We start from the raw sequence: 116,007 nt of genomic DNA on the forward strand, positions 1-116,007 counted from the left end.
GAAATAAAGGCCCACATGTACAGTACTGTTTGGAGATAAGAGTGTCTGCAGTTTAATCCTTGCTCTCTTCAGGATGTATTGCTTATTGAGTAAACTTATTTATACCTATTGTGTAAGCGTGCGTCTGTGTGTGTGTGTGTGTGTGTGTGCATGTTCCCCTGAATTGCAAATGGCATTAAGTTGTTGAGTGACCTTAAAATCTCCCCTTTCTCCACTGTAAGTCAGCTGTCAAGCCAAGTGTGTTTTTAAGAGAGAACCACCTGTACAGATGGATTTGCACTTGTATGCTAAAGCAGATATGAAGTGTTTGGGGAAAAGGGCAAACATGACTCTCTCTTGTTTTTTCGGCTTCTCACCAAGCTTTCTGTTTTTCCTTCTCTCTCCCTGTCCTCCAGAACTCCATTAGGCACAACCTGTCGCTGCATAGCCGCTTTATTCGCGTCCAGAATGAGGGGACTGGGAAGAGCTCCTGGTGGATGCTAAACCCAGAGGGCGGGAAGAGTGGCAAGTCCCCACGACGCAGGGCAGTCTCCATGGACAACAACAGCAAGTTCACCAAGAGCAGAGGAAGAGCAGCTAAGAAAAAGGTAAATAGATGAAGGCCTTTGTGCTCAGAGGTTGCTGATATTGACTTTTTGAACTATGCCAAGGTATTCTTTTATCTGGACTGTCTCTACAGTGTCTGTCTATTTTCCAAATAAGAAATTACAATTAATAAATACAATTATCTAGACTGTTTAGCCTAGAAGAGGTGAAGGAGATTAGCTAAGAATGATTCTATGTGTTTGGTTATCATAGCCACACTTATTGTTTCTCAAAGTCGTCATGTCTGTGAACATACTTTATTAGCTATTCTCAAGGTATTATTACACTGATATGATAGTTAGAAATAATACTTATTTTATTTATTTATTTTTAATATTATTTTAATTGTATTTGATTTTTTAAGTAACTTTGTTGTATTGCCAATGGTTTTCGCCCAAAACATATGTTACACTGCTTAAACTCTGGCATGTACAGTATGTCTATTGGTACACTGAGAGTCTCCTTGTCTCCTCACAGCTGTCCCTGCAGGGTGGCCCTGAGGGAGGCGCAGACAGTCCAGGATCACACTCCAAGTGGCCTGGCAGCCCCAACTCCCACAGCAACGACGACTTTGATGCGTGGAACAGCTTCAGGCCTCGGACCAGCTCCAATGCCAGCACTCTGAGTGGCCGCCTCTCACCCTTCATGCCCGAGGATGACCTCGGTGAGGCAGACGTGCATATGGGCTACCCAGGAGCCCCCGGGACCAAGATGACAGCCACGCTGCCCAGTCTCACAGAGATGACGGGCTCTCTGGGACACAGTTCTGAGAATGTCATGGAGAACCTTCTGGACAACCTGAACTTGCTCTCACCCAACAACTCTCAGGTTGGAGGAGGAGCCACGACCCCAGGCTCCTCCCAGTCCTCCCCCTCTCCTATGATGCAGCCAAGCCCTGGGTATCCTGCTTACAGCTCCCCTAGCATGGCCTCACAGTCCCAGCAGGAGTACCGCAAGTGTGTGTATGGCCAAGCAGGGATGAACACCCTGTCTCCCATGTCTCTGCAGACACTGCCAGAGAGTAAGCCAAGCTTTGGGCCCAGTATGGGCCAGTACAGCTGCCCTGCGGGGCTTTTGAAGGAGCTGCTGACATCAGATACAGACCAGCATGGAGAGCTCATGCCGTCAGTGGACACTGTGGTTTCTCAGTCTAGCGGAGGCTGCATGCTGCCGCCATACAGCAGCAGCCAGCATACAGCTAAACTCATGGGAGGAGGTAACGGTCACCCGCATAGTCTCTCTCACACTCACCCCCACAATGTGCACAGCCAAGCCCCGGCCCCGTCACCAGCTATGAATGGCCGCTTGCTCATGTCCCTGAGCCACACCGGGGGCACCACGCGTTTGCCTACAGCCAAAAGCCCTATGCAGATGCCTTATGGTTTCTCCAGCCACCTCAGCGGGGGAGGTATGCCTGGTGGCTTCTGCCCTCTCAACACCAACGGATATGGACGACCGGGCCTGCCACAGCCCTTGCACCCAGAGAAGCTGCCCAGTGACCTGGACGACATGTCCATCGAGAAGTTTGAGTTTGACATGGAGACAGTCCTCCACGAAACTCTGATGGACGGGGACTCGCTGGACTTCAACTTTGAGCCAATGGTGACCCAACAAGGTTTCTCCCATGGAGTGAAGACCACCACGCACAGCTGGGTGTCAGGGTAGAAACTGTAGAGTGGAAAAAGTTCTTGTTAACTGACTTCTTGTTGTTGTTGCTGTTTGGTAAAAGACATGATATGTATCTTAGGATGTCTTAGGATCACAAAATATGTATCTTAGGATGTAATTCTCATCCCAACTTCACCTGTAGTTTCTGTACACAATCTGCACACATCAACATTTCTATTTCAAAAATACTTTGCGGATCACTTCAGCAGACTGAGACTGATCGCAAGCTGGGCAAGCATCTCCATTAGAGTCCCTGAACTGGTGAAGATGTAATCAGAATTGTTTTTGAAATATCAAACATTCTGTACAAACTAAGTGCCAAACATTTTGCCTTAATGTACGAGCCAAACTGAAACACACCTCTATGGTTTACTCACCAAGGTTACAGATCCTATACAGTTTTTGTGTCTGCGATTTTTGCAAGTGACAATGCCAACATCTCATCAGCAGCAGCAGCAGCAGCACAATCTGTAGAAGTGCACAAACTCATACCATTCTTTTTACTGTGTTTCCACAATCAAACATTTTGTATTTACAGTGTAGTGATAATTGATTACCACTACACAAGAATGCGGAAAGGTAATCTGGCTCATGGGTTTGTGGACTGACATGATGTAAAGTGAGAGACATCTCAATGGATCCTTGGATTATGTTATATAATAATTTACTTTGTTATTGCCTGAATGTACATAATGTCATCATACAATTTGTAAAATCAGGTCTCGTAGTGTATTTTCTAAGGCTGTAAATAGTGTTTACAGAGCGGAAGCAAAAATCAAGGCAGCAGAAATGAGCTAACAGAGAAAACTGGATGAGATTCTTTTAAACAAACTTCGAGTAAACAGATCTGTGCTTGAGGATTCTTCTCAGACAGGCTGTAAGATGGTAATACACTTTCTGATTTCTTGTACATACATTCAGAATGTATATTAAAATGATAGAGTAGACGTTTCCTAGATTTAGAATATATTTGAGACTAAATTATTTGTGCTTGATATAGATTTATGCTGGTGCATAACCTGCACTCAGACATCAGAATTGTTCTGAGTCATTTGTCACTCTGAACCTTAATACCACAGGGGCCTATTTATTGTGCCTAACAAAGTAGTTTTTGACTGCAGGCTTGAAGGGTTTTATATTGTAAATGTCTACGGTCCAGAAGAAACTCAAATCCAGCAGTTTTGAAGAAAAATGCAGTGAATTCCTTATTTTTAGTTCCCTGAGTTCACTTTTCTTTAGAAGTCGAGAAAAAAAGAGTGACTGTAGATTGTTATTGGTAGGCTTTCCTGAATGCTTTGCAGCGCTGTGAATGTTAAGAGGTCAAGGCAGGTTGGTGGATAAAAGATATTCTCAGTGCTACTGTTGTTTTCACACCAAGGCTGAGTCCAAGACATGCCAGAGATTGTCATTAAAGACACTGTGAGTAATCAGCCTGTCCCCCTATTCAGCGTTGTCTCAAAAGGTTAGTGTGACAGATTTAAATTCCTTTTGTCCAAAAGAGCCATCCGATGTTGTCAATAGGATCAGCTTTTACTGCTTTTAATGAGACTCCACTTTCTCTCTGCCCCTCCTACCTCTACCTATCTCTGTCTTTATAAACATTTGATATAACGGTAACATGTGACTTGATAGCTCCAATAATCTTTTTAATAACAAGTCTATTTTATTTATTTTTTAAAGTTGCCCCTGAAAAGTGCCACTAAGTGTTAAGTATCTTATCTAGCTTGTATATTTGCATTTTCTGACTTGCTTTTCCTACTTATTGCTGTACTAACAATGAGCTTGTCAGCCTGTCAGTGACTTATTAAGCAGAGTCACAAATATTGTAAAAGATCGTGGCTACCTTTGTGAAGACGGTGTCTGTAAACACGACTGCTTCTCATGAAGTCGACTGGTTCGGTGACTGAAAGACCAAGTGGCTTAGAGATAACAAACTAAACTAAAAAACTGCCTATTTGACATTAAAGTTTATTTTATGGTTTATCAAGAAACCACATGTATCAGTGGGTATCTGATCATGTGTTGTCAAGGGTGCTGATTATGCAGGTTTTTATTTATGGAATACTAGTAATGAGTTCACCTCTAACCGGAGTGGGAAGATCTTTAATTAGTATTGGGGTTTGGTTGAAATGAAAACTTGCATACTCCAGGCCAGTAAAGGCACATGATCTGAGACCCCTGACATAGATTTTAAACAAGCCAGGGAGCAGGGCAAGTTTAAAAAAAATAAAATGAAATTTTTAACATTTCAAAAGGCCCTGCAGAGAAACCGCTAAAGAAGCTGCTGTTTGGCTTTGGTGCCAGGTGTTGCCTTTTATACCCAAACATGCCATAGTGTACTATAGCCACATTTGCCTTTGAAGTCAAAGTGATATATTTCGCATTTTTATTATGTGATATGTTCAGAATTATATATATTTGTGCCGGTCACTCAAATCAGGATGAACTGTAATGAATCCATGTAGTCAATGTCACAGGGTTCACTCTAAAAGTAAGAGAGTTGTACTAAGTAAATTATATCTCTACATTTTTAAATGATTGAATCTATGCATTGTATTCATTGATTTTATGTTGCTATAGTTATATTATCTTTTTCTTTGAACTTATGACAGAGATATTTTATTGTAACATAGCGCTGTGAGATATTATGGTGTTGTTGTTGTCAAAACTCTATGTTCCAGATAGTTATATGGGAAAAAAATGAAGTTTATTTAGTAAATAGATGATGCAGTGATTAATATGCTAAGCTTTTGTAAACTGACAATGTTGTATTTCTTGTTACAGTTACAGTTTTTAGAAAATAGCATCAAAAAGCAAATTACAGAAAAAATATATGTTGCATTTTTAAAATGAAAAACACAATATTATTTAGTGTGTCAGAGAAGTCCTGCTCAGAATGCAGATTCTGGACCAATTTTTATAATTTTATGAGTAGAAAGATATTGCACTTTTACTTACATTTTATAACTAAGTGCCCCTCGTAACAAGAGGAAGAGTTCCCATTACATATTTTAAGATAAAAATCTGTTACATTTAACTTATATACAGGAAGAAATTGGAATTGTGCTGTGTGATTTGCAATCAATTAGAATATGTAACTCGTTCAATATTAATGTATTAAGACCTGAATAAATGTACTTCTGTGTTAAAGATGTTTCAGATTTTCATTCAACAATGAGAAAGATGTTGCATGCCGAGTTAATATCACCCCCTTGTAATTTTGGTCTGGCGCAAACATGACTTAAGTGGATCGATTGAGCATTACATTATTTTGTTACATCAAAGTAATGGTTGTCTGAAACATCAGTTGGTGAGATCAAATAATGTTTTTCAGAATAGAATAAGCTAGGAGGGAATCTTGAATGGCAAAAACAACTGATTTAAATCTATGAATGCAAAAATAATCATAATGTTTTCCAATACATTTTTGCATAATCATGACAATAAAATCACTAGAGGTATAATTTGGCTAGATAATCAGATAAATCAACAAGTTATGGCTACTACTCATTTTTTAAACTCTAGCTACCAGCAAGAGCTCTGGGCTTCAAAATATTAGTTACTAATGATTACTGGCTCCAGAGTAGTCAGTCACTGATTTAGGTACACAAATTATTCTATACCTAAAATTCTAATCTGGTATTATATTTTTCTTCTTTAGCACTGAGTATTGTATCCTAATAAAGTTTAGGTATATTGGAATAGGAGGCATCAGTCTTTGCAAGAGATGATTGTCTGAGGTTGTCTGGCCTGAGGTCACATTTTCATCTCAGCTAATAAGCAAACTGACATTTCCAGGTCAAAGTGACTCATGAAGTGTTACAAGACCGACCATACTAGTCAAGTAAATCTAGTGACATCTAGTAGTTTGCAAGTTGCAGAGGGCTATAAGCAAAGTATAGCAGGAGTTGACATAATGTAGTATGTTTGTAATAAAAAATAATGCAGAATAAAATAAATATATCCCCCACTTTCGTCTTCTATTTAAATTCCACAAAAAACAAACTTGAGGAGAATAAAGGATCCCAGAACAGGGGATTTAAGCCATGTGCATGGGTTTGTTTCATAAAAGACTGAAAAATCTCTACTCTCTACGCTGCACTCCCAGTTCTGGCGTCTCATTTCTTCCCTATAATGATTCCTCCTGGCTTTTCCTTACAGCCACATTCCGCACCATGCACCCCCTACCACTGAACCCAGTCACCCCGGCACAGAGCATACGGCACAGCCTCTCTGGCCCCAGTGTCTTTGACTTTGAGTTGTGAGTAAAAGATAACCTTTAACTCGAAAAGCCACTGGGGACTAGTCTCATAAAAAGCACTGGCTAAGAAGTCTTCTTAAGAAGTTGCAGTCTAGACTCATGCCAGTGCTCAGATCTTTTCTCACTTTACCATAATTTCTTCTCCTGTTTGTTCTGACAGGACTGAATTTCACACTGTAGTAAAAATATCAGTATCTAGGTAATGTAGCTGAAATGAATCCCATCCCATGAAACTTGACAACCTACACAATACACATAGCTAGTAGCATGCTAAGGAGAAATTGGAAGGCTCAGCTTAGTTCAAAAAGTGGCACAATCTATGTCTCACCTCCCCCTGTATGAAGAAATAAAATTGTGTTTGTATTTCTTTACAGTACACAGTAATGTGGGCCAAGGTTGTAGTGTCAGAGCTAAGTGAGACGGAGGGTGAGAGGGGGCAGAGAAGACACTTGTGAGCACATAGCTGAGGAATGTGGGTGTGGACTCCTGCCAAAGGCATATGCGATCCTTATGTTCCCCTGGGTGCGAGAAGGCAAAATGCGGTTAAGCGGCTGGGGCCATGTCAGGACACAGATGCAGTGTTAGGACGTAGTAATATGTCCCACTCTTTGCTGCATTTGTGTTTTCACAATTTCTGCTCTGTTTCCAACTGGTATCTGCTTGCGCCCATAATTTGAATGGAAGACAATTCAAGAGCATTTTGATTTAAGTGAAACATTAAACTTCCTTAAAGAACTCTTTAAATGTGAATTCTTGTCATTACCTTTGCAGGATAGTTTAGTCAATATTTTATTAATAGCATGCCAACTAATGTGTTATATAGCAAAAAAATATTTAGTAAACCCAAATCAATTTCGCGAGAAAATGTATTTATATTTACTAAGTTTCCAGGCAAAAGTAATTTAGATTTACTAAATATTTGGTGGTAATTGATTTGAATTCACTAAATAAAATAAATCAGATCAACTCATATTTTAGCACATTGTAGCACAAATCTGTTCAATTATATTGAATGTCACTTTGTTGCCATAATTTTTCTATGTGTAATCTACTCAATATGACTTTCATTGCATTCTTGCTGCCACAGTTTACTCAACAGATCACCATGCATGAAAAGAACAGCAGTTAAATATTAATTTTTGCAACCTTTTCTAAACATTTATATCTGAAATGTTTCCATTTGTTCAGTGTTTATTTTACAAGTGCAAAATGCCAAAATAAAACTCTTTATGTTTACTTTGGTCACTTTTATGAAGAGTAAAGTAATCTCCAATTTCCAAATCAAAATACTGAAAACTGAACTCAGAAATTCAATGGGCCTCCTTTACAACAAGTTGCAGCTCCTCCACAGTGGGCGGGATTCCTGATAGAAGAACCAACACCTCAACTCGGTCATCAAATATTACTCAGAGAATGTCTCCTTCAGTAACAGTTTGTAGGTCCTTCACAGTGAGTGGGTCATCATGTGACAGTTTTGACAGTGACTTAATAGTTCCATTTCATTCTGTGAGGGTCCCATTTCTTAAGCTAGTACAGTAGCTTATTCTTGAGGCTGTTCACTCCTGGGGACAGTTTTAAATAATCCAGCTTGAGGAGGAGTTTCTGGAAAACTTCAAGCGTGTACCTGAGTTCCTTGGGATAGGCAAGATTAACTGCATATGCCAAGCCAACGACCATGGAGCAAGCCCAGAGCAGCCAGAACTTTCCCGCCCTCTACCATGATATCAGTGTCGTCAGGATCGTCTGATGTAGTAGTCTTGATGATTTTCATCCTTTGTAGAACAAGGTCCTGTGACACATTGTCTTCATCAGCATCCTGAAATAGCATGAACATTGTGTATTTAAGACTGTACAACCAAAGTAGAATGTCCTAACTGAACAACTCCCAAATTGCTTCTAACACTTTGGGAAAAGAAATGTGAGATAATGCACTTGCAGAAGTTTTTATGCCAGGTACAGGTAAAATGAATCATTCAGCTCACAAACAAACCATTGCTAATTTCTTCTCAGAACTTGTGAATTGGTGAATAGCTTTTTCTACAATCATTAACACAGGCTGGCACCTGTAAACCAATCTCTATGTCACTATAAGCTCATTCCTGAAGCTTGAAGTCATCCACAACATCAGCATCAACTCTGCTCCTTCACTTACTGTATTTTATAAGTTGCCTCATTCTCTTTGTAAAAGTGCCTCTCAGCACCTTTGTGAATAGCTCTAAGGAAGAAACTTTTGGTTGGTAATCTTAGGGGCCAAATTATAAATATATAAAATTATATAAATATAAAATAGAGCTATTAGTATTGCATTTCTTGGGAAGAAGGGAATACTTTGACTTTGATAATGGTTCCCATAGCCTAAAGGTAATGCCCTCAAATGTCAACTTTGTGCATTCCTTCTCCACAATACAAAGATATTCAGTTTACGTTCATAAAGGAGTAAAGAAACCAGAAAATATCTTGGTACAAGCGTTCTGCATGCTTATTGGCTCACTGACACCGATGAGGTTTACTCGTTAGATTACAAATTTGGCACTAAATGACTTTTCAATACTCGAAAGTATCTAAACAATTTGGTCAGTGCAATAAAAGTATCAAAGTTCAGTTTCCAGTTGATCAGGTTGTAGGATTCTTTGGAGCCTAAAATTACAGACAAACATAATTAAAGTTCATGGTGTAAAAATCATCCACTGTCCTAAAACGTGAATCCTTGATGTGCTGTCTCATGGACAACTGTAATGAAACACTTCCTGCCATTACCAGGAATGTGTTGGTCCCAGCTAAGAAATAGTGGATAGCACATACACCCCCATAAAATCACAACATTTTACACCCTGTCTTTTGTATGAATTAAACAAACAAGACATAACATGTTAATATGTGAGCTTTACATGTGCTGGAAGGCACATTTTGTGTTCCTTTGGACAGTGCCAGACAATCTTCTGAAAATGCAAATAAACGTAATACCCAAAATGTTGACCTATTCTTTTAAGCAGCAAGTACACAGAGCTGAGTTGCAGATTTGATTACAAAATAAGACATTAGAAAACATAATAGTCATTGAAGGGTACCTTGAGTAGGATAGCCTGCAGCCTCAACCCCATGGTTCTGCCCTCAGAGTGGAAGCGGTTCAGAAGCCTGGAAGTCTGGGAAAGACAAAAAATGAAACCGGCTCTAAAGCCTCAAATATCAAGTTTACATATTGTTCTTACAACACTTTTAAAATCCTTGTTTGAGTGTTGAATTCGAGTGAGTAATTAAATATTAGCATTATATTATATAAGGGTTTACTGTCATTGTGCTTTGTCATTATGTGTTAGCTCTAGGTGGGAAAAGCTTAGCTGCCAAGTAAACATCCGACTTCTTCGATAAAAAATGCTTCTTCAGTACAATTTACCTGACAAAACTAAATGCAGTAAATTTAATTTGTAATTAACGTTAACGTTACTCACCTCTGAAAGTAAGTTACTACATTTGTACATTAATGCAGTCTCTAAGGCTAGCTAGCTTGTTACGGTGGAGGAGGGGTGGAAGCTCGTGCCAAGGCCAGTAAAATGACGTTATTGGTAAAATTGGCAAAAGTAGATTAGCTGGCCATTATATATATATTATACATGAAATTCTAACATTGAAACGAACACAGGCTGACTTAGAATCACTAACGTATATTTTGACTTAACACAGACAGTAAAGTTGGAATGTTTAGTAACCTGCAGTAAAGCATGTTCAGCTGCAACCTGTTACAGCAGCTTGGTTATACAATTTTCATTAACTAGCAATAATTAAACCGAATGAAACACGTCTTACCTTTGAGAAGATGGTGGTCCCTGACAAATGTGGCAGATGACGATGTCCATGTGGTGCAAAGCAGCTTGGGCGGAAGTGTAAGATGCTTAAAACCAAAGACTAAAATTAATACATTTTCTGCATCTTTGACTTTCCTGATAAAATATAATTAAATTCTACTTAGTGATTCATAACCGATTTTATTCAAACTAAATTGAGTAAAGTGTAATAATAATAATTTTAATAATAATTAAATTTGTTTTAATTTAATTTAATTTTTTAAATTAATATAAAAAAAAAATTCTGCTCAACATGATTCCAAACTGAGCATAGTATTTTTTATTATGTATAGTTTACTAATATTTATTTACTAAATATTAATTAACCCTAGTCTCAGTTTTTACAGTGTACTTACCCATTAACAGTGTGCTTGTTCAGCTTCAATATGCTAATTATATTCCTGAAAATAAGAAAAGCATGAATAAGTGTGTTAAACTGATTGATATATAAGTGTTTGGGGGAAATGACAGAATTATATAAAAGTAATATATAGTATATATGAGGGAACTGAGGGAATGAGGGAAAACACACAGCTATTCTAGCGAGGGACTGGCTCACAGGCAGACAACAAGAGTATTTACCAATAACAACAACGGACATCTGTGAAGTGTTTTATGGTCTTGTAAATCTTTTAATCATTTAAAATAAAACATACTATGGGCTAACTACTGTAGAGTCGGTCAGTACGCTCCTGGCCTGTAAATAATAATAATAATTAGATTTGACCAAAAAGCTCATCCAAACAGAATAAACCACAGTCTGGATCAAACAATGTCCTAGTTCAATAACACTCCCAGATTAGTCTGTGATTTAAATGAAAGCCCTACATAGCTTTACTGTACAAAGAGAATTTCTTTTCTTAGAATTTTCAGTCTTGATACTATTGGCCTGTGTAATTGGGCTGAAAAATAACATTCTTAAGGATTTGATTGTATAATACTAACTAATAATAACAAAGCATATTTCAAAGGGACCAGTTGAAAATGTAAATAGAGAGACTTACTGTATCTACTGTACTTATCTTTTCCAGCCATCATGCAAGCCTGAACACGAATGTGTATGTGTGTGGGTGTTAGAGGTGTGTCTCCAGGGCTCTGTGGGTGACACAAATAAGTCTCAGAGAGATTTTGGACCCAAAAGACACCAAGCAATGGGGCCTGTAACTAGTGAAGTGCCGACGTGAATGAGAGAGCCCATGGGTGGTCATCAGCATCAGCAGAGCCTGCGTGCTGCACATTGGGAATTGACTGAGCATAATTTAACATATTATTTTTATTTGTTAATCAGTTAATCTGGCACATTTTTAAGTTGTTTAACTGCTTGTTATATCTGTATTTGTAGTCTTGTGAGATGACAAATTATTGAACAGAAAAGTCATGACTGCAACATACCATTACAAATCTAAGATAAATTAGTTTTTGGCAACTCAGTTATCAAGTTTTTTTTTTGGATCCAACACTTAATATCTATAACATCAGATGAAGTGATATGCATAGATCTTAGTGCCAAAGTGTCTTTTACAATAAATCATTAATAGGGATTTGTTTGTGGATAGTTCCATGCTTAATTTTTACCCAAAAGTCGTTGCCCAGGAGCCCGGAATGAGTATTCATTCAACCCAAATGCCCTGTGTTTACAAGCACATAACCCAAAATTGGCCAAAGTGCCCTTCTGGTTTACTCTAATGCCCTTCTAATCAGACGAAGTGTTTTTCCGGTTTGCCCGATTTCCCCTCTGGTAAGCCCAAGTAAATTGGTAGTTTCCCACATGCCCCTTTGCTTGGCCAAAGTACCCTCCAGCTCAAGTGCCATTTTGGTTGCTCCAGCTTCTCCATCGGAAAGCCCAAGTGCCTGGTTGGCACTTCAGGTTGACCGAAGTGTCCCTCTGGTTGAACAAAGTGCCCCTCTAGTAAGCCCACGTGTTTGTGGTTGACTCAAATGCTCATCTAATGTGCTGCTCCAGTGCACCATTGAGGTACCATTTTTTTCCTCCCTGCCCCATAGAAAGCCTGTGCATGCCACTGATCAGATGATCAATTGTGCTCCACTGTACTACATCACGTCATCCTATATCAAAGAAACTCTACTTATGTGCCAACAAACGTCACTACGAAATAACATCACTTTGGGAGTTGGAGGAGAGACAAAGAGAGAAAGACGTAGAGAGAGAGAGAGTTAAAGAGAAACAGATGTAGCTCAACTGTGTAAGTTGAGAGGAGACAGCAAAGCCTGGGAGCGTAATTTGTGTCCTGACTTGACCCATCCAGCAGCACTGATAAGACACCAAATAGGGACGTTACACACATACTGATGTGATTTTTTTTCTCTCTGTCACTCTCTGTTTTTATCTTTAGTGTTTCTTACTGTGCTGCTGACCATCACTGTTCCTCCCTTTGTAATTTATGCACCGCTGGAACCGATTAGTCCCATATGACTTTAGCCTCCAGGTTAGTTACATTCCACATCAGTCTTTGCTCCTTGCAGCCTTTGTACTGTCACACTTTCTTGCTCAAGGAGCCTGCATTAACTACCTCTGACATTATTTTAGTATGTAGCATCACACCACTACATACATTTCCCAGTGAGCTCCATTTATGTCATGTGATGTAAGCAATCTTGGGGAATGGAAGTAGACAGAGCAAGATTTTTTTTGCGTGTTTTGTTGAAGACCAAGGTGTGTCAGAGCTGCCGGTCACTGACATCTCAAGTAGGGTTCATTAAGGGAGTTTTCTGCCATACCTTGAGGAGAGGACTAAAGTGAAAATTCAGGGAATTTAAAGTATTCAAAATAAATTCAAAGGTTCACTTCTGAGGATTAATGAATTGAACTTGACAGCATGGTAATACCATAGCACTATCTCTGCAATGCACAAAAGCAATAAGAACCCTTTTCAGGGATACAACAGGCGATGGTTACTACAGTCTGCCTTTGTGTTGCTCAAAGCTGTTACTACACGCAATGGGAATCTATTTATGGCTGTTCACTCCGCCTGGCAATGGCTCACTCACAGCCATATTCCATGATTTATATGAAAAATGCCCCTCTCCACCCAGCTTGGGTTTGTGGTTTTCTGCAACTGGCACGCGACTCATGGTATTTCCTCTAGAATGATAGTAAGAGAGTCTCACACCAGCACTCTCAAGAATAAACAAGGTCTTCTTGAAAGGCACACAGGATGTAAACACTGAAGTTTCTATAGTAAAATTACAAGAGGACAAAGAGGAAAAGAAGGAGAGAAAAGAGGGAAAGAATTAAAAGACACAGTCAAAGTAAAACATTGCCAGGTAGAAAAAAATAAATAGTTGGGTGAGGTAAATTTATTTGTGCAGTATCTTTCAAACACAGAGGTAATCACTTTGCATAAAACATAAAATGTTCTAATATGTAAGAAAGTTAAAAAAGAAAATTCACAAAAGAAGAATCTCTGCAAGAAATAAAAGTTTAACAGTCAGAAATAAAAAAGTGAGACACTGAAAAGAACTTTAGGGAAAGATGAAGGCATTATTTTACACATTACAGTATTTGTTCAATCAATCTTAGATTAACTACAGTACTGTAAATAACTGGATATTTCCTGTTCAGGCAGGCGTCTCTAACCACAAAGGGAAATATCCCTGATCACCTGTTAAATTTGCTTTATTTTAAATTCACATTTTCTTTTCTCCAGAATTATGTGTGTGTATGTTCCATTTTTTATCATTCCAGCAATGAATTCATAATCTCTCTTAGCAGATTGCAGCTATACACTTCCACAGAGAATAAAATTTAAAAACAACAGGCTGCTGTGACTGTACTTTGCTGGACTGTGGCTCATGGTACAGCCGATTTTCTGGTTTTGGAACAATAGCGTTCATTTGCATGTTTAAGTCCCAACTTAATACCTGTAAGCCCACAAAGATTTTTGACTGTCTGTTGTGGATGGAGCTGCTCAGTTGCCCCAGGATGTTTTCATGACTGACAACTATGAATTGTGGCTCTCTGGTTTTCCATTGAGAGAGCTGTTCAGCCTAACAAATGTTGAATTGGCCACTTAAGCCATTTTTTGGTTTGTTGTTATCAAAATGGCCTTTTTATTTAGTTAAAGGACACATGTTAGTATTCATTGTTGGCTGGCTTTACCTTGCCATAAGTCATGAGTTTTAAAGTATTAATCACTCATCAACTCATCAATGGCAGGGAATAGGAAAAGATATCCCACTGCAGCAGTAGGTCATTCAACTGGTGATGAAATTATTCATAAGTGTATTAGATTCTGTGTCCCCTCTACTCTTGTGTGTCATAAGGTGTTTCATGCTTGTTTACGTTTTATCCAGGAACATATCGGTTACCTGAGACCCTGCCTAATAATCCGCATCCAGGATACGTGTAGGCGAGAACCAAGTATCAGCAGGACATTTGAAAACAACACCATCAACAACATTTAATGCGGCTGACAAACACTGATCGCTGATCCTAACAAAGCAGCATGTGTTTGAAAAAGTCTGGCACTGGCTTGCAGGTGGAGGCAGTCAGTCTGTGTTCCAACCACAGCATTTGTCCCATCTCTATTGCGGTCAAAGATTTGTCTTCTGATAACAGAGTCAACAACAACATCATTGTCTGGTTTTTAGTTTAAGGATTTCAGTTTGGTCTCTGGGCCGTCCCCCATCAAAGTACATTTACTCTACACTGTATTGAATTTACATATCTGCCGAAACTTCTACAGAAACTTCCTATGTCTGAAATCCTATCTTATCTCAGTATAGGATAACTTATAGAAATGTTTGTATAACAGAAATATTTTTTCTAACTGCATTTAGGACAAAATCCTTTCTTATCTTAGAATAGGAAGTTCAGTTAAGTCAGAAATTCTTAATTCAAAATAACTGCCAATAATGGCAGCACCACTGCTGTTAGGTTTGTATGGCAAATACAATGAATACAAGGAACAACATGAACACCATAACATTATGATTGAAAGGTTACTCAAACCTTGTGATGATGCTTTACATTTCCCAGGCCATGTTCTGTGTAATACATGTCAACACAATTCATTTTGAATTTGATCGATGTGCTACATCCATTCAAATCTTTATCCTGGGCTGATAATTTGGAACAAAACTTCCCATAACAACACTGACACAATTAAAGCCTCGAATTTATTGCTGAAACTGAAGCTAAAACTGAAGCCTGTCTTTTCTTGTCCATTAAAGCAAGCTAGCTAGCCAGTGACAAGTGACATGAAACATCCCTTGTCAAGGATACATGCGGCTTCCTGTACATTCTAAACACGCAAAATGTTTGCCCCCCCCCCCTTCTGACAGTGAGCATAATTACACAACACTGTGGACATGTGCTTATGACATATAAGCTCTGGCATTGGCGCAGAGTTGATGCTGCCCACTTCAACTCTGGGAAATCAGTTATTGCTGGTTGGCATTAAACACATCACTAGCACAAGAATGTTGCCACAGACACCAGATTTAGAGACTTTGGTATACTACAAAGAGATTTACCTGGTGGTGATAAGCTTAATCAGCATTGTGTGAACTCATTTGGCAAGAGCTTGAATGTAACGGACATACCAGGTCTGAATATAGAACACAGCCATGAGTTTAGGAATTGATTCTGCAATAGGAAGATAGGATTTTTCCTATCTATGACACTTAAGATAGGACAAGTAGTTACAAACATTTTCTGTAATGAGGCCCCAGGAATTTAGCTTATTGTTTTATCAATACATGCTTACAATGACAACATGCCTGTGTTTCAAATAGTCAACAGAAAGGGTCACAGATAGAGCATTCTGAGTGTCTGCTTTTTAATTAATTTCTTCATCTGAACAAAGCTGAGAAGCCGACATAATAGTGGTGACAAAGTCAACCAGTGGTACACGCAGTAGAGAACAAAGTAAAGGAAATGCCATAACCATAACCCTCTTTTTTTCAAATTTATAGCATAGGTTCTTTTTTCATCTTTTGAGCAACCAGCTTTGTTGTGGTAAACACTCTTGCATTTTATTTCAAGTTATCAATGATTGAAGCTTAAATGCTCAGTCTGTAACCTCCCCTTACTTCTTTTATCCTGAAATGTATTGTCTAAACTTTTATTTTTGAAGGTTTTATATGTATAAAGAGGCTATAAAATGTGTTTATGTTTTGTTACAGACATAAAAACTGAAACAAAATGTTCTCTGTTAGGTCAAAAATGTTCAAAGACAAAATGTTCCACTTACAACTCAGAATACACCCTTGACTTGATTTGATAATTTGTTAGCTATTTCTGATTCTATTATTATCCTAATTAGGACATTAGTAATAAAATTTCAATTTGTTGCGTAGTACACTTTAATGACATTTGTTATTGGTCATACTCTTTTGAATTATAATACAGGTATCGCCACCTACTCTGCACCGTTGCTATGGTAATTTCACATTGGTCTGTGCTTTTAAAGTAACTCTTTTGATTTGACCAAAAATAGCATCAACCTATGAATTAATCAAAATGACCAATTTCTATGTCTTGACTGATAAAGCTTCTAAAAGGAAATATTCACCACCATTTTATTATCTATGAGCAAACAATACACATTTCAGCGGCTGAGGGATAATAATACTTAATAACAGAGATTATAGCAGATGAAAAAAAAACTAAAAACCTCAAAATCTGGGAGAGGACAAGTCTTTGAAATGATTAACTGTGAGCAACACAATCAAATTTAGATTAAAAAGCCAAAGAGCCACATTGGAAATGGTCTAATCTCTTTTTGTTTTCAGTCTTGACTTGGTAGTGATCCAGAGACCCCTGCTCAAGAATCACACAGTGCAGCTCCTGGGGGATTAAATGATCAAGGAGTGGATAATGTCTTGATTCTTTCTCTGTCTAACGTATGGCTTGTGGTATCCAGTGGTAGTCTCCTTTAGATAAGGGACAAAAAATCCTGTTGATACTCTCCTAGTCCCTTTACTATTGCTCCTAATAATGTTACAGAGATAGCACTCTGTGGCTGGCCAAATGTGTGTGTTTGAGCTACTCAGTTATTGACTTAGAGTTCAGGGAGGAGCTCATGTCAATAAACTGGCCTGCCCCATGCTGGCTGCACCATATGGAGAGGTCTGGTTGTAATTCGTGGGACAGGCCAGGGCATAGTGCCAGGGAATTAGAGGCGGGCGGCAGGAGACATTTTAATTTGTGCTGCCATGTGCAAAGGCATGCACCTCCAGCCTGGGTCGGATCCTGTGATTAGGCCGACCAGCGTATTCTTAGAAGAGGGGAGGAGCAGGAAAACATGGAGAAATAAAACAAGACCGAGGAAATGCTATTGATTATCTAACAAGAACTCTCTTAATATGATGATGTGACGTGAGCAACATCTTGACTTCATCACAACAAAAATATCATCAGAAATACATTTCATCAGCAGTGTCAGATTCAGACAGCAGTTAAAAACCAGTTCATTGACAGCACGATAATCTAAACACAACAGACTAAGATTAGTGATACACCTGATTTAAAGTTCCACTAATCTACATCTTCATAATAACAATTGATCAAATTACTATGTGTAAGTCATAGTGACAACAAACCCAAAGAGAATATCCCCCTCAGCTCTGGAGAGCATTTTATGCCTCACGCACTGCATGCACTGCTCAACTCAACTTGTTTGGAAAGTTATTTTTTGGTTTTCCATAGGCAAAAGAAAAAAGTATAAAATACCAGGTATATAGTGTCTGGTACTTTTTCTGGGGCATTGCTACCATCAATTTTTTTAATTCACTCGAGACAGAAATGCCAGCCTGCCAAACTATGCCGTGGAAAGTTGACCAAGTGCTATGATAATCAGCTAAGATTCCCACCTACATTGAGGGAGTAGTATCTACAGTGGACAACAAAACGAGAGAAGTACCTGGTTATAAAAAAGCGAGTCGAGTTTGGACTGAGCTATACCATGCAGAGGAAATGAGTCTTTAGAGTCTTCAAATTTCACTCTCATCAAGCTTGTCTCTAGTAGCCACTGTTTTCAGCAAGAATACTACTACTGACAAACCAATCATTAGGCTAGCTGGTGAAGATTGTGGAACAGTAGCAGTTATGGACAACATTTGTCCTGGGAAAAAGTGCAGGATTTGTTAATTTAATCAGTTTACAGAGTAGGATGTAAGGTATGGCATGGCCCAGGGTAACATGATGGACAAGTCTGTTTTACTGTTTTTATTTCAGTTCAAAATATTTCAGTTTTTATTTTATTTCTGGTACAAAACATTTGACATGTAACAGTGTCACATCAAGCTCTATGTCTCTGATTATCTCATCATGAAGAGGCTACTGGTGTAATTCTGAGGATAGATTTGGTCCAGTGGGATGTGCTGCTGTCTCTCCTGGCTTTGGCAGAGAGGGAGCACCTTCATATCTCCACGGTGACAGATTCCCATGAAAGGAGCCGAGCAGCACACTCAACAGCCAGAGAGGATGAAGAGCTTTGCTCTAAAATTAGACATTCAGGGTTTTAAGGAGAAAGAAAAGCATTCTCTTTCTATTACAAATTTGATCAAATCTTGAAACTGTTCACTAATTTGCTTTCACACAAAAAATCCCTCTACAGACAGTATTCTAAAAAGCTTCAGATTGTAAATCTGCTCCCAAAATAGAGACATTTTGCCTCTAAAAACCTGTTTAAATAAAACATAAATTTATAGCTCTGAGCTGTGATTTCTATTCAGTAATCATGAGTGGCGACTGAGAATTGATTGAATTCACTGGGGGCTTTTCAGGTGTAAAGCTGTAAGCATTCCTATGTTTCCTAGACAATTGGATTATGGGATATAGACAGTGAGATATGTCCAAACCCAGGGTCGCCTTGGTATAGGCAATGACCTGGCTCTCATTAGTGAGCTGGGGAGAGGATGGCAATTACCACCCCGAGTCCCACAGGAAGACAGTGGCAACTCTGAAGGGACTTGTTAGGTGTGTGATATACTGTGAGTAAAGGTGTCACCTCTCCCTCATGTGTGAGACTTCTGAATGTACCATGTTCCTGGTAAAGAGCACTGCTAACTAAGATAACTCAGGAGAATTTAGCATCTTCCAGAACTTGGATTTCTCATAGTTTGAGTTCTGAGGTATAATTCACCAAGTCACATGAGGACTGACTAAACAGTTTGGGGATTAGAAGGAGAGACCGAAAATATATAGTGAATTTCTATCTTATCTATTAATTTGATTAAAATACTGGATACATTGGCCTAAAGCCAGGAAGAGGTTTGCATGTGTTGCATTTAATTCTAGGATTTCAACACTTCAAGACTTGAAGAGGCAAATGTCCTTGTCATGTGAAGCATACTTTTTAGGGGAACATATTACCATGCACACAGTAGTCTTTGTATACTGTTTCCACCCAAAGTGCATTTAGATTAAGTGGTATAGCATTTATTACTTGCCTGTGGCAAGCGATGCACACATTTTAACCCTTTGTGGGGACACAAACAGCCATAGTCTTGGCCATATTTCACATCAGTTATAACATTATTTTATTCACTGGGTTAATTACTTAAAGATGAAGTGACAGTTAACCAACAGTTTTACAACAGAGTGCATGAAAATCAAAGAGGTTTGAAACAAGTTCAGAATCCAACCATATTAACCAAAACACTCTTTGTAGGTAAAATTCAACAATTACAACATAAACCTTTAAGTTACATAGATACTACTGTCCTTGGTTAATGTTTGAATTTGATTTTGCAACTACTCTGTAGCTTTAATGTTGACCTACTGTACTTATCATAGCTGTGTGTGCATGATGTTTTACAATGCAATAGATGAAAATAAAATTTCACTTTTGGTTTCACTTTCAAACAAATGGCATAGATAACTGATTTAAAACAATGTGTGGTTGTCTGACCACTTCTGTAGCCCTGTTGCTCTTTGCATTAAAGCAGTATCAGCAATGTCACCAAAATGTGTAATTTTCTATTGTACATAATGGAGAGGGAAAACTCTTTAAAGATTGTTTATCTTGAGTGACATTCAAATCAGCAGTTTCTGTTAAATTTTAAAGCGGAAATCTCTGAATACAACCCCTTTTACAAGAAGCAACAGAAACATTTATTAATATGAGTGCCTTGCTCAAGTGCTTATCAGACATAGAAACATATAGGGGAAATATATGAACTGAAAAACTGCATCTTTAAAACATTATACATTATATTAGTCACTATGAGACTCACTCATACAGTAGTGTTAGTGTTACTCAGGATGAAAAATGTGTGCCTGTGTGTTTGAGTGTTGGGGGAGAGCTGATTCACTGTTGCTAATGACTGCCTTCCCATGAGCTTAATCAAAGATTTGTACATTTAATTGCTGTCAAGTCAGTGCTCACCACCTGCCACGTCTTGCCACACATGTGCTCACCCCCTCTCTGGGAGCATTTCCAGCTCCATCTATCATCCCTGGCTGAAGGCTGAGACAACACAGCCTGCTGGGCAACCTGCACTCAGCCGTCCAGCCGGACCCAGCCAGGCCTGCACAGCATGGACCCAGAAAGCCTGCTCAGCGTGTCGGGAAGTCTGTCAGCACCTGGGTCTTACAGTGCCAAACCATTCCTCACATTATTAAAAACAGACTAGCCTACATCTGACACTGAATAAAGCCAGTGAGATGTATGTTTTTGTTTTCTTCTCTCAGAGAGGCATTCACACGGCTGCGCACAACCTGGCCGTGACATGAGATACATATCAAAGCAGAGGAGTTCTTTGAAACACCGCCAACTGTGCACCTTTGTAGGCCTCACCCTTACTCCCACGCTAACCGCTATCACCGTGTGTGAGAATTGGTGGTCTGCTTTGTCCCTCGGCATAGCCCAGGCTGGAATGTGTGCCTGATCTGTTATCACTCTCTGCTTGTTTTCCCAGCTGATGCCCACAGGCCTGGTGTAACGCAGCCACACTCAAGCACGAGCTGTGTGAGGATCTGTCAGGACTGTTCGCTAATGCTTCTCACCTTTGGATTTGTGAGGCTAGTACAGTATGCATGACAGACAGACATTATTAGTCCCCAAAGGCCTGAGCCTCCCAGTGAGCCACAGTACAACACAGACATGCAGCATCAAGTGTATGATGGAATACAGGGAAAACTTAAACTGTGGGGTCTCTTTCATTGACTGTTAGTTATAAGTAGTGATTCCATGAGCACTTTGAAGATGGATTTGGTATTACACATCCCTTTATCCTATACCCACCAAACATTTTGGTGAGGTTTTCATGTTAATGACTTGACTTTATTAATGATCTATGACTTTATTAATGATATATATCCAAAATAAACCATTAAAAGGTATAACCTTTTGTAATGACAGAAACATTTGCAATGCCGGAAGTGAACATTGACATTACTTTCTTTGTCTTTTTAGCGCTTTAATTAATCAGCGAGACCTTCCACACTTCACTTATTCAACCATCAAGTTGCAGTTATAATATTACTAAGTCACTAACTGAAGGATATAGTTATCTGTAATTTTGTCTTGTTATGGATTACCTGCCAGAAACCTGGGTGTGATATTTGACAGAGACCTTTCATTTGAAAACAAATTACAAAATGTTCCAACATGATTTCATCAAAGGAGCAATCTCAAAGATCAGGTCTATGAAGTCTTTTCTGTTGACCGGATCTTGGGAAAGTCATTCATGCGTTTATTTCATTTTGGTTAGATTAATGTAACTAATTATATTCAGTTTTGAGCCACAAAACTAAACAAAAACTCCTGGCTCTCCTTTTGGAAATGTGAGATTTTCACCCCAAAACAAAAATATGTTTTAAACCACATGGAGGCAGTCTAAGCATTTTTCTTAATCAAAAATTTATTTTGGTTGATTTTCAAAGAACAAATTATCAAAACTGATATTAATCTCCACTTCCCATCTGTTTTACCCCCCTTTCCTTTTCCAGTAATGCAAATTGTTAAACATTCACAGAATTTGACAAGAATCTCAAAGGAAACTTAAAAGTGGTAGAATCTGGCTCTTGAAATAGATGTCAGACCTGTTTCACACATAACGAACCTTTCACACAAGATGACGTACAATTTGGCGGTGGCTCAGGTGTTACAGTTAATCCAATGTTATACTCATCCAAGTTTGCTAATTATCCCATACACAGCTCCAGGCTAGACAGAAGAAAACAGGCCTGACCTGTATGGTGCGAGTCAGTTTGACTGTAAGCTGGCAAGTCTGGACAAGGCCTTACTTAGGCTGGCATCTCCTGGGGCAGGAGCGCTGCATGCACGGTGTGATCCAGACCTGCTCCCCAGGGTGCCTGAGCCAGGGAGCAGGTGGAAGGCTACATCTCCCTGAGCTCATCAGTGGCCCAATCTTTTCACTGTCTGGAGGAAAGAGGAACGTTGTCTTGCCTCCATAGGCTTTCCAACAGGTTCTTACTTACTTCACATTCTTTAAACAAAGAGGGTGCTTTAATGGAAATTTGATGCTAAATAAAATGTCTTATGTGCCTGGAAATAATGGCCACCTAAATTAAATTCACTAAAGACTTTGAGGTCTTGAGGTTCACAATTTCAAATGTGAGCTTGGCAAAAAGAGCCATTCAATGTTTTGCTTTACCAAACCAGAGTCAACTATAACAGGAAGTCAAAAACAATCACCTAAATCAAAGTATTAATCAAATCCTCCATTGACTATACATGCACCTGTTAAATTGAGTAATTTTTGCTATTTCAGATGGTTTAACCAATACTCTGATTAGTGATTGCTGGTTTGATGTCTCTTTTCATCCAAATTTTCCCTTTTATTCAATAGCAGCTTTATGTGTTGCTGTTATTTTATCTTGTTTGTACTTGAAGTAATAGTTCAACATTTTAGGAAATATAGTTATTTACTGTCTTGTCGTTTGTTAGATGAGAAGATTTCCAGTCCTTATGCTAAGCTAAGCTAAACAATATTTACCAGATAGATATGACAACAATGTCATTTTTAAAAAAAATCTTACTCTCAGAGGAAAATGTATGTATTTCCACAATAATATTATTCTGGATGGTGGTTAAATAAAAGAATGCATGAAATATGCCAATGTTATTTTTAAAGAAAGTAGACACCGTTGGCTAATTTCAGCACAAACTCCTGTGTTGAAGGCAGCTTCATCGATACGGTATTAATTTTTTTTACTGTGTGAAACATGTCCTGTTGTTGAGTTGCACCCTGCTGTACTGAACCCAGTCTCACAGTCAAGAGAAAAATCTCCTCACATCCCCTCTGTTTACTCATCATGTCTGAAGTGGGTTTAACTGGTGAAATAAGAAGCCTTTACTGGGATCCACCTGCTCAACTTCTTCATAGAACAGATGAATTATTACCCTGATGTAACAAATGCAAACACTTTGCTGTGATATGTATGGCTCCAAGACATACAGTACCCATTGTTCATTCTTAATGCATAACACAGTATCGTCCTGCCATGATGCATGTGACTCAGTGTTTCTTCATCTTTGGGCTGTAATCTGGAGAAAACTGAACCAGACAACCGAGTTTGAGGATTGCGCCAGCAGAAAGGAGGCTTGACCATATGGCCGCTCTTCAGGGAATAAAAAATAGATAGAGTTCACAATTTCCCTCATATCGTGACAGCAGATGCAATCTGAGTGGTTTGTTTCGCTGACTCACATGTTTGGACCACCCACGTATGAGAGCGCCAAGCTAAAATCACACACTGTTTCCACGACAACCATAATTTATACATTCCAAATAACTTTTTCTTTCATCTTACACATAAAAATGTAATGAGAAACTTGCTTCTGGACTCACAATGTCATAAATACTGCATTTTTTGCAAAGTTTCAGCAAAAGAAGTATAAGAGAGCACATGCTCCTTTCTTGAGGAAAAACAGACTTTGCATAGCGGGTAAAGTAAACTCCAATGATAATAAGGGTTTTGAGACAAAACCTTTGATAACAGTTCTACTTGATAATTTGGCATGTTGCCTTTATTGATGTTGAACCCAGGCAAAGGCAGAAACAGCACAAATCCACATAAATCACACTGCAAGACAAGTGGAAGTGTTTTGTGAAAGCATGATCCTCCATTCTTGAATTTTATCTAACTTCCTACCGTGATTTCCTATGTCAGGTCAAACACAGCTTCCTACTTCTTGATCAATCTGTAGCATTTCATATGCCGGAGCCAAGATATCACTTAAGAGAAAGTCAGGACCTTTCGGTGTATGAATGGGAGGAAATGGCTGGAAAGTTTACCCGCCACGCCAGTCATTCGATACTAACACGCTTTCTTTGCTTTTGTGTTAAATACCAAAGCTTGTTTTCTCTGCATGGATTTGATTTGCTTCCATGATTTGAAACTGACCGTTTAAAACACATTCTGTGGAAAGTTTTCACATCTCTCCTCTCCCCCCCTCCTCAGTGAAAACAGGGCCTGATCTGGCCCCGGCCCCCGGCTTGTTGGGACAGCTGCTCAGATGATCTGGGCTCTCCGCAGGTTCCATGATTCATTTTCTGAGTCAACACCATAAACTTGAACAGTCGTGATTCACGGGCAGATTTGTAAATTTGAATGATTACTCAATTTGGTGAGTACAGCGTAAATACTTAGTGTGCATGTGTATTTCTCATAGAGGCTCTGTTCGAAACGATAATAAAATACAAACAAGACTGACAGTATGAAAGTGCTGTCACTTTTCCAAAACAAGAACACCGTACAAAAAACAAAAAAACGATCCTACAAGTTTCCTCCCTCTCTTCTCTATTTCCTACTGTCCCACATGACATATTTTGCTTCTTGTTTGTTGTCATGAGATTTGAGTTTGACAAATTATTTTGAGATAATAAGGAATTTTCTGCTGTGTTTGATAATTATTGGTTATTTTCTTGTGACGAGACAAGAACAGCTGAATCAGTTCTACAGCATGTGAGTGACAGTCATGCATGTGAGTTCTATTACCTAGAAACAGGTCATTTGTGAGGTCTGTTTTTTAGTTTTGTTTTTCACTACTGCTGACATAGTTGTTGCTTTTCGCATATCAGAGAGAAAATGTATCTTTTCCTTGGATTATTGTTGTGGATTTATATCATGGATTGTAATTTCTGTTGCTTGGTCACTATGTGTTTGGATGTTTCTCTAGCTTTTCTGTGTTAGGTTTCTGTTGTCTTTGGCTCACTTGTGTCTTGATTTTACTTTAAAAACGTACAACGTGTAAGATATTGTTAGTTTTTTTGTTTAAAACATTAAAAAATGAACTAACATTATCAACAGAATGTGAAAAAGTAAAAAGTTCTGATATCATGTCAAAGACAACTATGTATTGTGTTGCAGGGATACAACTACTACTGTAGTTAGCATGCTTACCAGCTGCGACCCATCCTGTGTTATAATACTACTTGTGCCTCAAGAGGTGATAGTCCAATAATATAGCTCAGAGTCAGAGTCCTGTTCGGTACTGTATTCCCCATCCTCAAACTGGCCTGCGTCGGTCTGGGGGGCTGTGTTCAGTCCCAGTTCGACTGTGTTCACTGGGAGGATGCTAAGTCCAATTCCGTTGCCCTCTCGTCCGGCTCTGGTTCTTGTGCCCATTTCAGCTAAAAGGACTGACTGCACGGCTAATAGTTAGCAGCAGTTATGACCTGATTTGTGATGGAGTATGAATTCGACAGGCGGAGAGTAGTTTCAATTCTTACACATCATACCTTTACGTGAAATGTAAATTAGGAGCAGAGGACTTCTTTATGAATACAGGATATCTCACTTCTACAGTTTCCTTTTTTTCCTCCATTTGTAAATAAACTGCACAGCAGTAAATAAATGGCAGCTCCTTCAACAGGTTGATAAACCACTAAAAGAATGTCAACACAAATGAAAAATATTTGAAAACGTTTCATATTTTGTTTGGTAGAATAATTCAAGGAACTTTCTTACTAGCTAGTTTGTGCTCATTGCTATTTAAAGAGGTTCAAAACTTCCATAATACTCACAATGTGATTATGCTCTGCTTATGCTTCAGTTCTCCAAACTCCAGGGAGTCCACTGCAGGGTTAGGGTTAGCTGGTGAAATCAAATGCATGTTTTAGAGATTTCAGCAGTCACATATTGAAGTTCCTTATCCAGGCTTCTCTTTTCCATCACAATGTTAAACAACATGAATAATTTATCAAATTTTTAAGACTCATGTGATACTTGATTAACAGTAATGGGCACTTTTGCAAAACTCGCAAGCCAAATTGCTTAAACTGAAATATACTTACACTGGAGCTGCATTCTTACATGTTTCTACTGTTTTTTTGACACACATTTTTTTTACTCATTACTCAGTTGATATCTCTGGAAGAATTCATTCTGTAGTGTGAGAACGCACACTCCTTTTTTTCTCTGAGACAGGGCATTACCAGAAAAGCTCCCAGTCACACCCATATGATGAGGGAAGGGGCGAAGGTTTCAGTGTGGCTGATCTGGATCGCTCTGGTTCTGCTCCTCACCCTGGACTGAATTAGCAGTCCGTCTTTCAGCCAGTACCTCCCTTACCAGTCTGGCATGGAGAGTGTGTGGGCTGGGATGGATTAATGATGTCAGGCCAGCAGTTTTGTCACAGCCACTCCCAGTCTGTGTATAAAGCCACTAATCACCAATCTACCTTCTGCAGACTGCTCCGAGTTCCCTACTCATGCTAAATATTATTGTTGTCAGTTGTAGGTCTAGTGACTCATACTTTCCATTGACATCTTACTCATTCAGCAGCTACAATAGGAAGGAGTGGCTTTCTGTTGGCACAGAGGTACACACATTCCCACACACTTCTTCAAACAGCCATATACAACTGTAGTTTATGGTGCACAAAGTTCAGATTTAGCCTTTAGCCTTTAAAGCAGACTTTTTGAAAACTCAAAACAGTGACTAATGAATTCTGCCTCTGTGGCTTACAGTGGCCTGTCAGTGAAACAAATAATTACGATACGTGTTCAAAATAATAATAGTATTATATAATATTAGAAAATCCATTAGAACGTGAAGAAGAAAAACAATATAAAGATGCAGTCTAATCCTGCTTTGTCAGGTTTGTCAGCATTCATAGTTATGATTTTTGTGATTTTATGGCAATTTTTCAGTTGAAAGTTGAAAGTGGGAGTAGCTGGAAATGGAAGGTTGAGCTATGTTTTTCAAAACTGAGAGTAAAGTAACCGACCTGAAAGTGCTAGCACTGAAAAGACTGGCGGATGCATCACCTCGTGCCTTCTGTTAAAAGTTGCACCTGAGCACACAGCAAACGCTACAGCCGACATGCATGTACGCTCTGTACCTGCCTGAGAGGATTTAACTAGTCAGTAGTCTGTGTGTATCCTCCAAAAACATTGCAGATAAATGAACAAAACAAACTAGCACACCACAGTGAATCGTATTAAACAGTCTCGTCATGTAGTCAGAATACAAATTGTGACTCCATCTGATAAAAAGATGCATCTGGCTCTGCAATGGCAGTGTTAGGCGATGGTTTTTCACTTGTGGAAAAAGTAAAGGTGAAGGGAGGCGTAATATGGAGAAACTTCTCTAAATGCTGACGCCAGCTTCAATTCAAAATGCTCAATCTGCCAAATGGACGCTGATGAGGACTGACTAAAGCCAAACACACTGATCACACAGCAAACACTAGTCTGCCACACATGGCCCAAAGCCGCCCAATGGTGTGTCAGGGCTCTAAAGCATGTGAAAATGAGTTTAAAAAACAAGAAATCTCAGAACAGTGAGGTGAGTCATAAGTACTAAACCAACAACCAAGTCAAATCTTAACAGACATAGTATACTCTGAGTCAGCTCATTTTGTTACAGGACAGTAAAAATCACACATATTCCACCTTTAAGCTGCTGCTATTTTGCATGTTCTGCTGTGAAGGGAAACTTGTACATAATACTTTTGTGTTTTCTGCAGAGATTCTCTATCACTAAGCTTTCTCGGTGTGTGTGTGTGTGTGTGTGTGTGTGTGTTTGAGTGCACACTATGGGGAGTCAGCATACAGGCCCACTTCACGTGGTTCGGAAGGTGAAGGGCTATTAGGGGAAAGGTGAGTATGGGACTGCTGCTCTGGGTTACTCAGTAACTGGGGCTCTCTCCTACCCCTCTCAGGCCTCTAGTGCTGTTCCTGCGCAACCACTCCCACCGTACATACAAACACACATTGCAGCTGTATAACTGTGTTCTTTCCTCTTTCCTTGTGTTCTTTCTCTGAAAGACGAAATAATGAAGCAATATTCTAGTTCTCATATTCATCAGAAAAACTTAGTTTGTGTCCAAAACATGAACTTATATACAAGAATAGTTGCAAAATGTACCCCAGTAATTTCACCCAGGCAGGCTCAGAATTACTAATTTCAGATTTACTCAGAAAATACCATCATTTGGTCTGTAATGCTACTTTTTCAATGGTGCGCTAGAAAACAAGGTATTGTGCAGCAATTTATCTTCAGAGGATTGAAGGGGCTGATGTGAGACTGATGTGCTAACACTGACTACAAACAAATCACTGATCTAACTTGTTTTCCATAAATATACAAAGGTAGTGTAGTTGATCTAAGGATCAGATATGGATGCTCAACTACTAAAACTGATGGAGCACAGAACCAGTGCTGGGTGTTGCCACCTTTGACTAGATCACAACCTCCTACCATTGCATCATGTTTCAGGCACTCTGTCACCAAAACACAGCCGCATGTAATGCAGCTATAGCCTGTGCTCACAGCCCGGTTTGTTTACTCTCCCTGAACATGGACACATGAAAGTGGGGTGACCGGGTCTGTGGCCGTGACCCCAGCGTCAAAGAACAACCCCTGTCCATATAATCACTGCCTTTCTTCCTCTCCTGCACACACACACAGCTCGGCCCTGTTCTTTCGCTTCAGGATGGGAGTCACAGGACTTTGCAGAAGCGCACAGCGCAGCCGCATTTGGACCGATGTGAGCCAAGACAGTCCTCTCTGTGTGACTAATGATTGACAGCATGTTGGATTACTCACAGAGGCATTAGTCATGGTGAATTTGTTACATGTTCTTGTTCTCTGTTAGTGTGAATAGGTCTGTCTGTCAGTTTTATAGATTTGGTCGTGTGCTGGTGGCAAACCTGGTGATCATTTGGCAAAAAGAGCGCCTGAAGGTATAAAAATTCATGAATTATTACAGTAACTACAAGTGAATTAAATACACATCTCGGACTACCACTGGGTTCCGATAAATCTTTATCAAACTCTAACATCTATTTTCTTTTACGATGCACGCAGGTATGACATTAGGTAACCTTTCCATAAAATACAAGCAATGTGGAGAAATAATTTTAAGTAGCATTGATAAAAAGCAGGAGATATCTGAGCTTCATAATAAGATGGATGCACGCAAAATATATCATGTATCATATATCAAAAAAACAGTAAGAGTCTTTTCATGGGTGACTAAAACACAACAACAACACGGGAAAAATCTAGTCATTAGTGAAACAATTCGGAAATCACTGAACGTGCTGGTGTTTGTTCCAGGACTCTGTACAAAGTGTTCATACCAGCAAAAGCAAACACGTTTCTGCTGGGAGGAAACGCTTACACAATGGAGTATCACAGCCACGCAATACTGTACAAGCATTCTGGGGCACCATCAGGGGGTCCAACCTTCTCCAACAGTGTGAGAGCAAGGCAGGTCCATCATTGGCTAATCTTTGGCTGGAGAGAGCCAGTAATCTCTGCGCTCTCCTCTCATCCCACAACTAACCACCACTGTGCTGTTAGTGTCTCAGATATGCTTTGTTTATCAGGCCACCTGGACACGCATCTGGTCAGCCAGGGAGTATTCCTGTCAATAGCAGTGCCAGATGGACGTGCATTAATAACTGTGTTTTATTTGTCAAAATCATGAGCTGCAAATGCTGACTTTTAACGCAGTTTTGAAGTTTCTGAAGGCCTTAGTTGTGTTGTGTGCACTGAATGAAATGCTGATTAGGGTGTTGGGAACAGCAGAGAATCAGGAAAAAAATGAATTACTGTGCACTTGTGTTTCAGTTCAGTAGTTCACAGTGTCCCCCTTCCTGCGCTAATAGAAAACTTACATAATAGCCTCCAAAGAGAGATGGAGAGAGAGGTTTGACATAAGGTAACCATATAACCAATAATTCTACTAGCAATTAAGTAGCATTACCAAAAGGCTGAAGATATTTGAGCTTCATAATAACATGCATGACCATGCCCTGTGCATTAAGCAGCTAGCACACAATACATGGAAAGGATATTACATGACTAATGTCTTTATTTCAATGGGCTTAATCAAGTATGTTAAGAGCGTAATAAGTATCCAACCAAGAATTTGGCTGAGGTGATGAAATCCAAATTTTAAATATTGACTAGAAAACATATTTTCTTGCAGAACGTATGCATTCAACGTTTAACAAGGTGGCAGAGCATGAAGCTGTCCATGGTAGTACATGAAGTACAGCACAGTTTGTGAAATGAAGAGCCTAAACAAAACAGATCAGATATACAATCAATAACATTGTACCCCTTACAATGTTGTTGTACTTGTGTGGCACATTCTCCACTATTTCGTCATTGATTTCTTACCGCCTTCCTATAGGACAGGATGTTATCTGTGAGGGATGATTAGAGCTGGAAAGTCGAAGAAAGCATTTTGACTGAACCATGTTGTCATAAAGAAACATACCAACAGTGACAAAAAAAATTCTAAGGCCATCATGTTCCAAATTACCCTCTTTATCATTTTAGTCCATCTAGGGTAACCAATTTGGACTATGTTCATATTGACCTATTTGCTTTATTTTCTCTTTTAATGAAATTGTAATTTCAAAAATTTCATTTTTAATATTCTGTCCTTGCTACTCCAATGGGTCAGGTTATGCTCGGTCAGAACCAGTTCATAAGGCCTGTTATCAGACCATACGGAGACGCAATACTGTTTACATGTCCCTCAATTTCCACACAATTGTTACAGCATTTACAATCTATAATTGAATTTGGATAATTATACAATTTAAAAACTGACATTAGTGCATTCCATTTGTCCTCAGAACAAATTTTTCCGCATTATTTTCTGAGTTTCCTAACCAAATGGAAGTGACAAATGGAATGGCCCCTGATGTCGGAGTTCCTTCTCGAAGAGCCTCGACTGTAGTAAAAGCTGTGGTATTAAAAGTTAGCACTTTTGTCGTATACACAATACTGTCTTACCGTTGCCTATAGCTATGTTGCTATGACCCTGCTATGCATGAAATACTATGCAATGTGTTTTAACTGGTGCTACTAAAATTGGCTTGGTCGATGTTGCCAACAACAAAAATGGCCGCTGCTGTTGCTACAACAACACTGGTCGATGTTGCCTTGACTTGTCGTGTTGTGTGGCAAATAAAACGCATTCAACTCAGGTTGTTGTTGTTTTTTTTTTAAAGGACATGACATTGATCCGAGTCCTGAGCTCAGTCTTCTGAGGTAAATGGAATGCAGCATTTGCTGTTGAGCTAGGTTGCTTGTATGAAGTTAACAAAATACAATTAAAAGTTTATAGAAAATAAAAAGTAGCATCTTGCTTATTTGTTTGACTACATTTCAAATATTTTAGATAGATATTTAAATACATTTAGACTTATTCTTAACGATTTACCATTTCTCATTGCAAATAATAAAGTGCAACTTCATGGACTCAAGTAGTTTCTAAAATGACTAGATAATATGATTTGTTGACACAATTAAGAATGAAAAAAAGATCTCAGCCTGTTCAACGTAGTTTTAATAAATTCATAATCACTCATCACACATAACTCACCTTGATGTTTTTCTGGCTCAGTTTTTCAGGGTGGAACTATGGGGAACTATATAATGTGTTTTTATGAACCCTCCTTTGGACAAACTGTTGTCTCTGTTCAGAGTGTCAACATGAGAAACCTCCTCCAGTAGTATAAAAATAACATTTTGTGAAAGTTCAGTGTATTTAATTGACAGAAAGAAATACTGACAGACATTAGAACAGCATCCCTATGTTGTGAGACAGTCTACTTTTTCAACTAGCTACCAAATCCTGCTTTGAAGAGCTGATGATTCATTTGCCGGTATTATCCTTTAACCCAGATTCCTGCTGGTCTCACGCTTCAGCAGGCAAAAGCTTGGTGACCGAAGTCATATGGAGAGGTTGATGGGATGAATGTTTGCCACCCTGCTCACCACTACCTGCCTCTAAGTGGTGACTCCATTGCCTCTCACATCTGCTAACTCATTAATACAGCCACTGGCAGGAAAAAGCTCTCGTGCTGAACTGTGTAGGCCCACATGTATTCACTCAGAACTGTTGTAAGGCTGAGCAAGTGAGGGCTTGCACTGTGTGTATTGTTACAGATGAATGTTGCTTCTCAAACATCATCCCTCTTTCTGCCAAAAGAGTGCTGAGTAAAAAAACACTCAAGAATCCAGCATGCATCCGACCGGAGCCAAGCAGAATTGGACGAGAGAGCTGGTCTATTTAAAGGACTTAAGAGTGCCGTCCAGATGCTGAACTTTGTGGTATTCCATTTATTCCCAGTACTCAATGTCCTGGCCAATGATATCTGAGTAACATCCGGTGAGCTGGGGAAATCCTGGGACTCTGTGCTGGTAGCGCTGCCAAGATCAGGCCTGCTGCCATGAACTTTGATGTCAGATAGCAGAAATGAAATGCTCAGGCCAAAGACTAAACCAGATCAATATTCGCTTATCTTTAGTCTTTCAGTGGTGCTTTACTGGGGATTACGTGGGCTGGGTGGTGTCAGATTTTCACTGTTATATTATATGCCATCATTTCACAACTGTCCAATAGTGTGAAGTTTACTTTAAACAAAATACCACACTATTGGGATCACCTGCACTGCACGTGAATTTAGAGATCTTAAATTCAGGCTACTTAAAGAAAATAGAGCAAATAAATCCTTTTGATAGCATCTTCTGAAGTTTCACTTCTAATGATTTTTGGATTATGAAGATCTTAATTTATTAAGACTATTCTTGTAAAACCAAAACCTCAAGTCTTTCATGTATACGTTTATTTTAAAGTTTGAAAGTAGCCAATGCTAAATCACTTTATCCCAGTCACCACTGTGTTAGCTAGAGAAAAGTTCTCTTATACTAAAACAACACTTTAAACATTAAAAAATAAAATAAAAGAAGGTGTATTGGGTTAAAAATACAGCACATGGTGAGAAAGCTAGTTCATAGGTCAATACATTAGAAGAAGACTATGAGACTTAATGTTGTGCTAATGGTAAATAAAAACATTTCTTTCTCCACCTGACATGCCACAATGTGGTTTAAAAGGCAAAGTAAATGACTAAATTCAGTATTATTATAACTGCGGAAAAGACTCTGGTGGGGTACTGGTTGACGAGCCGATTGATCACCGTGGCCCCAGCAGTCCACTATGCCACGCAGTCGGTCACTGGGAAAAGACTTTATCCACTTAAATCTTACCTGTTGTATGCAGAGATGAAATAAAGTATGTGGACTATTCAGTTAACTGTGATATAAACTGTTATGTGGTTGTGTTAATGTTAAGGAGATAGTTTATGTTGGGTTAGACCCCTCATTATCTGTTTGTTACACTGTGGTTATCTATGCTAATATCAGCGAGCGTGCTAGAAAGCCTTGTTAAGTTTGATAATTAAGATACGTGGAAATTGCTGGATAAGAGATTTATTCCATTTGTGTGAAATCTCACCCACTGGTAACTACTGAGAGTAAGTTGCTTATCCTTATCCTTCATATTTATATTCCTTTTCCATTTCACAGATGACATTAAAATAATCACAACGTTTGTGATGAAGCTTCTGAGGTTCCTCTGAACACTTTTACATATGGAATATAAGATAAGTCTCTTAAATTCACTGTTTTGTTTTATATAACGTTCAATATTTTCAATTAAAATACATTGTACAATTATGGAGTTCAAAAAGAGTACATGGTGTGAAAACAGAAAGAAAGAGACACGCCTTACAGAGAGAAAAAGGGCAGACTGCCTGCAGCAGTCAAAGTAAATGGATCACATATGCATGTTCTTTCCTCCTGGCATTCAGGAGTGTCTCTCAGTGACCCACATCCCACATTTCCCACAAAGAACCCCATCTTAACAACTACTTTTATATACATTTGTGTTATTATACTGCATAAATTACACAGCTCTTTAAATAACCTGCAGGCTGTCCTTCACTGGGGCTCACCCCTGTGTTTTTAAGATCAACCAGGTGGGATAAAAGTGTCTCTCAGGACAGCAAGGTCTGAACCTGTGTAGGTGATCTGGGTACCAGGTTCTCTGGGTCTTTGTAGCCGTTAGCTGGACTGGTCAGCGCTGTGTAAACCTCCACATAGGCTCTACACACCAGCTCTGACGACTGACGGAAAATCTGCTCCCTGCACAAACAGATAAAACTCTTTAGATTTGTATACTCAAAAAAATAACAGCAGTAAATGGGCCTTTTAAATTCCAACATTTCTAGCATAAATCAGACAAGCAGAGAGCCATGCTGTAATTGGTCACTGACAGAGCTGAATTAAGTCAGCCATGAGTAAGAATTTGTCCTGATTACTTTTTTGTTCAGTGACCACTGTGTGCCCCTGCTGTGTCAAAACAATGACTGATGTGGTGCACACTGCCATCTATGGATACATATTAAAGCATTAATGTGCAAGCATCAGGTGTCAGCCATCGCAACATGTACTGATGTAGCAAAGAAAATGCTATTTTGCAAACATCATGTTATTTGCAGTATTATTTTTCATGTTATGGACAGATGTTTGAAATCATATTCAGTTATGTCATACAGATATTTTTTTTTTGTGTGTGTATTTTTTGAGCTTTTAGAAAAATTAGGCAATCAAAGAAAATTATTCAGCAACAATTTTCTTAACTGATTCATCGTCTTAGTCATTTTTCCATGGTTCCATTTGTAAAAATGTGGCAATTTGCTACTTTGCTTATAACATAGTAAAATGAATATTTTGGGGTTTTGGACTGTTAGTTGGACAAAACTCCACATCTGAAGATGTCACTTGACATTAGACCATATTATATACACTCACCAGCCACTTTTTAAAGGTACACCTGTTCAATTGCTTGTTAACACAAATAGCTAATCAGCCAATCACATGGCAGCAACTTAATGCATTTAGGCATGTAGATGTGGTCAAGACAACATACTGAAGTTCAAACCGTGCATCAGAATGGGGAAGAAAGGGGATTTAAGTGACTTTGAACGTGGCATGGTTATTGGTGCCAGACTCGCTGGTCTGAGTATTTCCAAAACTCCTGACCTACTGGGATTGTCACACGCAACCACCTCTAGGGTTTACAGAAAATGGTTTGAAAAAGAGAAAATATCTAGTGAGCGGTAGTTGTGTGGACACAAATTCCTTACTGATCTAAGAGGTCAGAGGAGAATGGGCAGACTGGTTCGAGATGACAGAAAGGCAACAGTAACTCAAATGAACCGTTATAACCAAAGTATGCCAAATACCAAATCTGAATACAGAACACATCAAACCTTGAAGAAGATGGGCTACAGCAGCAGAAGACCACACCGGGTGTCACTCCAAGAACAGGAAACTGTGGCTACAATTCGCTCAGGCTCACCAAAATTGGACAAAAGAAGATTGGAAAAACGTCACCTGGTCTGATGAGTCTCTATATTCAGCTGCGATATTCTGATGGTAGGGTAAGAATTTGGTGTAAACAACATGGAAGCATGAATCCATCCTGCCTTGTATCAACGGTTCAGGCTGGTGGTGGTAGTGTAATGGCGTGGGGAATATTTTCTTGGCACACTTTGGGCCCCTTAGTACTGAATGAGCATCGTTTAAACGCGACAGTAGGACTTCCAGTAGGATAATGCACCATTTCACTAAGCTCAAATCTTCAAACTCAATCCAATCCAATAGAGCACCTTTGGGATGTGGTGGAATGGGAGATTCGCATCATGGATGTGCAGCCAACAAATCTGCATCATGTCAATATGGACCAAAGTATCTGAGGAATATTTCCAACACCTTGTTGAAAGTATGCCACAAAGAATTATGGCAAAGGGGGGTCCAACCTGGTACTAGCAAGGTGTACCTAATAAAGTGGCTGGTGAATGTATATCATACCATACACTATAGACCAAACTATTAGCGATTAAAACAAGAAAATAATCAGATTTTATTGTTTTTGCAGTGCTATTTTTTTGTTCTTTACTTTAAGTCAAGACCAATTTATAAGTCACTTAGAACATTAAAAAAATCTAATTAGAAACCACATCTTTTGTTCTGCTTCACTTAAAATATAACGTTAAGTGAAGGACATAAAGTGACTATTTCTTTCAGTGGAGTACAAAAGGAGGATGCAAGAGTGGGACTGAAGAGTCCAGTGAGAGGACTCAAGGACACAGTGGGAGTGCCTCTGTTATGTCCCACTCAGACTCTTGAGATCCATATGTTTAATTGGCCCACAGAGAACACAGAACCATAGTACTGTGTATAACACCCAACTCCACACCAAATGCAACACAAAATGTGAAACAAAGGGAGTCTAATAGTACATTCCCATTATTTGTGCACTATAGGAGTGTTTTCAGAGTTCTGGTGGGTGTTTTGGTGTATTTAGGTGAGCAAAGAAGCAGGCTTGAGAGATAGAGGGAGAGAGAGAAAGACAAAGAGGAGGAATGATTTCAGGGAACGAGTGAGAGTGAGAAATGGACCAGAAGCTAATTAATGGCGTCCCGCGCATCAGCCCTCCCATGTCCATTAATAGAGAACATTAACCTGAGGTACAGAGTGCTCCTCAAGCCTGCTGCACTTCCCAGTAAACGTGACTCATAGAAAGAGTGCTCCAATGTAGCAGCTGGATTGAGCTAAAAGCATGTGCATTTTCTGATCAGTAAGACAAATACAGGTAGTTCTGCAGACCGCTCTCTCAATGTGTTGGTGGCTTTAGCAATTTAGCATCCAAACTCGTCGTGCATTTAGTCGAGTGTTTTGTTTGGTATGCAGTAATGATCGTATTATATCTGGGAAACTAATGAATGTTGAACATTATTAGGTCAATGCTCCTTCTATTTTCATCGCACTGAATAAGCTCTTTACCCTGTTGAACACCATGCAATGTTGTAAACATTTAGCTTGAAGCCTGAATATTGCATGAAAGCCATTCTTTCCCTGGACAGAGAGAGTTACTTTCAACAATAGGGACAGTAACTCACTTGATGGCTGCACTGAGCAGGAAGTTTAGCTGTGGCATCAAGAGAGTGTCAGGGGACGACAAGTACCGATCAAACTGGACCTGTTGTTTGTGTGAGAGATTTAACAACAGGTGATGAGTCAAAGAATCATAATAATTAAGTGTGAATTTATAAATTCCTTCAGGAAAACCTGCTTCATTCATACACACAGTGTAACTCACCATTGCTGCTTTCACTGAAGAGCTGTCCATGCTGGGGAGGAGGGACAGAGGACCCTAAGGCAGAAAAGTGAACATCAGCTTAGAACCCAACTCAAGGTCACCGTGTTTGAACAGCAACAATGCTGAATCTGAGAATCGATCAAAAGGTCAATGGCTAAGGTCTTCATTCATTTAGGTCTGCAGACAGCTTTTAAAACGTTCCTTCCTTCGCCATTTGTCTACACTGCCTTCAGCAGCTGCTTAAAATGGGTGGAGGCAGGGACACAATGATAACTGAATGAATGATGTTACGTCCGGCCACCTAAGCGTATAATAAGGATAATTTCCTTTTATCTCAATAACTATAAATAGTGCTTGCACATCAGTACATAACACTTCCTTTACCGTGCTGGCTTATGTTTTAAATGGCTGATTGGTTGGTTAAACATCTGTTTGACTGTTTGATGTCAGTGGGTGTTGTAGTTCATCTCGGTTTAACCATATGGGATTCAGACTATTCATATATTAAAAACTCAGGGAAAAAAGACCATCATAATGTTGGCGATTTGATGATCATTCAGCTACAATTATATTTTGTTTATTAGAAAAAAAAGATACATTTTGGAATAAACTAAACTTGGATGTTTAAATCTTACTTTGTAAACAAGAGAAATTACCTCCATAAATCTCGATGTTAACATGACAAAAACTCTACAAGGTAAACACGTGACTGCCTTTGTGAACACAACAGCAGGTACCAGGCAATTAACTGACACAGATTATCCAGAATGGCAACATTAAGTCAAGCTTAAATGCCTAAATTGCCAAAATTAAAAGCAGCAAATAGAAGGCAGTGCAAGGGTCAAAGCTACAGTGCAGTACCTTCAGGGATTTTATAGAGATAGGGGCACATTAAACATTCTATGAGCAAACTCATCTGCTTGCTACTAGATAGTGCACAGTACGGTTTTAATCACTGTTTCCTTGTTTCTGACTTGTTCATCTGATGTATCAAACAAAAAGACCGGGATACAATATTAAACAGATATTGAAAGTAAACCTGAAAAGTCTAAAATAAACACGGGGATTCTTGTCAGTCGTTGACATCTGGGATGCCACTGCGTGTAGACAGCTAGACTTAATCTTTTCAAATGGAAGACTATTTAAAGAAAACCCAAGACAGGCCACCCGAGGAGAGAAGTAGTGTGCAGAAGAATGACAGTTCTTGATTAAGCTTTGCGTTGAGCTGCAGCAGCAGCAGCAGGGTGTGGTGTATCCTGACATGACCCGGAGTTTCAAGACTCGCATGCTAAACCACAACTATGGGTCAGCCCAGTGGTAAAGTGTGTTACAAAGAGGGAGGAAGGCACCAAGGCATCAGCTCCCTCATCTGCACAGGACATAAGCTAATATATTTTAATAGAACATAATATAATCTGCCTCCCTCTGCCCCTTTCTCATCTGAAAATCAGATGGAAATGCTATTATGTCCTAATAAAGACATCGGTCATGTGGTAACCATAGTGACCATTAGGGGGTCTAACAGGAGAGATGTGAGAAAAATGCAAAGTTCCAAAACTTCACGAGTGAGTGCATGTGAACGTGTAATTAAAGTTCTTCACCTGTTCAGCAATGTGCTGCTGGACACAGCTGTAGATATAACCTAGTCCAGCTCTGGTCAGCACGAACGATGCCTGCTCGTTGATCAGAGTGTCAAGGTGAGCCTCGATCTAGAAAATGGGGAAGAGAGCAGCTTAAAATCCAGTCCAACCCTGCATTGTTAACCAATGGTCCTTGTGGTTAATGGAGAACCACTGTGCTATAGATAATGAAACTTCCACAGGAGCTCTTGTGGTGCTCAATTACAAAAGGTGTGCTAAAAATAGAGGGATAGATGGCGCATTTGAGCATGAACAACAATACATGACGCACACCCTTCATTGAGAAAGTAAATTCAATCTTTTTTATAAAAGATTTGGACTCTGTGGGTTTTAATGAAAGAACAATAATTAACAATTTTTAATCAACAATAGTCCTAGACACAGACAATGTAATGACTGTAAGCTTAGAATTCATGTTGAATAAGTACTTATAAATAATTAGTGTTTCATGATTCAGGTGGTCTTGTCCTACTAAAGTGTGGTGTGTTATCATTAGATTCATATCCCTGACTAATTGTAATTAAATGTAAATTGAAAAAATTTATTCACAATTAATTTGTTGATGACAGTTTACAATTAGGGCAGACCTGGAACTCGAGCATCTCGAGCCTCTTATCAGTGAACTCAAAGAGAGCCAGCGTGGTCTTCATGACATACAGCGAGTTGACCATGTAGGTGGCCATATCAGCAGTTCCGAGGTTACTGGCTGACACAGTACACAACTGTAGTAGGGGATCCAATATGCAAGAGAGCACCTGGGATAGACAAAGTGAGTGAGTAAAGAGTCTTAAGAGATGAGTGATATATCGCTGACTTTGATAAATGGTGATGAAAGCAAATATTAAGACATTGATATCCCATAAATTTAAGAGATACAGAAAATGCTTACATAGTGACAATGAGGAGAGATGAGTTTGATCATATTGTATAAAAATGAGTTTACCTGAGCAAAGTCAGCCTGGCGGGCATCCAGAGGAACCACTGAGGAATCGTGGGAAGCCAGCACCTCCCTGAGGAGGGAGAGGGTCTGAGTGAGGGAGGCTGTAGGTCCCAGGTCTGCAGGTGGCAGCTCCACCTGCCCAGGCAGACAGAGCCAGAAGAAGACAAGGTATTAGTAGATGGTGCAAAACAGCAAAATTACTATGGCAGAGGTTAGCTGTGTGGGCTGTAGCCTTCACCAAGACAAGGGGTCCTCATAACACTATCAAAGCATTAAACTTCCCTAATGAGCAGCATGACAGACCGAATATGCAACTCTCTGCTCCTGCTACTCTGAGCCTCAGGCTTTTTAGAGTCAGTAGAGCTTTTTTTAATGAAGAGGGTTTTGATTTCAATGGCCTCTGGATACACAACACAGAACTGAGCCCCACCACCTTTATCCACCTAATAGAGGAAATTATGAGAGGGCTGTGTTCCTGGCATTAGCTGGAATTGACACCAAAACCCTGAGGGCCTCCAATTTGATTAACACCGAGCTACAGGGATAATTCTTGTAACGGCTATTGACCAGGACACAGCCAGCATATTATGTGGAAGAGCTCCCGCTTGTGCTGAGGTATATTTGGATCCCAATTTAACTAAATGGTAACAAGTCTGGTGTTTTTTGCTAACTAGCGCCTTTTCAGGGCTGTGGCCAGCAGGCCGAAACTGTTTACAAGCGTCAGTGCTTCAGAAATAGCCTTGTTGTCTTTGAGGGTTTAGATGCAGAGCTGAAATACACAATGTGTGTCCACAGGGTGCAATACTGAACTTCTGCACTGTCATTTAAGCGATTGTATGAAAGAACATTGCGAACCATCTCTATTTTAAAAACAACGCTATCATCCTACTCATATTGTACCTTGTCCATGAGTCTGCTTGCATGAAGGCTCAGGCTGTTGAAGAACATCTTTTTGCTGAGGATGTGCATTTCTTCAATAGTAATGAGCAAGGAGGCCACACTGGTCCCAATGATAGAGCTGGACAAAGATCAAATAAGTGGATAAGTCAACTGCATCTAGACATTATTTACATCATTAATAATTTTTTTCTTTGATTCTTCAACTAATTGTTTAACCTACAAAATATGGCACAAAAAAGTTTTATCTCAACCTCCAAGAGCCCAGAGTAACATCTTCAAATTACTTATTTGGTCAAAACCGCAAAATAAAAAAAGGTATTCAATTTACAAATACATAAAACTCAGAAAATCTGAAAATTCCCAAATTTGCAAAAATAATAATAAAATAATGAAAATAATAATAAAAGTACGTTTAGCTTTACAAACAACTTAAATGATTAATCGATTATCATAATTGTTGCCTTCTAATTTTTTGTTGTACGATTAATCAACACATCATTTCAGCTCTTAAGTCATTGTTAAATTATTAAACACTGCCATTTTGAGTGAGTTAAAATACCTGATGGTGTGGTGGTAAAACTTCAGCAGGTTGGACAGCTTGTAAAGCAGGACAGCACCTGGCTCAGCCACAATGACCTGTTCTATCCGAACCTGAGGGACACATCCATAACACACAGAGTGAATGCATAAGCAGAACATGACAGAACACAGTATGCATTCAAGAGAGCTGATCAGTGTTTCTTTAATACTTAAACTAATTGCACTGCTCACTTTCAGCGGCCTGCAGACTCCCTCAGTGATGTGTCCAACCACCTCTTGCATGTTCTCCTCCACAGCTAAAGAAACACACACAGACAGACAAACAAACACACACAGTTATTTGGGATTAAATACACCAACTGTTTTGAAAATATAATGAAAATAAGCACAGTATTAATGAATACAGCATTGGAGAAAAAACCTCTTTTGGATCTAAAGTAAATCTGTAGTAACACACTGACTTAGTATAACATAGGGGTACAACATTACTAATTAAATCCTGTATAAGGCTTTGGATTAGTTCATGCATTCATGTTTACTCCAATTCAAGTCACTGTGTTTAGGCAGGTTCAGCAATGCCATTATTCAAACTCAGGTGGCACCATATAACCATACTGACACCTGCCTAAAAATGCAGGGTTCAAATGTTTTCCAAATCAACTCTTTACCTGATTTGTTAGGAGTGAGATCATAACCACAATTCATTGAAGAACACTACCCCAAACATTCCAAAGAGATAAATGTTTACATTTGATAACCAGGATGTAATAGCTTAGCATAACAAAAATGGCAACTGATCCTCCTATAAGCGGTTTTCATTCTCAATGGCTATAAGAACTGAAGAACTTAAATTAGGGAAACAAGCACAGGATTAGTCCACCAGGCTGAACTAAATGTACTGGAATTAGATTTGTTCAGACTCTCTAACTGTTGCCAACATCTCTAACCTCAATGAACAACTGGTTACCCAAACTCTGTCCAATAAACAAGCTCCTTGTCAGTCTGTGTGACATTTTTCAAGCCTTAGTTCACTTGTAAAACACCAAATTAAAAGATATTTGTCCAAATATTTCCGATAAGGGTAAACTAAAATTTACAAAAAAAGAGGGGGTTGCTGCAGGTGTGATTGCAACGTTTGTAATTTAAGGAGTGGCATGAAACGAAGATGGAAAACTGCACACTGTGCTTAATATGTACGAAACGTCATACCTTGCAGAGTGACTTGTTTCAGCAGAGCTTCTAGATGCTCTTTCTCTGATGCAGTGGCTTGGTGTAGCCAGGCCAGCATGTCCCCAACATACCTGAAAGAGCAAAAAAACTGTCTGTATTAAACAGTATGTCACTGAGGGTCCAACCGAAGGGCTAAACTTGCTACGTGGCGGCTACAGCCACATCGAGAGGCATGGGTCATCGTGTTTCCCTCCCTCCACACACAAACACACAAATGGCATTTGGTGTTATATAACTGTGGAAAACAGCAAGGTTAAACTTGAATTATTGTGTGTAAGCCTGTGTGTGTGTTTGTGAGCGTGTGAGTGAGTGTGAGGACATAGGGAGGTGAGAAAGAACTTCATGTTCTCAGAACTGTTGATGCCTCCTATAAAGTGGAGGTGATTTGGTATTCCACACATGGCTAGTATTCTGAGAAAATCTCCCATTTAGCTCCTGGGCACAGGAGGAAGAGGATGTGATACAACAGGAAACAATGACACACTCACACAGTCCTTGACAAAATAGACATTTAACATCTTCTTGAATCAGATTTTAAAAGTTTAGAATCATAGAGTTTGGAACCAAATCTAACAAATGTATAGTTTAGGAATCATGACATTTAATTCATAAAGAGTACCATCTTAAATTGGCTAGTATTCTGAGAAAATCTGCCATTTAGCTCCTGGGCACAGGAGGAAGAGGATGTGATACAACAGGAAACAATGACACACTCACACAGTCCTTGACAAAATAGACATTTAACATCTTCTTGAATCAGATTTTAAAAGTTTAGAATCATAGAGTTTGGAACCAAATCTAACAAATGTATAGTTTAGGAATCATGACATTTAATTCATAAAGAGTACCATCTTAAATATTTATTAAAGGGATAGTTGTGTTATCAAGCCATTGATCTCATTTGAATGTCTCTGTTTAGAGTAGGGACATTCTGAGAGCTTATTATTTGAGAAATGTTTTCACAAATCAATGCAAAATCGTAATAATTGAAAAACATGGTGAAAATGTGGTTAACTTCTTCTAGCCATTCATCTTGGAGGATGCATAAATGTTATTGTTCCTATTTTAAAGGCAGATTCACTTTGATTTCATAGACATCCTTTAATTGAGATAAGCTACACTGAACTCATCATTAAGCATCCATGGGTTTCTCTGACTCTGGCTACACTCAAGAAATTGTTGCATTCTTTTGCTTTATTACAGTAAGAAATGGCAATGTTCAGCTCATAAATGGGATCTGAGATGTACCTCATGGGGTCATGTGAATGCATCTCTATGGGGCGAGGAGTTCCTCCTGGCCCGCCGCGGGTAAGGGCGTCAATGAAGCCTCGCACCACAGCACACCTGCGTGCAGTCCCAAACTCATCAAGGGTGTACCTAACCAAACAGAAGAGAAAGAAAGCAACACTCAACACCCAAACCTCATGTGAAAAGACGGCGGCCACAGTGTTTTCGTGCAGACTGTGTGTTGGAGGTCAGGCGCTGACATACATCAACAATGCAGGCAGCTTTTCCAAAAGGAAAGACTTTGAGGTTGTTTTGATTACTTGGCGGTGGCAGGCTCTGTGACAGACTAAACAGAAGATAGTGCTGAATTAAGATTCCGGGAACACTGGTCTCCACTCTCTCAGCCTCAACATCCCCAGCCAGCGCATGACCTTGGACACTTTGTGGGCATTGAGACAGGTGCATTTCAGAGAATGGAGACAGACAGAAGGAGGGTTTGCCATGAAAACATATCTTGGGGTAACGTGTGAAAATTTTCCAGTGTGTTGTGTTTTATGACCTTTACCTTATGCAATTCTTTGTTCTATAAGAGCATGCACTGTTTTCCTGTACTAGAAACTGATTAGAGACTAACATTTTTCTTAATATTCTTCATTATGTATTTCCTGTTTCAGTCAGTGCTTGCCTTACAATAAGTAATGAACATTTGTAGTACCTGCTCATATGTACTTTTCAAAGTACCTAAACATTTTCAAGACCCAATGGTACATAATGGTATACAGCATGCCATGATTCTCAGAGTGACTAAACTCTTTGTTTATCACTTAATACACAAAAAAACCCTCGTATTTACTGAATAATTCTTTTTTGAGCTTGGTTTTATTAAATTGCTGGTGAATTTATTTACTCATCATACAGTATTTGTCAGAAACATGCAAACATAGTTTTTTACAACAAATTTTAGAATCCTGTTTTCTATTTTGACAGAATTTTTGTTTTGTGGGTCTGCACTTTCCTCTTCTGCTGGCTGGATGGTGGTGACATTTATTATTGCTTCAGGCTGTGCGCTCTGTTGTTTTCTAATCAAGAACCTCTTTGTTTCACTCACCAAGAATACAGTGACAAGAATCTTATTGGCCATAAATTCTCACAATTAATCTGCAAGTGCCCACAGAGCCTTATAATCATTAGAAGAACTGCCACTTAATTTTCAATTTAGCAAGCATGTATTTCTGCTCCTGCTCCAGCAGTGCCTGTAGCTATCTGGCAAAGACAAAAACATTTTAAAGGCCCGACTTAGACTACAGTGACTATTAATTAGAATAAATGAATGATGAATTTAATATATATCCAATGATTTTGGACATAACATCAAAAGACCTACACGGGTCTACTTCTACTTATTGTTAATGCTCTTAGAAAATGTGTAAACATCGATTGCCATGGAAAGGGAGAGAAATGATGGGATAAAAAAATGCTGTTTCTAAGAGAATGTGTGTTTGCATGTTACTTGTAAAGGACAGGTCGGTCCTGTAAGGCTTCCATGGCTCGAGTCAACACAGGGCTGATATCACATGTCTCTTGGGTCAGTCCTCTGCATTCATCTTTGTAGAAAAAAGGAAAATGGGACAAGAAATCTATTTATAGGACTAGGACAGTATCAACCAACTAACTAAAGAGATGCAGTCTTTCTAGTAACTATGCTTGTGTCATTGTTGCTAAATGTTTTGGAACATGGCAACGCTGTTAGCATGAAGCAAATCAAAGCACCAAGAACATTTTTGAATCATATTTTCCTATGAGCTTGTACCAGAAGTCAATTTACTTATGTTTCAGACAATACAAACATAAACAGGCTTTGACCAGTCTTCCAGACTGTGGAGAAAATGGGTCAACACACTCCACTCTTGTCAGAACGTATCTAATGCTGGAAATACAAGTATATGCCCTTTTCAAACAATGTGCTTTCATATTTTTGAAAATGTAGTTCTCCCTCTTAAACAACAGACAAATGCATACAAAATAAACTAACTTCTACTACGATGTGCAGAGAAATTATAAAACAACATGACTTTCATTTGACCATCACCAAATTTTCACTTGCCAAATGTCTGGATTTGGGTAATTTTGAAAATCTAAACCACAGCAAAATTAGCATCTGTACAGCAACTTATAATTTAGTAGATATGCTATATTTTGTTATTGTATAATTACACAAATGAGGTTTCTGTGATCTAAATGTTTTATTTCCATTTTGATTTCAATGACAAAAACACTTGGCTAAGCTAAGGAAAATTCTGGTTTCTGGCATTCTTTTGGCAAAACTCAGCCAGTGGTTATGAGCCACAGGTGCTATCAAATGTGTCCTATGCACACCTTTACTCTCACTTCAAAGACCACAGTTTTGTATTTAGTTCTAGCCAATGAATAAATAAATAAATAAAAGCAACACTAACAAATCATCCAACAGCAGCAACATTTTGGAGCCAAAGAACATGATTAATTATTTTTAATCATTCATTTCTACAAAATGTACTTGTTTGATTGTCTGCCTCTGACAACACAACACAAGTTCAAGTTCAGTATGGAGGCCTTAAACAACAACGGTCACAGTCAATTTTATCCCTCAGTGTGCTCGTGGTATCAACTCGTGTACTATACTCACTCTGTGCCCAGCGGTAGAGCTGCTCATATGATGTCTCCTGTAACACGGCCATCTGCTCCATGATCTCTAACCTGGAACAAGCACGCAAACAAAGACCACATATTACATACCCATAACCTGTAGCATAAAGTCAGATCCCTGACAGTGACATAAATACCACACCTGGATGTTTTTCCCCCCACTCCTTTGTTCCACCATTCAGGTTCAACATAAATGCCATGAATTTAACAACAAGAACAGAATCACTGTAAAAGACTGTTATTTCATTCTGTCAGAGGAAATTGAGCCCAGAGTAACACTATGAAGTGAGACGTGCACCATACCCTGCAGTTTGCTGGTTTGTTCGCAAGAGGATTTTCACATCCTCATGGATGTGCTTCACTCGGCTGAGAGCTTTGAAGAAATCCTGGGAAATTGAACAACATAAATAAATATTTATTAGAAGCAATATGGGTTGCATATATGGGTTTGCAGAAATCATTCAGACATCAATCAGACATTATGGCAAAACATAACAAATTATAGATGCTACATTTAAAAACACGTGCATATCATAATTATATGATAATATTATCAACGTTTTTTTTTTTAGTATATTTAGTAGTTGGTATAGTGTACAAAGTGATGGGGAGGATCGTAGCGAAAGGTTATCATTTCAAAATGTCACCCTTCAACTAGAGGATATAAATAAGGGAGGGGAAAAGACAACTATAGATCAGCAAGACACTGATCTGTATCTGATACTGCATCATCCCATCCTGTGAGTACTAAAGGGAGGATTTCTTAATATGATTTAATTCATTAGTATACATTATGATGGAGATTACCTCAGTAATGGGTGCATCCCGAGCTCCTCGCAGCGTGGCCATCTCCTCATTAGATAGCTGGAACTTGGCAAGGAAAGCTTGAGCAACCTGAGCTCTTAACTCCAGGCGGTGACTGAGGGGAAAGAGATAAATGTTATAATTTCCTTCACTTGCCATTATTGCACTTTAATATTTGTATATCTGTGAATTGTTTTCTCCTTAGAATGTTTTGTCATTTAGTTTCTGTTCAGTACAGTTGGGCCTTTGACTGTTGTCACAATTTGTTTTGTATGTCTTGAAGGCCCTTGAGGATTTTTAGAAAAGAACTCAGACTGTTCCTCCTGTCTTTCATCATTGGGTTTTATCACTGCATTTTGTCATCCCCTTGTGTTTTCTCACTGTGCAAATAAAAAGATCTGTCAGCGTGGAAAAAAAAAGTAGTACACTTTTATCAAAAAATTGCATGTTATCAACAAGCTGTAATGTTTGAAGTCCTACAGCAGATGGCAGTCATACTCCTCACACACAAGCACACACATCTTTGCCCTGTGTTCAACAGGGTGAGACAACAAGGTGGGACAAAGAGTAAAGATATCATGTGCAGCAGTAAGAAAATAAATAACAGAGGAAGACAAGAGAAACAAAAAGAATACAGATACTGGCCACTATCAATAACAGCAGAGCGATCACTATCAGTGTCACTGCAAGCGTCTCAACACAATAGTGACCATGGCAACCGCCCCAGTCAAACAGGGAACTCAGTCATGGGATAGCAGGGCAAGAGTCCTCCCTCGGTCTCCATCTTTGCATCCAAACCACCTCGTCTATATTCTCTCTCCGGTCTGTAAAAACAGGGCTGGGTCAGTTAATCACCAGGTTGTTTTGGTGGGGGAGAAGAACCCAACATTATCTGACCATTGTCTCTCACACAGCTATTACCAGCGCTCAGCCAACTGAAAGTAAAGGGTAGTAAATCTGTTCCAGGATTCTATGATTTAGTATTTCTCTATACTGCTTGCAGAGCCTCACATGCAGGACCTCGAGGCCTCTTTGTCCTTTATGTGTTTCCTGTGTTGAGAGTTTGTTGCAACACACAAAGACAACTTGGCTGGACCACCGCCTTTAATACCATGCAGATAGGCTTCTGCGTAAAAAAGGTAAGGTAAGGGGAAGTTCATACTTTCACTGAGATTGTCAAAAACAATATTTTAATCTATCACAAACATCTGTAATTACGGTACATAATTCACATGATGTAACAGAAGACTGTACTAAGTTACCTGTCGCTGCCCAACCATGCACAGGTGTGTTCAAAAACACATTAAACTTCTAGACAGAGGTGGAGAGAATTGAAAAATAATTGATTAGAGTAAGAGAAAACACATCTTGCCACTGGAAGTTAATAAAAAGAAAAAGAGGCACTTTAGCTACCTGATATCCCACAGCAATTACAGTGACATATAAAAAGTAATGTTATGCTAATGAGGTTATTCATTAAACTGAATGACGCATAAATTAAAGAAACTATTTCCATGTGAACATGCTTGTCTTCACACAACGCATGAGCAATATTAATATGAAATCTGCAAACTCTCGTAGAGCGAAGAGCTATTGTTATCTCAAGAAAGGAGATTTTACCATTGATATGCAAATGTATGCAGAAAGCTTTTACAAAAAAATCTAATTGGATCATCTGTTCTATAATGAGACACTGTGGCGCAAACGTGACATTTCTATCACTAAAGGTTGTTGAGCCATTATCTTCATAAGAGTGAAAAAAAGGTCACACATACCATTTTTATGTGGCATAAAATTGCCTGGCCATCTGACGGTCCTAATAGTAGTAAAATGCTTCATAAACCTTAGCTCAATAATCACATTTAACATGTCATAGCTTTGCATTTCATATGTGAAGCATTTAAGCCATAGACTGCATTTGGTGCAAAGACACCAGTTGGTGCATTCAAGTAAGGTTGTGTTCACTGTGTTTATGAGAAGAGTTGACTTGAATGACCCAGAAAAATGCAGAAACACAAAATCATTAGCAATTTTTTGTCACCTTGCAACACTGTTCTCAGGATTAAACCACTTGACCAGCACATATACTGCATAATCTACTCAATTTATATTATATGGACAAAAGTAGTGGGACACCTACACATTATTTTTATAACATCCCATTCTAAATCCAGAAGCATTAATATGGAGTTGGTCCCCCCTTCGCAGCTATAACAGCTTCCACTCTTCTAGGAAGGCTTTCTACAAGATCTTTTCTGTGGGAATTTTTGCCCGTTCATCCAGAAGAGCATTTGTGAGGTCTGACACAGATGTTGGACACGAGGGCCTGGCTCGCAATCTCCGTTCTAGTTCATCCCTAAGGTGTTGGATAGGGTTGAGATCAGGGCTCTGAGCGGGCCAGTCAAGTTCTTCCACACCAAACTGGGAAAACCATTTCTTTATGGAGCTGGCTTTGTGCACGGGGGCATTTTCATATGAAAGAGGAAATGGCTAAACACAAACTGTTAGAAGAACTTGTAACATCAAGATTTCCCTTAAGAAACACCATACCATGAAAAAACAGTCCCTGCCAAAAGTTTTGGGATTGGGGTGTCCCGGTACTTTTGTCCACGAAGTGTATGTCAAGAATTATAACCTCATGAATTTCATTTTAAGGCAGCAATTGTTCCCAAGACCTTATTTGGTGAGGTTTATGTCTATGAACATCAAAGCTTCATAGAGCACTAGCACAGAAAACCTTTCTCACATGTCAAACATTGCAGAGTCACCTCTAGAGGACAAAAAAAAAAAAAACAATTGCTCATGTCCAGGCCTAGAGTGACTGAACTGTTCCTCCAGGTTGCAATCACAACAAAGAGACAGGAAGAGCAAGGAAACGGTGGATGCAGCAGAATCACTTTCTACAGCGCTGTCAGGACATGACACATTCTTCTCCAGCCTGCAATTACCAAATACCAGAGAGAGGCAACATACTTGAGTGAATTGGCAACATCACACTGTAAAGACAAGTATGTGGAGACTCTGGGCTAGTAGTTCAAAGGAAAATTAACTCAATGATGTAAGCTTTTCTTGAAAAATACCCAACAAGTGCAAAGTTAAATTAGATCCAGGTTCCATAATGTTACATGATAAGATGAACACAAGTGTGTGTGTGTGTGTGTGTGTGTGTGTGTGTGTGTGTGTGTACGTCAGTCTCTTTCTTTGTCTCTCTTGTGCATCTGTCCAGATTTCCTAAGCAGGCCAATTGATTTTGTGTGTAAAAGCAAAGATATAGTTTAAGCAATAGTACACATAACACATTAAGTTCACTAGTTATTATGTAGTGTGTATAACGTGTAAAAAAATGACTTGTATGAAAAGATTTATAGGAGAAAAGAGATAAACTGTTCTCTGTAACAAGCAAATGTCCAACCCTCTGCATTAAAATCTATTAGGGGCCATTTCAAAGGCTTGCATGGAAATTTGGCATTCACAAAGCTGTTAGTTAGCCACACGCCGATGATCACAGAGCGCAGTTGCAGCCAGTCACATTAGACAACATAAAGGCATAGTCACAGTCATACCCTCATTAACACCCAGCTGAGTCTTAGTAAGGCTCAAGTGTCATTTTACACAGGTTGTCTTTTCCACTCTGATGTCTCTGTTGGTTCTCGAGGGTTTCAGAGCCCTTGATTTATTAATGACACACAGAAGTCTTGCTATGTTTGCACCTCCCGTCCAGACTAAAACGGCCAAGACGAAGAAGAAGAAGAAGTCTTGCAAAGTAGAAACACAATGCTGCTGACAGAGAATTTGACTTGGTATTTTTATTAAAATATTTTGTACTGTGCACAGTTATAGCCTACACTTGTCCTATGAATGTCCTTGTATTTACTTTGCGACGACTCCCAGTGTGTTTTCCGCCACCACAACAGCTTTTGTGGTGGCTCCCATGTTACATTCAGTAAATGTCCCAGCTCGTTATTGGTTCATGCAAAATAAATCTGGTGTGGTTCTTCATCTGTAGTACTTTATTCTTTCACCAAATCTTCTGTAACTATGGAATAGACCATCTGCTTCATGTTTACACTGGCACACACATGCCCAGTGTACGTGAACGGCCACTCGATGCACGTTTTCACTCGTTTTAATATAGACGGAGATCAACTCTGATACACAGCTAAAACGCTGGTGTCGACGGAGATCGTATTAATAGTATAGATGGGGCCTTAGAACATAAGCTTTATTTTCAGGAAAAATATTCTGAATTAAACACTGCTCTATGTCTGATAATGTATTAAATGCTGTAGGAATTACTGTGGTAAATACATGGCAGCCACAAGCCAAATGCAAGTAAATATTAGTAGTGGTTATTGAATGTATCTACGTTGCTATTATTAAGTAGGCCTACTGTAGCTGTCTGACTAGTTCAGTAATAGCTGGAGAACTAAACCAACAGGTGAGGTGAAAGAAACATCCGTTTGAGAGACGTCTCAACTTGTTCAGCAGATACCATGTCACACTAAGGCAAAGATCACATAGTGCAGGACAGGTGGGTAGCATTATGTTTCATTATGGAGCAACAGACAACTATTCAATGCTCTTGCTGACAGCACCAGCCCAAAACAAAACCGCAGCATGTCTGAAAGCTGGTGGACAAACACAGGTTGTGTACTCTCATTGGCTTGCCTCTTCTAGCTTTTCTTCTGCACACTGTAAGCAATCCACTGTTTCTTTCCATTTCATTAAAGCTGACAAATGACACTGTGCCACTGGCAGATAAGATAGCAAACAGTTCAGGACAGGCCTGCACTGCCGGGTAAATATGTATCAGGAGCATCTGCAGCGCTTTGAAAGCGTACTTTCTCAACAGAGCTGCCCTATAAGCACTAAAAATGTGAGATTATTCTGAAAACATAGCACTGCTATAGTAAGTGAGTGGCTTGGGACTACAGAGGATTGTTTGACCCAAAATAAATCTGACCGAGAACACTAGAGTGGTGTGGTGCAGTGGGCTGACGGATGGGTGGCTGAAGGAGGACAGCTTGACTGCACTCTTCCCCTGGCAGCTCTTCTGAGAAACAATTGCTAAAGACAAGGTCAAAGCCCAGCGTGCAGACACCATCCCATCTGGCTGTGGGGTCAATGTGGTACTGCGAATGAAAATGTCATGCAAACGGACAGCAGATCCCAACGGGTTTACTATGCAAAGACAAGGCAGGAGGCCTCTCAGAAGGGCAGCCGTGTGAAACCTTTGACCACTTATCTTCGACAAGAACCCACTGCACAATGGATTATGTCTTCTATTAATTCATTGTCTGCATATAATCACTGGTGTCGTTATCCCCACTGGTGTCTTTCACTGTTCTCAAATTTGGAACTCATGTACTTCATTTTCAATCTCGCTCCTTCCCCTCCCATGTCACCTTTTCGTCAAGGAGGTCCTGATGCTGTGCTAGCTGAGCATGGAATTGCCGCGGTACATCACAGCTGGAAGCAGTGTCTTTTGCCAGAAATCTACATTATATTTGCCTGTGCCTCTCTGTCAGCTCAGAAGGTCACTCAGTACTAAGGTCACAGCCACCACAAATGTTAATGAACCACACCCCAACCCCCATCTATCAGTGAACAGGAGCTGGTGTTTTATTTTCACATCCCTGTCAACACTCTGCCGGCCAAATTCATAGATTAATGATACCTAGATTAATTTTATTGGCAGGCTTTCAACCAAAAAAAACCCCCATCAGTATTCCAAGGGCGGCTGGGTGAATATTTAAGATACACTGCCTGACTCTACTAGTGAGTCTATGTCATGGTAAGCTGTATTTATTGGATTGGATTTGCATATCTGATGGCTCTTAATATGTGCTGTCAGCAAATCTCAATGCACACGCTCAAACTCAAGAACATGTTGATGGGCTGTTCTCCAGTTGTAATAGTCTGGCTTCAATAAGATTGGGGAGTAAACAGAGTAAACAGGAACTACTTTGATGTGACTCCCAAGGCCATACATCACAGGACATGACGAATAAAACAAATAAAGTGCCATTAATGATGATTGCAGCCCTCCTTATGCAAATAGACAACTGCGGGAGAAATATGCATCAACCTCATGAATCATTCATCTCTTCTCATCAAAAATAAAGATGTGCTTGCCAGTTCTTCTTGCCCTGCACCAAATCTCTCTAACTTCTGACATAGTAAAGAGAAGCTGCATTTTATAGACTAGAAATGTAATATAAACTTATTACTGTTTTAACTTGCCAGGTCGTATTTGTGTGTGTGTGTGTGCGCGCACATATACACATACATACATATATAAATAACAAATTCAATCAGTATATCATTTCCAATTCACTTCTAACTTAAAAAAATAAAATTAAATAGACAAGAAAACGGGGAAGTGCTAGCCCATTAAAGGGGTAAGCAATTCCACTACCATTATATAGAGCAAACAACGACACAGCAAGTAATGTAACTATTGTTAGCCACGTTGTGGGTTATCAAACTGTTGTTACAGTTGCAACACTAACATGCAGAGAGGACGAGACGATCCCAGAGCCAGCACACGAACTCCAGACAGCGATACTCATGACTCTTCTGCTACAACAGCTAACATCACAACAGTCTTGGCAAACGAGAATGTAAGCTGAATTTCCATGGGCAATTCATTTAAGGTTACCTGACACACAAATCATGGCTGGTATAGTGTTGTGGTCAGAGCCATTCTGTTTGTTTCCCATTTACAGAGTACAAACACTGAATTTATTTGCTACGCATGCATGCACGCGCGCACACACACGGGGGACAACTAGCGGGCCGTGAGGAGATATTCGCTGAATTTGACAAAAACAAGTATATTGGATTAGAATCTCTTACAAGGTTACACTTTCCAAAGAACATGTGTGCAATTAAAGCTTATCACTTGCAAAGAGGACCATGTTTTTTCTGCCGTGTGATTTGATTGAAGTGCCATTTGTCTGGATACTTGCCTGACTAGAAAAGGGTGTAATTTCTCTGTGGAAATGAGACACCAGACAGAGTGAATCCATGGCGTCTAGTTTTGGACTGATGGAGATGCCTATCAGTGACGAATGTGATGGGCTTCCAAAATGACTTGTAGCCTCAGAACAGATAAGAGGAGAAATGGCTGCATGAGATTTCTTTGAACTTTCTGCAGATAATTTAGAATATAGTTGCCATCATATCTCCATGATCTCCCCAACATTCTGAAATGCTAGTTTTAAAGTTCAGGGCAGCAGCCTTGTAATACTGTCTTACTGTTCTACATTTTGATGACAGTTTAGTTACAATCAGATTGAGAAACAACTTGTGATTGCAATGAAAGAATAAGGTTGAGTCTCTTTCCCACATCAGCACTTGTATGAGAGTGAACAATGAGTTTAAAACTTGTTACAGCGCTACAATAAACACCTTACCTTATATAATGAGGAGGATAAAGTGTTGCATAACGGCAAAAAGAAATACCTAACATTTTGTCCACCAGATGTATGAAGCAAAATATAAGAAAAACCTTACAATATAATGCAAGCAGACACAAAAATACAAAACTGCTACAGTTAAGAGTCGAGCTGAATTCAGGGTTCCTAAACATTTCCCATTTCAAAATTCCATACTTTTCCAGACTTCTCTCTTTTTCTGACCATATTTGACATCTGAGTACAAATAGCTAGATGGATGTTAAAAATGGTTTTAATATCCAACTGGTGTATATGTATGTATGTATCTGAATATGTATGCTATTATGTTGCATATAATTGCCAGAAGATTGTAGGTAGTTACCGTAGCTCATACAAATCAACTTTGTGGCTGTTCAGCCGACACTGCGACAAAGAAAAAACATTCCACTGTCAAACATCTCAGCTCAAAGAGGATGTAAACTAACTGGTACCACTGGTACCACCTTTATTCTTATTATTTTAATGTTTGGTTATTTGTAATGTAATTCATTTTTCGATTCATTTAGTAGTTAAAAGGGACTAGGGGCAGAGCTTTTTGCAGGCTGTGCGTAGAGGCAGCTCAATGTAGGAGAGTGCGTTCAGTCACACGTCATACTCCTTGACTTGCCTTCCACTACATCAAGCCTGCTCTCTCTCTCTCACAGCGGTAAACATTTTGGCTGCGCTGCCTGCTTCAAGACCTGAAAATTGTTAAAATCAAAATACATTACCATACTGCGTAGGAACACCTTTCTGATGCTGTCTACCACCATTAAAGACTTAAAATTGTAAGTCTGAATTACATTAAATTGTACAGAGGTTTCTACTTTTCGGGTCACTCTATGTGTCTGACTCATATAACCACAACAGGCAAGAAACAAAAGTAAATATGTAAACCATTACATGTAAGATTATTTAGTTCAGAAAAAAGAGCCAGCTGGTTGGACTTCTAGACACTAAGTCAGAGGCAACTGGATTTGCCATCTATCTAATTATAAAGAGGTGGAAAGTAATGAATTACAATTACTCACGTTACTGTAATTGAGTAGTTTTTTTAATCTGAAATTTTACTTTTACTTAAGTATGTTTTGTAAGTATTGTACTTCACTACATTTTCAATCACATCCGTTACAGAGTAAAAAAAAAAAAGCGCAAGGAAAAACTCACTACCACTTTGGCTTCAAGTGCAAGAGAACAGCTTTATCATGCACTGTAAGCTGTGAAAAATGCTGTATCACTTCCTGCTGCAGCAGCTTCACATTAAAAGCATTTAACTGGCAAAACACAAGGTGATTTTTAATTTGAAGTAGACACAGGAAATGCAATCTGTTTGTAAGTGAGATTAGCGCTTACCGTTCTCATTCTTCAAAAATGCGTCCACACAACAAGACAACCGTCATTTTCAACAGTTTTCTGACAGCGGACCAGTTTGAAATATTGCAGTGAGTAATGCAACAGTCCGGAGCAGACACAGTGAGCTGTAAGATAAAGAAATGCAGGCACAGGCTGCAGCCTGAAACCTCCACCTTCTCAGCCGGGTAACCAACTCCTATCACTTTCGCTGTTCACAGACTCATGTCGTGTACAGCATACAGTCAAATCATGACTGCTCACATAATTATGGAAAACTGCCCGACAATAGTTTTTTTAGATGCCCCAGATTTCTGTGCCCCGTGGTATTAAAAGGCATCAGCCGTTAGAACCAGTAACTACAGGTGTCTCATGCACAATAACGGCGCACCTGCATAATAACGTCAAAACCGGTTGATTAATATATCATGCCAAACAGAGTTACATGTATAATTACAGATTTTAACCATCACTCCTCCTTGGCTGCGGTCTGAGAGCATTTTCTAGATAAATAGGCCTATGTAGATTTATCATTAAGGATTTAGGCCTATGTTTTAAGAGTCTGTCCACACTGATATAAGATAATAAAAACGTTAAATTTGCGAAAGTTGAAAATATTAAACAAGCAATTATTTTAGCAAGTCCGGCCCCCACAGTGTCTGCTTAGAAAAATTTGTGCCCTTGACCAAATGTAGTTGAGGACTGCTGTTGTAGAGGTAAGTAAAATAATAACCTACATCCACTGGTGGTTAAAAATAAGTTTTCATAGTTTGGTAAGATGCTTTGCTCCAAATAGCCAAAAAGACATCAGTGCATGACATTGTTGGTTGGCATAAGCAACTTGCTGCAACTAGTTATTTATTATACTAATACTGATATACCAATACAATTACCACCTGTTTGAATGTAAATAGGGATATGACTTCATATACAGGGCCAGTGTTTCCCGTTTTCCCAGTCCAGTGTGGCACGCCAGAAGCGAAAGTATTCACAAACTTCGCATTATAACATAAAATGTCATTGTTTTTTGCCATTGATTTGGCAAAGTATCTGTCAAACAAACTAAAATTCAAAGCGCCATATGGCTTTGTTCCCTTATTAAATTGCAAGAGACTGCTATTTATTAAATAAGTATAATACGTATAAATATGATATTAAATCATTATAAATAAGTTATTTTAGGAGGTTAAAAAAGTAATTAAGCAACTTTTACTCTGAGTAAATTTTAAATGAGCTACTTTTTACTTTTACTTGAGTAGATTTTTAAACCCATAATTTAACTTTAATTTACTCAAAAGTAATTGTACTTTAACTTAAGTAGAATATTTTTGTACTTTTTTCACCTCTGTAATTTTACATGTATATATGTAAAGTTAAAAGGTTAACTCTGCGTAATACCATGCACACACATACATCACCACACATCCAAACACTCACACACACAAAATGTTTACCCGTTAAGAATCAACTCACTTTTCTCCCTGCAGCTTGTTGGTTTTTACTATGAGATCTTGAGTTTGCTCCTTCACAGCCTGTTGAAGAAAAATTTGTGTTTTGAAAAGATGGCCATCAAAAATTAGTTTCTCAAAAGAATTGTAATAATTCAATGATATGAAGACTAACTTCATACATTTGATTTACACCATACTAATAATTTTAAAGGTTTCCAAACATCTTGCCAAAGGACTGCAATTGAAAATTATCCAGCTGGCTAACACCGGCACATTTTCAGCAATGTTGATTAATGTGTGTTGTCCTTATAAATAAATGAAATGAAATGAAATACCAAACAATACACAAATTTACCAACCTCTATTGCTGTTATGAGAAATTTTGCTTTAGTAAACCATTATTCTCAAACGACATGCTAGAATTACCATACCTTTAATCTACTGGTCATTTCTTCACAACATGTGCTCATGGCCTGGACATCCTCATTAACACTTTCGAGCTCCTGTGGAGAATGTGAAGTTACAGTTACAACAGCACTGAGGCAGATGTATCCCCTTACACACATACAAACATAGTAATCAATATTTATTTGAAGTACTGTACTGTTTAAACTACAGTTGTTTATCAGAACAAATATTGGGCCTGCTTGAATCACAGGCTTTCAGGTTCTTCACTACAGTCTTTGGTGATGTGATTGTTGCTGCTAAGAAGTTCTGTGCTGTTCAGCATCACTATCACAATTGTGTCTCTGGGAACTGAAAGTGTCTGTATTAGTCTAGTAACAAATATCCTCTGCTGGGAGAGACTAATCCATCCAGGCCCGTCTCTGTCATTCTCTAAAATATAGTTAACAACTAAGAGGTGTCCTTGTACAGAAGTTTTATTTAAGGGTAATACACTGTATTTCTTGCAAAACGCTAGGTTACCTCTTTTACTTCCTTAAATATTCGTGCAAAGTCCTCATTGATCGCCAGGCTTCGCCTCTCTATGTCACCGCGAAGATTTCTCCTGGTGCGCAAATTGTTGTCAGTGAAGAACACAGAGAGCGCCTTCAGAGCCTCCAGCATCTCCTGAAAGCACAAAAGGACATTATCATGTTAGTCAGTAGGGGTGTTCTGACAAATGCTGTATAATTGAGAATCTCTTCCCTCTGGACACAAACCATCGTAGCCAAAACTGCGTGGAATAAGCAATGACGGGGGTGCCATCGTTAGCTTGCGCTAAACCCCTGGTATATTGGAAAGGGGAACTGTTTCTTAACTACAAACTAGGAAACTAGGACCAGACACCCTCTATAAGGCCAAAGTTAAATCCCACACTGAATGACTGCAGCAACATGCTATCTGCTAAATTACTAAACAGTTTTTGGCGATTTTACTGTGCTTATATACAGTAACGGGGAGCAATAACGTTATCGTTTCCCCCGAAACAAGTAGCTGTGGGAGAATGACAATTTCACTAAAGGGAAGAATTATGTCCAGTTGTGACGCGACTAGCTTCCAGATTTAGCTACTGTTAGCTCGCTAGCTAGACGCTTAGCTCTTCCAATTTACCTTGTCATTGTCAAGCCTCGTCTCCAGTATTTTGTTAAGTTTCCTTGATAGCGGGTTATTTGGTTGAGAAGGCGCGTTTGGGTTCTGTATTACAGTTGACATTTCTACTTTAGTATCAGACATTGTACACAAACACCTCCACGTCAACTTTCGGAAAGCTGTTTTGGTCCGTGTGAAATAAACGTCCGGTCGGCATGTAGATCCCTGGAGGACAACGACACAACGTTCCGGTGCGCACTTTTATTTATTTTTGTTGAAATAAGATGTTGTTTGGGATGATGATAATAATGGCAATGTAATAAGTAATGGTATGGTGGTAATGTAATGTCACTCCTTCAAGAAATTGTGTTATTGTGTTAGGAAAATAGAGTGACAGCGCAGACAGCAATGCTGCATTCAAGTACAGTTGAAAATATTCCTCCCAGATATTTTTCCAACAATAAATGATTTATATCTTTAAAATGAAATAATTGCAACATGAAAAAAGAAACAATTTATTAATTACTATCATTTGCCATTCTTACCAATACAATTGGTAAATGCATTTGTTTTTATCATCCACATTTTTAACAGTTAAATGACATGTTTCTGCACAATAAAAAAAACAACAGTTTAACTATTTCCCAGTTGGACATGCCTGAGATTAGCAACTTATATTACCTGACAATCAACCTGGCTGACTATAAAAATGATTCCACATATTTTTCCTCATACTTTTGACCCAACAATCAAGTGTGTGTGTGTGTGTGAGTGTAGGAAATGTTTTTTTAGACCAATGAAATATCTGGATGTGCTGCTTATAAATCAACTAATTCTTCCAATTTACTTATTGATCTTCCATTAACATGTTGACTGGTATCTCAAGACGCAAAATAGTCCTACCAACGCAGACAAAACATACAAAAAAATAGGCTAATAAGAGAATAAACCTTAAAAACACAATGACATTGCATTTCACAATTTACCCCTCAAATAAGTAGTCTATCCATGTGAAAATGCTGTAGTAGCCTATCACTAACAAACATCTTGACTCAAGGAACTTTTTCAGTCGATTAGTCTTGTAAACGCAATATTTAGTCTCTGATCTCTAAAAGTTATTTCTGTGTTTCGAAATTACATGAAAATTAGATTGTAGATCGTTTTCCTTACGTTCATCGCAACAACAACTCAACTGAGTTTTACTATATTCGGGGCTGTTATTTCCAGATGTACTTTAGCAGTTTACGAGGCGTCCGTGAATACATCCGGAGCGTGTAGGGAATGATAGTAGCGGTGAGTCCAGCCCCTGGGTGGGGATTTGTGTGATTGATGGTCACCTCCCGAGAGTGTTTCATGGACTCGCCCCCTCAGCTCTCTCTCCCTCTCTCTCTCTCTCTCCCTCTCTGAGCAGGAATGTGAAACTACAGTCCAGTCAGTCTGCCGCACTTTTCTGCAGCACACAGGAGTGAATAATTTATCTTTGCCTCGGTTGAATATATTGATGAGGAGGAAGTGATTTGTGAAAGGATTCTGCGGTCACTTTTTGGATTTACATTCTGGTCGAACGCATTTCTTTTTCTTTTCCTCGGCTGAAGAAAAGTTTGCTTTGAGACCCAACACAGCTGGAGTCAGCAGATGGAAATAACCTCTCCGTGTACAGGGAGCGCACCGTATGCCGGAGAACTCCCAACATGTAAGCGTCCGTCTTCTTTTTCTTTTCCTTGTTTTCATTATTCACATTCCGACAGTGTCAGCGCAGCGATAAGACAGCGTGTTCCGTCAGGTCACCCCTAACGAAAAATCACTATTCCTGTAGCCTAGTGGTTGCTCTGAACTAAATGTCCAGTTTCCATTGGATTTGTGGTACTTAATGTGTAGGCTATTTCATATGGTATAGTCCTATAACATGCCGTGGGCTGCTTTGTTTGTAGTTTTGCTGTCGTGTGTGTATCATTTTAAAGTTTATTATCGGGAATGCTCTTGCTGTTTTGTAGAAGAGTCAACCTTGTTTAAATGTTTTCTTTGTATTTATACGTAATAATACCAGTTCGTCCAATGATAGGCAGCCTGTTAGGATATCCAAGTTGTTACACATGTTACTAGTTGTTTTATTAATACCTACATATTATGATAATAAAGGGAAAATCCATAAAGAAACAAAGTATGATGGAGTATAATCGTTGCCTTGCCTTATCTAACTTCAGTTGGTTATTTATTGACATGAGTCTGATAATTATTGGATTGTGTTTGCATATGTTTATGAATCAAATCATAACTGTGATGAATCTATTCTCAATTACTATAGCTCTTATTTAAACCATGTTCAGTTTAGTCTGCGTATCGGTTTTGATTATTTAATATCTGTGATTATAGCTGCATATATAATGACTGTGGAACTGTGATTTTGTTATTCCAAAAGCCAACAACTTGTCCCCAAATCCTACATCTGATTTTTCCTGTCAGCGCTCAGTCTGGATGTTTCTCTTCCTCCTGACAGGGACCCGGAGTCACTGAGAAGGTGAAGACTGCTAGTGTTAAATGCTGACCCCAAGGCTTCCCACAACACAGCGACTGCTCATAAAACTGGTGTTAGTTCAGTGAGTGTGTGAAACATTTGCAGACTATTTACCATGGCATCTAGTCTGACATGTACCGGTTTTATCTGGGCCCTACTGTCCCTGCTGTGTGCTGCTGCCTCCTGCGTTGGCTTCTTCATGCCCTACTGGCTGCTGGGGACACAGATGGAAAAGCCTGTGTCCTTTGGCACCTTTCGGCGCTGCTCCTACCCAGTGAGGGATGAGGAGAGGCAGGCCACGGTGATGCTGGAGCAGTGTGGGCGCTACGCCTCTTTCAACGGCATCCCCAGTCTGGAGTGGAGGATCTGCACGGTGGTGACGGGTGTGGGATGTGGCCTCCTCCTGCTGGTGGCACTCACAGCTCTCATGGGCTGCTGCATCTCAGACCTCATCTCACGTACAATTGGCCGCGTGGCCGGCGGCATCCAGTTTGTTGGAGGTGAGTTTATGTTTCTGTGACGTGTTTGTACCTGCAATCAACTTGGACCCAACCTTCACAAACTTTGCATCAAATTTAGTTTGAACTTGAAACAAAACCACATTGGGGAGTAAACAAGGAGGCATAGAAATCTTGATAACCATGAAAATTTCACTTCTGGCCGACTTTTCTTGGCCAACAAACTTGCTGTCAACCCAGAAAAGCTGTTGTTTTCCTCAGATACGCTGCTTCAGAAGAAGTGAAAGGTCTCCCAGTGAAATGTTGTTAATGGGACTCAACATCAATTTACATTTCTTAGTTCACCTTTGCTGTTAAAATACACAAGCTTGCACATTGCTGAGGACTGAGTGATGTTTTTGAAAGAATGTTTCAGAAAGTACCACATTTACAAACTGAAGTGTGTCATCAAGTGTGTTGTTGCCAAAGGTGTTTTGTGAATGGCTTCTGGTCATTTAAAGAAGTGGTATTATGCGTACCTTTATTGAGTTTATATGTTTTTTGTGCATGTACTAGGTTTGCAAAGTGAAAAAGCCCCAAGTCCACCCCAAAGGGAGTTCCCATCTCCCGCAGAAAACTCTGTCCTGAACTGCCTCATTTTGTTGTCCAGACGTTCTCCAAAATGCCTGTCATATAATGCTCGCCAAGTGGCTAGTCAGACACGCCCTCAAAAACAATGGTGGAAAAACGTTGAGCTCCAGCACACACCTCTCCTCTCCCTTCCAAACACTAGCCACACTCCAGGCAGTCAATGGACATAAAGTTGTAACTGTAATGTAGAGTCAGTGCACAGTTATAACTTTATGGTTGAAAGATACTTTTGTTACAGATTAATAACTCTCCTCTCTGAAATTGTTGCTCCAGTCCATGTAGCTAAGCTGGTAACGGGAAAATATACAGCTGAACCGAAGACGTGTTTACCGGCTAGTAGTCCTTAACTAGGAACTGCGCATGTGCAACTCCCAACAAATATCATGTAGAGGCAAGATGTATCTCTCCATAGCTAAAACGAAGCGTTCAACACAGGGTGAAAAGAGGAGCTGTAGCAATGTGCAGTATGATTAAAATATGGTGTTTTTTGAAAATTAAACCATGTAAACCTGTTCTGGTACAGCCCCTAAATAAGATTTTGAACCTGAAAATGAGGATAAAACCACCTCTTTAAGGCTTTGGTCCCATTTAAGAATACTTGGATTGGTCCCTCATATTATGAATAAGGTGGAACATATAATTTGATGAAGAAAAAGAGCTGATTTACATAATACTCTTTCTCTTTTGGCCCTAACCCTAACCCCTAACCCATCTTTTGTTTTGATTTTGACTGATGAAATGATGGAAATTGAACTACATTTGGGCTACAAGCATGCCCAAAATATGTCAGTAAGAATTTGTTTTGTATGTTTGTTTGATTACAGTAAGTTGACAAGGCTCCGCACAGCACCAGCATCGTGTATGTGTACTGTTGGGTTTGCACATGTGTTTCCCTGGAATGTAAGGTCTGAGGGAAGGCTTCCATTGAAGCTGCAAGTTTCTCTGCCCTAGTTTTAAGAAGCTGCGGTGCTCCAGCCCTCTCATTAACTCAAAAACTATTGCTCGCATACTGTGGCTCACCACTCTGCTATTTACAATCCCCATCACTTCAGTTTGGCTTAAAAAAGTGATGTGACAGAAAAGCAGGTTGCAGGCAGATCTGACAGAGCTGCCAGGTTTTTCAAAGGGATAAATCTACAGAGGACCACCACAACGTACCATGTCCTAGTTCTAAAAGGCTTAGCTACTTAGGAACATCAGTAGTAATGATGTATAATATGGACGATGATTAAGGTGAAGGCTGGCTGGTTTGTTCAGAAATGTGCACTTTTATGTAAGTAGAGCTCCTTTTAAGCTCACAGCAACCCCAAACAGCATTACAGCTAGCTGCTAGTTTTGGTTATAGGATTAAAAAATCCCTGTCTGTCTTTCTTGCAATTTCTCTCTTTCGTAGACTCACAAATCCAGACACACATGAATTTAGATGGAGGGAGAGCAAAGGAAGGCAGATTACAATACAAGTGGCACCGCTCAGTTCTTTTTAACTTGGATGCTGGTGAGCCAAAGGGCAGAGATGTCTCAGAAGGGCTAATTGGAAGTGACACAATTGTGAAGCTCAGTGGGCTGTGCCGTGTATTGTCTTCTATCACTTCGAAAGAGTGTAGAAATGTCAAGGCGAGAGGAGAGAAGAAAAAATACTTGATGATTGAAACATTCTTCTTATTAACCGAGCACCTTGCGGAGAACTAAAGATCCGCAAGGGGAAAACAGAAATCTGTGCCGAGAGATATGATCAAATCTCAGCGATTAACAGGAACAGGAAGAGGGAGTAAATGAGGCGAACAGTTGGTGAGGCAGCGCATACGAATTCACCAAATGCAAAGGAGCCTCATGGTTCATCGTCTGATGCTGCTGTCTTCCTCCTTTTGTATTTCCTTTGCTCCTATTGTAGGCCACTAATGAAGAGTGTCTTACCATAGAGGCCGGGGCCTCTAGGCTGCCACAAGTAAAACCACTTTATATCTCCCTGTAATTTATCTCAATCTCATGAAATAGATTAGAGCTGAAAGGATTTATCAGTGCTTTATCTCATTAGCTGAAGCCCAGACTGAAAGTATCATTTTCAACAATAACTGTTATTGTTGCTGGTGTTGTTGTTTACCTCTTATAATGCTGTTTTCTCCCCGTTCACTATGGGCAAGTTGTTCTAGTGCTGGTTAATTACTAATGGCAAATGCCCAGCTTTTGTCTATGGGCCAGAGAGTTAGAGAGTAGAATATGAGACTATGAGACTGTTCTGGCTCATAAATTAAAGGCCAAAGATCTCTGTGCTGCTTACACTAAACAACTACCTTTGCTGTAGTTTCTTGTCTTAGTTATGCAGCGGTGCAGACTCCAAACGACTGTGACACTGTGACGGGTGGTTCAGACATTAAAAGATTCTTGCCTTGGATTTGGTTGTTAGGGATTTGGATTCGCCCCAGCAGATCCTTGCCTTCTCTTTTGGGTGCCCCAAGCAGAGCTGTGCACAGTGGGAAGAAAGCTATTTATTCTTTAGGCATGATTTAAGACTTTATGTACCTTTTTACATACTTTATATTTCCTCTCGGCACAATAACCAGCAAACTTATCCTTTTGTGTCTCTTTTACTTTACCTCTTTCCTCTCTGCACATGACAGGTAGTTTTGTTTTGACATTTTGCTATTTGATTGCCTCACAATGACTGACAGTTTGATAGGCCCCAAGATTGGATGAGGGCTCTACTCTTTCACCAATTAAATATTATTGATAGGGACGGGAGCCTGGGGCCTGACCAAGTCAGTTTTCTAATGTGAGATAATCCTTTCACTTTATTATATTTCTGATTGGTTTAAAAGTGAGATGCCTGATCTGCTTTTGGGAAGATTTGGGAATATATCCAATATCCTACAGAAACAAACTTGTAATGGGACTTTCTCAAATGACTGTGGTGCCATTGGAGTTTAAGAAAGAAGACCAGAACAACAGTCACAGTTTCTGTGAACCCCTGTGGTAAAACAATAAGCATGAAATGCCAAATTTGGAAAAGAGCGTGGCTAAGAAAAGCAAGTACTAGAGTCAGAGGTAAATTATAAAGGTCTGTTAAAACAGGTATACCTACATTGTGCACTGTCTGATGTTCTGTGGTTTTTGTGGAGGTCAAAGTATTACATTTTTTGCCATCTACTTGATTTTCTTGCCAGCTGTCATGGGCTCTCTGCTCATTGTAGACTGTGAAGTTTAGTGATGTCCATTTAGTAATGTGAATTTCAAATGAGTTTATACCACAGACAAGTACACCATGTTGCCCTTTCAAGACAATCAATGAAATAAAACTGCTGTGATCCAAAAAACAAAGGTCTTAGAGGTTGATTTGCAGAATTCGAAGCCAAAATAACATCACTAGTCACATTAGGAGAGGCAGAGATAAAGCATTGTCCCAAAACACACCTGAAATCTCTCAATAATACTGCCTTGACCCACAGTGACTGTCAGCTGGATTGAAATCATTGATATAAATGTCAGGAGATATAGCTGCTCAAGGGCAGAGGATATAGGCTATATTTTATTGAGAAGGTGTTGCTGCGTCCTTGAAAGCGAAGGCGAAATGGCAAGACAAACAATATGATGCATGATGAGTTGTACTTTGCTTTTTTTCAGAGAGTTTGTTGGGACAGTATGTACAAGCAGAGGACTTGATATGCATTGTGGACCTAGGAGGTGTAGTGTCCCTAAGGGATGTAAAAGAAAAGAAAGTTTGAAACAGCTAAAGGCAGCATATTCCACTGCCATAAGGGAAGGTTGTGGTCAGCAGGGAATCTATAGTCTAATTTTGTCATTGTTGGGAGAAGTACTTCGAACTCTTTACAGTTTGGGAGGAATATTTAATGACATCGCTGCAGTATGTTCTAAAAGCATGCATTATTGATTAGAGACATTTCATTTCTATTACATTAAATATTACCCCTGGTTTTCACATGGATTTCTGCCTTCTGATGCTTGCATGTGAGGGATTTTAGAGTGAGATGACAAACTTGTCATTTATTTAAGATAAATTTATCCTTTGACCAGTTGCAAAGCGTATGGTTGAGATTTTTCATTTCTTCAAAGCAGAATTGAAAAAATGACTGATGAATCTGAAAGACAATCAAAGTAGAAACAGTAGAAACAGAATTCAATAAAAGTAGAGGAAACTGTATTACACTGGTTTGTCCTAACAGAAGGATATGTTTGTGGGGGGAAACAATCCGATGCATTGAGTCTAGCTTCCACATTGTGCACAAGCTTGTTGGCTGCGCTGGTTGAATACTTTCCACACCAGCCTCCGCTGAAGCTGCAGTTGATCCGAACTATCAAATTGGCTGTGTTGCCTTCTGGGAAAGCTTCTCCATCCGTTTTCTGGTTGATTGGCTCTGTTTACACCTCTGTGCCAGCATCTCGTTTGCCCACACTGGTGTGGATTGTCAGTAAATGAACAATATTAAGTCGCAGGAGGATGCCCATGAAATACATTTTACTCTGGGTCTATTTCAGTTAAGTTTGCCTCCATTTTAAGTATACTCTCTTGAGTAGCTTTATTATTCCTCCAGAGGTGACAAGTAACACAACAGTTAATACAGTATCCTGAACATATGTTGTTCAGGTCAGATGAAATTAAATTTAGCACATCTGTCTGTACTACCTCTGTAGCTCTAAGTGTATGTCAAGGGCATGAGCATGAGTGATACATTTAAAGACATGTAAATAAATTACAGATGGGATGCCATTGTGGCTTCCATAATTTCGCCAAGGGCTATTTGGCACCGGAGTGTGTTGTCCTGTTTGAGAGCCATACCAGCACAGCCAGAAGCTTTGTCCTTGTGTCGGCTTTGTGAGTTCTTGCCAGCTGGATCCCTCCCAGTCCCAGAATGTGTGCTTCCACTCCCCTCTCACCACCAGCACTCATTTTCAAGAGGTACAACAAAATGAAATCGCATCCACATGAGGAAGGCTCTCGGATGAAGAGCTTATTTATCTAGGGGAATATTCTGTCCGGTTGAATGGTGTATGGTGAATATTCTGTTGTTAAATGGTGTCGGATCACAAGACTTTTCTGAGGCAGTGGATAAATATTGCCTGACGCAATGTGTTATCCTTTTACTTCCAAAAACCTATTCCTTATAGGTTTGCGAGTTTGATGTGATGGTGATGGACTACACTGTCTCATCTGCCATGTAGGCATTGCATAAAAGTAATGTAATGTTTTTTTAGAACGCCATCTTTGTTGCTTACATTTCCTGCCACTGATGGTTATAAAGTGGATGTCTCTTCCTCTGAGTTGATTGATCACCTAGAGTACAGACCACTCCTGCAACACCGTAATGTACTCGTTCAGCCCGGAAGCTTTTTCCTTCAACATACAGTTGCCTCACCACCAACATCACCACAAGGGTGTTTAGAGTCAGAGGGAAGTGAAACGTAACCTGTGCACCATAGGCAGTCTATTTTCTCCAACTCTGGTCTAGCTTTCTCCTTCACCCTTCACTCTTTCTCAGGATTAAGTCACATGTCCTTTTCTGCCCCCCTTTTCCTGGCAGGTTTGAAAAACCTTCCATCTTATTACAATATTATTTCAAGTGATGTTAGTCTTTAACTCTCTGTTCTGCTTTCTGTCCACCCCTTTGTGTCCTTTTACTCTCCTTCTCCATCTTCATCCCTCACTCTCCTCACCCTTCTTGCAGTGGCTGTGCACATTTCTGTCTGCAAGCAGAAAAAAAAAATAGATTGGGCCAGTACTCAGTGACCCGAAGAGTGGACCTGGGCTCAGCCAGAAAGACCGGCCCAGAGAACGGATAAAAAAAAAAAAGAGTGAGACAGAAACAGAGAGAAACAGGGCGGAAAGCCCAGCATCAACAGGGATTTAGCTTTGTCAAACAGGAAGTCTGGGGAACTAAAGGACAGACAGTAGGGTTATTTCAGTCTGTTCCTCTGTTAAGTCATTGTTTTCACTGCTATAGTAGCAGGCATGCTGTATATCAGGTTGTTTTTGTCACTCGGAACAGAACAGTTCCAGAAAATGTGTCTAGTGTGTCTGCATTTGTGTCTGCATTCGTGTCTGGCATTAATGCAGCTGTAAAAACAGAGAGCAAGGGAGCCTGACAGTTGTGGGGAATGAATGACTTTTGGATACAAATTTGGTGGCGCTAATTGTTCATTTGTAAGTAATTTACTAAGCAAGACTGTCAAACATTTGCTTGTTCCAGCTGCCTAAATGTGAAGATTTTCAGTTTTTTATCATTTTGGTTTGGGGCTATTGGTTAGACAAAACAAGCTATTGAACTCTCACCTCTGGGAAATCATGGATAGCCCTAAGCATTTTAAAACATGTTTTTGGCATTTTATTGATGACTGATTACAGTTTTTCTCAGTCGCTTTGGTGCATTTCTCAGATCAGAATTGAAACTCTCAAAACTAATTGTTCAACCTCCACATCATCTCGTCACTTGTGCACATCATAAAAGCACTTTGTCATTGTTTTGAACAAATTGCAAATGACTTGACATTTGCACATGATTATGTACAATTGTCTGCTGTTTCCTACATTATCAATTGCTTATGTCCTGCTGATCACAATGAAATATACCAGTCTCTGTTGAATAATCGTACCCCACAAAACATCTAGGCATAAGTTCATTGCATTAGTCGCTACATGCAAAACACGTTATCAAAAATCAAAGTTAAAATACTTTATTCATATCCTTTGCCTACAAGTATATACTAATATAAGGACCATAAACAAAGTAAGAATAGACCTAAACAACATCACAATAGCAACACTCATACCAATACTCAATACCAGTAAACAGTAACAATACAACATTCGCTTTATATTCGCGATATATATATATATTACTTCTCATATATATATATATATCGCGAATATAAAGCGAATGTTGTTTTCCCCTGAGAACGGGATAATTAATTTTCTCGTGATCATGAGATAACAAACCATAGCTGAACACAGGCACTGGCAGGTGCGTTTCTTTAGGATAATTTCAAAGCAATTACCAGTGTCACTGGTTAGTTCAGTTGGTAGAGCACAGGGCTCAGTTTGATTAGTTTGATTCCTGTTCTTGTTGACTTTCTTTTTCTTCTTTTGTGTGTATTATCCTCTTCAGCAAAATTGTTATGAAGAGAGAAAAGCTGTAAGGAAATGTGTAACGTTACATGGATTCCCCTGAATGAGAAGGAATTTCCTCTGCCTGGGAATGATGGGGAAATGAAAAGTCCATAGGTTGATGGATGTGGACCAAGAACGCACATGCCAGCACGTGCTTTGCAGTAATGTGAGCATGTGAAACAGTCTTTTCATAAGAACTTTGTTGAAGAAGATTATGAAAAATATTAAAAAGAAAAATTTAGTCTTCAGTGAGGATTGAATACACAACCTTAAACCTATAAGTCCTGTGCTCTACTAAGTGAGCTAACCAATGATATTGTAAGCCCCAGTATAATTACCATTATGGTTATCTTGAAATCACGAGAAAATTATCCTGTTATCACAGGAAAACGGAGTAAAAAAATATTTGATTAGGGCTTCCGTAGCTTAGGGCTTGAATGAATATATAGATAAACATTCTATACATGTCTATTTGAATTTTTTTTGTAAATGTGACCTGAATTGATGAAGATATCTGTTTTTGATGTGGAAGAGAATCTATGATATGTGACATGCAACAGTCCGTCTCTTTCTTTTCTTTCCTACAATGACTCTGTCAACAAATTACAGTACAAACAGTAAAAGCATAGCTGTGATTCCTGTCCTCTCTCCTGCAATGTATAACTTTGTACTGGTGAAAGTGATATATACCAGACAAAAAAAGTGCAGCCTTGTGTATTTTCAATCATTGTCATTAAAATCTTAGCCAGAGTGTACATCAGAAAATACTTAATACTTTGCAGGTAATCCACGGTGTTGTGCTGTTTGTACTACCTGTTTTGAGAAATGCACTTACTATTTTGCAAATGTTAAGGATGATTCGAGAAATGCACCAAAGCGACTGAGAAAAACTGTAATCAACAAGACTAAGTCTAAGTCAGCCATCCTGGCGCCTACTGAGCAACTTTGGTGCTTTGAGCCAAATGCTAACACCAGCATGGTAACATGATCACAGTGTCAATGTTAATGTTTGGCAGATATAATGTTAACCATGTTCACCATTTTAGTTTGGTGTAGCGTGTTAGCATGCTAACATTTGCTAGGCTTATGGAATGTATTTTAGATATTTGGTCATAAACCAAAGTATCATAAACCAAAGACCTGGTGATGGCACTTGACAAAAAGTGAAAGATCACCAAAGTTAGTCATTGTGAGAGGAGACAAACATCTACACCAAAATTTCTTGGCAATTGATCCAGTAGTTGTTGAGATATTTCATAAATAAAACAGAGAATATGTGTGAAGGCATGAATCACCGTTCAGACAGATGCTTAACAGATGGCGGAGGCTCCACTTCTCTGGATCACCGGTGACACACATTGTGGAGGGCATGTTTGATGTCACTGCCCTTCCCTGTACTTACAGTGAGCAATACATTAGTCACAGGTAGGGATACAAGAATAAACCCCCCTTCATGCGGGTTGAGCCATCTAAGTCTATGCTTCTGTGTCAGATAAACCATATTGTGTGAATAGAAACACAAAGAGAGAACAAGAGAAAGAAAAAAAACTTGTTTTCCTGAAATTCAACACCTGTTATGTCTAATTAGGGATGAAGAAGATGGAAAGCCCATGTTTGACCTGTGAGACATCAATGAGGGAGTCAGAGGCCATGAGTCTGCTGAATAAATGAATAAGTATGGATTGTATGGATTGGGTCTGAGCCCTGTGGGATAAAGTAGTTTGCTCAGTATTCATACCCTGTTTTACAGTCTCGTAGGCACCGTGCTTTTAATACTACAGTTAATTATACCCTGTTCTTCCTAGTGAGGGGGAATGTGGGGTCAATACTCCTTTTGTGCTGCCTTCTCGTAGGTCAAAAAGCAGGCCAGCGAGGAAATAGAATATGGGCTGGATATGTGGAGACAGATCTGCAAATAAAATGGCAGCGTATAATAACTCCAAGAGGAGTCTATTCTTGTTAAAGGAATCCACAGTAATTCCTTTTCTTTGGTTTCTTTACCCTCAAACCATAGATACATTATATTGTAAACTTTCACATCCCAACGAGGTAATGCCAACACTGTCTTAAGAATGAGTAATTTTCCACCCTTTGATTCATAGATGTCTCATTTAATTTGACTCAGTGTGTCTAAATATCTCCTGCATTGTATCCCTGAAAGGCCAGGAATATTTTTAAGAGCTGCATGAAGACCTGGAGCTCTCATGCTTGGTAATGTGTGGAAAAAAAGAGTCGCCTCTGTCTCTGGGAGAATTAGATCAGGGTCAGTGTGCAGCTCCGGGAGAGAAGCTTTGTCCCTCAGTGGGTCATCAAACACCAATGGCCGTGCTGCTAGACAGTGAGGACAGGCGAAGGTGGCGTAAAAAGCAGCTGAAGATCAGATCAGAGGAGGATGGGTATCACCTGTGCACATGCATTAGTCTGTCACAAGTGGCCTGCAGTCTGTTGATTACTTGGTAACAGTAGTGTGCTCTTGTAAAGTGTGAAGTTGTTGCTTTTGTGTCTCTGTGTTTTTTGAGAATGCTTGTAGTTTAACCTGCATATGGCTAACTGTGTTAATGTCCGTTGTACTGAGGCCATTGCCTGCCTCTGCTGTCCGCCCTAAGTAATGCTGGGAATTTAGGGTAATGTTTCCCCCTACCCCCCAACTTCCCCATCCTCCTAAGCACCACAACAAGTTTAATTTGAGAGGCTTTTAATGAGTGTGCTTGCATGTGTTGCACAACAGAATGTGTTTGAATTTGAATAGATTTCACAGTTCACTTTCCTTTTGTTGTCTTCCAGCAGTGGGCTAAAATCTATATTTAGCTTGTGATTGTGAATGCTAACAGAGTCAAGGATTTTTCCGTTATGAATTCAGCTTATCTAAATTAGAGGCAAGACCCTTGAGAGAATGAGTGTTTGTGGGTTTAGTGATCAATACAAATAAGACTTCATTTGAAGAAGTTCAAGATTGTGCATTGTGGGCTTTTTTGAAGCCTTGCAGAAAATCACCATCAAAGGCACCTTGGCATAGTAATAAGAAAAATGTCACTCCTGTAATTATCATAAAATGACAACCCTGTAATTGTGCTGTATGAAATTATGTCTCAGGAAAAAATGTGTGCATTCCTCAGTTTTTATAAGGCTGACACAAGCTGAACAATAATCTCCATTTTGAGGCCCACGGCTGTACTTACTGGGGAGGGTTCAGTGTTTGGGTGGAAGGCGGCGCAGTGTGACTCCAGTTTTGCTTTGCTTCCCAGACTCTCATTCCAGCTGGTCAGCAGCAGTTGGGTGGGCTCTCCTATTATAGGATCTGGTTTCCACAGCAGCATGGGGTGCATACCCAAAAAAGAGAGAGAAGGGGGGAGAAAGAGAGAGGAGGAAGGGTCAACATTTGGAGAAATCCTAGCGGTCAGTGTTTTATTAGAAAAACAGGTTAAGCTACAAGTTGCCTTTTGATTAAAGAAACAACACACCACCATTCTGCTGATTGTTCAGCTCCCAAAGTCTGTTTTACCCCCTATGAGTAGATTGTATAAGCTCAACAATTAAACAGCACCTTGTTGACTAGCCTTCCTGTGAACCCAAAAGACAAAATTCAGGAGCAGCAGCAAGACATAAACAAAACCCTGCAAGAAAGAGCTTGAAGTCAGGCATTTACCATATCTCGTCAGGAGACAAAGGTTGTGAAAGTTCTCTGGAATAAGAGCCCGGAGATGGGACGCTACCGAGACAGAGTGGCTGGATGTATTTTGAGCAATTCTTTCCAAAATGCAGCCCTGTGAAAGCATAACACAGGGTCTCTGGAATGCACAAAGTGAGCTTCATCTTACAGAGAGGAAGAGGAGGCTATAAACAGTACAGAAGGCGCACTCAACCCATATTTGTATGTGTTTATGACGATCAGCAAGAGCTGATGGCCATATATAGGATTGTTGTGAAAAACAGCTTGGTGGAAGAGCTGTTTGGAGGTGTCTAAGGTTTGGAAGATTTTATTAAATGCCATGCAGAGATAATTATTATAATAAATACATTGGAAATTAAAATAGTGTTGGAATCCAAAAAATCTGAGAATCTTGCCTTGAAAAGTTGTGTTTACAAATAGCTGTATGATAGGTGGGGATAATGATGAATGAATGAACATTAACAAGACACTGTTCCCCCCATGCCCGCTCTGCCTCTTCCTCTGCTGCTTCCATGCACGTTATTAACATTAGTCACATATTCTCTTTTCTGTTTTCACTTATTTCTTTCTTGACTCATGTCTATGTTCTTTTTGCTTGAACAGAAACAAAATATCACAGAAAACTGAAATGAAAAGTGAAAGCTGAGAGTTCAGCTTCCTTCCGAAGGGAGCATTGGGAACAAAGGTACTCTTTGATCCAGCAGAGTGACTTTGCTCTGTGCACTAATTCTAGGTCTGGACCAGTCTGAGCCCCCCAGTGTTGTTCTCCCAGGCCTGACAATGGGCCTGCTGGGGGTCCCCATTGGCAACAGCAACCTGGCTGTAGTTAAAGTTACACCAAAATTTTACAGAAATTTTTCCTGGGAGTGATATAGAGTAATGCTGTGAGTGAACCCAGGGCCTTTTAATCACATATTCCAGCTATTGCTTGAGCTGGCTCACAAGTTGATGTGTCTAGTGGGAGATGGTGTGGATGGATCGAAATGATTAAATATAAGTTATTCTCTGGATTATAGACTCGCCAACATAATGAAAACACCAATCTTCAGTGTATAGCCCCAAGATAATGCAAACACTGACCGCCATCATTTGTCTGCTTTGTGTTGTGGCTTTCATTATAAATAAATCATTGAAAGACAAAGTAATCTAAATCCATTCCGAAGCAAAAATGGGATCAAATTAAATGTTCTCTGTCAGTGTCTGAGCTGTTTTAGTGTCCAACATCTGAAAAAGTATTGATTTTCTTCCCCATGAAATACATGAACTTCATTAAAGTCTCTGCTCTAGTGTTATAGTTTGACTCTACCTGTATGTAAGCACCATTACATGGGCAAATTAGAAAGAAAACAGAAAGCCTTTAAACAGACACAGCTAAAGAAAAGGAGGTCACCTGTTAAGGTCTGTTATGGTTTTCAGTCATCCAGGTCATCGTTATCCAAGGAAGGATAAAATCAAAGGCAACTGGAATTGGTTTAAGCTACTTGAAGATGTTTCACCACTCCAAGAGGCTTCTTCAGTTCTCACCTGTTAAGGTGAAGCAGAATGGAGGATTTATAATTACACAGTGATTATTTGCAGAGCCAAGCCCTTGGGAGGTGAAGTGTATTGCTCCGCTGCCAGTGATATCATTCACATCTACTTATCTCCTGCACCGCCAGCTAAGACTTGATCATTAGTGAATGTGTCGCTATCATGACTGTCCTGATAGTGCTACTCTAATTCTAGTCCTTTGTTGGCATTTCCCTCAGGGCAACTTCCTTTCTTGCCTCTTGCTGACTCCTGTTTCACTGCAAGAGCCCATAAATGCAGGAAAACAGAAGATATGACTTTCATTAGAAAATTGTCAGAAAGGCTTTTCAATTTGAATTAGGCCTCTTTCACAAGTCACACACTTGATGTGATTATTTCAGTTCAAAATTACAAAAATAAAAGGAGATTCAGCTGATTGCTTGTCATAACAACATAGTTTCAGTGGCTGGTTGAACTGTTTTGACAAAATGATGGCAGGTTCGATGTCGATGTTATTTTTCTTAACATCGCTGAATCTTTGTGAGAGCTGCTAGAACATGAAGTGAAGTCCACCAAAGCTGTTCTGCTCAACATGTTTCAACCTGAACTGATGTGCCTCACCATCTGACATTTGAAGATAACCACAGAGTAAGTGGCTGGCCGGAGTATTTTTTTATTTTTTTTTTTCAAACAGAGAGCTCTCAGCCTCACTCATGATGGATGCCGAATGGCTCGTCCTGTGCAAAGAGGGAGATAATAGAGGCAGAGAAGTCAGAGGCACTCAGACCTACTGATAACATGGTGTAGACTGTCAGTCACACGGCAGAGTGGACAAAGCGTAGGTTGTACTGTTTTGATTGCCTGCTTGATCTGATTTTTGGATTTGATGTTATACCGACATCTTTCTCTCACAGTTGACTGCCCAGAAATGAAATGTTACCCACTATTGTTTTTTCGCCTCTGTAACTGCATCAGCTCTCTGGTGTAAGGTGGCCGAGGTGGCTATTATAGTGGTAGGCAAGTTTGACATCCATCATTCAGTAGTTACACTGCACCTCACCCATAACCAGCAGTGACATCGACGTTAGTCTGTAAGCCATCCAGTAAACTGACCCAGGCTGCACGCACAAAATGTCAATAAAAGCAGAGACAGCTGTGCAGTGTATAGAGACCCTGTAATACCCTGCTGGGTTTTGGCCACTAAATGTCCATTATTATCTCAGCATCTTCCCCTACATCCTCCAGCGTGTCTGGAGCTCTGAGATTATTTACCTTTCATTTCCTTAGGCAATGCAGTCAAAGACAAGTCATCCATTATTTTGCCTGTCAAAGCAGAGAAACAGCTGAAAAGCATGTGGGCTGTTGATCTGTGCTGGAAATGTCCTTTAGGATATGAGCAGGATTTTATTATGTATCTTGGTGGACGCATCCTGAATGATTAGACCAACTTTTGGATCAGACTGCAAAGCAAGATCTGCACCTCTTAATGAAAGTCAAGTGGCTGCTCCGCAGTCAGCTCTGTTGGAGAAACTGGTATATCTGTCTATTCTATGATGGATTTCATTCAGTATGAATGTTAAATGTTGGTGCAAAATGTTTAGAAAGGAGCCCTTGATCTTACATTTTTTTGGCTTTTAACCAAAATCTGATGTTTACATTACTGAAGACTTTTCTACTATCAGCATAACTGCACGGAATATACCTTGCCATGTTGTAAGCCAGTAATCTGCTGAAATAAAAAAAATTACACCACCAAAACCGAAATGAAAGTAACCATTTTTTAAAATGGTTTACAGTGTTTCTGGGTGGAGTTTCCCTTCAAAGCTGCCAGCAGTCATATAACTGTAAAGTAGTAATATGACTATACCCGTAGCCAATTTAGGATTAAAAATATGTGGTTTAACAAGAAAGGGGAAAAAAGTGTAGACAAACAGTCCGAAATGAAATGTCAAAGGTTTCAAAGAAATCTGACAGCTTATTATTTCAAAGGACTGCATTCTCAAGGGTTTGGAGCTTTCATGTTCTGGTGTGAATCTCACAGTCTCTGCTTCTTCTTCAGACTTTCAACCCAAAGGAAGGCACATACTAAAGACAAATGGCAAATATATGGTTACTGGTCAATCCAAAGCTTTGTTCTCTATCCTCCAGGGACACAGTGAAAGACTTGAGAGGAGCTGAGCACTTTTTCCTGAGCAGTTGTTGGCCAGCTACTGGCAACTGGCGCGTGGAGATTTCCCCCGGCGGCATGCATTCAGTTTGAGTAGGCACATTTATACTACGCATACGCCACTTTAAACTTCAAATGAAAAAGGCACTGGTATTTTACAATTACTTTCAACGTAGTCACTGTGAAATAGTTTTCACTGATGAAACATGTGGTAGAGGTATAGGAGCTAGTCAATAAAGCCCAAAGGAAAAACCTGTGTGGTTTCATTAGAAAATCAGATCCATGAATGAGATGAAGTAACTGGGTTGTGATTCTCATAAACTTCTTTGGACAATAGTTAGTTCCTTAATAGGAAAAAAGAGTTTCCTTTCTGAAATCTAGTCAGAAGCTCCCCTGGGGTTTCACAAACATCCTCTTTCTTGGAAGGCAACTGAACAAAATAACAATTCAAAGCAGACTTGTACAGAGGTATCATAGGGATTCAAAGGTGTGTTGTCTTAAAGCCAAAGTATTCAAGCAGTCATCCTTCCCACTGCTTATTGAAGGGCTCTCAGCAGGGTGTTGCTGAGTCTGGAAGACACCTGCCCTGAGCCACAGCAATCTGTAATCATGATCAAAGCTCAGATGCGTCAGCTGGGAGCCTGGTAGTGTCCTTGCTCTAATCTTTGTTGTTTTGAGCGTGCTTTTCTCCCCTTGGCAAGCCCTTCAGGCAGTTACACAGGAGGCGAGTGGGAGTAGTTGGGACAGTGCATGGTACAGACACAGACACAAGCGAGGACCAGGCTTGTGACAGGGACGTCTGCAGGACTTATTGATCTGTGAAAAGAGATATACAGCCTCTCCTGAGCTACAGACAGACCACTATTTTTCACTCGTGATCTTGTGATGATGAGCCTCTTTCTACTGCCTCGCTATGTACTCTGGATGTGTTTTATACTGTTTCTCCCGACACAGAAATCTTGATCTACATTCTTCACATAAAGCATACTGCACTGTTCCCTTTGACATCCAGCCATTAACCTTCTGCGTTTGTTTTCTGTCTTTAAAACCCACCAAATGATTGATCATACACTGTGCGGAAAGCAATTAAGGAACCCCCCTCACACCTCGGCTAAACATATAACCCTCTAACATCCTCTATCTCACCACTTTGTGAAAATTACCCCGTTGTTAGACCTTGAGCTTGAGAAATAACACCTAACCAAGGGCAACATGTCGCGTGCAGGGCGGGACTGTGATTCATTGGCATGTATATGGCTGGCTATATATCTTCAAGAAGCAGTAATAGGTGGGGGTGTTGAATGGGAAATGGGCTGCTGTCGCTTGAGTGGCTGCTAATGTCGTCTTTCCAGTGATAATATGAAACAATTGGAAAGACGTCTGTTATTATTATGTTCTAATTGCCTTAGCAATAGAAATGAAAAGCCTAAAGCTCTACATAGGTTTTCATGATCAATAGTGAAATGTGTAGGGATTCAACTCATTCCTCAGAGCTCAAGGTGACCCCTTCAAATAGCTTGTTTTGTCTAACCATCAGTCCATCATTTCAGCAATAGATATGTAGATCCTTTATATTAATATATATTATAGAAAGGTTATAAACATTACAAACACCATATCACACGTTGGCTGCTCCTCTTTTAAAGTGGAGAGAAACACTCCACCCTCTTTCTCCACTATGCCATTGCTTTCTGCTCTGGCACGTCAACTGTGATCCAAACCTAATCTACCAGCCCAATAGTGAGGTCCCTGCAGGAAGCCTGGGGGCCCCAGGCCTAGCACCATTGCCTCATCTGTCTTCAAGACAGGTCATAGGCAGGGGCCAGCCTTACGCCTGTTCTGTCGTGCTTGAATATAGAATGCAGAGCTACGAGAGCATGCTGAACCCTGAAGCCTTCATCTGGTCACCAGGTGGGCACCAGAGCAGTGTGGCCTGTCTCTTCCCACCACGCTCCATTGGTGTGCATGGAAATGAAAATCAGTGAAGACGGCCCTCTCTCCCTGCAGGGGAGCCAAAAGGCAGGTGTGACCATGCTTGCACTCAGAGGTGACGGTGAGCAAATAGCATGGGAAGTTAGTTTCACTAGCTTTTCTGTTTGTGCTGTTTCCTGTTTTCACTTCGGGTTCCATTTTGTTTTGGAAGCTGCTCACATATCACCGTAAATGTTTGCTGAAACAACATTTTATGTTTTTGTTTTCTTCCTGTTGTAAATTTCAGTCAGAGCTTTGTCTCATTGCTAGATTAGAGCAAACAATCAGTCTAGCAGTTATGCAAACTTATGCACATGGTGCAGAGGCAGCCAAAGATGCTTCCCATCAGTGTGTTTGTTCTCCATTACGCTAAGATTTTAGTAAGACAAAGAATTGTTTGCAAGTCGTTTGTGTTCTTTTTACTTGTGTTTTGTCACACACTGCATCCAACTGACTGCAGTTCAAAGGCTTTGCAGTTAGTTTTAGCAGCACTGTGTCTTTAGAAGTCAGTATATTGAAACATTTTGCGTGGGGTCTACCACGCAAAATTTGCTCTGTACTTTTGTCAGTTTATTGCATAGAAACCTTACTATAAGCATCAGTTTTACAGAAAATTCAATGAATAAAATGGAGGATAATCTTGCTGATGTTTTGCACACACTGTATATAGTTCACCATTCTGCCATACTGCAGCAGACAGACAGCTAACCTTATGGTGAGTTATTTACTCTGGCAAGTACACGCAGAAAGTCTTGCAATTGTGGCAAAGTGAATAACATGTTGCCCCTGACAAGGCTGCTGGAGGCCAAATTCTTTGTTTGTTCCTTTCGAGAGGAAGTCAAATACAGCTTCAACAAACTTTAACTTAACACGGTGAAGGAGACAAACGTCCTGTTTCAGCTAAAGCCAGATGCTGGTTAATTAAGTTTCAGCAGAGGAATGACCTATGAAATGTGGCATTTGAGATAGCAGCTCACCTTTAACCGTCCGTTACCTCATCTCTCCCCACTTCACTCTACACCAGCACAGAGTAAAGAATACATTAGAGGGTAATGAAATAAGGCCATTTAAAGAAAGATTTCAATTGAGTGTCAGTCATGGGTAAACGATCACATTACCAGTTGCCTATTGCAAAGACTTTCCTTCCCATTAAGAGGTATTATGATCTCTTCAAAAATGTAATTATAATGGAAATGGACTCATGTCTACGCTCCTGAAATGTTCAGGAATATACAGAGAATTTTATTTTGCTATTCTTTTTCTTGTCTGTGCCTGTGTGTTGGTGTTTGGAGGCTTCATTAGATAAGAAAATCATCCTTTGGCAGCTTGGCTATCCTGTCCTACATTTCCTGTGGAATGCATATACAAGAAATGAAAGAAATTGCCACCTACACTTCCTCCATTTGTAGGTACAAATCCTTGAAAACCCTGCACATCTTTATATTTAGGTAAAAGGAGATTCAGGCGGCAAAGTCAGAGGGTAAAGATGGTTTTTAATCAGTCTGCTCCTCCTCTGTGCCCCAAACCTCAGCTCTGTTACTTCCACTCTTTCCCCCACCCTTTCTGGGGCTCCTGAGGGTTGATGGGAGCTGAGGCTGGGGGAGGGTTGTGGAAGGAAAGGGGCTCTGGAGGCAGCCCGTGGAATCTTTGCATACCACCAGAGAAAGTGGGAGGGATTTTTACACCTCCACATCCCCCTCATGCCTCCCAGCCAGCATCATAAACTGTGCAGCAGCAGCTGGTGTCACAGAGAAAGACGGAAAGAGAGGAGCAATGCCCTGCTATCTCACTTACCATCTTCTTTAAATAAAAGCCAGTAAGCAGAGTTGGGGGAGGTTACACAGAAGAGCGGAAGATGTGGCACCCATCCCTACAGCAAATCACCAGATGGAGCAGATCTAAATCAAGTTCCCCTGCTATAAATACAATGGAAAACAGGCAGACGCAGGGAATAGTAAGCGGCAGCATATGCTGTGGTCAACCTCTGTGGGTAGAAAGGAGTCCTATTCCTCCATGCTTTGCATTTCTTCTCCTAATTCATCCATGAAGGAACTCAGTTTAGCACCGACCACAGCAGAGGAAGCCCTGGTAGCAGGGCATGCCAATCAGACCAGTGGTCCTATTTCAATGTTTTCTCTGCTGAGGAAAAACAAGTTGTATCCAATGAAATTTAAGTTATGTGATAAAACGCTGCGTTCACCTTTATGGTCCAGCAACTGCTCGATATTACAAGAGACTCAGTGCCTTATAGCTCGGTAATTAAATGTTGAACAAGGGACTAGTTGGGTTAAAAGCTGCTGTGGTTGTTTTTACCCTCCTCTCAGGTATCACAATCTTTGGATGGGTGGAGGGAGGGTTTCCTTTGTTGGCCCATAAGGATCAATTAAGCCATCAGGGGGGAGAGGCAATAATAAGACATGTAATGGAAGCCCCCTGTTCCTTGGGGAACAGTGTTAAATTCATCACCGCCTCGTGTTCACATATTTATCACTGGCACATTACAACTTGTAATCAGTCACAGATGTCAGGGGTGGTGCTGACTCTGTGTCACACCTCATGTCTTGACACTGGCATCAGCTACTGCATAATGCATTTAATGTATTTTCCTGCAGAGCTCTATGTCAGGATCACATGTGGACAGATAAAATGAATTAGATAATCAATTCTTATATTGCAACATAACATTTTATAGTCTTTGATTCATAGATGGAAAGTTTCATCACAAAATGGGTCAAAACAGTTCACTTTCCATACAACATGATGTCTCTGCAGAGGAAAGATATAGCGGTAACACCTTCCCATTTGAAATGAGCTTCCAGTTGAGAGGAGCACACTCAACACATGAAGTGTGTGAATGTTTCATTTTCACATCATAACGCATGCTCCACATGCCTGTCTGCTGCCAGAGTTGGCTAGTCTATTTGCAGCTTTCTTTCCAGATTTGGTTTCACACTTCCTTCCACAAGTTGGTTTCATTCCAGCACTGCTGGAGCCAAAATGGAAAAAGAATGCTATTTGTCAGAATAAACAAAAGGGCAGAAACATTAATTAAGGTGCTTGTATTCTTGTATATATTTGTATTCCTCCCAATCAATCAGAATATAGCCCAACTCCAAAGGTGATGGGTGAGTTTACAAGTTGTGTTACTAAGGTGAAGTGCAACAACAGTTTCATTCCAGCAGTTCAGTATGTACTAACCAAAATACTGGTGCACTGCACCTTGTAATTTCTGTGTATTGGAATAAAATGGTTTGCTAGCCAGCCTGCAAATTTCACTCATTGTGGTTTGGCAAGAACTTCAACCACACTGTAAACAGTTGACTGACAGTGCTTTCCTTCACTCAAGGTTGGATATTTCTTGTCACTGTATGGCTGACAACAGTGACAAGAACAACAGTGAACAATCAACAGTGGAGGGATGACGAATGAAACAATCTCATCACTACAATATCTGCTGCTTATCTACCACCCCACCTTGTTCTCCTGCTGTGTTGTCTACCTCCCTGTGACCTCCCAGAGAGACAGAGCGTCCAGATAACCATTGCAACCCAGTCTTGCTCCTGCCTGTGTGCACATGGTGCGAGAGGAGAGAGAAAGACGCTATTCTGCTGCCAGAAAAGCCACTGACTGAGATTACTCTGAGTAGCGTGCATGGGAATAAATTAGCCTACAATATAATAGACTTTTGTATATCTCTCACTTTACCCCTGACGCTCTGAAAAAGGTAGGCAGCAGTAGTCGATTGATATTGGCAGGGATATCTCCCTACCATACTAATTTCTACACCCTTGCCTTCACTCGTGTATTGTTATAAACCCTTCCTGCACCTGATTGGATGAACACACCACTCACTTGGCTGTCATTGGGCTTTCCATCTAATTTCTAAATTAGCTTAAAATGGATGTGTTGTCAACACTGCCAACTTACAAATTATCCAGCAGAATTGAGCAGAAATCAGCCACCGAATCATACTTCATTTTCATACTTCAGCTAGTGGAAGTAGTTATTCAGAGAGTTTTGACTCATGTCATCATCTGAACTGCTCACCGCAGTTCAGTGTTTGGTTTCCCAGCTGTCAGGCTCAGTCCATTCTCAGTGGATGTTCTCTGAGTTTACAAGCTGTATGGTGGAATATGGAATAGGATTTTGTGGGTTATTAGCTATACAAGCAAATGTTTGCCTCCTATCAAACAGATGATTGTTAATGAGAACATCATGATGCATAAATTGGTCCAAGTAAGAACTCAATTTTTCTTCCACTGGCCTTCTTATTAAGTAAAGTAAATCTTTTTTATGACCTTTGTCTCACTAAGTGACTCCCTGTTGATTTACAGTTCAGTATGAACAGTCACTATTTTATGTTGATATGTTATGGCTCCTGCTCTTGTTTCAGTATTAAGGAATGTAGGGCACGATTTCATGAGCCCATAAGTTTTATGGGAGACACTTCTTTTTATTTTTGATGCTGCATGCACATTTTCTATAGCTTCCTTGTCATTTTAGAAGAATGAAGAGTCTAAATAGACTGACTTATCTCAAATAAGCTGCCCTGATTAACAAAGCAGTTTTTACCTGAAAACTGTCCTTAGGTTAGAAGCTGAGGCCAGCACCAGATGTATGGTACCACCTCTTATCCTGTGAATTTGTATACATCCTGGTCTATTCTGCCAATTACTGTGTTTAGACTGTATATGAGATAGTACGTATCTAAATTTTCTCTATAGTAATAAGAACATCTGTAAGTGGTCTAGCGGATCCCTTAAAAAACATGGATAACAGAGACGCTGTGGGAGTCTTACAGAGCACTGCCTGCCTAGTTGGCCTTGCCATATGGTGTTGGTGAAGGAGCCAGCGCCTGGGGATGATGAAGCCGTATGGTGGCAGGAAATACACAGACACAGCAGTATGGCAAAACAAGACAGAAGACTAATGCAAGTCTCTTTGCTACAATGCAAACACAACAGACCTAACATGAGTACATGCAGTGTGACAGAGACAAATGAATGAGTGGATAAGAATTGAAAGGGTCAACAATGACCTTCAGACTAAATTACAAGGTGCACAGCTATTCATTTTGTTCTCTGCATGCCCATAAAGACTAATGTTCTTCAATACATGATTCTGCATCTGCATATTTCCCTCTTGTCCCATTTAACATTGTAACAAAAGAGCTCTGATAAAATCTGTTTTTCTCTAAAGCTCCACAAGCTTCTTATTGAATGAAGCCTTTGCCACAATCTCATCAATGACACGCAATGTCATTGATGAGATCGTGACAAAGGCTCTGCTGCCGTTTGACATTTTAAAGGCATTTTTGTTCTGCCCTCTGTTACACACTTGAAAAAATGATTGTGGAGCATTTGGAGGATTGATGAGGGACTAAAAGCCCAAGTAGAAACCAGCCCGAGGAATCTGTTAGCAGCAGTGAATGGTTGGGCGAGTAGGTGGGGGTGGCTCTCCAGTATTTTGTGTGACCTTTTCAGAACGACTATGAGGATTTTGGTACCATCTGTACCCTACGGGTACCACTAATCCCATTGCTGCTACACTCAGCAGTAATGGGTACCTTAAACCTTTGCAACATGCCCCTGATCTTAGTTACACACACAGACACACACACACACACTCTCACATTCACAGGAACACACTCCTTTCTTTGTTGCTGTTTCCACTGGCATACATCTCATATATCTCCCGTTGCATTTTTTTACTTCTTCCTGCATTAGTGTCATTGTGTTCTAGTTTGATTTATAGTTAATGCTTACCCTCTGCTTTTCTGTGGACATTTTGTCAAAACAAAACAGTTTTTTATGAGTGGATTTGCTAGAAATAATATTCTGTATATAATTTGTAATGCTTACTGCTCAATACCTAAACCAACACAAACACACACACAAATATAATTAACAAAGAGAAATGATTTACACATTTCAGAAACATCAAATAGTTTTTTCTCCCTTTGACCTGAACTTGAATGGACCACAGATGTATGCATTTTAGCTATTTTTGCTGCTGCATCAGTTTCTCTCCATCTCCACCTCGTCATTATTTTGTATTCTGTCTTAACCCAGTCAGCTGAACTTTGAAGTACTTCCTCCTTCCTAAATAAAAGTGCACTGGGTGTGTGAGTCACTTGCGCTGTCATGTTCATGCTCATGTGCCTGCCATGCCTGGGCTCTGACAGAAAAAAGCGTCTTTTGAGACAGAATTGGTCCTTGCTGAGAGGAAGCCTATTTTAGCTTTGGCTCCATGACAAAAACTGAACATGGTGCAGAAAAAAAGGAATTCCAATCCTGTGTTGGACGAAGGAACCACAAATAACAGAAGCATTTATGAATTAATTCTCAGATGTGAACTGATACTTTGTAAGCACACATACATATACCTCACAACTACCTTCAACATCAGCGTTATTTCTGATGTTGGTGATCTATCTTTGGCATTCACTGTCTCTGGCAACTTAATTTCCACTCTTGTCGTGACAGTCCGGAGACTGCGCTGCGTGTCAGAAAAGGTTTAGGAATTTGTTTTGTTAGACACTTACTTCAGCGGCTTAGTTTCCTGTCAAGTGTGTTGCAGCTACTGGAGGTTTTCTGCTTTTCTTTTCATGACTGTTCACCTCATTTTCCTATTCTGTGAATTCCCCTGTGTGGAAAATCCAACTCTTATGCCCTGACTCTGTTTTCCTCTTCTCTTGGTTGAGTGAGATATAGTCGATGATCAAAGTCTTACTTCTTCATTGTGGTGGAGGAAAACAGCAAGAACCTTCAGGATATGGCACAGATTTCTCTGTGGGATATATGCTGTGGACTGCCAGAACAGCTCTTCATATTATTTTCCTTTTTTATATTTTTAATGGTAATTAGTTATACTGTGAACACCTTAAAATTGGTGTGGGCAAAAGATCTTCCTCAGCCATCAAGAGACCACTTGAAGCGAAACAGAGAAGCATAAAAAGCTCTGTTTGATAATTCTCACATAATTTGAAATGATTTTACGAGGTACTATAGGAGGTGATGACGAAGAGGTTTGAATTTGGTGCTGCAAGTCAATGCGATAACTGCAGGATGGAAGAAACACACATGATTGACAGTCCAGCAGTAAGAGGAAAGCTCAGCCAAACTCTATTGGATTTGTGCACCGTGCCCGTATGCAATATTTTCTCCTTGCCTGTGATTTATTATTGTGGAGCTTTCATGCAGGACAGGTTTTTTGGTGTTTTTCATTAAACTGGCTGAAGTGTGTAAGTGCTTCCCTGAGGAATGATTCATCGCTGGTTTGCCAGGACGCAACCAAAGATCGCCTCCCTAACGTATAAACCACTGGAGCAGCCGGAAGAGTTTTCTACCTGGTGTCCCCTTTGGTTTCTGCTGTTCATTCATCTCAGCATTGATTTTAATAGTTGGGGAGGTGGGGGGTAAGAGGTGCAACTTCTGAGGGATGGATGGTCTGCTGGCTACAAAGTCGGATCTCATTTATATTTTTTTTATAGCTCACAAGGAGAAACACTATATTATAATGGGGCACAACACTTCCTTCTGGGTGATGAATTGTGTGTGATTGCCTTTGGGGACAATCAAGACAAAAGTCAGAGTCACGTTTACTTTTTTCTCAGGCACAGTGCAAATCTTTGCATGCTGGCAACAACACTGCATGTCTGTGATCATCAGATCAGTGGCGTAGTAAGGACACAGTGACCTTCAGGTTAGGGGGATGGGCCGTTTCTTTCTGTAGGGACTTACCCTGTGGGCTGAACTCAGCCTCTCCTCCATCAAGAGTTCCCATGTTCCCAGACACCAGCAATTGTGTCTTAATGAATTCACTGAATACTAATCAGGCAGCCTAAGTCCATGGGGCGGGGCAGGGCTTGACACAGACGAGGTCCTGTATAAATATGCAGAAGAATTTTTTCTCCCGATGTCATCACATTCCTCCTGATTTAGATAACAGCAAAAAAGAAATTGGGTTGTTATTTATGATTTCTCTTTGAGTCTAGTCTGTTTTGTCGCTCGTGTTGCTGTCCTGCTTCATCTGTCAGTTAATACATGTATTTGTCTCATTATGGAGTTGTGACAATTCTGTTTTGATTTAGCTTGTGTCTTGGCCACCATGTGATTGTTTTGTCCTCACTGACTTCAGATCGCTCCAATTCAGTGGGCATTATTTTGTCACCGAGACCCTGTTTATATAAATCTTTCAGCACCACTGGCCAGAGGTTATATTCTCTAACATTAATCAAGACTCAACAGACTCCTAATCTTTTATCCGAGTCCTGTTAACCCCACAGACAAACTCTTCATGGCTCAATCAATCAGACTGACTTGCTCTGAAATGTCCAGTGGTACATTCTCAACAGCCCTTGGCAGGCTATTCAGTCACTGTGAGGCTAATATAACAGTGATACAGTAATCAACAACACACATAGATTCATCCCTGAAAAAATAGTTCACGTGCAATGACCTATGATCTTAAGATAAGATTTTTAGCCATAATTTTTGAGCAGTAACAAGTCCCTCTTAAAGCCACAGGCACTCAAATTGATTCAGTCAGGCGACACATTGTGGATGAGCTATTTTGACAGTGAATGGGAGCCTTTGTGGACACATGACATTACAGAGGCGAACCGTTCTGCCTCATCACTGAGAGCCCTACAATAACACAAAGTTAATTTTTGCTGTGAAGTTTCAGTTTCATCCTACAAAGTTGAACTCTAAGTTGATCTCAGTGCAGCATAGCCACGTTTTATCTCTCATTTTAAGATTGTGAAGAGTGCGGTTCATGTTCATGAATACTGATGGAACTTTATAAAGCTCTATTTGTACAGAACTAATATAACCTGAGGTTAGAAAGTGATTTGTATAATTGAGGGAGATCGCTGATGATTTTAATCCTGAAGCAAGTCTGCTATGGTTATAATTTAAGTACAATTCCAATGCAAATTACCTGCCACATCTTGGTGAAGTCAGGGGTCCCTGGGTAATACCTACTAATCCCCTACAAATTGAATTTGTTTTTGGCATTCAATGGTGTCTTCTTCTTTTAGATGCCAAATTTTGTTCCTTGTTATAAAACTTTAGGCAGCAGTGGAAACTGTAGAGGAAGGTTGTGAACACTCTTGGAAGGCAATTTGAAGCGTAGCTTTGCTTAGTGACCAGCAAAAACATTTTGAGTTTACTGACTTGTATCCAACCTACTGAATTTAATTTTCAAGTCCTAATGTTTTTGAGAAAACACAAAGAAAAGGAAATCATTGATAAATTACATGAGGTCTGAACATACTGTTACTCCTGTGCAAATTGAGAATAAGGCAATAAAAGTGGAAATTCACTCTAACCATTCTGGCTGTTAGAGGAAACCACTGGGGCTTGAATAGCATTGTTCCCACATTGCATCTTTTTTTCTTCAGCTTTTTTTCTTTTTGAAACATCTCAGTGAGAGCCAGTTTTGCAAGGACTCCGGGAACTATTGATTTTCATTCGTCCTTGGTCCTATGGTATAATCTGTGGATTCATGCCATCCACTGACTCTTATGACATAAATGCCTGCAGCTTGATTGAAGCCATGTGTTTTTGTAAGGCAGTAGTGTAATAGAGGTGTTAAGTCTGTATTATCTGAAGTATAGTAAAAAGAAACTTGGCTGGGCCACCACTTTGTTTTAAATGTTCTCCTTTTTATTAGAAACATATCATGCTGAATAGCTCCATTGTACATTCTGCATCATGGTTTTTCACATTTTCCTAAATGGACACAGGAGTAAATAAAGGAAAGCCATGGATTTATTTCTGTTAATTAGCTATGTTTTGTTGTATTCTCTATAATTACGCCTATAAACTGCTTCATTTTCAGCCCACCTGCTAGTGCTCAACCCTTTGGGTTTTAATTCATACTCATCTAACTGGTTTTATTTCTTTACTTTAAATGTTTTTGACTTAGTTTGCCTCAGGGCTCAACTGACAAAATATGAACAGTTTATCAAGATGAAGATTTAATGAATGTGCCTGTCAGAACAAGAACCAAGTCATCACATTTAGCCAGTGCTCTGACCAAGAACCAAAAAAAAGAAGACATAAAAATAATACAAATGGAACAAGCCCTCAGGCCTTCAGCCTATTTGATCATGTTTTACGACATTTCTAACAACAACATGAAATAAAGTGCCACTATCATGACTTTTTTTTATACAATCAGTGTAAAGAAACTGCAGTTTATTCTAGATCTTATTTTATTGCCCATTGTTTCAGAAGACTCCCTAATAGCATGTTAAGAAGACAAGACTTCACTAGGATGTTGCAGTTTCATCACTAACATTTATCTCAACATAATAGCATTTTGCTTCAATTTACCTCAGTACTTTTTACTACCCTTGTCAGGGATTGCGTGGCAACATAACAAATCAAGATCTGTTTGGTTTCAATCTGTGGAATCATCGGGGCAGAAATAGCGTTTCATCCTTGAGTGAACAGGATAAACCAGATATTATATGATTATGTAGAATCACAATACCAGTTCAGTGTCATAGAACTTGTCAAATGCACAGACAGTCCTGCACAACCAGATCTCTTCTTCTCCATTGTATTGCCCTATTGTATTGCTCACAGATCACTTGACATGTTACATAATGTGTTCTCATTTCAGCTATTCACTTCTTCCTAAAGGGCTCTTGAATGCCACAATAACAGCATGTGATGAAAGAGGAACCACTTAAGCATCATCATATTTATCTATCTACAATACAAAAGTAGGAAAACACTTAAAACCTCCATTAGTTTCAACATTTTTTGTCACAGCTGAAATTTTCATTAAAAGGAATAGTTTTTGCGAATTGTCCTTGCAGAGAGTTAGATGAGTGGATTGATACCAGTCTCATGCCTTTATGGTAAACAGAGCTACCGCCAGCAGCCAGTTAGCTTAGCTTAGCATAAAGACGGGACACAGGCAGAAAAAGCTAGCCTGACTGTGTCTGAAGGTAATAAAATCCGCCTACCAGAATTAACAACAAGTTGTTAAACGAGGTAAAACATGTTGTGAGCTTTAGAGGTTCCTCTGGACAGGTCTTTGTGTTAAGCAAAGCTAACTGGCTGCTGGTGATAGCTTCATATTTGTAGTACAGAAATGAGCGCCAGAAAGTAAAGTGCATTTCCCAAGATGTCAAACTATTCCGGTAAGAAAGTCATGAATATCTCATCAAGTGGTTCAGCATTCAGGTGAACTCAAGAAACTTGAATGGAATAGTATTTTCCATATAAGAAGTGGACATTGTCCTCGTTAGGTCACCCACTGGTTTCTGGACTGCCGTTTTGAAGCCTCAAGTTTGGACCATAGACTGTTTGGCCATTAGGTCGACACCATGTTGATTTTTTGCAACCATGAACCAGACGTGACGATATTCGGACGAGATGGTGGCACTAGCTAGCTTGGTTAGCTAGGTACATCTGTAATTCAGTTTAACTGCGATTTTAACCGGGATGCTAATTTTGGCAGAAAAATGAACGGCTGACTCCTAATATGCTTTTTCAATGGCGCTGGTTAAATGTATACAGAGCAGGAGATAAGAGTCGCCTCTAGCCTGATTGACAGGTCTCCATGGTAACGACTTGTCAATAAAAGTGTTTACTGTGGTAATATATCAGCTGAGAATTACGGTCATTATGCCATTATTTCTAGTGGACTTCTTTTTGCAACCAGAGGAGTTGCCCCCTGCTGGCCGTTTGATAGAATGCAAGTTTAAGTTACTTCCAGGCAATATTATGTAGCTGCAGTAGCAGAGGCTGCAGTTTCAGGACCCCCGCAATCCTGGGATTGCAGTTCTAGGACCGTAGTTCTTTTGCAACAGTGCCATCTAGTGGAGTGGTGATGTTAATGCACAGCAACACGAAGGAGGTTAAACCTGTCCGCTAGCATGTGAGCTGTGAGGCCGATGTGCGCAGCTGTAGGATTAAACGGTCGACATGCATGTAATCAATAACTTAGTTTAGGCACACACTCGGTGATTGTTGTGGTAAGGGTAATTGGTTTCGAGGAGCTGTCAAGAGTAACATAGCTAGCTAGCTAGCTAACCATATATATATATATATATATATATATATATATATTCAGGTGCTATTTCCACCCTTCTAGGGCTTTAGATTGAGCGTCTTGTCTTACTGAGATTTCCACTCTTACTGAATGGTTTTCACATTACGCCCACACAATGAAATGCTGGGAGCAAAAGTGACCTGTTAGTTTAAGGAATATTGGATTTTGGGTGATCAGTTAGGGTAAGGCTACTTAAACTCAATCCCCCAAGGGTAAAAAACTAGCCTGTGTCCCAGAAGACAGCGTGAATGCAGTGGGCCGGCACTTTAAACACATGCTACGGAGTACTTTGTACACTTGGCAGTGGGAGTCAGTTTTTCCTCAATCCCTGAAGCGTTGCATTGTCTTTTGAAAGGAGGCTCTTTGTGTTTGCTGTATGGAGCTGCTCACAGGAGGAGCCCCAGTATGTCAGAGAGGCATTTTGATGTCTGGCAGTGTCTGAGTGGAGGATACTGAAACATTCACTGCATATTTGGATAGTAATAACATGAATATTAAAGCATAGATAGCGGTGTCTTTGATTTCCCTCTCCCCAGAAGACCTTGCGTTAGCATGTTTACTGCTCATTGTAAAGGATAATCAAGGCAGGAACGCATTGCTGTAGGTATATGCTGACTTTTGGTCACGTGGCCTACTGTAATGCTTTTCTGTCAGGCTCTGTCAGTGGAAGGAGGGTGCTTCTCAACACATCAGACATGACCCAGTTAGAGAGCTACACTTGTAGGACCCTATAAAGTGGATCCTACCCTGAGGAGGATATCCATACTCTATGGCTTTGTTGTTCTCCTCATACATTTTCTTCTTCCATGGACTTGATGGATGGAACAGCCATCATTTTTTTATTTAAATTGCAGACTAGCCTGCATTTGTATTACAGTTTGCAGAAGATGATCATATTCCTTTTTAGCATGTTTTTTCACTTTGGATTTTTAAATTACTGAAATTTCATTTAAATTAGGGTGGAGAACTGTTACCCAGAATCTACTTTAAGTTGGCTTTGACTCTGGCTTTGTCATGTGCAAGTAAAGTAGCTTATCATCACCACCCTGCCACCAAGCCTCACAATGATAATAAGTCATTAAAATATTGCAAGATATTGCAAAAACTAATCTTCCAAGGCAGCAAATTAACACCACTGCAGCTTGGTAACAGTCAGGTGATCTTTGACATGGCATTTTCTCAAATACAAACATAAATGAACTCATTGTTTTCACTGTTCTTCATGCTTTAGATTCCAACACTAGTTCAGAACATGAGTGACAACATTTGAAAAGCCAGAAAAGGACTTTTTCTCGGATGCTGCTAAATTCTTTCCTTTGTTATTTGTTTTTTTGCCTGCCTCTTATTTGACTTCTCCTCTTAACTGAAAGGAGGGGGAAGTATGTCCAATTTGCAATATGAGATCAGAAGAGACATGGTTGAGGTCGCAGGGAGGCGTGGGTTTGTTGCTGGAAAGAATGAGACATACAGAACATATCTGCACCCTCGTGTGAAAAGCTCATTGTCCCCACACATCCAGAAGATGTTCTCTTTTGAATGTTATTTGCTACGTATTTAGCACACCCCAGTTTCATCTTTAAGAGTTGTGCTTCTCAGATGTAGACCTAATGCTGTTTTTTCTGCTTAATACATGACCACTGCTTAATGAACCAGAAGTTAATTTGGCTCTTGTAATTGCTGTGTTTATTAATTACCGGCTATAGTCGGAAACTGTGTGACAAATGAATGGTGTGATTAGATAAGACCAGCTCTTGACAGAATGCTTGTAGCAAACGCACTGAAAAAGATCAATATAACACAAGCTGCTCGTTCCGCCCAGGGCCAGAAATGGTGACTGATGGGTGGACACAAACAGAGACTGTGTTACAGGAGAGTGGCACAAGCCAACCAGCACATACTGCACATACATCACATTGGGCTTGTTTTCAGCCTGTTCCTTAGGAATATATTAATATATATACATTATACTTACCCTATTAGGCTGGATGAAATCTTGGATTTTATTTGTGTGGAAGGGCAGTGCAGTGACTGAGTGCACTTTAGAGGTGCCGGAGCACAAAAAGCTTAAACTCAGAGTGCCGTTCTGGCTAGCTCCATCACAAATTAAGCACTGGCTTAAATGCTGGGTTTTTCTTAGCATTTCCATTGTGTTTCACACACTAAGATGGTGGTCCAAAATGGCATCTAGTTGCAGTTTGCTCTGCTATACATTTAACCTTTCCCCTATGCTGTTTTGCTTTGTGGTAGAAAACCTTTGGCACACCTTTTTGCATTCACATTTGCTTGACCACTAACAAATGCTTCTGTTGCATCACAAATGCATCTGGATGTAGCATCACTTCCTCAGCTACTTAATTCTAGGATCTCTCCAAAGCATGCAAAGAACAATTGCATATTGTCATATATATATATATATATATATATATATATATATATATATATATATAGTAAGAGAAATGCTTTGCAGAACCAATTGACATTCTAAGATAGGTGAAAAATGATCTTGGGTTGTTTGAAATGCTTAAATGAACCCTAACCTTAGCAGTTAAAACAAGAGAGGCAAAGAAGCAACACAGGACAAAACAGCAAGTGAAAACACATGAAAACAGTGGTCTGTTGACAAGATGACATGAAAATATAACACACACAAACAAAACACAGCCTAACAATAGGGATAGGGGGAGCAGACTACACAATATGCACACAGAGGTGCAGACAGTAAAGGTAATGTTGCTATAGACTGAATGAATAACAGTGCAGATATTTATAGTAATGTTTATGATAATAATTGTAATTTTAATGATAATAATAACAATAGGACTAGTATCAATAATTGTAGCAGAGGGTATCGCGCAGGAACATGGGGGCACCAGGTGACCTGCAACCACAGATCCAGACTCCACAGCTCCAGAGCCAGAAACACCATTCGATGGCTGATGGGGTAAAGGAGTGTTTGTAAATGTCTAAACATTTCTTCTGTCGGTGGTAGCAAATATCAGAGGGAAGAGGGAGAAATCCGTCATGGAGAGGATGGTCACACTAAATGAATAATCAGAGCCTAATGTAGAGCTTGTTTGTCACAGAGCTATGTTCTCACTGGTCTGGTCAGTAATGCACTTTCCCAGTGTTTGATATTCAAGTTGTAAAGCCAACAAAACATGGAGAAATATAAAACAGACTCCTCAACAAAAGGTAGACTGGAAGATCTTCTGTGTAGTGTGTTCAGCCAAAAAAACATTTTCACCATGAACAATTCCATTCAGTTTTAGAAAGTACTGTGCAGAAAAAACACAGCAGTTTAGCAAAGTAAAATTATAAAAACAAGAAATTTTAAGACTACTACTCAAGTATGATGTAGCTTTGTAAACAAGTAAAGACCACTGAGTAGACTATTGGCTAAATAATGCTTGAATGCCAGCCACTGGCAGCAGCAAGTATTTATATGCTTCATTTTGCACATCACATATCACACCTACTTCACATACTCTCTTTAAATCCCTCCTTTCTCTGCATCCCCCTCATCCTCCATCTCTCACAGCTCCAGAATCTAACGTTTCAACTGAACCTCTAGATCCCCGTCTCGCCCACATAAAAACACCAGCTTTGCCTGCAAAAATGCTCACATTGGATTGAGCCTTTCAGAAAACGACTGTTGATCCAGCTTGAATGACAGAGAGAGAATCAAAACATCACAAGAAAGCAGGCATGGAGGTTGCACATGCTGATGTGTGCCTTGTGTTTCAAGTGAAGGAAGAAACCTGCCTCAACATGCAGGGATGGGTCTGTTGACAGATTAGTCACATGGGCTGTTAAAGCTGAAATTGGGACCCTGTCACTTTTTCTAATTAAAGTCACACATAAACATTTGTATAATATATTAATTATAATATATATTAATAATTAATTCCATGCGAGGAACCATGTAACATTTTGCTAATTTGAGCACAGTGCACACATTTTTCCAGCTATGTTGTGGGTAAAGGCAACGTTGCATAAAAAAGTCTATATTTTAAATATGTTATCCTTAAGATTTCAGTCCTGATTGACTTGGCAAATCGTGGTTACCATGGTATCAGCAAGTGTGCTTTAATTCTACAGCAAACACTCCTAGAGCAACTACTTGGTCAGAAATATAACAGAAGGTATATCTGTTAACAGCACAGTATAAAATAAGGCAGTGTAAGATAATTGAGTGAGTAGTTTTCCTCACAACAATTGTTTACCTCACTGAGAAATTGAAAGTCTTTATCTAACCGCTCACTGTAGCTCTCCTTTTTGTTCCATTACTCCCTGCAATATTTAAAACTGATTGTTTCTGATGAATGACTGCTGTCAGCACCAAAGTTGGTGATAAAAACATTGTGTTTCCCATGGCTGCTTCTCAATTAAAGCCACCTTGTGTTTTGCCTTTTAAGGTCTTTTAATGTGAAACAGCAGCAATAGGAAATGTTGGGTTTGCATTAGCAGTAACTTAATAAAGCTCTGATACAGCTGTAGGAGAGTGAACAGTGAACAATGAGGCTGATATCAGTGAGATCAAATTAAAAACAATAATGCTGGATTACATGCTGCATTGCTTCCTGTGAATCCCTCATGTATAGGCAATTTGTATCCAGTGCAGGGATGGTGGACTCTCACCACTAACAATGAAAATTGCCATATAGAAAACAAATTACAGAATGTAAATATATAAAATGCAGATGACAAGTAATGTCAGAAAAGGGTTTGATTCCATGCAAATCTTAAGGATTATAACTTAATGCACCCATTTAATGTTAAATCTTAAAATCGTGTATTTCCTAGTGCTGTTAAATATTGTTTTGGCACTGCACAGGCCTGCCTTCCCAGGTGTGGTTGCTGTTACAATTCCCTCCCTCTTTCGGATGATTCTCCGAGCCCAAAAGGAAATGTCTTACATTACGCCAGCCCATGCAGGCACATCCCCACTCCAATTCCCTGGCCACCACAATTCTCTCCAGCTTAGTGGCAACCTTTTCTCCATGTCCTCTTTGGCCTTTTGAATGATAACCTTGAATGGTATTGTCTTGGGGCTTGAAGGAGGGTAAAGAAATTCCTTGGTTCTTGACAGAGAGCAGGATAGCTTGACAAAGGCATCAGCACTCCCTAAATCAGAGAATGTGGGGGATATGAAAAGGGGGCAGTGTTTCATTCAGGTAAAAAGCATTGACAGAAAAAAGGATGGGAACAATGGAGCAGCTCTGATGGAATAAAGCACTTCTCTGTGTGCTTTTTAAAGCACTGAAAATGCCATTTCAAAAGTGAGCTCAACTGCGATGATGAAATCTGAGGCAAGGATATGCAGAAGAAAGTTCACTATATTAGAGCAGATGTGTATTGAACTCTGATATATAGAACTGATTGTATTTGGTTAAGTCCATTTAACTGAACTCTTTCCCAGTTCATAGCATAGCCTTTCAGAGAAGCCATTAGGCCTGAGATAGTCATTCTGATAACGACTGCATGGAGATCAATTGAAACTCGATCTGTGAATAAGTTGTCTGGCCTCTTAGATTCTGCACTGTGCACTCTCTCTGACCCTCTCCTCTTCCTCTTCATCTCCTCATCCAGAGAAGACTATCAGGTATCAGCTGGCTGCCATAGCAACTGAAAAAAGGCTCAAAATGGGCTAAGGTTTTACAAACAGTGGTTTTTGGCAAAGAATCAGCAAAGTAAACAAACAAACCTTCCAGGCTTGTGTTGATAGAGCGGCGCTTGAACCTCTCCTGGGGTCTCATTTATAAACGCTGCGTACGTACAAAACGGCTGAAAACGTGCATACGCCACTTCCCAAGCAAAGGTTGTGATCTATAAAAAACAAACTTGACGGGAAAATGTGCGGCCATGTAAGTAAACTCTGAACCATGTGTACGCACATAAACTGGAGAAATGAGAAACGGCGACTCAAAAGGCAGAAGTATGAAACAGTTTGAAATGAATAGGCCTACTATTGTGTAAAATAAATCGAAATATTACTTCTGTGCATTATAGGCATAAAGCCTTTCTGAATAAACAAACACCCGTTGATTTTCCTTAAAGTGGGCAAAAAAAACATAATTTAAGATAATTTGCAGTGCACACAAAAAGAACCAGATTTAGGATAATAAACACAAACAGATATATCTGTTTCTCAAATATGTTGTACAGTTTAATTGGGAATCATATTAATTAATACTGCGGTGCAGTTTATTCTCATAAATAAGGTGAACAGGAGGACAAATTACATTTAAATTGATGCCGTTTTCAATGCGTCAGTCGAGCAGATACGAGTTTCATGTAGCCTATGGTTATCACATGTTCGTTGACTTATTGAGCCAAACGCTGTGCGCCAGTGTGTAGATGTGATGCGCTGCTTGTAAAAACGCGTTACGGAAAATATAACACTATTTTATCAAAGAAATCTTTCAGTGTGTGTCACATAAAACAGGTCATATTTCTTTTAACTCATCGGCAGCCTCGTTCAGTGAGTGGACTGTTTGTGTAGCCTAAATAAGTGTTTAAACACAACTGGAATGCATTTGGTTTAATCTTCTTATAAACAAGGGAATCCAAATTAGTACCTGGGTCATCCCGTCTTGCATGTATGTCCCCCTCCAGCCAGCGACATCACTACTCAGGAGGCATGCCTGTTCCTGCAGATCAGTTATAAAGGGGTGGAGCTCCGGTGCCCCCTTTCCAAATGTGCGTACGCATGGTTTTATAAGTATGAATATCATTTGGAGTGAGGATTCTACACACAGTTTTATAAATGAGACCCCTGATCTCTCAGAAGACATAGGGCATTTTTACATTTGACTTGAGGGAACATTTGACGCTGCTAAAGGGTAACAAATTTTTTATTCTTAATAGGCATACAGAATGGCTGTGGATGCTGCTGATTGCAGATTTCTCACATTTATGGTGTTTTCTGTCCATCTGTTCTACACTGTCATGTAGTTACCGTGTAGCTGCAGTAACAGCTTCTGGTGACTTTCACTTCTACCCTCACGGCAGCTTAGTGTAGTTCTGCAATGATTTCATCATGAGATGGCCATCTGCTCACATAAAATGAGCCGCTTGTTGAAGTTGATCATATTGAAAGAGAAGAAAGCTGCTCTGTGGTTTTGGGAAAATTCATAAAATGCCTTTGTTGTGAATTTGTTGCAGCCAGTTTGAGTGTTTTAACTCCAGGCCAGTATGGGGCAACAATATGGCCCTCACTACTACAATGTGTAATATAATGCACTTTGTTGGTGGTTTGAATGATGGTGTGCACAGCAATTCTTACAATAGTGAAAATTCAAAATAAAGATAATCCTTAAACAGAAAGCCTGTGCTTCAAGTCCAGCCCACTGCAACCCACCACCACCAACAGCCATCTGCTTCAGGTTAGTATTTGTCCTGGTAAAGAACAAACTCTAGCCATTTTCCATTGTGCAAGTTGGATAGCTTAGCCACTACATTTTTGGAGTGGTGTCCCCCATTCAGCGCTACAACCTTGTCAGTTATAATTAAAGTGACTCTGAATTGACTGAAGGTTTCTTTAATTTGTGGAACACTGAACATGAACATTTCAAAATTCCAAATGTATCACCTTGTTTGCATGTAGTGAAATGTTATTTATTTATTTTTGCTCTTCTGTCTCTATTTTCTTGTACATCAAACCATTTTTTCCTGAGGGGATCATTATGTTCTTATCTTATGAAATCTAGCATATGGTTTAGTGCTTGTGATTGTAGCGTGTCCGTTAGCTGAGTAGGTCTGAAATGGGGGGGCCCAGGACACCAGATTTAGGTCACTAAAATTTAGTGAATTCTTAGATAAATGATTAATGGAAAACAACACATTACATAATACAAAGTGTGTTCATATGCAGTCTGTGGTGGGAGGCCATGAGGTGTCGTTGCCTCAGTTTAAGAGGTTGCTGGCCAAAAAGTTTAAGAAGCTCTGCTGTAGCTGACAACAACATGCTAAATGACACAAATCCCAGACTGTCTGTTTGTGCAGATCAGGGCACATTGGTTTAGGAAATAAGGACAGGAAGTATCAGTCTACAACAGCAAGCATGGAGAATTGGAGCCTGAGGTAGTTACTTTTCACAAGTCCACATGTCTTTCCAGGGGCTTGCCTCATAAACATTTCATTCTTGGTAATCTTTCTCCCACATACCAGTCACCAGCCTCCCTACCTTTGGTTCTCCATAACCCACATAGTGAGTGTGGAGAATGGGATTTGATAGAATTAACTATAGGGGAGGGGGGATCCTAAATAGAAATATAGGACCACATATGATACCGAATAGAATTACACCTTTAGCAATGTGTTTATATATTTTTTCATCTGGTCCCACAGGGATTTGTGTTTTGCAGTATGTGTCTCCATAGTGTCATAGTAACATGTGAGTGCTCACATTGATTTCACTCACTGCAGTGTTGCACGCTTAGTGAGTTTATCCCCGAAACACAAGAAAACACTGACAGTTCACCCAGAAACCTTTGATTTTTTTTGTGGTTAAACAATGGAACTGAGCTCTTGTCTTTGTTGTGGTAATAATTTCCCTCCTGTCTGTACATTCCATGTCATCATCATCATCATCTGACCTGATGTGGAAACTATGCACTGAAGTCTTTCTTCCCCCGTTCTTCTCTCTGAGGTGCCTTCTACAGAGCAACAGCTCTTTATGGTTTTGAACATTTTAACAAACGGGCTATTCAAAGAATGATTGAGAATCCCCACAAATCTTGATTTTCAAATGAAAATATTATAGTTCACAAGATAGAATAACATCAGGAAACAAAGCCACATTCTGGCCTGCATTATTTTTCCTTCAGTTTGAATACATGGTGCCGTATTACACAACACTTGAAAGAGAATTTTTGATTTTGTTAAATATTAATCCTGAATACATTATCATGCTTGCATGCTTTATAGTCTTTACTTGTACACATTTGAATCAAAACACGTTCGACAATATTATGTAACTGAGAACGTTTTAATGACTGTGTGTATGCTCACTTGCTGCTAAATGCATTTTTGTACCTTGTAGAATAGTGAGTTTTTATGTTCAGCAGGGTTCCACAGTGGTTGCTGGTACAGGGATTTACATCAAGTGCTCTATTGTTACTTTTGAAACTCTCTTAAGGGTTGAAGTTCTCTTAAGGGTCTGAAGAACAAAGGGCTAAGTTGTTACGTATGACAAGCCCTGGAACCTCTCAGATCCTGAGCTGTAATGACACAGACTTGGTTAGTCTTTCTATATCCCTTCATTCTCATCAATATGCCAGAGGTGCCATAATCAGCCTTTCTGCTTTCTCCTAGAATGGAGCCAATGACATTCGCCGTCCTTTTTGCTGCGACTGGGCAAAAGACAGATGTCGTTTTCACTTTTCCTACTCCACCTCTGATGTTAGCTGGTTTGTCTAGCCCATCTGCATTAGCATGTGGATTAATTCCTGCTTGTTATCTGGCCTAGATGTAATAAGGCAGTCCTGGATGGCAGGAGTAATCAGGTTGGAAGCCAGAGCTTTCTTGCCTTCCCTTCCTCTGCTGCCATCCTCACATCCCAAAACTGATAGCAGGGCAGACACATCAGAGGGGATTAAGCTAATGTGATGGCAGAGCCACCTACTAGGGGCCCCTCACGGGGTAATTTCAAGAGACAGGCCTTGGCATCCAGGGAATAACTTGTCAAGACCTGGCTGCAGGCTAATATTAAGGATATTAATCCTTAATGTAATGGCCTTGACTAGATTTTACTCTTGTCTCTGTTTGCAGCTTTAAGCACAGTCATAAGTCTCTTTAATCACTGACATAAAACAGTCCCTCAAGGATTTTCCAGAGTTTCACAGTAATTATTGCTTACCAAAAATGCTATTTTTTTGCTTGTGAGAAATTGCCAAGCTATTTGCATATGTTCGTTGTTCATTTGCAGCGGTTTTATGAGCTGCTGGCAGAGGGGCACTTTGTTTTGTTGCAGTAAAAATGTGATGAAGTATTAAAATCACAATGTGTGTCATTTTACAATAGGATGTGAGGCTGGAACAGGTCATTGCTGGCTCTCTGTCAGTCTCTGCTGCAAACCGTCGATAAGGTGAAATCACAGAGGTCACACACATCATTCTATTGGATAGCAGCAGTTCATTGTCTGTTTGATCATTTTAATTAAAACATAAACCAAAGAATGGGTGAGAATCCCCACAAAACCTGAGTTTGAAATGATTTCACCTTGCTGGACATCTGGATGCAACCATGAAAAAAACAATACACTGCTTTGCCTTTTTCTTCCTCATTAATGAAAATATTCTTAAATTATGAAAACCCACACAGGCAAGGTCTCACAAAAAGAGTTCAGACCTTCCTTGAGGAGATGACTGAACATCTTGATGAAAAGAGTTTGTCCTTGCTGCAGTTTTCCCCTCACAAATGGAGTCTTGTCAGCCTGCAGCCATGTTTTGTGATATTTTTTAACCCCCAGTGATGGGTCAAGTTACTGCGATTCCTTCATCACTGACAGACTCCCTCTCTCTTCCCCTTGTTCTCAGGTCTGCTCATAGGATCTGGCTGTGCACTCTATCCATTGGGATGGGACAGCGAGGAAGTACAACAGACCTGCAACAACAGCTCAGACCAGTTTCAACTAGGTAAGATACCAGGCAGATCCAACACACACATACAGCCTGCGCACAGTGCCTAAATGATGCACTGATGCTTGACTCTGTAAATTTGTCTTGTGTTTGCTGAATGTTCTGGTCCCAGAACAGATAAATCTATAAAAAAAAGTTAGAAACTAGGAATACACTTTTATATCTAGCCCTTGACATTCTACCTTTTTTTTAGAAACCAAGGAGACACAACTCAGTGGTACTGTCATATACCGAAGAGACACGATCCCTTGGTATTTGAAATGTATGATAAAAAGTCAACAGAATCTCCAGTTGCTGTTGATTTCTGAAGTGTTTTATAGCTATAAATATGTGCTGTGAATAAGCAGGAGCCTGACTTGTGCTCTGTATTCAGCTGGCATTGTCAGAACTATCTCACAGGCATTAATATGCTACTGTATCAGACACTAGGCGAGTGGAAATGGTATTCGTACTGCAGCTGCTCTTTTATTTGATGCTAATCAAATAGCATTTGATTTTTTACTTAATGTTGAAGGAGAAGTTCATTTGGTGTGATCGTAATATTTTAATTAAATGCCAAAGGTTAATTTTTTATAAAACTGTTCAGCCCTTTGCTTATGTAATCAGTTGGCACCCAGCACACTTAAATTTGCTTTCTCTTTCAATTTACATCAATGTCCAACATGATAGAGTTTCTGCCACTTTTAATTATTTAGAAACGAAGTAATTTTATTCTACTTTCTTACTCACACATTAACAAACACAGAGCTTATGTTCATAAAGTAGACTAACTATCTATCTATCTATCTATCTATTGAGTGAAAACGTGTGGCTGGTTACAAAACAACTAGTCAAGAGTCCCCTGTAGGGCATGATTTTCATAAAACAAAATTACTGGATGAAATAAACAACATACTGCCAATTCTTCTGCTTTTACGCCTCACCAGTGCTGGGTCTAAAAACAAAATATCCAAAGGGAGTTGCTAAACTGGGGTCATTTCAATCAGCCTTGTTCACCCTCAAATTTCCTGTCAGCCTGACCGATTATGAGATATGTTGTTTTCAAAGTTGACATTTGGAGCTGCATATGGCACAAGCGATCAATAAGCAGAAAAGGATCAACCTTTTGGAAGCATGAATATTGTCAGTGAAAGCCATTGCAATCTGCCCATTTGATTTTGAAATTTGTTGAGTACAAATGAAAATGTTGGCCTGATAGTGGCGATAAAAGAAAGGTTTGTAGGGTCCATGAAAAACATTGGATTCATTCACTGTGGACCATGGATATCCACTTCCCAGGAAATCCAACCATTCGTTTTTGCCATGAATCAATGAAGTATAACCTAAGGGAAAATTTTGACCTGACAGTGGCCCCAGAGCACCATTAAACACCTGGTCGGTAGCTATTCAGATATATTACTCTGGAGGGACCATAATTCGAAACCCTAGTCAACAAGGCAAAAATAACAAATTTGGTTGGTTCAATTATTATTAAGTTAAGAAATACATGTTGATAAATGTTAAGCTTTCAAATTATAGCCAACACTGCAACATTGTGTTTTGATGCATTTTCAGTCATTATGGATTCATAAAGATTACTGCTGCCACTGTGTCAGCAGATAGATGGTCTAGCAGCATTTAAATCTAAACCATGTCCATTTCACTCTGACCGGCCAAATTTGGATAAACTATAAAACCATGTCATCAGAAGTAATTATGTTGGGTATCACATTTTAAATTAGTGTTTTCCTCTTTGAACGAATAAGGTCTTAGTAGAAATAAATTATTTTTAACAAGTGTATTTGCAACAGTGTGCTGTTCAGTGCCTCTGGTATATAACATTTACTTGTTGAAGACAATAGTTATTTCCAGTTCACCTCATTCTTGGTAGTGCCATTACACAACTATGATTTTCTCCCATGAGAACTGTGGATTTTACTTAAAAATTAATCGCCTGGCCTGCCATGAGCTCGCAGAGTCGACTGGTTCCCAGGCCAGTGTTTGCCACAATAAGTACCTTGAATCTCTTCTGGCTCATTCATTAATCATGAGGAGAGCAGACAGTGCTTTAGTAATTCAATGATAACTTTGAATGTAGCTGCAGCATACATTAACTGCATGTATGTTTAATATGAAAAAGTTTGGAAAATTATCCACAGAATAAATACATAGAAAGAATCCATGTCATTGCCTGCCTGACATGTTTTTCAAATGGAGTATCCCCACATAATTTTAATAGATAATCTACTCACACACATTAAAAAAAGAGGGGAGGCTAAGTGCGAAGTATAACTCTGACAGAGAGGATTTTGCAACATAAAATGAGAATGAGAAGAAATAAGCATTTTCAATTTTGGCTGTTGAATCAGGTTTCCACAGTCAGAGGACAGCTGATATGATTTGTTAATGAGATGCCACCTCCTCCTCCCTCTCGGCTGGTAATATTCAATCAGATATTCTCCCCAAAACGTTATGTTTATAATGAGAAGTACTGATGGTCATCACATTTTCCAAATTTAGAATCAGATGTAGTTCATATTCTTTTTTAATAATGCACATGATTTCCTCTGAGGATTATAGAAGATGTGTCTTAAGGAGGCTTTTTATGTTTTAATTTGTGTTTGCTTGGCTGTCTTTCAACATTTTTCGCCACTGGTGTGCTCTCCAAAAGTCTATATTCTGAGAGTGAATTTGTCACATACCAGACTCTGTTTGCAAATGGAGTTAAACTATGTTCAGTGCATTTGCTTCGACGATGCGAACTCTTTTTCACAAGAGGAAGGGAAATTTTGTGGCTTGAACAAAAATGTTAAGCAGTTCACAACATTTTCTGCTAAGGCCCGTAGGCAAGAATGGAGCATGTAGTGCATGCAACAATATTTCTACATGTCCATATACAGTCTTCCTAGCACCTAATAAAATAGAGTCTTTAATTCTCTAAAATCTTGGAATCAAGTAAGAACCTTCGTATGACCACAAACATGTATAATGGTTGAAATTCCACACCTGAATCATCATTCATTAGTGAATGTACAAATACAAAAAATATTATAACATAGGATATAACCTATATAAACATCAGAAACAGCAAGAGTATCAGATACAGGACTTAAATAGAAGAATTTTTTTCAGCAGTTTCTTTGATCTCAATGGAGAAAACAGTTTAAAACTTGAGCTATAGAATTCTATAGAATTTGTTTTCCTTTATTTTAGAAGTGATGTAAGATTTATAAGCAATTTTCCAAAAAAATGCTCTTTACTGTAAATGTATGAGTAAACAGTTCAGGTCTCTTCTAAGCATTCTGGTTAAACCAAAATCAAATCCAAAAGCTTATCTGTCAAACTTTCACTGAAATCCTTTCATGTGTTTTTGGAGATATCCTGCTAACAGACGGACAGATAAAAAAAAAACCTGTGAAAAGATATAATTCTGAATCCTCCGCTTTCCTCTGCAGGTTCCTGCCAGATCGGCTGGGCATATTACTGCACAGGGGCAGGGGCGGCAGCTGCCATGCTGTTGTGCACCTGGCTGTCCTGTTTCGCAGGGAAGAAACAGAAGCAGTACCCGTACTGAAGACAGCATCAGAGAGACGGGGACAGGCAGAGACCTCAGGCGGTACGATGAAAGGGAGAGGACTCTGACTGTGGACTCCAATACACCCACCAGTACAGCACATCAGGCACCAAAGACACCAAGTCATTATGGTGCTCTGCACATCATGGGACACTATTCATCTGACAACTGCAGGGACTGTTTCATAATGCAGGACACACACACACATGGCTTTGAAAACTGGTTCTCTTAAAAGGTGTTCTTATATGGACCAATCCTATTTGTAAAATTGTCACATGACTATTTCTTTAACAAAAAGAGTATTCTCTTTTTTTGTCTTCCTCCTCTTCAGTCATTGATGTTTATGTGATAGTGTGCCCTGTGATGAAGAGAAAAGTAATATTGCTTCATTGTTGTGAAGTGTTTCCTTTCCATGTCTCATCCTTGCCTTAAACACAAACTGAAATGCAATAATCCCTATAAAGTAAAGCAATCCAAGACTGGCTGCCTGCTTCCTCAACTCAGCCTTTTCAGATTCCAAAAGTCTAAGCATAGTTTATTTAACACATTCATAAGATATATGTTGTGTATGATAATGTATTTTATCATATTAGCACATGTTTTGTATTTACTCTTCAAATTATTCTTTGTCATTATTTTTGTTTTGTAAATAAATGTTTATTGAAATTCTGGATTTAAAGTGTTATTTCAGCCACAGAATAGCCCTGTGGTAAACTGAACAGGCCTCCACTCACATTCCTCAAAAGCTTTTCCCATGACCTTTTGATCTTAGTAGTGTTCACTACATGTGGGCGTCCTTTTTCCCCAATCAGTAAGGAGAATAAGGATGGGCAGTGCTGTGAATTTAACTTTTTCCTATTATTGATGAGGTAAATCCTGTGGCCTCTAGTCAGATTATTTGCCGTTTGATCAGGTTACTTCTTCCAGACAAAGCCATAGATGCAATCATACCCTGGGACATTGAGTAGCTGTGCATCCATCAGCTTAATGTCAATGTACATATCATAGTTCCTCAACCTACCTTCATAGTGTGAAGAATAATAATTGTAACCTTTTCACAGTGATTACCACAGCTGTATGTGTGTCATCAGAGGCATGAGCTGCACTCGGCTTTTCAGTTACTATTTTTGGTCATTTGTTCCTCTCCATTTTTCCTCCTTTGATTAACAAACAACACTTCAGAGATTCATCCAAGCCCAAGTGTACAAAGTCAGCTCATTTGTGATGCAGCTGTTCACGATGTATTTGGCCCTCATTAGCATGCCCATTTTCTCACAATGCTCAGCATCCCCCAGATAATGCCCCTACCCCCCATCCTCACTTGAGAAATCTCTCAGTACTTGCTCTTTAATATGTTAGCATGGCTCTTCTGCATTCTGCTCTCTCTCTGATCTGCTGTGCTGATTGATATCACCAGCGATTGTTACAGGGTGTCAACCAGATGCCTCATCAGCAGAGGCTGACACATTGGGGTCAAGTTGGAGCATTCCCTCCTTTATAGCAGTACCCGTAGTTCAGAATGACAAGTTGTACCATGCAATCTGAGGTCTTGTTACTCATAGGCGGTTGATTGTCTTAAAACATGCAAAATGTGTGGTTACTGGGAGGTATAGTTGCTCCCGACAACTGCTGTAACTGATGTGAATTTAAGATGACTAAAACTTCTGTGAGCTGTGCGCGCTTTTAAGTATAATTTTTAATACTGTGAGGACCACACACTGATTTATTCCCACCTCCAGTGTATTGGGGAAGAGGCAGAAACCTATAGGGTTTGAGGGTTCAATACAAAAGAGATACATTTTGGGTGTAACACATTAATGGGTGGAGCCAAGAAACAAATTAGCCAAAACTTGAAATACAAAGTCAAAATAACAAAATATATATCTGTTTCAAAAAAGATTTGGAAAGACCAACAGGATTGCTAACTGGATTAGCTCAGAGCTCAGAGCCATTTAAGTATAACTACAATCAGGCTTAAGTTAGCAAGTTAGCAAGAGTGCTTGGACTAGATCCAAAAAGTAGCCCACATAAAAATATTCTTTTTTATTTCCTAATTAAACTTAAAAAATGTCAGCTAGTTTGATAATTCCACATCAATTATTTCTTTCTAATTATCTATTTTCCCTGACAGTATCTTAGCAAGAAAATTACTGCCCTTAAGGTCAACTCAGCTTAAAAAAGGTTTTGCGCTACCATAAAACCAATCTATATAAAGATATTGCATAATTGATATTGCTGCAGGATAGCAAGATAGTGAGCCATGACTGCAATCATATAGAACCTGTATAGCAAAATACTGGTCTATCAACCATGTAACCCCTCAGCAGCGGCTGTTTTGTTGTGTAATAGGTGAATCTTAGATACTAAAGTATCTGCAACACAATTACTAAGAATGCAACTAGAACACAAATAATCAGTGTGCCCAGACAGTGGAGTCATTTAGGCCAAAATCTTTGAAGTCACGCCATCTAATTGATTTTGAATAAAACCCCAATCCACATATTCTGTTCTTTGTTTCCTACTGTGCTTTACAAGTCTCCACTGCACAATTTATAGGAGCTTCCAATTAGCTGTATACAGTGGGTACGGAAAGTATTCAGACCCCTTTAAATTTTTCACTCTTTGTTTCATTGCAGCCATTTTCCAAAAATCAAAAAAAGTTCATTTTATTTCTCAGTAATGTACACTCAGCACCCCATCTTGACAGAAAAAAACAGAAATGTAGAATTTTTTGCAAATTTATTAAAAAAGAAAAACTGAAATATCACATGGTCATAAGTATTCAGACCCTTTGCCGTGACACTCATATTTAACTCAGGTGCTGTTTTTCTATTTCTTCTGATCATCCTTGAGATGGTTCTACACCTTCATTTGAGTCCAGCTGTGTTTGATTATACTGATTGGACTTGATTAGGAAAGCCACACACCTGTCTATATAAGACCTTACAGCTCACAGTGCATGGCAGAGCAAATGAGAATCATGAGGTCAAAGGAACTGCCTGAAGAGCTCAGAGACAGAATTGTGGCAAGGCACAGATCTGGCCAAGGTTACAAAACAATTTCTGCTGCACTTAAGGTTCCTAAGAGCACAGTGGCCTCCATAATCCTCAAATGGAAGACGTTTGGGACGACCAGAACCCTTCCTAGAGCTGGCCATCCGGCCAAACTGAGCTATCGGGGGAGAAGAGCCTTGGTGAGAGAGGTAAAGAAGAACCCAAAGGTCACTGTGGCTGAGCTCCAGAGATGCAGTCGGGAGATGGGAGAAAGTTGTAGTAAGTCAACCATCACTGCAGCAATCCACCAGTCGGGGCTTTATGGCAGAGTGGCCCGACGGAAGCCTCTCCTCAGTGCAAGACACATGAAAGCCCGCATGGAGTTTGCTAAAAAACACCTGAAGGACTCCAAGATGGTGATAAATAAGATCCTCTGGTCTGATGAGACCAAGATAGAACTTTTTGGCCTTAATTCTAAGCGGTATGTGTGGAGAACACCAGGCACTGCTCATCACCTGTCCAATACAGTCTCAACAGTGAAGCATGGTGGTGGCAGCATCATGCTGTGGGGGTGTTTTTCAGCTGCAGGGACAGGACGACTGGTTGCAATCGAGGGAAAGATGAATGCGGCCAAGTACAGGGATATCCTGGACGAAAACCTTTTCCAGAGCGCTCTGGACCTCAGACTGGGCCGAAGGTTTACCTTCCAACAAGACAATGACCCTAAGCACACCGCTAAAATAACGAAGGAGTGGCTTCACAACAACTCCGTGGCTGTTCTTGAATGGCCCAGCCAGAGCCCTGACTTAAACCCAATTGAGCATCTCTGGAGAGACCTGAAAATGGCTGTCCACCAACGTTTACCATCCAACCTGACAGAACTGGAGAGGATCTGCAAGGAGGAATGGCAGAGGATACCCAAATCCAGATGTGAAAAACTTGTTGCATCTTTCCCAAAACGACTCATGGCTGTATTAGATCAAAAGGGTGCTTCTACTAAATACTGAGCAAAGGGTCTGAATACTTATGACCATGTGATATTTCAGTTTTTCTTTTTTAATACATTTGCAAAAATTTCTACATTTCTGTTTTTTTCTGTCAAGATGGGGTGCTGAGTGTACATTACTGAGAAATAAAATGAACTTTTTTGATTTTTGGAAAATGGCTGCAATGAAACAAAGAGTGAAAAATTTAAAGGGGTCTGAATACTTTCCGTACCCACTGTATGTCTGCTTTCGGAGATCTGGCAATTATCATATCCATATGGACAGAGAAAAAAAGAGAATTCATGATAACATACACCAGACAAACTGCATCAGCAAAGAGGATCAAAGGCTGTTACTCAAAGCTCACAGAAGGTAATATACCAATTACAACTCTGGGTTCACTGGTACACCTACAGGATACAGAGAGGCTGCCTTTAGCAGGGCTTCTAAATTAGCACTCAGAAAAGATAATCCCCATCTTTTGAGGGCATATTCAGTAAGGAAAAATGCCAGAGTCTCCTCAATATAAATAGTGCTGCTGTTTACCCTTTAAAGACCATGCACAGCCACAGAGGTGTTTCCAATTGTGGATGAATATTCCTCTGCTCAGGTTCAAAGTAGGCACAGCTATGCTGGGAATTACATGAGGTCACTGGACTCTAGAAAAGGCCTTTTTACAGCAGACATTTTGATTTGTCACAATAGGTCCCAGTAAGTCATAAAAGAGTGATAGTGAGCCAGCATGCACAATACCAGGACAGTGAAACCAAATGGAATTCAGTCATCATACATTTTATTATTTACACCTGTGCTTTTCCTACTGTGATCAAATTGTTTTCTAAGGAAAAGGCCAATAATAAAGGTGTAATTTACATACACTAAACAAAGTGAGAAAGGTGTGTAATCAACCAGAATAATTTGTGGATTTAATATGGTGTCTCTGGACCTGAAAGGTAAAATTTGATTATCAAACATCAGACAAAAAATTGAGGATGTAGCACAGAATTGTCAGTCATCTGCATGCAGGATGAGAGCTCCTCACTCCCTATCCCTTTTTGTTATTTATCTATTTATTTAAAATCACACAGGAAAGAAGACTCTTGCCCTCAAGTTTTAAGCATGTTGCCTACCTGGACACACAGATGTCTCAGTAGCGGTTTCCTATGTTCTCTCAAAAGCAAATTCAACCTTCCATCTCAAACATCTGTAATGAAGTTATCCTGCTGCTATAGTAGTCTGGACCACTCCATCAATAACAATGGTTACATTTTCATGATAGAGAACATCCAAATCCCAAAATACCTCCACGTTCCCTTACTTCTCCTCTGTACCACTTCATTCCATAATCTCCAAGTTATTTCCTGCTACGAGAAGAGTGGCACTGAGCGGTGGGAGAAAAGAATCAGGAGTGAAAAAGCTTTGCTATCCTCCCACAGATGTTTTCCTTGTGTGCAGTTAGCATCAATGAAAAGCTGTAGGATGCAGGCTGTCACCTTTCAAGCTACTTCAGTTAAAGTTCAAACTCAGGCAGTGGTATTATTTCCAAGCCTGGGTAAGACGGGGCTACAGCATCCTTATAGCGCCTAAAGACCAAATGTGCCGCCTCACAAATTTCCAGAGAACTGAAATCGTACCTCTGGGCACAGAAAAAAAACACTGAGAGCTTCTCAAAGCATGCAGAGACGGCACCATTTCCATTCAATGCTGAATGGAGTCCCTGAATGGAGTTCTATTACACTGTTTAAAATAAAATTTTAAAAATAAAAATTTGTAGTCTTCTCTTCACTCCGGGAACATAAACCCTATTGAGATCGAACATAACAGACAACCAACAGAGAGCTAGTATTTCACGACCCTAAGGAATAACTACTGTAATATGAGTTACATGCAGAGAAGACACCAGAGCAGCATTCTCTGAAGTCCTATCTAAAAATTGTCACAACACAGAGCTACCGTTCAGTCTAATCAACTCTGCTATCAACCCTCTGCAGTACAGAAGCCTCCCAGGGATAACATGCTGATTCTTTTCTCCTTCACCAACAGTTTGTGAGCAATGGATTCCAGATCTGCTGCTGTTTTAATGCTGTTTTAAAAATAGTTTTAAACCAATTTTAATGTCATGTTTTTAATTAAATAGGTGCTAGTAATATGAAGTGCATCAACTGTTCCCAAATGGTAGTTCCAGCTGAGCTTTTCCGGGAGTTAGTCCCAACGTTTTATCAGTAAACACCTCTCTGCCCGATAGTTTTCAATCAGTTTCAGGCAAATAGTAGTTTAGCTCCTATTTTCGAATACAGCCTTGATCCCTTAATCCTTAGTAACTATAGACCTATCTTTAAATAGCTGTTTTCATCAAGTTGACATTGATATTAAGAAATTCTATATTTAGTGACTTATTAAGATTAACCTCCACTAAATAAGTCTTTTTTTACTTGCAGAATAAAATCCTTCTACCACAGGAGTGTAGCACAGGTTCTATTACCCCTGGAAAACATCACATGAATACAGAAAACACTAATGGGATTGTGGCATATGCAATACCAGCATAGTAGTTTATCATTTGGAATTGTTGTAAGGGAAGAGCTAAAAGAATTGTGAATATTGTGTTTACAATCATCATGTGACCAGAAACATGACTGCAGTGGGTTGATGCCCATTACATCTTTATATGGTAATGCCAAGGCAGTGTGTCTGTCCGCTTGTTTTGGTGTTCTTCTGCCTTCAAGTGGCCAAAATTGCATAATGCAGCTCTTCAGAAGAATAGTAAAAATATTTTTTTTCTTATTATCCTTAGCCAAGCTAGGAAGTAATTAATTGTTTCATAAAGTCATGTAAGGACTGTTTTAACTCACTTTACACACTGTCAAAAATTTATGTCTTGCATTTAGATGTTGATTTTTGTTGAGGATGTTATTAGGCTGAATGGATGAAATTAGGCTTGTTCTTCTTCATCATATGCATATTTTGTAAACTTTTAGAGAACCAGTACATATTATGTTTCACCTAATCATCCTTAAAACAATCCTTCTTGAAGAGCAGTCAAATATCCAACCACACACAGGTCCAGCAGACTTACTGGTGCATTCCAGCTAGGATTCAAGCTGACTAGGACATTATTTGGTAATCACATTGTTAAGTCTTTTTCCATTTCCTGGAGGTCTATTATGTGCTGTTAAGCTCTCTGAAACTGCTGCAGAAGCTCTCGCTCGCTAACACCCAGGACGGTGACGTCATATATTTGTTAGTAGCCTACATGATCAATCTGGCATTTTTTCCTCTATATTAGTAAACTGTAAGTGTAAGTGCAGCCTGATCCATCTGCCAAGCCTGTGAAGGATATACAGAAAAACCCCTGAAGACAATGAACTGAAAAAGAGGGACAAGGTGACAGTATCCAATATATATACATGGGGATGGAAACATGCTCTCAGGTTAAGAACAGTGATAAAACCTCTATTATATGATGCTTAAATGGATCTTAAAGTTTGGATAAACTTTGGATCATCCCACAAAGTGACCTTCACCGTCCACAAAGCAGCTTCACTGATACGACACAAAATATTACAGTTTATTTGATGTCCATCTTTAATAGCCTGATAATCAGATTGAATTGCCATTTTGTTTCAGTTAATTTATTCATTCTCAATGAACAATCTTAAGATATGGGAAGTGATCCAGTGGTTTGGAATCAGGCTACATCTTTAATGTTTCCTGTGTTTATAATATCTGTGGCATAAGTCTGAACACAAACCTTGCTCTTCATAAATTTCTCTTTTCATAATCTATTTTCTTACAGGCCATACAATTTAAGATGTTACACTCTAATAATTACTAATTTGTCTTATACAGTACATCTGACAAATGAGATATTGTAACAGTATAATGAAACAGTATCTCGTAGACCTACATATCAGTTTTTATATTTAACTACTTATTATATATTTCTGTGGTTTTCAATGGGTCTCTGCTGGATTTAAGTATTCACTTTCTCAGGCAGTGGACTTCCAACCATGCCCATGAAGCACCATTTGATGGCTTTTAATGTAATGTACATTTCGCTCAGAAAGAACATCCTCAAGACATCAAGATGATTTTTTATGTTAGAAGAGATGTAATTCACTGTTAACCTCAAGCATAACATTATTAAAACATAAAAGTGTGATTTTGTGACAAGGGAAACTTTCTGTGAAAACATTTTGACATCACAAAAAGTCAGTCGTGCAGAGTTTCTCCTTTTTGGCCCTTGACCCCGTTCTTTGATCCCAAACGTTATGGCCCCAAGAGTTTGAGAGTTATCAAGCTGCCATGTGAATAAAGCATACTTTTGTAGTCTCTTTCAAGAACATGAATGAAGTCATGAATGTATTATAGAGAACTGATAAATCATTTAATCTGGCTTAATTCAAAATCAATAAATAAGTCTTGGAAATCTCTAATGACCTGGTTTGTTTATCAAGCAGGCCCTGCTCCTTGCTTGCCTGCTTGATAAACAAACAAACCCCAGGACTGAGAAAACTCTACACTAGAGGCTCTTAATGTCATTCACTTTTAATTTCTATTGGCCCACAGCTGCTTCATGTCCGTCATCTGTCATTTTTGAAGCAGCACAAACTAGAAGAGAGGTGTCACAGTGTCTGACTCATGTGTTGTGATTCTGCATTTAAATGCTCTCTTAACACCACAAACACCTACAGCAATGCCCGTTCTTGTAGAAACATGATCTTCATCTCAGGTCTATCACCTCAAAAATGAAACTGAAACTTGGGGTAAAAGCTCTCTCTCACACAAACACACACTTGCAAAGCTTGGTCCTTTGGTAGCCATCTTTAATAACCAGTAATTAATCATTAGCTACTTGTGAAGGTTCAATCAGATTCAAATTAACAGCCAAACACAGTCTTGTTTAATTTCACCGAGGGTTTACTGGTCCTTACATATTGGAGTAGGTAAATCAAGCTGAAGCTTTGTATGAAAGTGTTTTCATTAACAAAATGTATATATTTTTAATGTTTTAGTTTAGCATTTCTTCTTATTTGTCTTACCTTATGAAAAACACCAGCTGGAGGTTGGAGTGGGCCCACTGTCTGATTTACCTCTACATTGATATTAAATTCTATTATGCAAAGTGAAGAGCTCATCTTGTCTAAGGAATAGTTCAACCAAACATTATGAAAATACAGTCATCAGCCATTTGCGGTAGAAGCTCAACTGAGGTTTGTACGTTACGTTTCCCCAAACAGCTTGTGCAGCATAATCCAGGAGCTGTAGGCAAACTGTTGCCCAATGCCCAATATTTACCTCATTATTGCCTTTATTTTCCTGTGCTGATAGGTAGGCAACCAGTGCACTGCCAGAGAGAAAAAAAGGAGGTAATGAGGCAAATAGACATTTGGACCCACTATGCAATTGTTACTGCCATGAAGAAGCACTTGGTTTATGCTGCACAATATGTTAGGGTCATTCTATCGAACATTAAAGGACCAGTGTGCTTTTAAATTTAGCTCCTTAACTACAAAACACACTTACAAAACACACACAAACACACACACACATATATATATTTATTCCAATCAAACAGTGTTCTGAATTCATTGTTGTGCGATATTATATGAATATAATAGCAGACTCTTGGAAATTGCTTAAATTGTGTATTGCAGCAAATGTCAAGTCTCAATATTTTTTTTTTATCACTGTTACATTATCTTTGCACTGTGATGCAGTTTACATGCAAATTGGTTTGATAAATCTGCACAGGCAGCATTATTTTATAATATGATTTTCATGTTATGGATATGAATGAACACCAGAATCACATTCAAACATAGTTAGTGAAGACACCCAGGTCATGTCCTCTGTACTGTTCCTGGGAATGGGAGTTTTAATCACATTAGGAGGATCATACAATCACTCATATATTACATAGGCTTTGGAGGCTGATTCTAATGCTTTTTAAACTCAACTTTGACTGTTTATAAGCATGTATTAATTGATTAATTCGATTAAAATTATGTATATTAACTGGACTGATAATGTTTCCACCAAAATTATATTATGAATAAATGAATTCATGTAAATTAAACAAAGTACATTTTCACAGATTGCTTTTGGTGACTGTGACAAACTTTCTCCTTACGTTAACAAGGACTCACATCCTCAGTATTTCGGTCTATGGTTCTGCATTCACACATTTTCATTTCTGCAAAATGTTC

General features: G+C 39.5%; 3 protein-coding genes and 1 long non-coding RNA gene across 4 annotated transcripts in view; 2 read left to right on the forward strand and 2 right to left on the reverse strand.

Moving 5' to 3' along the window:
- foxo1a (forkhead box O1 a) overlaps positions 1-5,403 on the forward strand; it is a 24,954-nt gene extending 19,551 nt beyond the window's left edge. Inside the window, exons 2-3 of the mRNA XM_038693765.1 lie at positions 396-587; positions 1,063-5,403. Coding sequence (XP_038549693.1) covers positions 396-587; positions 1,063-2,250 — 1,380 coding nt within the window. The 3' untranslated portion in view covers positions 2,251-5,403. The remainder of the gene's footprint in view (positions 1-395; positions 588-1,062) is intronic.
- A 2,247-nt stretch (positions 5,404-7,650) lies between these two features.
- On the reverse strand, positions 7,651-10,482 carry LOC119883200. The gene is made up of 3 exons (XR_005440602.1): positions 10,319-10,482; positions 9,583-9,657; positions 7,651-8,330 (listed from the first exon to the last, which is right to left on the reverse strand). It is a non-coding gene; the product is annotated as an uncharacterized LOC119883200 (long non-coding RNA).
- Positions 10,483-34,023: 23,541 nt separating this feature from the next.
- On the reverse strand, positions 34,024-59,722 carry cog6 (component of oligomeric golgi complex 6). Its single transcript, XM_038693445.1, has 19 exons — positions 59,536-59,722; positions 58,909-59,052; positions 58,413-58,484; positions 58,004-58,062; positions 47,745-47,856; positions 47,241-47,323; positions 46,918-46,988; positions 45,763-45,856; positions 44,274-44,402; positions 43,005-43,096; positions 42,027-42,091; positions 41,815-41,906; positions 41,256-41,373; positions 40,359-40,490; positions 40,003-40,170; positions 39,377-39,484; positions 37,776-37,829; positions 37,576-37,655; positions 34,024-34,753 (listed from the first exon to the last, which is right to left on the reverse strand). Exons 1-19 carry the CDS (start codon positions 59,656-59,658, stop codon positions 34,606-34,608), a joined length of 1,944 nt encoding a protein of 647 aa, XP_038549373.1. The 5' UTR covers positions 59,659-59,722; the 3' UTR covers positions 34,024-34,605.
- A 1,187-nt stretch (positions 59,723-60,909) lies between these two features.
- Positions 60,910-106,490, forward strand: LOC119883284 (LHFPL tetraspan subfamily member 6 protein). Its single transcript, XM_038693854.1, has 4 exons — positions 60,910-61,207; positions 62,012-62,529; positions 102,165-102,263; positions 105,701-106,490. Exons 2-4 carry the CDS (start codon positions 62,145-62,147, stop codon positions 105,817-105,819), a joined length of 603 nt encoding a protein of 200 aa, XP_038549782.1. The 5' UTR covers positions 60,910-61,207; positions 62,012-62,144; the 3' UTR covers positions 105,820-106,490.
- Positions 106,491-116,007: the final 9,517 nt, after the last annotated feature.

The sequence above is a fragment of the Micropterus salmoides genome, unplaced genomic scaffold (genome assembly GCF_014851395.1).
Source record: "Micropterus salmoides isolate LMB-PRFRI ecotype aquatic unplaced genomic scaffold, ASM1485139v1 Ms_hic_scaffold_3, whole genome shotgun sequence".
Classification (NCBI taxonomy): Eukaryota; Metazoa; Chordata; class Actinopteri; order Centrarchiformes; family Centrarchidae; genus Micropterus; species Micropterus salmoides.

Bases quoted from the DNA above. Each gene is read 5' to 3' on its own strand.
- LOC119883284 (XM_038693854.1), top strand. From the start codon at position 62,145: ATGGCATCTAGTCTGACATGTACCGGTTTTATCTGGGCCCTACTGTCC. The intron at 62,530-102,164 runs GTGAGTTTATGT...CCTTGTTCTCAG, and splicing joins CGGCATCCAGTTTGTTGGAG to GTCTGCTCATAGGATCTGGC. The intron at 102,264-105,700 runs GTAAGATACCAG...TTTCCTCTGCAG, and splicing joins CTCAGACCAGTTTCAACTAG to GTTCCTGCCAGATCGGCTGG.
- cog6 (XM_038693445.1), bottom strand. From the start codon at position 59,658: ATGTCTGATACTAAAGTAGAAATGTCAACTGTAATACAGAACCCAAAC. The intron at 41,907-42,026 runs GTGAGCAGTGCA...TGTGTCCCTCAG, and splicing joins GAGTCTGCAGGCCGCTGAAA to GTTCGGATAGAACAGGTCAT. The intron at 39,485-40,002 runs GTCTGCCCTAAT...CCCATTTTCTAG, and splicing joins TCGAGATGCTCGAGTTCCAG to ATCGAGGCTCACCTTGACAC.